Source organism: Taurulus bubalis (assembly GCF_910589615.1).
Source record: "Taurulus bubalis genome assembly, chromosome: 6".
Classification (NCBI taxonomy): Eukaryota; Metazoa; Chordata; class Actinopteri; order Perciformes; family Cottidae; genus Taurulus; species Taurulus bubalis.
The window spans coordinates 22,629,414-22,773,592 of record NC_136594.1 but is presented as its reverse complement, the minus strand read 5'-3'; the positions used below and the strand labels follow the sequence as shown (position 1 = coordinate 22,773,592).

Genomic DNA, 144,179 nt, shown 5'->3' with positions numbered 1-144,179 from the left:
ACCCCAATTTCTTTGCGAGAATCATGCTCCCCGGTGTTCATTCTTCCGTATAACTTCACAATGATGAGCGATTACATCGGTAACTTTAGGGTCTCACAAATGGTCCACATTAGCGGCAATCAGAGTCATGTTTCAGTGCTAGACTCATTTTCCTGCCAAAATGTCTTTTGTAGTAAGAGGTGGAACTTCAGCTCGGTTCTTCAACGATGTATAATTTCCCTCGGTAGATGAAAAGGAAAAAAAAAGAAATCCGTTGAAGTGTCTTTCAATTCCATTGAAATCAAAGGTTTCATTTGTAACCGGGGGAGAGAAAGAAATGTTGGATTTGATTTAAGTTGTATATCTTCAGTTTTATGGAGTGCCTCTAATAGGCTCAAATTGTCAATGAGAGCGTAAATTGCGATCAACTATTAGGGGCTGGACTGTTATCATCATATCATTTGATCATGAGTACGCGAGACCTTGAGAGCACCTTAATGAACACGGCGCCGGGCCTCACATCAAACACAATGTAAATCTCTCTCTCTCTCTGGCTCTCTCTCTTGTCTCACACACACACACACACACACACACACACACACACACACACACACACACACACACACACACACACACACATTCTCCCGCTACAAATAGCAGCAAACAGCTGACATTGCTCTCTGTTGACCCACTTCCGATGGTATCGTCTTCAAAGAGAGAGAGAGAGGGTGGGAGAGAAAGAAAAAATCAAACGGGAATGGGGCGAGAAAGGGATTAAATTGGAGAAAAAGGGAGTAATTGACCAGTGTTTCTTTATCTGAGTGTGTGCGAGGCGCTGGTGCTGTGTCGGTAGGTACAGGTTGGGTTGTCCCAGAGGCGGCAATGCTCCCCGTTCATTTACAATTTACAGGCTGCTGCTGTTTGAAGCCAGCAACTCATCTTCATTTGGGATTCACACACGCCTGCCCGTGGCAGATGGCTATTTCCTCATCATCACACACACACACACACACACACACACACACACACACACACACACACACACACACACACACAGGGTAGCTGGCATGCTGATGAAGTAAGGTGGCATCTGTGCGTGTTTATGTGTGTGTGTGTGTGTGTGTGTGTGTGTGTGTGTGTGTGTGTGTGTGTGTGTGTGTGTGTGTGTGCATGCTGGTGGTTGGGGGATTCCAAAGTATCATTATTTCAGCATAATTGGCTGACAGGAGCATTTGGAGTTAATTGGTTGGCTGACAGTGTGAACCCTAGGGCTTATGGGTATTGTAGTACGGATAATGCACACATTCTGCTCGGTCACACAGCCTGACGGAGACGATTATCTGAACGCTTGAACAAATTCATTAGTAGCTTTTTGTGAGTATGTGAATACAAAATTCTTTAAGATTTTTGGACCCCTGATTGTTACACTTTACAGTAAGAGAGTTAAAAAAGAAAGAAATATTATTTGCAGTATCTCTACGGACAAAGCTGAAGGACATCTGAAATTCCCTGTCGTTTTTTTGGCAAAATGTTATTGATTGAAAATCATCGGTGATGAATACCAATAATCGATGTTCTAAGTGTGTCAAACGGACTTGGCAGCAAATCAGGACTAAGCATGAAAACGTAATCCAAAATGGCACGTAGGTATAGCTGCTGTGCCTTCATCATTCTTTTGGTGTCCGGATGACGTGCTGCGTAAAACGTAAAGTGTTAATATTACATGAAGTCAACAGGCGAAAGAAAAAGAAACGGAGGAAGACTGAGTGACTGCACAACTGATTCTGGGAAAGAAATCCCTATTAACTGAATTGCCCTCATGTTTCCCCAAGGCTCCAGTAATGGACATGTGGGGGCAATCAACTGCAGTTTTGACCTTAGGGAATCCAATGAAGGAATTATACCGTATTTCAAATGCAAATAAACATCATACTGGTTAATAATATAGTGAACGATTCATCTAGGATACCTGTGATTTCATAGAGGGCTTCTTTATAGCCGGCGTGGGCTGATGGCCAGAGAGCACAAACACATTCAGTGGCTCATCCTTTCTGCCTCACCAACTGAATGCATGCTGGTTCCTTTGGCAAAAAAACAAACGAACAAAACATACTACTGTAGTTGCACTGCTTCGTTCCATCTGGCATTATATGTGTGGCTCAATACGTTTGCGTTTGTGACATATTCCCTCAGCTATCTATTCAATCTCCAAACATCCTCCCTCCGAAAATAACCTTCTTTTCAATGTAAACTAAGTGGTTTTGTTGCCTAAAACGAACTTCCCGTGAAAACCGTTCTGCCAAAACTGCCGCTAAATGGCTTCGTGACGCGTGACAGTTTTAAAGCAGAAGATACACTTCAGATAATTTTTTACGTGGTACGTGGAGGCACGTGGGATTTAAAAAAAAAATAGTATTTTAATAAACATTCAATAAAATATAAGTGTAAGTTCATAAACTGAAATATATTCTATATTAAATCAGACCCTGGTGATACAGCGATGTGTCTTACATCTTTTTTTCAACCCAAAATGTTTTGTGCTGGTTAGGGGTACATCGCTCAAACCACCGAACCAATGATTTAGACTATAGCTACTGACACACATTTTTTTGTTCACGCTTGCATTACAGTTACTCCTCCCGAAGAAGTTCAGTCTTTTATCTTGTTTATCATCTGGAGACTTGAGGGTCGGTCACAGGAGCCAGTTATACATGTGAGTTTTGTACTGCGCCTAACTCGGTGGTATTTGCGCAGTCCCTTGATGGAGGAGCAATCTTTAAAGTGAGAGATCTATGATAGCGAGCGCAGTAGGGTCTCGGTCAACAGCTGAGCGGATCTACTCTCAGAAATCAAAGTAAAGAGTGTCTTGATTTGAACTGAGCCCTTGAGGCAAACTTCAACTCTGGCAGAGCGGCATAAGCTGCTGAGAGATGCTGCCACCTACAGCAGAAATATACCACGCATGTAACTGGTAATGAATTCAGCAACACACACACACACACACACACACACACACACACACACACACACACACACACACACACACACACACACAGCAGCAGAATAGAAAAAAGAGCCTCCGGCAAATATGAACATAGGTTCCTAAATCTGCTGCAATAAACCTCAATCATACGCTACTTAGGCTGACTGACAGTCAGTCCAAACAGAGGCACGAGTCGTCGGAATAAAAGAGGGAGAAATGGAGTCGCAGAAGGTGAAATTGGAAGAGTCGCTTATTTAGTAGGTCGTTCCGCGTAAAATCCCAACAATCGTGAAAGTCCCATAACCTAACACAATTGTCCTGCAGGATTACGGCACTCCACAGAAAAGGCTGAACGAACTAATTCCGCCGTCTGCAGCAACGGGCATTTTTCCACCCCTCTGAGTTCATTTCAGAGAAGCGCTAACACATATTTATTTTCTCCACAGAACTTTCTTCTGTTCACACGCCTGCCAGCGTGAGTCTGTGTGCCTTTGAGACAAAGACAGTGAAAGAGAGATAGACTGACAGAAGTGCACTCGTTATGGGCGCTTGTGTGTGTGTGTGTGTGTGTCCAGCGTTAAGGGAGGCAGTAAATAAATCACCCAGCCGCCTGAATGTGAGATATTGCCTGGGGCCGAAACAAAAGGACAGAGCAGACACGGCGACCGGCATGAAAGGTCAAGGAGGAGAGGCTCTGGGAAAAGGTCGGCCGGCAAAAATGAGGTGGATGTGAGCAAAATAAAGTGGAACGGCGTTGTGTTCTCTAACCCGAGGGGGAAGGAGGGGCTCTGATGCCTGACGGAAAGAACAATGGAGTCGATGAGGGGCAGTGAGGTTTTCATTTTTTTAATGTCTGTATTTCCCCCTGTTTGTGTGCGAACGAGAGTTTAAAAAAAGAACGAGAGCAGCAGAGGAAATGGCCTATTTTCTACAAAAAAAACCCGAGCGACAGATAGATATTAAAACAGTGCTGAGACAGAGGAGCTGTAACTCACGAGGCAGTGTTACGATAATCCGACGGAAACACTCCGAGCTTCTAATGACATTAAATCATAAACACACCCTCAAATTAATCTATCACCTTCATGTTATTCCTAGCGCACACACAACAACTATTAAAGCGCTAACTCAGGAACACGATTTACATCATTATGATTATGACTGTCATAATTACGAGCGCCGTTATCACTCTCATTATTAATAGCAATGACACTATTATTAGCCTGTCTGCTGGCGTGCTACTTCGTCTGCAGGCTAATTACTGTGTGTGTGTGTGTGACTGTCCGGGGCCACGGTGCCGGTCCACAGCTCCAAGGTCAGAAAAACCTTCTCCCGGCTCTCGTCGAAGGCGCTCACACACACTTACTCAATTCTGCCACTCATAATCTCCTTTAATCTCGTAAATGATAGTGAAAAGCGCTAATTCCCTCCCGCGCAATTTATTAGCGCGTGTTTGCGCTATACCGAGGCCCAGCAGTGCATTACTGTCAGGGGCTAATCCAATTAGTGGATGTATCTAGCCGGGCCTACGGGCGGAAGGGGGTGAAGCAGGTAAGGTGAGTGTGTGTGTGTGTGTGTGTGTGTGTGTGTGCGTGTGCGTGTGTGTGCGGGGAGGAGACGGTGCTCCCCGCTGTGAGGAGAGCGCATTAGGGAGACTCCCCTCCTGCGCCCCGCTGTCTTTTTTATTATCACCGTTGTGATGGCCGGAAAATTGGTGTGTGGAGGAGAGAGTGAAAGAGACAGTGGAAATATGGAGCATCACTCGTGTGTGTGTTATTGTTCATGTAGCCTAGGCGGTTCCATGATGAGGTCCTTATGGGGCATCTCATTTTGATCATCTTCGCCACCCACATTGTGTTGTTTTTTTTGTCGTTACTGTTGCAATCGGATGCCTGACATGGAGGCAAAGCTGTTTTTCAGTAAACGTGGTGTATTTGAGCAAATAGACAAGAGCGCTGCATCCTTTCTGAACAGGAACTTGTCTTTATCCATTAGTGTTCAACTGAGTCTTAAAGAGACAGCCAAGATCTAAAATACAAATTGTTCTTATCGATCAATCTAGATTTTTTTTTTGGTGCTAGTTGCCAAGTTTTGGAGATATTGGCCCCAGAGATGTTTTGGCTCCAATATAATGGGATTGTACGGCTGAGATGAAGCGGGTTGACCTGTGCCTTTAATGTGTTATGGCATGGAGATGAATTCTCCCTTTTATCCCACAGAGTATCACTCCCTGAAAATGTCTTCTTATCAGACTATAACCATTTTTCTTTTTCTTTTTTAAAGTAGAGTTTTGAAAAGGAGCGAATCTGTTGAAATTGATTTTCACATGGATTTTATGTCAACACACATCAAAAAGTTATTGCGTTTTCTGCCGCAAGAAAAGAGGGAGGTCCTCTTGCTGAACATGCTTCCAGGGAAAGAAAGTGAACGGTAAAAGATGGAGCACAAGTTAGCTGCTGATTGTGCGTCAGAATTTCCAAATCAATAAGCGTTTCAACTCCAGCATGTTTGTGCAGCACATTGTATCCCACCCTTATATTATAAAAAATCTGCTTTCGCCATTATTTTCCCCAATATTTAGAAAACTAAAACAGAGAGTATTGTGCTCGCTGCAGCGCCCACACAGGGAGCACACAACAGGCTTGCAGAAATTATATCCATGATCATCACTTTTCAAAATGGTATGATCTTCATTAGTGCAAACCAAAAATGGCTCCCATGAGCGCTGTGATCTTTGCAGGATGATTCACCAGGAATCCTGCAGTGGTTGTATAATCCACTGATTACTCGCATCAACACGGAGTGTTTGCAGCACTTGTGACACCAATTACAAGGGAGGCTTTAATTAAAGAAGGCAGGAATCATCCATTGGGGACAAAAACAACAGGCTGTCTGGCGGTAAATACCAAAATCATACATCTCTCATTTCCGTAATTATGACATGACAGCACACTGACAAAATAGTACAATATGCTGATTCTTGTCTGAGAGAAAATGTATGTTCATGTGGTTCAAAAGTTTACATTTTTTAGTACTGAAGATTGAGATGAATTGGAAATGGAAAGATGGGTGCAGAATTATTTTAATGTAGCTGCTGTTATTAGTCTTCACTGCAGTTCACTTTTTTTTTCTCAAGCCCATTTTACCCAGAAAGGCACATTGAAGAGGGTCCATAACGCACCGTTCATTCACACACTACTCATCAAAAGACATTCCCATTACTACGAGGTGATGCCGCCGTTATGGCGGCGGTGATGAGTGACAGAAGAAGAGGATGCATTTAGTCAAGGATGTGGGATTCACGTGAGCTCTTCGATGTCCGCGTCCAATTTTGTATTAATCAGCGCTATTGTCCCCGCTCTCTTCAAAAGCATCCGGACCGGGAGAACCCTTTGCGTGTGTGTGAGTGTGTGTGTGTGTTTAAGAGAGAGAGAGAGAGAGAGAGAGAGAGAGAGAGAGAGAGAGAGAGAGAGAGAGAGAGACAGGCGCTTGTGTGTATTTAATAATGCTCCGGCATCTTGCACTTTTGAAGCAGCAATTATTTATTTTTTAATTAACAGTTCCTCACAGCTACTGCAGAGCGTTGAAAAGATAATGAGACTGGCATTTATAGAATCTTCTGCAATTTGATGTCCTTAAAAGCATAAATTACAATAAAATGAACAGTGGCGGTATGGTACCCTCGCTGAACTCTTCTCATGATTATGAGGAAAGAAGGGAAATAGCTGTTTTTTGTGTGTGTTTTTTTGGGGACAGTTAGAGGAAACAAGTACAATTTTCTAAGTTGATATGACAAACTTGTTGCAAGCAGTTGCGTATGTACCAATCCAGCAGTTACGTTAACATTATCATTCATTTGGAGTCGTGTTTCTGGCGAATGTTTGTCAAATATTCAGCTTCCTTCAGCTGTTTTTGGTTTCTATCAGCTCCTGAGGGAAGTATCTGTCTCCTCAGATGCTAAATGCTCCGCTCTGTTGCCCAGCTACTCCCTAACTGCTGTTTGGGGAGGAGCGGGTGGAGTACTGTGAGGCTGTTAGAGCTTTCTTTCTCTGAAAGCAGTTGCATGCAAAAACAACGCTTTGAAAGCAACGAGAGTGAACCAAAGCAGTAAAGTTGCAGCTCAACAACAAACTGAACTCACTGTGAAGCTCTGCAAAGTCGAGGGGAGCAGATTCAGGTCAGGACTCTTTTCTAGATTCATCACTACGAGCCCTTTCACATCGTTGCATTGTTCTCACGGTGCCATTCGTACATCGTTACTATGAGGATATGGACTACAGCTACGGACTTGAGTTATAAGATGCATTGTTCCTTGATTTCTGAATGGATTTATGTAGTTTTATCTGTAATCTAGAATATAGAAATGTGTGTCGCCTTTACCACAAACACGAGCTATACTTATTACTCAACGAATGATTTAATACATCTAAGATATTAGAGCCCACTTTCTAAACGGGAAACAATTTAAACTTTATTATAATCGTCACATAGATCCAGTTGAAAGACATCACGGTCGACCCACTGAGACAAAACCGGGGCAATCATCCATGAAAAAATATGGAAAGTCCTGCAACAGCCAAATTTCAAAATGATGTTTAATTCAAGAGCTGTTCTCAAGAGGCTTAAATCACAGAATTATTATTTTTTTAATTTTTTCAATATTCTCAGATTGATGGTACGACTTTCTTTTCTCTTTCTTGCTGTAATCATTATAACAACACAGATAGTCTAGCCATACTCAGGAAATGTGAAAGAATGCACAACGCACTTGGGCGGTTTCCTCCCTCGGATGATAAAAAGCAGAAGGAAAGAGGGGTCAAGCTGTTTCTTGGCAGACAAGAGCTTTTCAGAAAATCCATTAGTGACTCAATGCAGCATCATTATCGCTGCTGCTTAAGCAAACAATATCCAGGCTTTGACTTTTTTTGTCTTCTTGGCATTTTCCTCTGAGGTGCGTCTCAAAATACCACATGAAATAGGAAAAGTAGAAGAGGAAAGGTTCCTTTAATGGAGGAAGCGGGGGTGTGGTATTTTAAAAGCCATTTTTATGCTTCAGCTGAAAGGACACAAAGTCCTTCCATTAGCAATCATGTCGGCTTCGCGGCGGGACATATTTTGGACCTTGTAAGAGTATTATGTAGCACGGATACTCGACGGTAATCTTAGCCCCACACAGAGGAAAATCAGATTTGACAAGTCTGAAATAGAGGGACACCGGGAGCTTGAGAATTCAGTGGCAGACAATCAGACATTTACACAGAACAACTAATAGGCTACACACATACACACACACACACACACACACACACACACACACACACACACACACACACACACACACACACACACACACAATCAACCTCCTTAGAACATCTCTGATCCCGATCCTCATCTATTGTCTCTTTCACCCTCTGTTTGAATGCTTTCTCGAGTTATGCCTCTTCTATGTATTTTGTGTGTAATTGTGCTATATAAATAACATTGACTTGACTTGAGGCATGTATTAGGATTAGAAACATCTCAATCTTTTTTTTGCATTTTCCTAAACAGTTTAGACCTAACTAGTCTGTGGAGAAAAACCTTTTTTGTAAATTTTTGTTTCAAATTATGTACTTCTTTTTTGAACGTCTATCAGGAATGATAAAAATGTATCAAATAAAAGTGATTTTATTACCAAGTACAGGAATTGCCTTCATGGAGATATTGAACATGAATAATTTAAAAAGATTTTAAGCTGCAATAATTGTTTCTGGAGCACCTTGAACAAGCTGTAAACAGAAAAATGACATATTGCCTTATGACAATTAAATTAGCATTCGTTCAGAGTTTGTGTTTCTGGGTACTTAATGGATGTAAGTTGAATACCGACTCCCTTTTAGCTCTGCTTTGGTCTCCATCAGCGTCCAAGGAGCATATTTGGCTCTTCGGCTGCTAAATGCTCATGCTGCATGCATGACCACGCACATGCACTCCATACAAAGGGACAGAGCAGACTCTTTCTGCTGAGGAGACTGAGGGCTTCAGGAGTGCAAGGAGCACTCCTGAAGCCCTTCTTTGACTCTGTGGTGGCATCAGCACAGACATTTTTGATGGAGTGGTCTTCTGGAGCAGCAGCATCACGGCGGTTGACAGGAGGAGACTGGACAAGCTGGTGAGGAAGGCCAGCAGTGAGCTGGGGCGTCCTCTGGATACAGTTGGACCAGCTGAGCTCGCAGTAGACCACACAAACATCACTTTGGTCACTTTAACCCCTTCAACTGGTGCAATATAAATACATTTTAAATACTTTTGTTATTCTGTATACTGCTATTGTTGAATCTTTACTCTTTTTATTTCTGCTTTACTGTTTATTTATATGTATATTACTTGTTTTTATTTTATTTTTACTATGTGTCTCTAGTGTGCTCTTGTGTCTGCTGCTGTAATCCTGCAATTGTCCCACTGCGGGTCTAATAAAGGATTATCTTATTTTATGTTATCTTATGTTAGCCCTGTTTGATAAACAATCATCATAAAGGATCATTTTTACAAACCATCGTAACTATCCAAAGCTGTACGTTTTGGATAGTTATGATCAAAACGGCATTGTGGGCCTGAAAGCAAAAACTACGATAGAAAAATGCCCTAAAAGGCTCCGAGCATGGTGGGCTTATAAATAACATGTATAACAAAAAAAATATGATTAGTGGCCCTTTAAGTGAAGTTTAATGTATCTAACTGTTCTCCGCATGATGCTAGTTTGATGGTGTTTGTGCACACACACACACACACACACACACACGGACAGAGTCATACATGACCGGTCTGAGATGGCGCAGAGCCAGGCTGTGGGGGTTTGAACTGGTGTTCATGTATAATGGCTCGTGGTGGAGCTATTTGTTCTGTATGAGTAGAGGCTTATTAAAGGTGCACCAGACTCCCTCCGGATCGAGATCCGGCTCGCATGTGGCTCGCATAAAACCACAGAAGACGCGGGCTTCTGATTCGCACATACAAAGGCACCATATCAAACACACACACACACTGAAACATACAGACACACACAGCGCCCTGTGGCAGCGTCTAATCAGCGCCTGTGTGTGTTTCTGTGTAGTTGTCTCAAAGGAGCCTCCATGCTGGGCTTACAGATCCCCGGTGAATGCCAACCCGGTGTGTGCACGAGTCTTGATCACAGCGGCGGGCTCTGTCACACAGAGGGATAGTTAGTGATCAAGAAGCTACAGGACGGGTCAGGTGAGGAGAGATAACTGTACTGGTGTGGAGAGATGGAGGCATTGGGCAAAAAGAGAAGGGGGAGAAAAGTAAAGAGAAAGAAGAAGGGAATAAAACCCAAACAGTGGCGCTTGCTCCGGATTCATTATGATTGAGTTCAGACTGGACTAGAGAGAAGCGAAGCAATGGCGCGTCTGCATTCATCCCGTGGACTCTCTCTCCGTGGTCCGCTCTGCTACATGCAGACACGCCGAGACACACACACACACACACACACACACACACACACACACACACACACACACACACACACACACACACACACACACACACAGCCAGAAGCAACCTCATTCCACTGCCCTCTGATAGAAAATAGGATTTCTGTGTTTGAGCAGAGGGGGTCCGGCTGCTACAGAGGGACACATCAAGAAGTGAGAGCTTTATAATCGCTGATGCCAGATTGGATGTCAGCCGCAGCATAAGTGACGATCTATCACCAGCGAGCCGCTCGAGAAGAGGCCTCCTTATAGCGGCTCGACTTCAGACGGCACAGGGAGGGAGAAAAAAAGCCTCCTCTCTGCTGCCCACTGCACCGCCCTGCAGGAGGGATCGCCACACACACACACACACACACACACACACACACACACACACACACACACACACACACACACACACACACACACACAGACCTGCGTTCATGCATAGATGCACAAAAGCAAGCAGATACACACAGAGTCCACCCATACTGGCTGTTAACATTCAAACACACGCAGTGGCAGAGAAACGTTTTGAACCCCCCTCCACACACACACACACACACACACACACACGCACACACACACACGCACACACATCCTCATTTGCATTGCAACCCACACACGAGGAGTCCTTCAGAAAACACATCACAGACGAAGCCTTGGGCCCCCTCCAAGCGCTCATAGACACACACAGACACACACACACACACATGCACACACACACGCACACTTTGGGGTGTTCTGCTAGCATCTTTGCTCACATTCACAGCAGTACGGCCAGTGGCCATCAGTTAAGGGGAAGCTCAGGATGTGTGTATGACTTTTCAGTGATAAAGTAAATGAGCTCCAATTCTTAATTTAAATGGTTATATTCAGTAGTTTGCTTTTTCCCCCTTTGATCCACTATTTTATAGAGTTGAAACTCTTGGGGGAAAAAATTTACTTTTACTTGACATGCAGGGTGTTTTCGTGTTGATGGATGTGCATGAGTTCAAGAGAGGTGATGAGCCGTGGAGGAAGTATTCGGATGCTTTACTAAAAGTCCCGCACGGAATTTGATGAATTCAGACGACGTCGCCGGGAGGAGAGTGGGCGCTGTGCTGTGATTGTAATGCTAAACAGCAGGAAAAGTAAGAGGGCGTTAGCATTCTTTCATTTTGTGATGCAGATTTGTCCCAATGGGTGTTTTTGAGCTCACTTTGGCTGATTTGAAGCAGTAGATGGCGTTTGGAGCCACTATAAACCATGAAATGGAGACTAAATTTGGTAAAAAATGACAATATTAACACCAGCAAATGATATTACAATTTCTAAGAATATAGATTTTTCATTCCTTGAACACGCAGATTCACAAATATAAGCTGGAACCATATCAAACATACAACTATTATGCTCTCCTCAAAGCCACCACTCAAACTAAAATAAACTCATCAACACTTTCTTGGTTAGTTTAGTCTTTCCACTCAATCGCCATCTCTGGTTTTGTGAAATACGCTCTCTCTGCCCCGCTGTCTCTCTCTGCCATCGCCGGCCTCCGAGCTGTTAATAACTCGCCAAACAAGTCTGCCGCTGCGCGACGAAAGTCGCAGCAAACTTTCAAATTAGGCCTTGTGATATGAGTTGAGATTTCCGTCTGTATGCATTCATGTCCCACTAATGCACATTACTGACGTTGCGTCTTCCCGGAGTGCTCGTTGTTTCTCGCCTGGCAGGTTTCCATGGATGGTGTTTACCTGGACCTGCTGACACCCACTGCTACTGGCATTGTTATTAGTCTCATTCTATTACTATTACCGATGCCATCGCTGCTTTTATCATCATGATTAGTATATTGTATCCACTGCTGCAGTCGTAATTTTTCCATCATGTTTCTCTGATTATATGAATTATATGAGTCATATGCATTGAATGTGCTGTAACTCTGTTATGTTGTTCATCCTGTACACTGACATCTATTACACTTCGGTCCATCCGGGGAGAGGGAAGTTTTCTTGCTTTGTTTTCTCCCCATTAAAGGTTTTTTGGGGGGATTTATCCTGTACCGATGTGAGGGTCCCGAGACAGAGGATGTAGTATAGTATAGTTATGTGTACAGATTGTAAAGCACTCTGAGGCAAATTTGTGATTTTTGGCGATACAAAATTAATTGAATTGAATCCAGCAACTGATTGACACATTTCTGGACTAACATATGTTCATAAACAGATTTTGGCGCACTGCTCAGATGAAATAAGTGAACGTTTATAAAGATATTTCCCCTGTTTCCAAATTGGGGGAGAGAGAAAAGCATCATGCGCATGGATGGGATTGTGGGTGTTTTTAGGAGTCCTTGACATGGAGGACCAAGGACTCGACCTTCGGTAGAAATCAAAGGATCCTCAACATGGGAACGGTCCCTCGGCGGGATTCAGTGAAAAAAAAAATGCCTTCCTGAATAAAAAGGTTTTTAGGCCAGTCTTAAAAGAGTTCAGTGTCTGAGTTGCCCTCAGGTGGTCAGGGAGACCGTTCCACAAGCGTGGCGCCGCCGAGCAAAAGGCCCGGTCGCCCAAGGTGCGGAGCTTGGTGTTGAGGACCCGAAGGAGCGAGCGGCCTGTGGATCTGAGGGTGCGGGTGGAGGTTAGGGGAGTGATACGTTCTTGTAGGTAGGGGGGTGCATGTCCATTGATGCATTTATATGTGAGTACTAGGACTTTGTAGTCAATCCGGAATGAAACAGGGAGCCAGTGCAGTGAGTGCAGAATGGGTGATATGTGGTTGAATTTCCGGACTCCCCTCAGGACCCTGGCAGCGCTGTTTTGGATATATTGTAGTTTCTGGATGTTCTTGTCAGTGATCCCAGTGCAGAGTGAGTTGCAGTAGTCCAGTCTTGAGGAGATAAAGGCATGGACGAGCTTCTCTGCGTCTGACAGGGTTAAAGTGGGGCGGAGTTTGGAGGTGTTTTTTAGATGATAAAAGGAGGTTTTGCACAGGAATTTGATAAATGTCTCGATTTCAAAAAAGTGTTTGTTTTCGTCTCCTTGATCCTTTGCTAAACCATGCATGTAATTTGCTCCGCAGCCTCCATTAGTACATTCGTGTTTCTCTCTCTGTGTGTATGATCTGATCTGTCTGCCAGTGTCACACGTGTGTGTGTGTGTGTGTGTGTGTGTGTGTGTGTGTGTGTGTGTGCGTGCTCTTCGTCTTGCGGCGGCAGATGCTAATCTGTGCTGAGAGTCATTATCTGTGTTTCCTGGCCCATTAGACTAATGCTAAGGAATAACACAGAGAAGTAGATGAGACCTGACGCTAACAGGGGCTAATCATCGGGACCACCTCTCACTGCGAGTTCAGCTCTGACACTAAATATCCCTCCGAGGCAAGAACCTCAGGCACTGGCAATCAGATAATTGCAGGAGCCCGGAGCATTTTATTAATACAATTTCAATAAATTGTCTCAAATATTTGAACGAGCTGAGGTGTGTGTGATTTGATTTGACACTTGGATGGCCTCAGAAGTGCTAACAATCCCCTTTGTCACTATTATTAATTATTAATTTTCTCAAATACTGATAGTTTCATCGCGGAGTAGTTTTTTTTTCCGCTCCAGAGTGCGAAGCTTTATTGGATTTGGGATAAACCTTTGAGAATACCCAAAAAAATTGCCAAGTAAGTGATGCACAAAGCCAGCTGAAGGACAAACAGGTGTGTTTGTTGCAGCTCCCCTCACCGCCACGTCTCCCCTAGCAACAACCGTCCTGGCATGTGGTTCTCTTTGCCAGGCTTTGGCACAGCGTGGCAGCTTTCATCTGCACATCACCTGATCTGACCAATGGATCGCGTCCTGTTTAAATCATTCCGTTTGACCTAGCAACCGAAAAGCACCCGGCCAGCTTTCACCTGGCGAACAGTAAAACAGAATACAAGAGTCAAGCGCTGAAGAAAGAGCTAACGAGGCAGGTTCCCGGAGACTTTTTCTTTTTTTTCTTTTACTTTTTAATGAGCCGCTACCCAATGAGGGTTGACCCGGCGCCTTCACATTGCACCAGGGCTGCTGAATGCAGCCCCCCGGATTAATCAAGGCTACAACTCAGTATTAAACAGTCACAGGTCCATATTTACCCAGGGTTAATTCACCGCCGTTGCCCTTGAGAAATAAACTGGATCGCTTAAAAAATAAAATACAAATCTGGAGAGGAGACAGGAGGGTTGAAAAAAAAGGGAAGCGTTTGTGTGTGTGTGTGTGTGTGTGTGTGTGTGTGTGTGTGTGTGTGTGTGTGTGTGTGTGTGTGTGTGTGTGTGTGTGTGTGTGTGTGTGCCATCTCCTGCTTCAAACACAAATCTTTAAAAAGTCAAATCCCTGTCTTCTCTCGTCCCTGTGTCGCTGCATTTCAAAGCCGACCTGGCTGCCTGAGGCCTGGCCACGGAGAAGGCGAAGGCTGAAGAGAGGCTGGAGAGAAAAACACAGCGCACACACCTCTCTCTCCACTGCTTGGAGGGACAGTGGGGCTCCTGCCCACAGAGAGACCCCGCCAAGGCCGAGCCGACAAACAGAGGTGGCCCTGGGCCGAGAGAGATGATTGAGCGGCGAGAAACTTCAAACAACCTTCAGGATGAAAAGATAAAGGGGGAGAGGAAAAGGAAGGACGAGCGAGAGGCCACAGCTCCTGTTTAGCATACGAGCCCTTTTCCTCAGACCTTGCAGGACAGGCTCGACGTAGGAGAGGAGAGGAGTGAAGAGGAAAGGAGAGGAGAGGTAGGACAGAGGGAGGGGCGCAGGAAAGGAGAAGGCCCCCTATTAGCGAGGGCCATCACCTTTTGGCCTGCCTGGATCTGCTCATCTCCATAATAGGCTGACCCCCTGTGTTTCAGGCTCATTAGAAAGGCAGACAGCGGGGCCGGGCAGACACACGCCTGTCACCCCTCTGCTCCCACCGGAGACCTGGATGAGACGGAGATAAAGGAAAGATGAACGGAGAGATGGTCGAAGAGAGAGGGGGAAGGATGGGACGGAAGGTCGGGCCCCAGGTTTGATCAGGGGAAGAGAAGGAAACGAGAGGAGATGAACTGCTTCTTTGGTAAAGAGTTCAAAAATAAAAGGCTGAGGGGCGAGAGGGAACAGAGAGAGTGGTTGTGTGAAAATAAATCTGCCTGGAAACAGTAATTTGATAGGAGCAGGGAGCATGCAGGACAAATAGCCTGATGTGATTTGCCATTGTGAGCCAGGCACCCTGTCCTGTCAGGTAAAGCATCCCAAAACACAGAAAACCCACGACTCATGGGTCTGTCAAGCGTTCCACATACTTTAATCCCATTTTGTTCTTCCAGTTTTAGCTTGATTTGCTCAATTAAATCTCTTTAAACAGGTGCATCTTATTGTCTACACGCCAAAATCTAATCTAAATTGATAAAAATGTTAATTTACTAATTCTCACCTTCTGCCATCTCTTTGCGCTCACAGCGATTAAATTTTACCCGACGTGATGTCATAGAAATACGCAAACAAATGATCAAGACTTCTGAACAGCTTATTGAGTGGTCGTAGTGTATCGAATAATGTGTCAATTCAAAGTGAGGTTTAGGCAGCAAAACAAACGTTAGATTTAAGCAAGGAAACCACATAGTTAGGTTTTAGGAAAAACATCAATGTTGGGATTAAAATAGGAACGTAAACTTAAGTTTAGGCAACAAAATCATGTAGGGAGCTGAGGGAAAACGTAAAATAATGTCATGAAATCTACAAAACCTTGGGACCCGAACACAGCGATCTTCTGATAAAAAAATCCTGTGTTTGTTCGACCCATCCACCATCCGTAGTCTTCCTCACTGCTAATACTCCTTCCCGATGGGGTTTGCCTAACCTCTTGGTTGAGGACTGTAGTCCTTTCTCATCTCTCTCTCTTTTGAGGTTCAAAGTCTGATCAATGTTTAATTCAAATATCAGTGTCAAGTCTCTTTTAGGCAAAGAAAACGTGACTTTTGCTGACATTTGATATTTCTTCAACATTTTTGGGTTAATACTAACATTATTTTGTTGAAACCAATTTCATCATAGTATTATAATTGCTAGATTTATAAATATGTATATGAAGGCATCTCCCTCTGGGCCTCTGACGTTATTGTGTCCTCACCCTTGGCTATGCAAATGGGGGATGAATAAATCAGAAACAATCCAAACATAAAACTAAAACTGATTCAAGGTCGAGATGAACTGGATCAGCTTATTCACTTGTCCTAACAGCGGTTTAAGTTGTAAAAATGATTAACTACTTCAGATGAAGTCATTAAAAAAACTCAAACAGCAAGAGGGAAACCACCATATCTGAGTTAATTCCCAAATCCCCTCTCTGCCACTGCTCATAAAACAAACAAGGTCGTACAAAAAAAAGAAAAGTGTGACGCAGAACACGAGCAAAAGTGGTTGATTGACAGGCAATTCAGATTTCTGGTGGTTTATTTAAGACCTCCCAGGAGATCCCTTGTTTTATTACACGGCGACCCTGCTATTGATTGACCCGGCGTCCCGACGCCAGACTCCCGCCGGACCCGACCCAGGGGTGAGAGGCGCGGGGGTCAAGGGTGACATAGTCAGTGACCTCACCCGGCCTTTTGGCCATCGGATGGCGATCGGTTACCTCGCGGCTGATTGACCGCTGGGTTAAGTCGATGCTGCGTCTCGCCCGCGGGGAAATCACGGCTGATTAAATCACAACTGTCCCAGAAGGGGGGGAATTTACAGACGGTTGATCCTGCAAGAGCTATATTAGGAATATGATAAGAGATTTTCCAAATATTCGAAAATGAAAAATGGAGCGGACATTTCCCCGATCCATATTAGAATGTATTCAGTGACCTCCACCTCCTCTGCTGGTTCCTCGTCGTCTCAAGAGAGTCTGGTTTAGATCACTCTATCCATCATCTCTCCATCCACTCCACTCTTGACCCTTTAGATTTCAACGTGTGTATTATTTAAATCTTCTGCCCTCCTCTCCGCATCCCTCCGTCTCCTCCTGCTCCCTCCGTCGTTCTCTTTCATTCCCCTCTCATTTATTCCCCATACCGCCCCTCTCCGTGTGCTGCGTGTGCATTTGCTCGCCGCACACAAACACACAGAGGCAGGTCTCCACGGAGGAAAAGCCCGGCTGTGCAGAGTATCGATTGGCTTTGAAAGGTGTGTCGCTTGGCTTTTCCTTGGACGTGTGGACAGGAGACTTCCAACAGAGACTCCGCCAAAATAAAAGGTAACGTTGAGGTTAAGCTTTATTAACTGTAAGGTAAGAGGGGTGTTCGGTTCACTTAGTACATGTACTCAAGTATTGAATGTTTAGATTCCACTTCACTTCAGAGGCAAATATTATACTTTTGGCTCCACTTTTTTAGATTGTATTACACACACACCAGTTATGAATACATTCTATTGTATTATAAACAGTATAGATTAAACTCCCCCAAAATAAAGTAGCCCCACCTCAACTGGCTACAAGTCTTGTTTACATGTTGAAGCATCAATGAATACGTTGCAATAATCATTCAATATGACAATGTCAATAACGGCGACGGCTGGCATTCTGCATAATGTAATAAACCACGCTCTTCCTCTCATTCCCAAATGCAAACACGTGCTGAACTTTGTGCATAATTAATTAGGTGCACATTTAGGGCACGCAAGACATGCACAGTAACCAAATACAATATAGCCTTTAGGATGGAACAACAATCATTATCTACACACACATCAATTTAAACGCCTCGCTCTCTCCCCCTCACACACACACACACACACATACACACACACACACACACCCGCCAAAGCAATGCACACACATAACTAATTGAGCGGATTTCAGATTTTTCAGACTTCCCCACAACTAATACACTGGAGATCCCTAAACAAATTTATCCAGCTTTTACACAAAGCTCTCCCCGGTGTCTTAGAACCCCCCCCTCGCCCCCACACAGACACGCACACACACACACACACACACACACACACACACACACACACACACACACACACACACCACACATACACCTCTCTCTGTCAGTCTCTCCCTGGCTCTTGTGGGGCTCGGCCGTTTACACTGGCTGGCCCCACCTGTCACAGAGCCGTTGATGGAGATGGAGAGAGCTGAGGGAAAGGAAGAGTCAGAGAGAGGTATGATTGCATGTGTGAGTACGACCCCCCCCCCCCACAACGACAACCCTGTCCACTCTCCTCCCCTCTCCACCGCCGCCTGCCTCAGTCTGTTGTTTGCTTTAATTTGCCCTGCCGGGCGCGACTGCGAGCTCATAGTTTATTCAGATAAATTGAGAGGGGAAGACCTGCTAATAAATCAGGGCCTGTGATGAAGAAAAGCCTTAAATAGGATATTAAGATTTATATCAGAGACTCTGGTCGTACGCTGACAAGTACACAATTGCTCCCTCTTCTCCCCGTCTTTCTTTCTCTCCAACACACACTCTCTCTCTCTCTCTCTCTCTCTCTCCCTCTCTCTCTCTTTCAAGTCAAGCTGTCCCTGGCTTCTTTCATGGCATCGACAGGACGATTCCTTATCAGGGCTCAGAAAGGTGGGAGTGAGGCGAAAAAAAAGAAGAAGAGCGAAGTGAAACAGTAAGAGCGTAGGAGAAGAAGGAGCTGGAGAAGGAGGGAGGTGGGGGTGTTCTCTGTTGCAGCCTTTGTGTTATTGGCTCAGTGGTCGAGCGTGAATGCAACACACGGAGCTTCATTACTGGAGCACAGGGGCTATCTGTGTGTGACGGGATGGGGAGTGTGTGTGTGTGTGTGTGTGTGTGTGTGTGTGTGTGTGTGTGTTCTGCATTTGTAGCAAGATGCCAAATTGAATTTGTGTGCCCGTGCCTGCTCCTTGGGAGTATGTGCATAAGTGTGTGTATGTTTGCATGCGCATGCATGTGTGGCTTCCTTAGATCTGCGACGTGAGCACACACTCTCCCAGTGACTTATTTACTCCGGAGGCGAGGCTCTAACCCCAGGTACAGAGCCCCGCACAGAATAATTGCTTTTCTTCTTTTCTTCCTCTTCTCATCCCCCTGCATCACGTCGCCTCTTTGTTCCTAACCGCTCACACGCAAGAAGTGACATTTATTTGTGAGTGAGTGTGTGTCCGCATGCATATGAATAAATAAGTCTGTCTGTCCGCGGGTACATGCGTCTGCGTGGACTTGAGAACCAGAGTGCTTTGAAAGCAATACTCACAACAGTTCACGCCTACCGCTGCAAATTCAATTAGCCCGCGACAATATTAACTTCATCTGGGTGCGATTAATTTGCGACGTGTTTAGCCTAGCTTAGCACGAAGCGGCTCGTCGTCTACCTTCTGTACTGAGAGGGATGAAATTGATGATATGAATCTCATCTAACTCTCTGTGATGCGTAAATAAGCTAATTTGCCAAATTGTTGGAGTATTCCTTCGAGCCGCATCGCCGGCGCCTTTGTTTTCAAACATCCTCTCTGAAACGATGCGGCTATGCAAATCAGCAACCGCGGCCGTGAGCAATTACCAGTTCCGCATTCGACCATCATTTCATTGCGTTTCAGAGAAAACAGCTCCGGTGTCTGGTCTATTAGACTGTTGAGTAATGCTTTTAACTCCGTTCCCATAATTAAACCCAGTGTACAATTGAACACTCAAAGGCGGGATAGTTGCGTTGCGTAATGATTGCAATTAAGGGTCGCACACAAAGCTGGCGCTGCTTTCGGAGTCGCCGCGCGTGACGCCGGCAATTAATTGAAAATGCAAATACACAAGCTGATGAATGAGAGGAGTACTGGGTCTACACTGGGTGAAAAAGACTATCCGCCACACTTCAGAAGGCAGGAGGGAGGGAGGATGCACCTTGTATTCCTTCAGAGAGGAAATTAAACCAATTGGATATGAAGCACAGCCGAGCCGCTGGGGAACGCGTGCTGTTTGCTGAGACTCCAAGCAGACACAATGAGGCGCTGATAGGACGACAACAGGGTCATGAAAATAAAATGCTCTTTGAGTTTACATTCGCAAGTCGGGGGAAAAGGAAGCTCATATTTTCTATTTATATAAGTATCAGCATAAGCCCCCCAAAAATATTTAACCAGTTTATCAGTCAGACGCAGCCTCGCCGCGATCCGTCACGCCGGTGCGGCTGCCAAACTGCAACCACATATCTATCGCTCTCGGATATGTGAAGAGTACCGGCCACATGAAAAAGTAGGCAGACAGGCAAATGGACAGCAGAGCCGCTGTGCGTGGTTGTCTTGACAACAGAACAAGAGCAGCACCCTGGACTCTGAGTGAGGATGGAGAATGAGACATGAGAAGGGGTGGAAAAAAGAAGAAGCAATGTGTAAACCCAAATAAATCCATGCAGCACTCACTCTCCTCCCAGCGGGCGAGAAACATGAAGCGATGGAGACTGATGGGCTATTTTGCCTTAAAAAATTCTCTGACAGCAAATTTCGTTATCTACAAGGACTTCACCCCAGCCGCCTTTCCCAGAATGCTTAATGAGCTCTGGGCAATGCACCAAAAAGATATCCTTCCCTGCCGTTGTATCCCGTTAAGACTACCGACATGGTACCTTGACACCAGACTGAACTGCAGTCCAGATTGGTGTCAGCCTTGTTGTGCAGCAGTGATTATTGGTATCACTGCAGTGTTTGTGTGTGTCTGATTTACACGCCTAGATGTACTCGACTCCATGTAATGGCACACCAGCAGTGTGACAGTCATGGTGAGAGGTTTGTATCGGTGCCAGCTGACAGTGTTCGCCATTAGCTGCTGCTGGTTAACCCATGTGGGCCGTGGCATTACGCCGCTGGCCCAGCTGGCAGGACGCTCTGGGCTTGTAGAAGGAGGATGGGCGATGATGAAAATATATATATATATCAACACCACCGCGGGTCAGTAGGAGGATTTAACTATTGCTGGTACTGGTAGCGGCATGTCGACGTTTTCTAACTTTGATAAAAGAATCCATCCTGCACCCAGAACCGGTGGTCGTATCAGAAATCCAAGCACTTGAACTTTCAACTTCTTCCACCTCTACTTGTTCTTGAATTTTTTGCACAATAATGTTCGTTCTCCATTAACAATACATTCGCCAGCCAGGTGGTTTTAATTCAATATTTTTTTCTGTGCATTCAGGGTGTGCGGTGATTGGCAGCGTCCATCTGGCTGAACCTGGCAGGAGAAGAAGATAAACACCTGGCTGCTATACGCTTGTTTAACTCGGTGAATGCAGAATGGAACATCTCTAAAGACTTCTCACATCTCAACTATACTGCTCATGGTTCGAGTATTACAGAAAATCAAACTCGAAAACCAAACACAGAGACACACTTTCAAGAAATTGCCCGCCCTTCCTCTGCGTGGCACGGCACAGAGCGCCATACCACCTGGCTGATGCCAACAGTGATGTATGGCAGGGACCCCCCCACCCCCTTCTCGGGGGTATCGGGAGGGTACCACCAGTCTCACGAACAAAAGGCACTTAACTTCATTGCACTCCATCAACATCTCTGTTCACCTCCTCTGTGCAGGAGGGGTGGACCCCGTCGTATGCTGTGCGGCACACACACACAAAGGTACATGTCTGTGTGTGTGTGCCTGGTGACAGATGGGGGATGAAGTTGTCAGACCCACACTTGGCAGTGCTGTAGGCCCTTGTCGGCTGGCTGCTGCTCCTTAATGTGTTAATTAGCCTACTTGTTCCTCCTGTTTGGTAATTACAGTCAGCCCGGGCCAGGACACTCATCAAGGGCCACTGATCGCAAGACATGAGGGCAGGCAGGGTAAAAACGGGGATACATGGCTGAGGTGGTATGCGGGGCATATACACTTAAGATTGTAGGGTGTGGCTCATGGGGAGAGTGACCAACCTGCGACCGCAAGATTCGCGGTTCGATCCCTGGCCTCCCCGTAGTTTGCATGTTGAAGTGTCCTTGAGCACAAGACACTGAACCCGCAGTTACTCCCTGGGCGCTTCTCAGCAGCCCATTGCTATGGATGGGTTAAATGCGACCAAATTATATGTAATATGACGAATGTAATAAAGTTTAGTTTAGAGAACTATCTAAACTAATGTGATCCCTCCCACTGCATGGCATATGGCACGGATCAACAGGTCTAGAAGCGTTCTTTTTTGGTTTTCCATTGGCAAAAGTTGAGGATAGTACCGGGGAGTCTTTGGTACCTCAAGGTTTAACTGAGCTGAACCGATACTAGAAGTTAGACCACTTGAAGAATCACCACTAGTGCAGCACGGGAGATCCTGCATGAATCCCAACTACACTGTAGTGGAAAAACTAAATTGAGAAAAAGCACTTTCCAAAAGTGAGCCGTGTAGTGGACATGAGGCATGACTGGAGATCCAAGATGAGACTTAACTCGATGGAATTTGAAGGACCATACCTGCATGTTTGCGTTCTTTATCACAGATTCACATTGTTAAACACTCCCTGGAAGCTGGCGGGTAGAACCACAGCCTGGTCTGGTGGCCACTGCAGCTGCTCTGTTGGTGGTTTTGGGGCCTTGCTCAAGGGCTAATGGGGGTAATTGGGTAAAGAAGAAGGGGCGGGCGATGCTCTATCACAACCTTCTCCTCCCCCCCCATCACCACCACCCAGATTTACCCGGCCGGTCCCAGGATCAAACATCGGTGTCATTCCGGTCAAATGCATTAGATTATTTAATGTGTTTTTCCTGCATTTGAAGAAAGCCATTGACTTCCATTAGGGAGAACATCCAGTCTGCAATAATTCATGTCAATGTTTCATTATTATTGAGTGGTACTGCAGTTTAAGCATACATTAACTTAAAAAGTCACGACTGCATTACATCGCTATAATAATATGTACCAGAAGGAACAACATTAGTGTGCTGATGTATTTCAGATGGGAATGAATGGAAACAATGAAGTGCTACGGTAAGTTGGAAAGTATTTTTTCTCTATTTCTAGTAAATTGACTAAAACAAGCAAAACCACTAAGAGGTTTCTTTAAGGAAATTGAATTGTGACAGCTAATTGACAATGGGCAGATATTCAGAATGTTAAAGAAATAGCAAAAGAGGCATACAAACAAAACAAACAGTCAATTTATACACTTACATTTACAACAATGAAAGTAGTTGGCGGAATATGTGAATTGGGAAGTATGAGAATATACTTTTTATTATTAAAGTATTTCGAGAAAATAATATTGCACTGAAAGAGCAACACATAAAAGCCTTAATATGTTTTTCACCGTGGCTGTTTACCTTAAAGAAGGTAAACAGGGGGAATAAATGAGGTGACAAAGACAGAGATAATGTGTGTAGAAAAACATGGCGAATGTAAATACAATGAACACGCTGAGCCGAAAAAAGCAGGGAAGAATGGATAAAACGCTTTTTCTTTTTCCTTTTTTTGGAGCACCTTGAATGGGCGTCAGATAAGTGCGAGGAGAGGTGGAGCGGCGGTGGCGGCGGGGCGCTTCCGTCTCTTGCCGTTATCTCTCCTCCCTCCAGGAAGCAGCCTGTTCATTTGCCTATGAGTGTCTGACAGAGGCGATTAAGAGCAGTTTGTTTTATGGACGTGGGCTAATTGAGTTGGCTAGATTGCCGTCACTCGGCTCTCTCTCTCTATATTGAAGATTACATATTTCCTTTTCATATCTCGGCGCTGCAGCCGCCCGCGCCATCTATCTCCATTCCTCCATTCTTCCATTCCCCCTCTACCGCCATGTAAAGTGAGAAGGGGGCTCTGGTCCTACGTCTAATTAGTGCTCCTCTCCATCACGCCTCTCCATCACTCTGTTCCCTCCTGTATCCTCACCCCAGAGACCCCGGGCTCGCCTCTCCCCTCTCTGTCTCTGACCCCTCCCTCTCATTATCTCCTCCTTTTTCTCCCTTCTTCCTCCTCGTCTTCCTCTTCTGCACCACTCCATCTTTCACCCTCTCTCACCTTCATCGTCATTATTACCCCTCGCCTCCGTCCCTTTCTTCCTTCTCTTCCTCCTCCTCTCCTCTCCCTTGCTCTCTCCTTCTCAATGAGTTAATTAGGCTCATCTCTGGCATCCTCTTGCCGAATCCTGTGCTCACAGGGCCAGTTGCGGCACTCCTCTGATGATTGGTGGGGGGGTAGGGGCTCTATTTTTAGAAGACAACAGAAAGAGGAGAAGCGGCGAGTGGGAGAGAGACAGCTGAAGGTCATGTGGTACTTTCACTTTGAGCCTATCTATAACAGAATGGGTGAATGTAACACAGAGAGAGCGAGAGGAGAGAGATGGAGAGTGAAGCAAAAGCCTCGCATGCGGACTCAATAATTTAAGACAATTATGTGTGCTCTTCTTGCAGGATAATGAACAGCATTTTACAGGGGAAGTACAGCAAAGGAAGATGATTTAAGAGTTTACTTAAATGTAAAAAAATAACAGCGAGGAGCACGGCTTTGTGCACCCCTCGCTGCGCCGCTTGTTGGAGCAACAGCCCGTTGTGTGTCGTCGTAAACTCATTTCTCTAATGAGCCTTTGAGAGCTCTGCACGCACACTTTAGCTCCACAGATAATGTGGCACTGACGCCGTGGCTCATTCCCAGGTAAGCCGCCTATACTGAAAATCCACATGTACACGTGAGGTGCTTTGTTCAATTGCCTGAGCAACCAAATGGGGCTCCATTGTTGTAGTTACTAAGAGCGTGACAGAAGCGTTTCAGCGGCCCCATGAAGCACATGATCGTTTCTGTTGGTGAAAATGCCTTGACCATGTTGGAAACTAGGACAGATCTCCATCCCAGAGACTTATTATTATTTTTTCATCCTTCCAGGTTTATGCAACGCACTCATGGTCTCCTACAATGCAATGCTGCTCGGACACAATGAGTCATTTCTTATATAAAGGCTGGTAATATGACAAGGTCTTGCCCTGCTGTTATTCGACATATGTGAATAACACTGTGGGCAGAGAAAAGTACGTGGGTTGATTACGGTATATATCATGTATTACTCATAGATAGTATAGGAAGTGGATGTATAGTTGTAACATCACCCATTGGGGTTGGTTTTCCATTGGTTTGTGGACCGCGGTTTGGAAGCCCAGATTTTGCCATTTTGGCCTCCGCCAACTTGTATTGTGGACGTTACTATCTTGTATTTTTGGAACCAGTGACCTGAGGTGACCATATTTGGACGTAAAGACACCATCTCTGGTAACGGTAGTGACCTGTCAATCACAAGGTAGCCCTGACCTAAAGCATCCTCCACTTTATGGTCTATTTGACTCTAAATGGGACCAGAAATTACTGACCGAACATCATGCTGAAAGACTTAAAACTAGCGATATAAACTCATGTTTGCTGAGGTAATTAAGTGAAAAGTATGGTCATTTTCTTAAAGACCTCGATACAATCGGACTTTATTTATCAACCAGAGGAGTCGTCGCCCCCACCTTTATTAAACTTCTTTACTTTTACTGCACTATTGTACAGGTGTGCCCGCTGTAAAGAAATATGGAGTGTGACTGTATTACAGCCCACTGGACTGTATTCAGTGAGTATATGTTCTTTACCTCGAGAGGATACTGATCAAGTAGGTGATCCAACACACAATCTGACTGAACACCTGCTGCACAACCACGCTTGCATCTTCCGTTTAGGCAATAACTGGAGGCGTACCTGAACGTGTTAGGAGGCAATGACAGCACACCACAGAGCCACAAATGTCCTCTACTTTGCCACACACTGTCAAGCCGACTGAGGTGACATTTTCTCACCGCTTCCCTAATAAACCGACCGTCTGCTGCGCGTTAACAAACAGGACCACGAGGCGCACGCGTCTAATGACAAATACAGACACCGGGAATAGCAGAGACGGGATGAGTCAAACCACCAGGAGTTAATTTGCCCCTCTCCCTCTAATAAACAAAGCAATCACTAACAGTCAGAGACACAATTATGAGGCAATTACGCAAAATAACAGATTTTCCCTCTCCACCTTCCACGCTTGTTTCACGGGGGGGTGGAGGGGTAGCTCCTCAGATTACAACAATTCCCATCAGCCCCTGCTCTCCTCTGCGACTGTTAACCCTCTGCACTCCCCGAACACGCACGCGTTCACACAAAAACAGAAGGCTCGCCGGTTTATGCGAAAGGTTACTCATGCGAGCGTGAACACTCAGAGCCCTGCCCCGCCCTCCCAGAGCTCGTCTTAATTAGCAGCCAAGTTGTCTCATGGCAACACACTCGTCAATCTCCCTCTGTGTAGCCTTGCACTAATTAACCGATTTGAATGGGAGTGAGTAGCGGAGTGACACGGGGTAGTCTCTGAACCCCCCAACCCACCAACCAAACCCAATCAAAACCATCTCAATCTCACACTTCCTAACTTTCTCTCGAACACGCCATATCTCCGTACCTCCTTTTCTTCTTCTTCTCTCTCCCCTGCCCTCCAACACAACGGCTGACTTATTAGATTAAAGTCTTCGACCCAGGCAGCCTCCCCCTCCCGGCCAACTGGCAAGCCACCGTGCCCCCGTGCCCACATGGCTCCTTGGCAGGGCCGCTCATTTCACAACATGGCCATTATCATGGGCAGCTCCACGGGGAGGGATTACGCTAAATATGTAAATGAGAGCAATGTGGAAAGTGTCATAGAGCAAGAATGAGGAAGGGGGTGTTAGGAGAGAGAGCCGTGTCCTGATGTCAAAGCGTCTGATGTTGGTAAAAGTGCAAAATTACAATTTGAAGAGTCAGGGGGACGTCTCAGCAGCCGACTGAGCCAACAGCCACGGGATAATGGGTAACTGGGAAAATGAAATCTCATTTCCATAAAATGAAATGTAGCCGAAATCTGTCTGAGTGACAATTTTTGTTTCATAGACAGTCCTGCCTCCAGCAGTTTATAGCACAGGCAGTTTCTTTGTTTTTGCAGGAAATGAATGAATCCCTTTTGGCTGCCACATATTTTGTGGAAATGAGGTGGAAATCGCAACTTTGCCCGCACCACTCACCGGCTAAATTTGATCAGATTGCTCCTACATATTTGACAGTAGGGGGGGGGGGGGCGCAATCCATATGTAATGCTGCAATGGGTCCCGGTGGAGACGGATTTAGGAGCACTTGAAGAATAAATGAGGTCCAATTAATGTGAGATTGGAAAGTAGATTCCCCACAATTCTCTGTTTCAGTCCGTGATGCATTGTGGGAGGTCCACGGTCGGAGTCTTGCTGCTGGCTCTCGCAGGTTGCCCTGAGGGCCCGTTCCCTCTCTCTCCTCCTCATTTACAGCCGGGGATGATAAAGCACCTCATATAGTAGCCGGGCTACGGAGCTGCAGGCTCCATGTCGGGCCCTCATCAATATTTCAGCTCCTTTCCTTTATACTCTATTTACCCTTATCTGTACAATGATAGGCCACATCACACCTCCAACTTCCCTTCCCTCAGGCAGCGGGTCGTGTTAGGAAATGAGCTGTTACACCTGATGAGGGCCACAGTGAAACTGCACAGATGGGGTTTCACTGAAAAGTGTGTGTGTGTGTGTGTGTGTGTGTGTGTGTGTGTGTGTGTGTGTGTGTGTGTGTGTGTGTGTGTGTGTGTGTGTGTGTGTGTGTGTGTGTGTTGATGCGCTTTATGTGTTTAGGGGGAGACATGGCTACACTGTCTCAAACTGAGCCTGCATTTAGCGGCATGTTTAAGTAAGTCCAATAAGTGAGGACAAGTCCATCTCTGGGGAATTTTGCTACTGAGCCACAAAAGAGACCCTCTGGCTGTCGTCTTTGGGTCCCATCAGCCCGGCTTGTTTCACAAGTACAAATCCTTTTCTTCTGCTCCTTCGTGTTCCCATTTCGGCTTATCGTTCCTCTTTCTCGGTTTAAGAATAAATCCAATTTATTCCAACTTGAGGCACATTTTTTCTTTTGTAGTTTCGGCCACCATCCTTGTCGGTTATAGTACAACTTTTAATTGCTGCAGTCGGAGGACTGGACAGGTTTTAAACAAACAACCAGGTTAGCCAGCCTCATTTGAAAGAGAAAATGAAGGCAAGCGGAAATATACCCACGCAATATACCCACGCTAAACATCCATCAAAGACTGCAAAGATGACATAGCTGATCTTTGCCATTCAAAACCCCTGTGATTGGTTTAGTAACCTGTTGAAAAATAAACACATTTCATGATGCAACAACACTGTGATCGGGGTTTGAGAAAGATCATGGCTTGGTTAGGAAATCATTGTGGTTAGGGAAACAGTTTGTAGCATTTATGGGATCTACTGACAGAAATATGCTATTATAATAATAAGTATGTTTTCTTTAGTGTATAATTACCTGAAGATAAGAATGAGCTCATCTTCACAGAGCTAGCAGCCGTGTTTCTATAGTAGCCCAGAAGGGACAAACCAAGCAAAATGAGGGACACTGCAAAGCCATTTTTTCTCACAGCGATCCAATATTATCAGAACCCCCTCCCCAACCTGGAACCCCCTGGCTCTCTATCACGGCTCGCGGTGCCCGTTTTCCACAGCAGGAAGCTAATTCCACTTTTATCCCCGAGTAATATTGGCCTTATCGCTCACGCCGCTGCATCCAAGCCCAGACTCAGCGAGCCACGGGGAGGGGGCTGTGGTGGCGGCGCAGGGATGAAGAGAGGCGAGGCAGGTGCTGGAGGAATGTCAGCTTGGCGGAACTGATTGCGGCCACCGAGCTGTTACACACACACACACACACAAACACACACAAACATAAAGACCGAGAGAGAAGCGAACTCCCCAAGGTCCTGCTCACCCAAGCCCCGACTTAGACCACCAATATTGCCACTGATATTGCCTTGGTGTTACATCCTTCAAGTGTCAACCCGCACGCATACACACACACACACACACACACACACACACACACACACACACACACACACACCTCTGAACGTCCTGCATTCCCCTTAATGTGGCCACGGCTGTCACTTGCCATCCAGCCAAGGCACCCACAACCTCTGCTCCAGCCACTAGACAAGCCACACACACACACACACACACACACACACACACACACACACACACACACACACACACACACACACACACACACACACACACACACAATGGAGTGGCAGGTAAAAACCATTACACATTTCGCCCCACCACTCTTTCTGCCTCTGTGACTATTTTCACTTTTCCCGTCCACATTTTCTCATTCCACTCTTCAATTACAAGTGAGACCTGGGGCTCCCCTTGCGTCCCCTTCCTCTTCCTCCTCCTCCTCCTCCTCCTCATCTTCCTCCTCCCCTATCACCCCCACCCCGAGGGTCCCTTTCTCTAACTGAGTAAACAAGGTGCAGATGTCAGAGAAAACAGGAGCCTGTAATGTGCACCACACATCACCATGTACAGGTCTCTTGTTGTCACTAAGCCATGCAAACGATCGCAAGCACACACAAACACACACACACACACACACACACACACACACACACACACACACACACACAGTTTGCAGTATTGAAAGCTAAATGCCACTAATAGGTTGATCGGGGACACACAATGGACTTAGATTGCCTGCTGTGCAGCACATGGAGCTTTTCGCACTATGAGCATTCCCATCAAACCGGGGTCATTTTCCCCCGATGCCTATTTGTGCCGTGTTAATGAAGATATATGGCGCAGGTGGAGGGATGACATTTTCACGGGCAGCAGGCAGCTCCCATCTGTCCCGAGGCGTCGGTTCACACCACGGCTGTCTGCACGGTGACTCGGCAAGTCCATCGTTTTTGGACACCACGAGAAACAGGAAGTGAGGAGTTTAGGGAAATGAGCTGCCGTGTGCTGTCAGATGGAACGCTGCGCGGGTTGTGACAAGATGAGTGTGACAAGATGATTTCATGTTATTGTTTTCTGGCACTTAAGGATCGTGTGGCTGGAAAAACCTTCTTCTGATAAGTTATTGAAGAAGAATTCTGTTTGTTATAACTTGGGTCTTATTTTTGAAGAACACTGCTCGCCAGAGTTGACATGCGTAAATAAAAGCAATGACCACGGTTTTGAAGCCTCGAGTTCAGCATTTGGCCGTCGCCATCTTGGTTTTTGGCCGTCTGCCGTCTTGTGTTATTTGTGTGTTGGTTTAAGTGACATGAGAGGGTGGCTAGCGACACCTGAACACTGAGTAAGACATTTTCCCAGCTAACAAAAATGTGACAACTACATTTTAACTGCAGTTTAACGCAGTGGTAGCGACCTGTCAATCACAAGGAAGCCCCGCCCTAAAGCATACCTTGCTTTATGGTCTATTTTTCTCTAAATTGGACCATAATTTACTAAATGAACATCATGCTGTGTTGAAGACTATAAACTAGCAACTGAGAGCATAAACTCATGTTTACTGAAGCACTTTCTCAAAGACTTCAATACAATCTGACTTCTTTTTGCAACCAGCGGAGTCCTTCCCCCTGATGGCCGTTAGAGAGAATGCAAGTTGAAGGCGTTTCAACATTGGCTTCACTTTTCAGAACCGGATGTGGCCGCCGGGTTCATGTCCGTGCCTAAATTGCCATTGCTCTCCAACCCTGAAGAAAAAAGAGAGCAAAGTTCCAATTGTTACGACTGTATTTCGCCATGGTACAGCATGCGTGTTGTTTTCTACTTCCTCGTTCCCCTTGCATTGACTCAGACAACCACCTGTTGTCTGAGTCAATGCATGTCAATGTGTCAATGAGTAAATATGTTTTTGATCAACATGGAACAGTGCACAGATGGCGCGACCACAGACCACGCTTACATAATGATTGAGGACGCTGGCGTGTTTCAATGCAAACGGTCCCGACGTGCAGGAAAAACAAAAAGAGAACGCAGCCACAGTGTTTGCCGACAGCATTGCACAGCAACTGTTGCCCGTTAGACTGAAGTTACACCACAATAGTTATTTTGAGCAGCAACTTCACCCCGTTGTTAAGTAAGTTCACCATTCGTCTTTGTTTTCTCTTCTATGTCTTGCTTCACTTTATTCATTTAAAAACCTCTGAATGCCTCATCGGACTTTGTTTTAGCGATCAAAGATTTCAGAAATAACCTGACGAGTCAAACGTTATAACAACAGGAATGATAAAGACAAGAAGAATACTGGACACAACATTCTGTTTCTTCATTTCTCCACCCTTTTACCCCCATTCCTCACTACTCCCTCTCTCCCTCTCTCTCTAGGTAGTTGTAGCAGAGAGGGTTTGGGCGCTGGCTGACTGATGGATGAGGCTGAGCACGTTGCCATGGTGCTACCTGGTGGGGAATATTCTGCAATGGGAGGCTAAAGCCAGCCGCCTGCCAATGGGAGAAGAGAGGGAAAGAGGAGGGTGGTGGTGGCGGCGTGCATGTGTGTGTGTGTGTGTGTGTGTGTGTGTGTGTGTGTGTTTGTAGGGAGGAGGGGTTGTCTAATTTCACAAATACATACACACACCAGCTCAAACAAAACCTTGCAGGCATGCATCTAAGCAAGTGCACACACATTCTCTCTCTCAAACACACACACACACACACACACACACACACACACACACACACACACACACACACACTTTCCCTTCAGTAGAATTAAATCTCCCCGCTTCCAGAGTTGAATTATTTATGGCTGCCCGTCTCCGGGCCACGCCGTAATAAAGTTACGGCTGAGACTAATTTGCAGTTTGATGAGGTGGGCTTTTAGCAGTGGATCCTGGGCCAACATTAAGTACATATTGTTTTTAAAGATTTGATTACCTTTTTATTGTTATTGTTATTAATGCACTGGGTGCGTGCATGGGGTACGAGGGAGCGCGCCCCTCCTCCTTTCGCTCTCGACGACACAAAAACCTGACCAGAGGAGAGAGACAAAACTGAATAAGCAGTGTGTGGGGAACCATTAGACATATACGGGATGTAATCTGCTCACTTTAAAAATCCAATAAAAGTGGCAGCTCAACACCTTTTATAGCAACCTGGAGGCAATCTGCTTCGAAATACATAAGCCTCAGACGTGAATCAGCTGCGAATTGGACCGGAGCCATCTGCCTGCTCGCACATATACAAACACACCTCCATACAAACACACACAAGCACACCTCCAAACAGGTCTTATAGAAAAGTATCAGGGCTGGTAAGCTGATGTTGGCACTCACATACAGTACATTAAGGATAGGAGTGGGGAGCTTTACCATAATGGGATGAGAGTGTATGGAATAACAAATTTTGATTTGTGATTTACCCGGGATAAACAAAATTCAATTTGACACAATTTTCATAGAAGCCCACTTTTCCCGTTAAAGACGGCACACTGTAGAAACCTGCGGATAATTTGATGGAGTGTTGCTGGGCTGTTAAAAAAGAAGGACTTTCACAAGCTAATAAAGGCTTAAAGCCTGTAAAAAATGTTATGGTGATTAAAACACACAGAGAAAAGTGGGGTTACGCAACACCTCGCGGATGCTCTGTAACACCTCACACTGCTAAACAAGGACGAGACATATGTGCATTGGCCCTCCCCCGGATACATGATAATCCTTTGATTAATGACACCCAGCATATATAATGCTTAATACGAACGGAAGCTGACAAGCCAAACAATTAGGTCAATTAGCGGATGACAACCATGTTGTGTTGGGTTAATTACTGGAATTTTTCTGTGGCGGGACGCATCCATTTGAGGGCCAATGGCACGTAACAGAGCGCACATGCAAATGAGCTCACCTAACTACAACACAGGACACCGCCACGCTGGAATATGTGATCTGTGTTATGGATGAGGCATCAGTATGCTGGCGTGTATGGGTATGCCTTTGCATTTTTTCTTCCAGGGTAATTTATTACCGAGCCATAGGTGCAAAGGTTGGAGTTTCTGGCCTGCGCTGTCCACGCGTGAATATATTGCCCCAAAGTAAATATTTATGGAGAGAAAAAAGGGAGTCGGAGAGATAATTTATGTTTGCATGCATTCTCCGTGGTCGTTTTATTAGTCTCTGGTGTGTAATGCTGCTAGCTGCACCAGGAGGAGAGGTCAGTCTCAGTCTGTCAGGGAGCTGCTGCCATTGGAAGCATATTAATGAATCAATACCAGGACACTTGAGCCGGTCAGAGAAGCTCCTCGGCCCTATCATGTCATCACACTTTCTCTCTCTCTCTCTCTCTCTCTCTCTCTCTACCCCACACACACACAAACAAACACACCACTCCCCCGTGTGTACATCTTAACCACATCTTAACACACACTGCTTTAACGCTGACACACAAACAGAAACGTGACATATTCGTCCTTTTCTCCCTTTTCTGTAAGTTTGGAGAGTTTGGTGTGGCAGCAAAAAAATAAAAAATGGCGGAGGTCATTTCCATATTCACTTAGCAGAATGTTGGCTCTCTCTCCTTTCTGCACTGGAGCGCTTTAATCAAAGCAGGCGGCGCTGCCACCGCTTCTAAATGGCCCTGGAGCGCCTTTGAGACACACTGACACCAGTGTCACGCTGAAAAGGACATGCTTTTTATCCCCTTAAATAGCTTGTTAAAGGGCCCCATTGACTACACAAGCAGGCGACACTTCCATGCGTCCTCGCTCTTGCCTCTATTGTACTACCAAGTGAACGTGTCGACGATACCGGACGAGCGCGGGCTTCAACAATATCCTGTGAATTATTTATTTATTTATTTTCAATAGGCCTAAAAGTGCGTGGCAAATATTTATATTGACACCCGTGAGCGGGTCTTTTATGCCTCGGCTTTGATGCAGAAGTAAATATGAATGAATGGAGGGGAGAAACCTGATTACAAGGATGTGAAATTCAAGGACATTCATTTTCACAGTTTTCTTCTGAGAGTGGCTAGCGCTGACAGTAATGGCACATCCAAACCAGAACACACACAGCCATGCACACTCAAACCTAATCACGCACGAGCATGCGCATGTACCTCCCCCCCAGCACACACATCCCATAAGCACCGCAGCACAGTGTGAAGACTGTCATCCATCAGGAGGTATTGCCTGTCCTCGTTAGAAAGTCCTAATCCACTTGTTTCTGCAGTATATTCTCCTGGTAGTTGCCCTGCATGATACACTCTAATGGGCCCACAGAGCTCACTGCATAGTCTTTCTCTATGTGTGTGTGTGTGTGTGTGTGTGTGTGTGTCTCAGGCAAGAAACATGAGATATACCCACATAGTTATTCTGTCATTTTTCCGCAGAGCTGATTCAGTGTTTTGAACATATAAACGTTCTGTACTCAAAACAAAATTGTCCTACCGCTTGTGTAGTTTGTATACAAGAAATCAATAGGCTTCATTGTTTATTACCAGCAGGACATTTTATAAAGAAAGACTTGTGGCAAGGAACATGAATCAAACTGTGCCTTTGGAATGCCGCTGCCAGGTGAACTTCACAAACAGAAAGCTGAAATTACCTTTTGAAGATTGAATAGTAGCTCAAGTTTATTTAAATGTTACATGTTTCAATGTTCTCCAACTGCAGCAGAATCCCCATTTTTGTGTGTCTTTTCCAAACTGCTAATATTTTTTGAGGTTATTATTAGTATGAAATTGGGCCACACGGTCTTTTTCCTTCTCGTCCATTAAGCGCCCGGGTAACACCCTCATACGTGATGATTTCACTTGTCCATGCAAACCAGAATGAAACGACACAAAATACATCAATATATCTCTGAATCTACACATGTTCCAGATCCACAACTCATGTCAGTGTGCTCGGTCATGTTCTGATGCAATAAGGAGGCAGCAGTCATTTGCTCCATGGTGCAGTGAATCACCACCGTGTGATGCGAGCGCACGGCGAAGACTCCCATTTGGAGGAGAGCGTCAGGGACACAACAGACCGCTGCATCGACTATTGGCTTTACCGTCGCTCTCTGAGCGCGGAGAGGCCTCGCAGTGCTGCTCGATGAAGTGCAGCTGCCTCTTCATCAGCTATGATTGACGTGTGTGTGTGTTGAGAGACATAACAGGGCATGTACAGTGTGCTCTATTACCAATTTGTAATGCTTTCTTCACGCGGCTGCCTGTGTGTGTGTGTTGGTGTTTACCCGTGCGCGTGTGTGTGAGTGGATGTGTGCGTAATTGAGCTGGTGTAAGCGCGGCCCTATCACTCCACTCTCTCTCACTCTCTCTCTGTAGTCTCTCAATTAGGCGGAGAGCGGGCCCATGGGGAGCCATTGTTTGAGCAGCAGCGGAAGACAAACAAGACTGCCACCGCACGCAGGAGCTCCCTGGGCAACACTTGAGACTGCTGCAGACACACACACACACACACACACACACACACACACATGCAGCTCTACCTCTAAACCTTGCGTACATTTACTAACGCATATAGTCGCAAATACAAACATACGCGTACAGTATAGCGTTCACCACCGAATTATGATGCAGATGCACACAAACATACACACACACACACACACACACACACACCTTTGTGTAAGATTCACACATACAAAGCGTAACCCGCATGCACACAAACAAACAGACACGGAGGATTATAGCACAACCCTGCTCTTCTTGGTAAATGGACCAAAACCACAGATCCTAGGGACACACACACACATGTTTACACACAAATTACACCCTGTGGGATAACTTAGCCCCGTTTTTACGACAAAAGGGCCACACAGTGTTAGATGACAATGTGCACACCGGATATTCCCCTTACGTCGGTTTACTCACGCCTCAACAGCAGAGGAGTTCATCTGCAAATGTGTGCTCATTTACGGGAGGAGAGGAGCCACAGAGATGCCCCTTTGGTTTCTTTCCATCTGTCTCCATTTCTCCATCATCCTTTCATCCTTCAATCTTTGGAGAGAGACAGAGGATTTAAAAGTGTTATAGTTATAGGAGCCGTAAAGGGTAAGCATGTGCAGTCTGCGCCTCTGAACTCTCACTCCCGGCTCTTTATATCCATCGGCGGGGAGAGAGACCAAATAGCAAAGACCTTTCTTTTCAGCTCGCAGGTTTCTTTTTGTCCATTTTTCTGCGTTGGAGTTTACTGCGGCACTCTGATTTTGTGATGCCCTTCGTGTTGATTCCAAGGGCGTGTGTAGTGACTTGAAAGCAGCCTCACGCTCATGTTAGCGGCTCTGCTTCGGCGACGAAAGCTAAATAGATCAAAAAGAGTTTCACACCCCCTCAAGTCACAGATGGGCACAGGTACGACTTCATAGAGTGCAAAGATGTACTCCCAGGCTTTCAGTGTCACATGAAAGCACAGTTATATTTATTGTTATGTGGGGATACACTGCACCATTTCTATTGTGTGCATCTCCATCTGTCTTTTCCCAACAAAATAAGGAAATGACTCCCGCGTACACGACATGGCCTCGCAAATGGGAGACGACAGTTATTCAGCCGAACGAGGTGGCAGCCAGCTCTCTCTCCCCCCTAACCTATGCGGCACGCTGTAAAATAGCAAGCGAGAGAACAACAAGAGAAATAAATGACTTTCTGGACAAAGGCAGCGGCAAAGCAGAAAGCATTTCTCCTGAGGCTACGAGCGAGAACGAGAACGAGAGAGAGATGGAGAGATGGAGGAGGAGAGGGAGGGGGGATACATCACCTTGTGCAGCGCTCCATATCATTTGCATGGTTTATACTCTCCGAGGCCCCCGACATGCAAATGACTCATAAAGTAGAAATAGAGAGACTTTGGAGCCGGTGTCAGGAGTGAATATATATATGATTGCCAGGCGGGCCCGGTGTCCTAAATCATTTTCAATTAGATGACACTTTCAATATCGAGCCGCTGATTTAGAGATATTAAAACTTCTTCTGCCTCATCCTCTACGGAGTTGAAAGCAAGCGAGCTTATCTGCCGCTCCACTCCACCCCTCCCCTCTCCTTCCTCTTCCTCTTTTCACGTTTTTTCTCATCTTCCTCCTCTTAAAAGGTAAATGTCGGAAAGTTCTTTCAGAGGTGCGAGCCCCACCCCCCCACCTCCCTGCATGCAAAATGAGGGCAATTTGCAATTCATTTTAAATTTACCATGTCATTGTCTGGGTGGGCATATGCAGCACTGAAACAAATGGGAAGATTTTGCCATTTGTGAGCGATTGTCTTTTGTCACAATTAGAATAGGGGGCGTGTAAGTCAAGGTGGCATCCATTTACCGAAGGTAGGGGGAAAATAATACGCTTCAGAGTTACGATGACATTCCACCGGCTTGCGTTTGCATTATTAAGTACGGAGAAGTTAACACTTCCCAGGAAGCAGCTGGAACTTCCAATGCTTTCATCCTTGGAAACAACCTTTTGGTTTGTGTGCTCCGTATCTGAAACGCTCATCGCCAAGACAGGCATCGATCCCGAGTCTCTTTAAATAGCCCTCCCTCATTCGCATTCCGCTCATGCGGCCCTCTCGACCTTTCTCGCTCATTGTGCCCGCGCTTAACGACTCCGCCGCTTCTGCGTTTCAAGCCTCGGTGTGAAAGGCACCTACGTTTAACCAAGTGCCTCAACGCACTCCCGCTGCATCCCAACCTTTCTTTCCGGGGGGCGATAAAGCTGACTGGAATTGACAGAGTGGGCTTCAAAATCGAAGGAAGCCTTCGCTGCGCCGCGCCGCGCCGCCACCTTATCTCGGCGACACTGCACCGAACACTCGGCGACCTCAACCCATTCGGAAGCAATAAAATCGATATCTTAATGGACGTGCAATCACAGGGTGTCCCACGGTGATACAACCAAATGGCAGCCCCGCCCTTCGTCGTTACAGTCAACCCTCTCGCATTTTGCCTAACTTATGTCTACCCTCCCCTCTCCTCACCCTGAGCCACCTCCACCTCCTCCACCTCCAGGCTTTCAGGGACAATAAAACCAAAGGCTTCGATGGACATCTTCCATTTCTACACTTGCCTCAAAATGCTTCCCTTCACCTCATCTTCCTTTTCCTCCTCTCATCCCATCGCTACCTGCCACTTCTCTATCTCCCTCTTCATCCCGGCACTCTCCATTCTCCTCCTCCTCCTCCTCCTCCTATCTCTTGTACCCCACCTCCTCGATCAGCCCCCCCTCCCCTCCCTTTTCTTTCTCCCGTGCTCTCCTGTGTGATGGTGTGCGGGGCAGGTCTTGCTGACAGGCCTGGGCCGGGCCGATAACGCCGGGAGCTGAACAATGGGGGGGATATTGTAAAGCTTAATGGAAAGGAGCTGGAGGTGGAAGGGGTTCAGAGACATAAATCAGCGGGCCTGGCACTGATGGGGCTTTTCAACAGCAATAAGGGAGGCAATACCTCTCAGAGCTCCATGGCGGAGGATGGGAGAGAGGGGGACCCGCCTACTCCTCCCCTTGTCTCCGACTGACAGAAGACACATATGCAATGACCTGACAGCCTTATAAAAAACACATTTTCATGCATGCACAAACAGTCTCTCACGGAAACATACCCATGGGCATCCAGTGCAAAATGCTTGCATGTGTAAACATCTCCCGGACTAACAATCCAGAAGCACTTTCTGAAGGGCTGCGTCAATCTGTGTGGGGATGGATGGAGGCGGGGTGAGGAGGAGGGGAGGGGAGGGGGCGTCCATAATACATTGAGAGTGATAACCAGTGGGGATGGATGAGTCACATTCTACCTTTATGGTGTTCTGCAATTCACTGTGTAAAGATAATGGACGGAGCCACTTAGTAATCAGAGGTAGAATTAAAGAGCTTCTCTCATCTCCATTCTGACTACAAAGCCTTTCTTATTCCATCACTTCTTATTCCTTTTTTTTAAAGCTGCCATCATTTCTAATTATCTAGAAATAAATGAATTGCTTCTGGATTTGAAAGAAAAGGTGCTGTGTGTGCGGTTTTATCCAGCCAAATTGTGAGCGAGGGCATCTACAGTACGCAGAGCGACGAGGATAAAAGGTTTCTTTTAGCTGGCTGTCGACGGAGGGCTGCAAAAAGGATATACACTGCAGTTCCAACATTTGACAAACATACAGGACTTATGGTATAATGGTGTTTTTATTGTAGATTGGACCAATCTGTTGTTTCTATGGATCATTCTTATTTCGTGCCCCAGCTGACATTTTAGCGATGTCTCCGTGTTCCCAGATCTCACTCCCTCCTGATTAAAATAACATTATTCTCAACAAGTCAATTGCTGAGTAAAATGAGGGATAAAATAACTATTAAGAAGTTAATTAATTTTATATGCAGTCTGCAAGAGGAAAAGGAAAAGGTTTGGATAAAGGAGTGAAGAGCGAGTGAAGAGCCAGTGAAGAGCGGCCTCCAGCTGAACGTCTGGATGGACTTTCGATTAAACTACGATGGTCTTCAGGTAACGTAAAACCCTGAAAGAATCTCGTGAGAGATGGTGATTGGTTTGACCCTTCTGGGCTACTGTTGCAACAACGACCGTGTGAATTAAAACACTACTATTATTTGTTTCAGTGGATTATATATTGATGAAAACATAGTTATGAATATTATGAATTAATGTTACATTCCATTTCTGCTTAAAGATCCGCCTAAATGCTAAACACTGGCCCTTTAATCCTTGAAATAACAAATAAAAAATGTGTTTGATCCAGTTTTTTAAATTCTCAAGTCTGTAAATTCATGGCTTGCGGAGAATACATAAATAACAGAGGGACTTGACCCTGGCACTGTAGAAAAGACTGTATGAAAGAAAAGCTAATGTTTAATATTACTAAATCCTTATCATTGTCTGTTTCTGGACATGTGAGGGCAAAGTGTGAACCGGATGTTGCTCTGTGTGAGGAAACAAATCAACGGAAACAAACTTTGGACAGTGGAAGACGGATTCACAGACACTCTTCTCTTTATCTCACCTCGGATCTTACATTATAAAATGAGTGTCACGGGACCTCTCTGGGCATTCATCACTGTAATTGGCTACATAACAGCAGCGGCCGGTCTGAAACTCAGTCTACAGCAGTCAGTTTTGTTTAAGGAGTGAGGAAGAGAGGGAGACGGAGGGAAGGAAAGAGAGAGAGAGGGAGTGATTAGACATCCTTCATAGGTCTTAAATCTTCATTAATCATTGCCCCTCTATTCATATCCCCGACTCTGACAGAGATTAGGGCTCGGTATAATAGAGGAAGTGGGAAAGACAGAAAGAGGGAGAAAAAAGAGCAAAGGAAAAGCGGGAGATCACAGATTTGTTAAAAATAATAAGCCATACGGAGCCGTGTGGAGAGGCCCTGGCGAGATGGGAATTGCTGATTGAATTAAAGGCTCATTAATCAGCCCTTGACCATGACTCCCCTCGTTCCTCTTGTTCGGCTCATGCCACTGACTTCCCCCCCAGTTTTTTCTCTCTCTCTCTCTCTCTCTCTCTCTCTCTCTCTCTCTCTCTCTCTCTCTCATTTTTCTACCTCTCTCTTGCAAAAGAGAAGGGATCTCCCGCTGGAGGGTCAGGGTTAAGACTCAGCAGGAGTAGGGAGGGTGCCGGGAGAAAACCTGGCAACCTTGCTCCCGTGATTAGCCTGGAAAAATAGCAACCTGGCCTCCCACCTCCTCGAGTGCAGGCTCCCGGTGAAGTGGATGCCAGTTTGGCAACACCAAAAAATCCATCACTCTCTCTCTCTTTAAAAAAAAAAAATCCAAACCCAGCTCTTGGTGGTGGCCTGCCACGTTTCCGCTGTGATTTGGCTGCAGATCTGGCAGCAGCGTCGGTGATCTGTTGGGCTGACAGAGGAGCGAGGAGTGAATGAGCGATGGCCGCACTGCCGGCATGAGTAGGCAACACTGGTGATGGAGTGGTTTTCAGAGATTGTTTCATAACGGTGCTGCTTATGATGAGGTCATAGGAAACCTATGCGCATTACATCACGGATGCCACCGTCGAGGGGAATCCCACCCTCCCCGGTTCACTTTAATGGAGAAAAATGTGTTTTCCCCTCATCACAAAAACCAATCAATTAGTCAGTCAGATGATCAATCAATCAGTAAATCCATCAGTTGGTCTGAAGGAAGATGATCCCTGCTCCCGCTCTATACGGATCATGCATTATGGATGCTGTGCGTCCTCTGATGCTCTTAGCGGAGAAAAAGCATCATGTCCTCATTATGCCTCAATCAATTAGCCAGTCAGACAATCAATCAGCGGCAATCCATCAATCAGTATGTGGTGTGTTTACAGTATGGGATGCACTCTACAGTAACTGGCCTGGTGACATCTTCCTGTGTGTTTTATAGTGATCCTATCCGCATGTAAATCTCATTAATAACCTTTACATATACGCAGTAATACCACAATGTGAAAAGTCTAATTATAAGTAATTCCAAACAACTTAAGGCAATAAATGTGGTACTTATTTGTCCACCCGATGTGCTTAAAAACACATTTTAGTACTACAGGCAAAATATGCTAATTCTATCTAAAGTTAATAAATACATTATGCGGGCAGAATGGGCCCTATCGTTGATGTGTAAGCAGCATTTTAGCAACTACACTTCTATTTTGTGGTAGTTTAATTTGAACCAAGGCAATGTATCACATTTTACAAGATGAGCGTACGTTTTTTGCTGACTGTCTGCATGCTGTTTGGTGCAGAACAGGTAGTGTACCGGGGGTTTATCGGGGTTTTAGTACCCCCCCAAAGCTGTACCCCGACAGTCCAGTAGCTGCATGGCCGTGCTGCACAAGCTGAGAATAAAGGAAGGAACAGTTAGAAATAAAAAAGAATATGAGAATAAATGTCACAGTGGAAACCTTTACAACAAATCCCACTGCCGAATATAAAAATCCTCTCCATTATCGTCAGCTTGGCTGTGGCTGTCCAAAAAAGGAGACTTTCTGCACCTCGCCCTGTGAGGTCCTCCCTCAGGATCACCGGATAAATTGAACAAGAGTCCTTGACACATCTGACAGCATCCTTTTCACTCCTCGGCATGCCCTATATCCCTCGCTCGCCCCGCCGTCGCCTCCTCCCTCCATCCGCCACAGAGCTGAGAGGGTGAGGGGGGGAGTAATGGGATCCGTGGGTTACCTGACCCCCCACATATGAAAACTGGCCGACGCACAAAGCAATATGGGAGCGGCCACTTAAAAAGGAAATGAAGTGAAGGTGGAGGAATAGAATAGGAAAGGAGGGAGAGCTGGAGAAAATCAGGGGAGGATGATGAGAGAGAGAGAGAGAGAGAGAGAGAGAGAGAGAAAGAAAAAAAACAAGCACCCAGCCATGTGTGAAAGACATAATTGAAAATGTCAAAAGATGTAAGGAATGACAGCAATGAACTGGCTGAGCATGGCAGTGCAGTCTGTCAGTGAGCTACTACCTCCATCCTGAATACATTCTGCCTCTCTCCCTCTCCTCACCTACACACAGTGCATTCTGCCTGTGTGGCACACACACACACACACACACACACACACACTTCAATAATTTGCGATGTTCCCCTTCCCTCATTTGACTCCATCCATCTGCTTTTTGTCGCCGTGTGACTTAACCTCTCTCTGGCGGGTTTCCCGGGCCGAGCGTGTGGGCGTGCAGCGGCTCACGTGCGGCGAGCGGCTCTCTCATGTGTGCATGTGACCATATGCATATAGATGGCTTTGAAAGGGAAATGTGATGCCAGATCAGCACTTGACCCTGGTGTCAGCTGTGCCGCTTATCCTCACTTCTGCACTTTGTTCTTTCCTCCACGAGTTCTCTTCATCTATTTCATCTCTGAAGATGAAGACGAGATTCGTCACCCACGTTGGCCGTAGATGATGAGTGGAACGCGCGGCTTGTAATTCAGCGCATCTTCCTGCTGCCAGGTATGTTCTATCTTACAATAGAGCAGGTTGGGGGGGATCTTTGAAGGCGTAACACACAGTATGGTTCATTAAAATACACTACATCATCATAGCAATGTATAACATGCAATAATCAGGAGTCAAAACTTTCTTTATCAATCATTCACAAAAATATTGCATTTCTGTAGAGAGGAAAATATAAAAAAATCCAACAAAATTTGATTTGGAATTGTATCATCATCATTAAAGGTAAATCAAATATGCTCATAAACAGTGTTTCCTATTTGTGAAGATGAAAAGAACATAATTCAGGTGGCTCTTATTTTCTGTTAGAAATGATCAGTATATAAAAGTCATATTTTTAGGAGACGGGGTTGGTACATTCCAGGTTTGAAAAGTGCATTGAACTTGCATTCTCCCTACTGGCCATCAGGGGGCGACTCCTCTGGTTGCAAAAATAATTCTGAGTCTATGAGAAAAGTATGGTCCCATTTACAGATAAAAAGACCATAAAGCAGGGTATACTTTAGGGCGGGGCTACCTTGTGATTGACAGGTTACTGTCTGGGCGTTGTCTGTGTTTTTTTTCTTACAACTTTAACCTTTTAGTTCATGAAAACACACACAACAGTCAGATTTTGGCCGCATAAAAATGTCTTATTAAGCGTTCGGTATTAATCCCTCCATCACTTCCGGGAGCAATAAACCAAGATGGCGACGACCAAAATGTCGAACTTGAGCTTAAAAAGGTCAGTCCACAACCCAATGGGTCCACTTCTTACATACAGTTTTTGTGCTGAATTTAGTTTGTCAATACATAAATACAGATGATTGCATGGTTTTAATGTAAATGTTGTGGATGTAACAATAGGACAACAAATGGGCAAAAGTCTATCCAGTCTGACTTCACTGCTGGTGTATCATCCCCCTTGAGGGGAAAATTGGCAATGAATTCGCAACTTCAAGTATTTGCCGCCTTCATTTTTACGACGATAAAGAGGTGTGACCATCTGATGGGGAATATGTATTTCCTAAAGTCATCAAGTCAAAACCATTCCACGATTATCCCTTCTCATTAATATCCGCACTGATTCTATCTGGAAGGAGCTAATTTTCCTCGGAAGAAAAAAAAAACATTTACTCAGCGTCATTAATTAAGGAGAAAGAGGGGGCGGTCTGGTTTTATGGAGATGAGAGGATGTCGTTTGCATAGCTTGATGACACAGGTGGAACTCACTACATATACAGATACATATACAGGCTTTCTGCACATTCATGAATATTCATCTCTTCAGAGTGCCACCAACGCAGCGCATCACAAATAGATGTGCAGGCCAGAAAATGATCTTATCAGAAAATCCACGGGCGACATGCAGCATTCAGCTGCAGTCTCCCACCGTGGAGAATCTGCTCACTGATTTTAAGTTCATTGAGTTCAGAGTCTCGGTGTAAGCTGGTTTACACAGCCGTTTGATAAGAGCGCCCCACAATATCATGTAAGTCTCGTGTGAAAGATACCAGGACCCCCTGCTGCTGTAAATGGACTCTGAAAGACTTACTGCACAACAACATACTGTAGCCCGCCCTGAAAGGGAAGAGGCAAAATGTCACTGTGGCTTAGAGACGGAGACGGACTGAATCCTGCAGCGATGTCGAAGGTGAGCGAAGGAGCGGCGTTTCTCTTTGTTGCCCGTTGGAATCAGTTGTACTAATACTGTAATTCTGCCCTCCCAAAAGAGAGGGAAGGAGAAAGGTGGGAGGGAGCCAGTGCAGGAGGGAGAGGAGAGGAGGGTGGAGATGGAAAAAAATGGCTGCAGGGTCTAGGGAGTTTATTTAAGACTCAAATTAAACATCTAGAGAAAAGGCGGCAACAAAAATTAAACCTTTAATGACAAATGATTACCCCCATGTTAGCAACTCACAAAAGACACAGATGGAGGGGGGCTTGGGAGACCTTATACACGTGTGTGTGTGTGTGTGTGTGTGTGTGTGTGTGTGTGTGTGTGTGTGTGTGTGTGTGTGTGTGTTCATGGGAGATAACGTAGTCTGATCAGCTTTATTGCTCGTATGCCTCACCATTAACCTGAAACAAAAAACATATGTAATAGTGATAAATCTTTAAAGTGATCTGCCATGAGCCTTTTGTGTTCTTATCATCTCCGCCAGGAGGATCATGCGATCGATCGTGTGCGTGCGTGACCTCAGTCCACGGCTAATTTCACATACTGCTGTAGCAAACTGCAGAATATTTTGGGAGGCCAGTTATGGCGTGCATGCTCAAGGACCTCTCGTGGTTGCGGTGAGTCACACTTTCTCAAAACACTTTTTATTGCTGGTTTTATACCTCCACCTCACTCACTACTCTTAACCGGCCACTAGGGGCCGCTAGTGATAACACAGCTGAGTGCATCGCCGACCCCCGGCTGCTACTCTGCACCCACAGTGGGGTGAGAACAGTTTGCTAACTTTGATTGTAGTATTGTGAGTTCGGCTAACAGCTAACGTAACTATTACACTCACTGCTGAGTACATTGCAGCCACTCACTTTGTTTTCGGTAAGATCATATGGCGTGTCTTATACAACGACTTGAGCACGTTGCCTGCATACATCACCGCTTGTTTTGTAATGAAGAGTGTTATACAGACAGGGTGTGAGCCAATTGTAGGGTTTATTCATTCAGTCTCACACTGCAGCTGTGGTCTTTGCAGACACACCTGACAAAGATATGCTCCCTACTGAGTGCACCTTTCTTCCAGGAGTATGAATGTTCAAAACATAGACTGTACTGGTACACAGCCTACAGTTTAGTCAAAGTATGATGTTATTTTTTACTATGGAAGCAACCATAATCATAATAATGACAAAAAACCTTGACAAACCGAATAAATCGGACATTTTATTCGAACATTGTTTGTCTTTGGTTATTCCTCAACAGGTATAAACTGGAATACACTGCAGAAAAGCTTAGATCTGTGCCTGCTGTGCACACACTGTGTGTTTGTCAAGAATATATGCATGTGTGCTGGCAAGCGTGTCCACACACACACGTGCCTGTTGGCAGAGCTGTGTCGACTTCAGCTGCATCCAAACAACCTGTAAGTGCCTCAACGCACAGCACAGTGGGAAATGAGCTGGCCAGCCAGCGGGAAAGAGTGCCGACACAGCAAAACAATGCGGCGACCGGGGACAGGCGGTAATGGGATAAGTGGCGGCTTGCAAATGTGTCAACTGGAGTGTGAACGGCATGTTAGGTATGCAAATGAGGAGGAGAACCTATTGGCTCGGCGTGCAGGGGCCATCTATCCGTCAGCGATGGTCTGTGGTGGTCGCAGCCAGTTTATGCGATAAAGTAGAGTTTATGTGTTATTGATTCCAACCTAAGGAAATTTCCTGCTTTCTGAATGCAATCTCCAGCCCAGGCGAATGTTTTCAGAACATTTTGCAGCATTAATTCCATAGGCCATAAAACACTAGTGTCGACTTAATTTAGAATGAACATATCAATTAAATAATATTTGGCAGTTTGTCATGCAATATGCAAAACTGGACATGCACTATATGTTGATATATATCTCTGACCACCTAAATCAGGGCATCCTCAGTGTGTTTCGGGTGAATGTGCACCTCTGTTTGCAGCTACACCTTCGAATGGAGTGCAGCGGGTAAATGAGAAGTGAGAGGTCTTTAACATCACCTACACAGCCTCACAACCTGAGGACACGTTATTCTTACACAATGTTCCACCTGTCAGCCTTCTTTGGCACTGGAGTTTGCAGATTTGGGCAACAATCAGTGCAACTTCTATCCCTGGTCATCATTTTATTTCCACTCAAACGAAATGAGAGATGTGGGCGGCAGTTCGGAGGTCAGGAGCCAAGCTATCCTCGGTTTGCCCGGCACAGCTATTTCTGGCATAGTGCGACATGGTAGCATATCAGAATGCCTATAGTTGCTGTGTGAAGCGGCTGGTCGGTATCACAGAACAGATAACTCCCCCCCGCCCTCGTCTTCCAGGAGCCTTATCTTTTATGACTTAGCGCCCTCACAGCCAGAGAGTTTGTTTTTCCTCTTTCTACATAAACAGATGAGAAAAGGCCGCTGGCGGTCTTAAATGTGCAGAGGAGGGGCAGACATAAATGAATGCAGAGGCAGAAACAAAGGCAAAAGAAAAGTGACCCACTTGCGTCCAATATACAAGCTGCACGCCCAGAGCTCCTTTGAAGAAAAGTCAGGAGCCCTTAAGGTTCAGAGGGGAGAAAAACATGATTTCAGTTCTTTTGCATTTTTCTTTGTCCTTCCAGTCCTCCCTCCTCCCCCTCCTCCTCCTCCTCCCTCTTTTTCTAATTTTCCTGAGGACGGAGGTTGCTGCCTGCCTGGCACATGACATTGATTTCCATCAGCACTTGGAAATAACCTCGGAGCCGTTGCCAGGGCAACCCGCATCTACCTTTTTGCATATTGCCGCTGAGTTTTTCCTTTTTTTTCTTTTCTTCATTCTTTCTACCGTCTCTCTTTTTTCCATTTGCGTTGGCTCGCAGAGCGACGGGATGACAAATGCTCTCAGGTAGAGAGGCGATGGCAGAGGATGGAGAGAGGGGAGGAGGGAAGGAGGAGAGAAGGAGGAGGGGAGGGAGTGATGGAAGAGGAGGAGAGAGCAGCGGTCGGGTGGGTGGTGAGTTGAGGTGGGGGTTGCACAGAGAGATGGATGGCTGTGCCAGGCAGGAGCGGGCAGGGCCGTGGAAACTCAGGCACGTAGTCTGTGTGTGTGTGTGTGTGTGTGTGTGTGTGTGTATGTGTGTGTGTGTGTGTGTGTGTGTGTGTGTGTGTGTTGTGGGGGAGGGTTATTGATGTCACCCCGTTGGGGGCCGGAGGGGGGGCAATAAAATGCCAAAGCACCACCATCGATGGACTCCTGCCTCCTAGTTAACTAAGGACAGACCCTGAGATTGAGAGAGAGAGAGAGAGAGAGAGAGAGAGAGAGAGAGAGAGAGAGATAGCAAGAGCGAGAGAGAGAGAGAGAGAGAGAGAGAGAGAGAGAGAGAGAGAAAACGAGAGGAGATGGAGGTGCAGTAAGAGACGCTTCTCTCTTTCTAACTTCAACCGTCGCCCGTTCACACGTCGCTCTGTGCTGCTGCAGGCCGATGCCGGCTCACCATGTCAGCCTGTGTCAGCCATTGAGTTACCTTCATGACACACCACGTGTGCATGAGTGTGATGAGTCTGTTTATGTGCATTTGCAGTGGTGTGTGTGTGTGTGTGTGTGTGTGTGTGTGTGTGTGTGTGTGTGTGTGTGTGTGTGTGTGTGTGTGTGTGTGTGTGTGGTTTGTGTGGGTGTCACAAGTGGTCTTCTTGCTTTGGTCGCTTACAGCTCAGTGGCGTAGCGGAGGCATCCTTGTTATTGTGTGGGTCTCTGCAAATGTGTATGTGCACAGGAGCATGGGCCGTGTGAACGTGTGCAGGGGGTGGGGGGGCTATCGATTCGCCCGAGTGCGTCATGATACATTTTGATGCACAGAGAGAGAGAGAGAGAGAGAGGGAGGGAGGGGCCAGGCTGCCCACGGCGTTCCTTCACCAACATTTGCCTCGTGGTTTCTCTTCCCCTTCCCTGTATCAACACACCAGTCAAAGTGCAGCCAGGGAGAAAATTAATTTCTTATTACCTGATTATATTATTAGGTTTCGCTTGGAGTGTCACTTGAATATTCCACATCAGCATAAGCGGAGCAGGGCATAAGCGGGGCGCACTTGTAAAGCACACAGGCCACGGGGTGAGCGGGGCAGGCCGGCGGCGTGAGCCTGAATCGGGGGGCTGAAATCGTCTGAGACGGGCCTCCCCGTCTCGAGGAATAAAGACTGGCGCTGGCAATATGCTGGCAGAAAGCAATTTGCTCAAGGGATATTCTCACACACACACACCAAAGCATTGCAATGCCCGGCCATTCGATTCACAACGGGTTTGGGAGTTGCACTCGGGTAAAGCACTCACCTGCACACACACACATTTTCTGTCTCGCTCTCACTCACACTTACAAGACGGGGGATTTTATTTATTTATTTTCAAATAAGCACAAGCTCACTGCATTCACCCGGCCAGCCCTGAGATGTGGCTCTCATTCCCCCCTCTGCTCCAACACACTGAGGATTTAAGACGTGGCCGACGCCTGAATGCACCCTGCAAAACCCCCTCCCCACATCTCTCAAACTGATAGAGGCCATCAGATGAAGAAAATGAAGAAAGAAAGAAAAAGCAATGCCACCGAGGGTATATACAGAGTACAAACATAAATAAAGAAGGAAAAGACATCCCAAGTGTAAATCAATCTCAGGTTATATATCAGAAGCTCAGAATGTCCTGATACGTCTACAGTACAGTAAACAAAATTGATCATTACAAAATTCATGAGGTCCAGAAATCCTAACTTGGGTTTCTTTCCTCCTTGAGGGCAATGTTATTATTTTTGTCCCCTCTACTATCCCTGCAACAAATCTACGCACTCAGTGGCTAAGACCCGAGAAAAGGGCAAATTTGCATACCTTCCATAAGGAAGCAAATCTGATCATATAAATGTAAATATGGTGAGCTTACGTTATATATTTTCCTGAGAAAACAGAATTGATAACAGGAGTGAGCAGCGGGCGGAGGAGGCGAGGTGGATGGAGTGGAGAGGGCTCCAAGGGGGCTCGTGGATCAGTCTATGCATTAATGTCAGGGCCCGACAATGGGAAATTAACTTTTTTTCTCTTTCTTTCTTTTCTTGTGTTATGCCCATGCTGGCACCGGCTTTAATGTGTTACTGCTGCAGACAAACAGCAGGAGGCAGTGGTGCAGCGTCAGCAGCACAGAGGCAAACACATGCTTCTTCTGCTCACTGTCTGCTCCCATCTGCTGCCCGCCAGTACTTTTAATGATTTGTCGTTTCACAGTTTCTCCTCAATTTCTTAAACATGGTCGCAGACGTCGAGTGCATTCGCATTCTAACTCTGACACAGTAAGATATCTACTGTGGCATTACAGATCCCCACTGTAGGGCTTGTCCCTGACTCACAATGCTTGTACAGACCCTAATACAGGATGCAAAATAGGAAACGCAATAACACATGTAGAGGAAAATAAACTAAACACATTAATATAAATTGCAAAATGGACACAGCCTGCATCACCTCACTGGCCGTTCAAAATGTTCTTCTGTATCTGATCACGGCAATCCAGTCGACATTTGACCTCTTAGGTCACGTCATGTCTCCAGTGTGACGTCTTCACAGGCAGGAAGTCAAAGACTTACATGTTATCAGTTCCTTTCATGCAACTATCAGGGTTACTTACTACTTGTACTTCAGGAAGTGAGCAGTGGATTTGAGCGTATACACACAGCGCTGAGAAAAGAAACACACACGTTTTGTTGTTTTCCAGAAGCTCATGATATAGATAGAAAGCTATAGCGCTGCACTTTTTCTCCTGTAGATGTACATGAATGAACGTCCTTGTCTAGTTTGACGTAAAAGTGTTTGACTGCCTCGCTTTCGGCTAATGCACTGCATGCATTTGGCTGCGAGGCACACGGGCTTACAGAGATAAAAAAGAGATAAAAGTTTGAGAAGATACAAGACAAGCGTTCTATTAGCCCACTCCGGGAGGCGATGCTCTCCCGTACGGAGAAAAATGAAAGGACAGCCTCTCTGGCTGTGCGCGCACTGCAGGTTTAAATCAGATTATTTCCCACCACCTATCGTGACTGAATTTGATCTTTTTCCTTTCTGTCAAAACAAACACTCAATCATGCTTTTCCCCCCACGTTTTGACGTGCAACGAATACACCGGACACATGCCACACAACCGTACAAGAGAAACAGAAGAATAACACAAATCAGGTTTCGAGGGAGCGGTTTAATTCTTCCTCAGAGCGGAGGAACGAAATGTGATTCACATTATCATGACCTCTGAGGGGAGGGTTCCATCGCAGTGTGGCTGCGAGGATGCCAACTCGGTCAATGGTGCATGAAACTGCCTTCTTTTATTGGCATGGCATTCAATCAGTTCCTCTTGGGTATATGTCCTTGGCTTGGCGGAGTGGGCCACCCATTACAGCGCTCCCCTGCACCTGCCCACGTCTCGCTGTACGCAATCCCTTTTAATGCCTCCCCCCCGCACCTCGCTTCCAACCCTGCATAAACACAATCAGCCCTGTCAAGGAAGGTAGAACCACTTCCTCTCTTCCTCTATTGTTTCTGATTGATTATGCAGAGCGACCATCTCGCTCCGTCCTCCCGGGTCCCGCCCCACGACTTCCACTGGAGTTGGCTCGGCGCCAAGATACCTACCCTCTCGCCCCCATCCTTCCTATTGCTTAACCTCTGACCTGTACATGGCCCTCGTCCACCTCTGCCACCCTCGACCAGAAAAAAAGACAGAATAGAAGAAAAGCTTTCGAAATTCCTCCAATTCACGGGAGAAAACACACGTTAAAAAAATATATATATATTTGTACTTCTACCAAGGCAGAAAATGAGGTGTAAACTTTTCAGAGAAGCAACCTATTTCACTGAGGAGGTGAAAATGTATTGGGGAAGCAACATTTCTACCGTCCCCCGGGCCCCACATGGGAGCAGCCTATCTGCCAAGGAGTAAAAGATGGCCAGTCGAGAACCCATTCCACATTTTATTACTCAGAAACAGCGGTTGCAGTGTTTTCCTCAGCAGCCTGGCAGCGGTGGGTCTCAGAGCAACTGCCTTGGCATGCCGAAGCACCTTGATGGCTGATGAGAAGTGTGTGTGTGTGTGTGTATGTGTGTGTGGGGGGTGTATATATTTCATTGTCAATTGCCGCGGTTATCATGCAACGCACATTCACTCACGCTCCGCATCAGTGTGAGCTTTAACTGATGTGCCACTGAGTCAGCCTCATTAAACCCCGAAGCAGTCCCCGGGCAGCCCTTTTGTCTTCGCTATTTGTTCCCCTCAGCAGCACTAAACAGCAACATTCACTCCAGCTAAACAACCGCTGCCTCCCCAGAGGTGCGCCTTCTCTTCTGCCACTCCGCCGGTGACTTTAATGAAATATGCAGCTGTCTTTTAATCAAAACAAGCCTAATTTGCATATGGACAGGAAGGGGCGCCAACCAGGCAGACGAGCACTCCTGATGTCAGAGCGGCAGGAAGGAGATGGAGAGGTGGCGGAGGAGGCGGATGCTGGGCGGATGGGGGCGAGGAGGAGGGAACGGTGGAGTAGGAGGGGCGGAAACATGTCTGCAAACAAGCAAAATCCAAATTAAGCATGAGAGCAGATGGATGTTTTGCATTAGCATATCAACAACAAACTGGCGCCTATGCTCGGGTCCAGAAGAGAGAGCCGGCAGGGCTCAAGGGTAAACCGGGTAGAGGATTAGAGAGCACTGGTGGTCCGTGTGTGTATACACATATTTGCATTTGTGTAAATAAGTAAAAAAAAAAAAAAAGGTACTTATTATCCCAGAGGGAACGGGACGACACGGGACACAATCGTGGACATGCACAGCTTTAATAAACGCATTAACGAATGGTGGTTAATTCACAAATTACCTTGCCGTCGATTACTGTGCAGCGAGGCGGGGAGTGTGTGAGCTGGGCAACGGGTAGCGGTCTTTTGTTTTGGGTTTCGCTGCTGAGGAATAGGCAGACATGAGTTGTGTGTGTGTGTGTGTGTGTGTGTGTGTTTTAGGACTGAGAGAAGCGAGACCACTAGCCACTGGTGCCACACCAGTACAGACAGGCGTTGGCTCGCTCCACGATAGGCTCGCCAGCCAGATGGCGAACCGGCCGACGGGAAGTCTCTCTGGTTGGCTTTGCCGGCTGTCTGGCTGGCCCGGTGGCTCATTGGCTGTCTGGACGGAGGAACTCTGCCTGGTAACGACGGAGCCAGTGAAGGAACAAGGAAAGCAGTGTGTTTCAACACTGTGAGGCTTCGTCTCTCTCTCTCTTTTCTTAAAACCTGATTCTGATCTTTCCTTTTGCATTTGGGGGTTAATGTATACACAGACAAATAGGAGGAATAATCCCTTTTTAGTCCCACAGTGGGGAAATGTATTCTCTGTATTTTGACCCATCCGTATTTCAGGGAGCCGTGGGCTGCCCCCAGTGAAGCACCCGGGGAGCAATTTTGGGGATAAGTGTCTTGCTCAGGGACACTTCGACATGCGAACTATGGGGAGACTGGGGATCGAGCCGGCTACCTTGTGGTTGCAGGACGACCACTCATCCACCATGAGCTACAGCCGCCCCGTCATACTGTAGCATGCATTGTATTCCACTGGCTTTATTCCTACAAACGCAAGGTGAATCACTGTTTCCATGCCAGCAGACACTGGTAACGTGCCGCCGTGGAGCAATATGGTGCAGGGTGATGTGCAGTGATATACGAGGCGGTATGATCCAGCTGAGACACATAATGTACCTGCTGTTAGATCTGGCATGCATTTCTATATTTCTGATGCAGCTCTGTGGTGGAGGGAAGAGGCGAGCCGCCCTTTACGTCCTGAGGTTTAATCAGTACAGAGTTACAGTTGTTTTCATCCCATTGAAATAGCTATAGCCCCTGTGAATTATTATCAAGATCAACTGGCAGAAACAAACACACACACACACACACACAAACCATGCCAATCTCCAACTTCCCCGCCAACGCAGATGCATCATCACAGAGCCCAGCCAGCCACCTGCAGACAGACGGCTCGCCATCTGAGAGAAAGGGATGAAAGACATTTTACCTCGCCGTTTGAAAGCTCGTCAGATCCACCTCGCTTGAGCTGATACAACGTTGAATCTCGCCGTGTAGCTGGGAGTTGATGTTGATGAATGGCTAATTGATTCTGACCCCCCGTGTTTCGCAGTGTGCTGCTACATGCTGCGCGTAGTTGCATCTGCCAATAGTTGGGAATGCTGCTAAACATGTTTAAAGACAAGCCCGGGGAGGTTTCTCTCTTCTGTTCTTGTTGTGACTTCTATATTTGTTAAAAATGAAAGGCTTTGATGAGTCAAAAGCTCTCACAGTCAGCCATCCCTTTAACTACTGTTGTTCAGAGGATTACAATAGACGTCAATCTGAGCTAGCATCCAATGCCTGTTGCTGGTGTGATGGATGGATGGATGGATGACTGACTGAAGTGCTGACACAAGGTTTCAAGGAGAGTACAGAATCTATTATTGAGCCCTCTGGGGATTTCCTTGAAAATCGACAAATCATGGTCCTCATGTGATAATTCTCCTTCCTGATTATCATGACATTATAAATGCACTTGACTGAATCTGGAGAAAGATATGAGGTTGCATAATAATCTTCAATTTCCACCCTATATACCCAGCCTGTGTGCGGCTAGCTAGTGGCTAAAAAAGGAAGCTAGCCAGCCTTTTGGTGGCTAGCTAGTGGCTAAATAAGGAAGCTAGCCAGCCTGTTGGTGGCTAGCTAGTGGCTAAACATTTTGATTCAGGGATTCATGCCGAATGTTTTCAGAAATTTATCCAGATCTTTCCAGAAGGTCACTTAGCGTTGTAAAGTTAACTGTCGGGCTTATAATTAAATGAACGCATGGTGAGTTCACAGCATCTATAGCACCAACAGGAATATTGTTAGTGCCTGTCAAAATGTAGACTACATTCCCCGTACGTCTAACATAATCTTTGCTTCTTTAATCAAAAGGATTTTTATTTGTCTCTTCTGAGGGGATTACACATGTTGGGAAAGATTTTTCTCCCACATTTGTTTCTATTTTTCCGCAATCTGCCACTTCAAGAGGAAGCTCTGAAAGCTGAGTCTGGCTCAGACAGTCTCTCCTTGTGCCAGAAGGTAATCCGTCTGGTTTCTGAACAAATCTGTCCTGGTGTCTCGTCCTGTAAAATGCTGTGTCGACTTTCCTGATCACACTCACAGATACTAATAGGTTTGAATGTTTGCAGCACATTTCACTGTCTCATTTATTGCACCATTTCCAATGGGCCAAGTCGTCAAATTAGATGAAGACATGCTGTATCAGTGGGAAAGTACAGCTGTCAGTTCATATGCAACACCAAATTGGTTTAGTACCTGTGCCAGCCAGTGGACCTGTCAGAGCAGTGTCACAGCTGTCATTATCACTCCCCTTCATGCTTCGGGCTGGCTGCCTGGGAAACAGTTTACAGAGAAGTGTCAACGTTAGGCGGGTACTCGATACATACAGATTCTTCTGTAACTTTCATTGTCTCTCACCTTCACGTTTCTCATTTGTCACAGTCTTCGGCTTTCAAACCGATGAGTCCGACACAGAGACGGCAGGAAAAGCCACAGCGGGAGGCTGACAATGAGTCAATGATCTCCGACAAACAACACTGTCAACACATTAGGAGCAGCAGCGTAGTTGAGAAAGACTATGACGGGATGTGTAAATGAGAAGCCCTATTAAGCCAGGGCTGTGTGAGCGAGGTGTGATGCCACTGCAAAGCTGCAAATGCACATATCCTCTCAGTTGGGGTTGTATTGGGGATTTAGGCTGCCTGTTATACTGCATATATGTGTTTATTTATGACCTGGGCTCAATTAAAGCTCAAAGTTGCTCTCTTAGTTATTGAGCAGGTGGCATCAAATTGAATACGTTCCCCAAAAAATTCACAGCAGAGCTTATTGTTGACACAGTTGGCCAAAGCCTCTATAATATAGCCCGAGAGCCTATACTGTAATATTTTCTATATATTTCTCGTCCAACAACTAATGCAATTCAACGACTACACCCCCTTTTTCCAGTTATTTGTATGCCTCCATTATGTACGAACGTATGTCTGGTTCATTATCGTGAAGGGGATATCTCAGCGCCTCAAACTTGAATTTCCTCAAACTTGGCACAAACGATCGTTCAGGATGAGCTGATTTGAGTTTGGACGTGACTGGTAGGCGAAGGCAGACAACCGTGAGGCGGGGATTCTAGTTTCCGTTTCTTGAAGGAACATAGTCCAACATTTGCACTTTATTTCTTCCCACAAACAAGATTTGAGAATGTGTTTATTGGCTTATCCCTTAACTAGAGGGGGACACTTCTATAAACATCCAAAGAGTACAAATCTGTTTCAAGTTATTGATGAAAAAAAGATTTGGGTCCATCAGTTATATCTGATGTGAAATCTAAAAGATTGCATTTTAAAACAGGATACACTTAAGAAATGTTAAACTAAATAAAACATGTCATTTTAAACTTAGTCGCCAAACTGATGACTATTGACATGTTTTTTTAAGAGTTTGACATTTGGAGAATTGCTCTAATTAATTAAACTTTTGGGAATCGTCGGCATAGAGGAGCACCGGCGCTAAGCTGCCCGTCTTTCACTGAATTAGGTTTTGACAATCAAGACAACCAACTTTTAACAATAAAAATATCAATCTTTATTCTTTAAGATAGCATATCAAAGATAGAGCCTTAATCTATGATACCATAACAAATTACACAAGAACTTTACAACAGTAAACAAGGTGTAACCCAATAACTTTCTCTGGATAAAAGACAATAGTTCTCTTGGTGTTTGAATGCATTCTCTCTTCTGTATATTTGTATGAAACATATTTTTGCTGTGACTTAGAGAAAACATACTCTTCGTTAGAAAATCTTTCAAATTTAGATGTAGCCTCTATAAAAATATTGCATGAGTTTGTATCAATGTGCATATTAGTCCCAAATATTAACAAGAACTTTCTTGCTCTGTAATTTTATGGGCGTTAAAGAGTTTTTTGGCACAAATTCTTCCCCTCAGTGGTAGTAATATGTCCCCATGATCTTGCATTGTAAATATGACGGTTCTAACCGTTATCTAACGGCAGGATCGGTTTGTATTCAATGTACAAATATAGACAACTTCTGCGCTCTGGTGCTAGTTATAGTGCAGCCGAGCCAACCGGGTACGGCATAGTGTGTGAATGCAGGCCACTAAAAACAAACACGTCTAGAGCTAAAAGATAATCACTGGACCTGCAACAAACCTCTGGAAGCCAACGGTTGGAATGAAAGTTGAATTAAACTGATTACACTTAACATACACATAAATATCTATTCATAAATCAACTCTATATAATGTATGTGCTTCTCTTTAGAACAGATAAAAAAAAGACTTTTATTTGGTCAGGATAAAAATGGACAAAACGGCTGCGTGGGACAACAGATGCACAGATTCCTCCACAACTCCCATTGTATACAATAACATTAGAACATGAACAACAGCAATAAAAATACAATATTATATGTAAAATGCAAGGTATGACTGTATTACACAACATTGGCATTATATAGAAAGACGGGATGGTTTGGCAAAAAGGGTTTTTAAAAACATCATAATACGACGGAAAAATGACAACGGGGACTAATTCTTCCAAAAGCTGCTCCACACTGCCACTGCTTTAGTTTTTTATTATTATTTTGCAGTGCAGGGGTGTCAACAATATCTTTACTTTCCCCATGATACTATGAACCTAATCTAAATATCCCTACTCAACCTTAATTTCTATCCAAAACTATACACCACAACACAAAGCAGAGCAGGCCAGTGGCACTAACAGTTACAGGAACAGCAACGTCCTAGTTTAGAGCTAATGTGTCATCATCTGATATGCTGTACTTCATTTTGGACGCCATTGCTCATCATCTGGAAAACCCTGAAGGGCTAAAGCTATCATCCCAAGATTATGCAACGGTATTCTGTACACAACAGGCCTTCTTTTTCTCTTTTATGTGCACTCTTTTCCCATCATACTCATCAATTCTGATCAAAATCTTGTACATTGTGTCACTGATGATTTACTTTTATTTGACTGCTCTACAAATAATCCCATTGAAACATGTATAGATTTACTTTTGTTTATCCATTACCTGACACGTTTCAGGGTTTATTCTTGTAAACAACTCTGAATGTAGTTTGTATTGTGCAGTCAGATGGATGGGGGAGGAAAGAGTCACCAATGTGGATTTGTAGGAAAGACATGATTTCCCCAGAATTGTAACGAAGGAAAATAAACAAAAATTGAGGGAAAATTGAGAGATTTACTCTGAATCTTGTGTCGTGGAACTTCCCGTGGTTAGGTAGATAGTCCTTCTAGGTAACAAAAAGATAGGCTTCACAGCATGAGTGTGTGAGTGTGTGAGGGTGTGTGTGTGGGTGTGTGTGTGTGTGTGTGTGTGTTCATGGAAGCAGAACACATGAGCGACTGTATGTTTCGTGCCCGGCTGTGTCCCGACATCGTATATATTGACTCTACATCTCGTGGGACCGGGCTTCGTGCTGAGCAGCCACGCCGTTGGCCTGCGGGGCGCCGTTGGGCTGCGCCTCCGGCTGACTGTTGGCCTGCGCCTCCGGCTGACCGTTGGCCTTCGGCTGAGCAGCTGGATGGTCGGACGGGTGAGGGATGAAGTGGCCGTTGGACTCATTTAACCGGCGGACGCGATACGTCTCGTAGTGGATGCTGCCTGTGATGTCCTTGATGTTCTGCATGTGTGTCCTGGGAGACAGAAGACGGAGGTGCAACACCAGTAAGCATGTAGCTTTACAGCAAATGCCTACAAGTTAAATACATGCTTTTGTGTTATTCTATACGTTTTAGCCCAGTGGTCCCCAAGAGGGTGGCATGCCGCAGGCCAATCGTACCGCATGGTTTGTTCATTTTTATGCGGTAAATGTAAACTGCACTTCATCTGCCAGCAGCGTTTTGTGATTAAGGGACGCTAGCTGCCATCTGTGTCTGTGTGGGTTGAAAAAACTACCTTTAAGACGCGAGTGGGTGATCAATATCTTTGTGCTCATTTAAGTATTGAGAATAAACAGATATGATTCAGGTTTTTATATATACAAATAATATGTCAGACTTCCACCGTCTACGGATGAGAGTCCTGTTTAACAAGCCCAAATCCTAACATGTGTAGACACGCCTGTTGTAACTCTGTTGAGGGAAGTACTCAAGCCATCGAAAACTATTTCATTAGTATTGATTTCAGAAGGGAAGTGCAGCTTCGTAGACTCTCGGTGCCGTTTCCAATTCATTTCCACAAAGAAGAAGCGAGTTCCTTCCAATCGAGCAAGCGGCCCATAACATTTCTTTAATATCAGATTCCTGCATATCTTTCAATTCGTTCAACCAGCTCTGGAGCGATTAAGGATGCTCACCTGATGAGGAGGTCTCGCAGGTAAGCAAACTCACAGTGTGCAATATTCTCAACTGCAGACAGAGGGGGAAAAAGGAGACATTCGTTGAATCACATAACTTGAGAAACACATAAATAATCTTGAAGTTTCTTTTGTATACAGCAGTCGAGATGACTTTACACGCATGGAAATAGTTTGAAGTAGCACGATATCCCACTTGCCATTCCTCAAAAGCGCCACAAAACTGCAGTGTTGTTCACGAGTCGACCGAAGGGCGTCCTCTAACATGACATCTCCGGCAATTCTCTTAAGCCAAGATAACCCACTTTGAGTAGTGTAATACATCTCGGCTCTCCTCTGTATTGGAGAACTTTAAGTGAGACGTTTTAACAAACTCTCCGTGACAAGCTGCCGGTGCCTCCGGTAGGGCTAACACATGTTTGAATTATAGATTATGTCAAGAGTGTAAATGAAAAAGAAGAGGAAAAAAAAGGAGGGTGCTATTTATGTAAAGCTTTGAAATCCATGGGCAGGAAATTAAAATATCTTTGAAAGGAGGAGAGTGGAATAACTGCTGGGTCTGGGAGCGCTGATTAGTGTCGTCGAGGGAAGGCGCTACTTACTTTGTAGCGCACTGCACTGCTGGTATCTCCACTCTCTACTCGTCCCTATAAGACCCTATATACATGTACATTTAAATGCCTGACTCGACTCCTTTTCCTCCTTTCATATCTACTTGTCCCCCACAACCTCTGAAAGGTCTCCACTCCAGCAGCCTCTTCACTCCTCCTCTTCCTCGTTCCCGCTCTCCCACCGCCTGGCTTTACGAGAATGGAGCCATTGTTCTTTTTAGCCGGACAAGACCGTCGGTGTACTTCACCTTTTCTCGCCCTGCCATTCTGCGGAGTTAATTTCATAATGCCTGCGGCGAGAGTAGTGTCGCCACCCCTAACAGGGCTCATGGTACCACCTCGGAAATGTCACCTTTTCAGCGAGTACAAGTGCTTTGTTTCATCTCGAACTAAATGCATGAGGCTTGAAGTAGGAACAATGTAATCATTCATTATAAGTGACACAATATACATATATAAGTGTGTGTTTATAATCTTTAAAATCTTGAATAGATTGCCTCCTGCACACTTGTGATTCACTATTTTGTTTTAATCGGGTGAAAGTAAAAAGTACAGAAGAACTTGACTGCATGGACTGTGTTACTTTACACCACAATTTAAAGGAGACATATTATACTTATTTCCAGGTTTATACTTTTATTTAGGGTTTATACTAGAACATATGTACATGCTTTAATATTCAGAGAACACATTATTTTTCTCATACCGTGTGTTTAAATATACCTGTATTCACCGTCTGTCTGAAACGCTCCGTTTTAGCGCCCGTCTCTTTAATGGATGGAGCGTTGTGATACTTTCACAGTATTTATATAGCAACTAGATTGCTTTATAATCAAAAAGAGATGGAGATCTCACTTTCTACAATATGGGACCTTTCAGAGTTTAAAAGTCCCTCAGCTAACTTTACACGGATACACGTCTCTGAAGGTCATATTCCCAGTGAACGCCGAGTCGCAGATGAAATAGACGGGCAGCTTTCTGGATTCTACAGTCTGAATAATTTACAGGATATAAAAAATGGGTTATATTTTGTGAGATACTTAAGTTTTACAATGCATTCATAGCGCGCCAATAAACTATAGAGCTCCGTATGCACTGCAGGAGAGTGTGCTGAAGTGCATCCTGGGACGGAAACAGTGTTTGTTTAACAGTAATAAACCTACAATCATACTTTCTCACACACACCATCCCACACACACGGGTGAGGTGAGGACATTCGCTTGATAAAATCCTCTTTGGCAGTGTGAGCATGCAGCACGGGCCAACAGAAACGTAAACTGTATCACAGTTGCTGCGTGCGAGCGAGTGAGCGTGAGGCAGTGTGTCCGCGTTATCCCGGAGGACACAAAGTCCGTGTAAATCTCTTCCTCCCGTCTCGTACGCGTCCCTATTTACAGACTCGCAGAGACGTATGTACACACAACGCCTGGTAGTCAAACAACAGATGGTTCAACCAGCTGGCCGGACTTTAAAAAGATGCAGTTTGTTAATTCTCGCATGTTGAAAGAGAGAGTCTGTTGTCTTTGTGAAGCGGTTGTTGCTGGTGCGTTGTGTGGACGCCGCCCGCTGACCCGGTAGTGTCAATATGATGATCTGTCAAAAAGGCCTTCCTTCGCGCTGTCAACTGAACATGTGGGAATCCATGTGCGAGTTCAGTAAATGAGACGTTTTGTCTTTTTACGATTTCCTGCCGTGCAGATGGACATTATAATATACGATACGGCCAAACTTTAAATGTACGTTTTCTTTTAACCTCAATCCATTTCAGCTTGGATGCTGATCTGTGGTTGGTCAGCCTTCAGACCTCCAGTGAATCATTTCTACTGTCTGCTTGACAGCATGAGTAACCGGCAGTGCTGTGTGTGTGTGTGTTTACCCTCTATGGTGCCCCATTTTGTTTTCCTTCCCAGAATCCTCTTTCCGTTCACCTGGTACTCCTGGTCACTGCCCACAACAGCAAAAGGGATCATCTCCTGTTGAGTGCACACACACACACACACACACACACACACACACACACACACACACACACACACACACACACACACACACACACACACACACACACACACACACACACTCAATGAAGCGACACCGCCGATTTGTTTTCAGGTCATGCTTCTGGCTGTTCACCGTTACTAGAACAACATGCTGTTATTGACTTTTTTGTGTGTGAAAATCGTGACTTCCGAATATACAAAAAAAAGAAACGAGGAGTCAAAAATAAAGAAAAACAAATGACACACTAATTTAATTAAACCTGCAGAGTACACATTTGTGAGGACCATGATGTCCGGAGACACAGGAGGTTGCCCTCCACTGAACTCACCCTGATTTTGTCATTGATCATCCTGTCGTCTGCGTCCTCGTCGAACTCTTTCTGGGGGTAAACATCGATTCCGTTGGCTCGCAGCTCTTCCCTAATCTGCACAGAGCCAAGCGCAGTGACATGAAATCAAATTGCCCGAATACACACAGGAACCGCACTCAAAGTTATCTTGCACAGCATATAATTAACCGAGTCTTGGTAATCGCAATAGCTGAATCATTACAGGATGCAAAACGGCCGAAATGTGAGCCGAAACCAAAAGGAAGGTCAGACTGGCGTACGAACCAAAACCGCCCCAAACCATTCATCCATCATCTCTCAATGCCGGGCCGACATGTGAAATCAATCAGTCGCCATGACATGCGAACACCACTTGATGCTTGGGCTGAATCTGTTTACATACAGGTATTTAGGTCTGGGCCGGAGACGTGACTAGAAGCAGCTCTGAACCCACTAGGACCTAAATAAAGGATTGGTTATGTTATCCTGTCTGGTGTTGACATGGACAGACGCCTAATATCCTCGGCACGGAGGAGTTAACGTGGAGGTTATCCGCTCTGAGGAAAAAATAAAAAAAAGACATCCAGGCAACGGTATGGCGTATTGAAGGGCCTTCCCTTTCCTTTAGATGTCTTTATAATGACTTAAACAGAAAAATAAACAGACAAGCTTCTGGGAGAAACGTCCTTTTAATGAATGACTCTTCACTCCCACAATTACTACTCTGACCATTTCCACTTGGTCCTTGATCAAACACTTCATTGTTTATCCTTGGAAGCTTTTTCTCAGGCTCACATTATAGGACGCAAAAAGCCACATCAACTGTCGGTTAGAGAAATGCAAACAGACACTCACAGCTGGACACGCTGAGGCTGAACGTTTAATAGTGAAACCCCTCTTATTCTGTTTGCAAGTTGCTGCAGGGAAAGTGGAGGAGAAAAAAAAGGAAAAGAAAAAAGAAACACTTGGCACGAGAGGCTTTTAGTCAATAATCTTCAGGGTCATATGGAGCATGTGCGGCCAAACAAAACAATCCAGCTACAAGCCCCGCGGCTTCCATTCTCTGCCAGGGCCTGATCCAATCCCTGCTTTGTTCTTATTGGACGGTGTTGCGGGCATCAGGGGGGGAGACGGTAGCCAAGACACCCATCGTGTTCCTCTAAAATGAATAAAGCTTTTTAGGGAAGTCTGAAGGCTTGGAAGGAGGGATGGAGCTTTAAAGGAAATGGAGGAGGAAGGCAGGTGGCTGTCTGCCTCCTGTGGATTGTGAATTATACAACAGAAACACACTGAGGAAGCGATGCAGCGTCTAAGACTGAGGCCAGGTGGGGCGAGAATGTGGTGCAGCAGGGAAAGCCACGGAAAGGCGGCGAGGTTACAGTGGAGTCTCATTGTGCGTTAGACTACTGGAATAAAACAAGGAGGGCAAAATCTGATTTTCCCAGCCAAAAATAATTCACGATAGCGATATTAAGAATAGGTAATTTGAAAAATAAAATAGTAACAATAAGAGTGCAGGAAGATGGACAAAGTGTGATTTATGGAACAGTGTGTTGCATTTAGGAGAATATATTGGTATAAATGGAAGATAGTATTAATAAGCATGTTTTCTTTAGTGTAAAATTACCTAAAAATAAGAATTGTTGTATTTTTTATTGGCCACCGTAGTTCCAGGTGTTTGCAATCTGAAAGTTCACCAATAGATGGCGCCAGATACACACTAGTTCTTTTAAGAGACATTGGATAATTCACAGGATAACATTAAATCAATATATTAAAAATCTCTTTAAATATTATGGTTATTGGCAAAATAATCCCAGAGAGGAACAACAGATTACTAACTAGGCCTTCTGCTCAGAAACCTGCCTTTTAAATGAAACCCTTCATAGTTTTCCAATGTTAATTCTGTAGACATTGGCTGACTTTGACCTTGCAGTTTAAAGTAAAGATAACCAAACTCTAAAAGAGCTTTGACGATCACCAAAGTATCACAAACAGATAAATTACCTGGGATTACTAGCATAGGAACTTCTTGAATCTACTCATGGTTCATGTATTGTTTTCCTTCTTCATGCACCACAAGGTGGAGGCCTCTCTGAACTTTGAGGTGTAAGATCACCAAGGAATTCACTTGGTTTGTGGAGGGCCTGCCTGCTCGGAGGGCGACTGGGCAGAGAGGTTCGCCGTCTAAAAAAAGAGTCAGACTTAAGAGTTGAAGAGCGCTTGCTCAGTAAATAAATGACTCAAAAAAAAAAAAAGACTTCTTAAACGTTTCCTTCTGGACTGAGCAGGACTTTCGCAGCCCTGCAGTCAGAGAGATGATACGTCGGCCTAATCCCCAGGATGGGCACAATGTGGGCTTTCCCAGATGGCTTTTGTTTGTGGTGCCTGGCAGCTCTTCACGTGTTGCCGACCTGCGCTTGTGGATATGCATAAACACGTGCGGCTGTGAAGGGGAATCCGCCGACGGTTTAACCTACTCATCATCCGTGTATTTTGAGCTTAAAAAGACCCGCTACAGGTTATTGCAGGTGTGATGGGGAGGATGCGATGAACCAAAGCCACATGTGAAAAGCAGCCCTTTTGGTTTGTCTAAATACGCGTCTCACCGTCTGTTTGAAGTCGTCCCTCTCCTCCAGGGTGAGTGTGTCGGCCTTGGCGATGACGGGGACGATGTTGACCACCTTACTCAGGCGCCTCATGAACTCCACATCCAGAGGCCTCAGACTGGAAGGGAACAGAGAGATGACAGCACAGCTTCATTACATGGTTGTACCTATGGGTTACACAGCGCTGCAGATTTGTGCAAACCCCTTTTTTTATTCCCCCCTTTTCTCTCTCTGTGGCACAAAGTAAAATAAACTACTACAGGAAAGTATCAGCATGTGAATTCTTTAAAATTAACGTAATGAACAACATAAACCACTAGAGGGCAATCATGGTCTACTCCATTACACCAGAGGGCCCTGGTTGGTCATGTTTACTGACATGTTTCCTTCTTCTACTCATTGGAACCATTTTCCTGTTACACTCTTCTAAGTGTGATTTCAGGAGATTGCAGAAGGATTAATGGGTAAAAACCGTCAGCTCTTGCTTTTCACAATAAAAATACATCCTCCTTTCAGGATATTCTTTGGCAGTTTGAAGCACTGATTAGCGCTGTCCTACATCCCTCTAAACTGCTCTTCTGTTCCCGCGTGTTTCCCTCCTCTATCTCAACACTGCCTCCATTTGCTCCTCCAGGCCGCCTCCCCTCACGCTGCCTGCTCTGCCCTCCAATTAGCCCCAGCCAAGCCAGGCCAGCCTGGTTCAAAGACCCCAGGGGCAGCCGGGGGAGAGGCCTGGCTCTCCACAGTGACTGACAAGCATGTCGCGCCGTAAAACATAGGAGGAAACATAGGGAGGGCATGCGTCATGGAGCGAGAGAGGAAAGGAGAAGCAGGGCTGCACAAAGGTAAAGAGAGATGACACAGTGAAGCGCATTCAACCAGACACCACTATTTTTAATGCGTTTGATTTCATGCCGAGGGGAAAACTGGCACGCGCCGCATGCATGCAGAGAGGGAGGATAGTGAGAAAGATGAGGGGAGAAAAGAGGTTGATGATGTCACCGTGTGAATGTTTAGCGAGTAGAATTTCTGTATCCGCATTTGTCTCTGTGCAGATGCAGGAACGTACAAATTGGCATGCAAGCCGCGTCACACGCATGACTGAGCAAACATGGACACATCCGTTTGTACACATGTATCTTTGCACGTGAACATGTGGAGGACGCACAGACGGCCAGTGAAATGCATGTATGCACAAATTCATGTCATGTTCACGTGAATTGAGAACGGTAAGCTGAGGTCAAATGAGAAGTGGAGGAAACAGCCAACCACAAGTGCAGACACCGCTCCTTTGCTTCCTTTATATAACAGATCAGAAAGCAGCTCGGAGTCGATGAGTCAAAGTGCGGACCTTCCTTTCCGCAGGAGGGCATGCTGAATGAGGTAACAACAAGATTGCCCAGAAGGGGAAACAGCATGGCCGACTCTGCCATTATCGGAAATGGCTGCCGGTGCCATGAGCGCGTTCCGCTTCAGCGAGCGCCGCTCATCTGCCGGAAACCCACAGAAGCAACTTAGGAGCAAATTGCTGACGCGCAAATAGCATTACAGCCTCGATAAATACAAACTGCTGCTTAGGAAGCCTCGGAAAGAAAAAGGACAATCGAAAAAAAGCTATCTCCAATAATAGAGGCCCCTGAGGGCGACCGGGGGGAAGTTCCGTCATCGTTTTTCCTGCCCGCCATTCTTGGACTGTGGTCACATGGCAGAGGCGTCCAGAGGCTTCTGGCGCTGCGTCTGTGTAATTGGTTACAGGCGTAATTTAAAACTGCAACTGGCCTTACACTGAAGTAAAAACGATTTGTTCCAGCACTATTTTTCCGTTCATGAAACGGCCTGAAATCATGCACAAATCATAGTTTTATTAAGGTTTGACCCCTTTTTTGGGGACACGGAAGATGTGATTGCAAGTATGTGCCGAATGCCGCCTGTTCCGAGTGTCATATAACATCTGACTGCGTCTTTGACAAACATCCATCTCGATGCCCGGTCACACCAGTTGCTCCAACAGATGTCTCCTTCTTCCTACTGCCTACAACTCTCTGGTTGGCTGCAAGGAAGACGGCACTTCCTGACAGATGTTTGTTTGTTTCTTTTCTTTCAAAATGAGTGTGTGTTGTCATGCATTCATGAACACGTTTCAGTGTATGGATGTGTGGGTGGTGAGACTTTGAATACGGTGCAAATGAATAAGATAGTTTTGTGCTGAACTGAGCTGTAAGTTGTGACACAAACGCACACGCGTGTAGTTGCAGGTGTTAGCATGCCTGCTGCCCACTTGAGTCCACCACACACACACTTCTTTACATGAACTGGGACACACACACATTCTCTAAAACTGCAGCTGTGGCGATGTGAGCAGATGATGAGGGGGTCTGTCAAACAATGGGACACACACACACACGGCGGGAACGCTTAAGTGGGCAACTGTTTCTGGTGCGCAGACGTATGAAGCGTTGTGGAGATACTTAGGTGGTTGGTGTGCGTGGGTGTTTTGTGTACTTTTAGCCACATGTGTACAATACAACGGTCCTCCATCGCCTGTAAAACCCTCCGTGTGAGCACTGAGCCCCGCTGTGCTCCCTCCTTGACCCGCAGTGCGCATAAGGACAAACCAATCATCGCCGTCGAATGGAACAAATTACAGAGTGGACTTGGAGAAGAAGAAAAAAAAAAGACCCTAATCACTGACAAAGCAGCAGGAGAAAATGTGGTTTTGCGTCATCTCTGCAGCTAAAAAGTGCGTCGACACAAAGGCCCCATCACCTGGTTGTTTTAAAAGAGACGTGTGCTCTGCCGAGGGCGGTTTTATTTCTGCAAAAAAAAACAGCTTAGACTCCACCTGGGATGGATCTGTGAACCACTTTGTGTCCCTTCTCTCTGTTTAACAACATTTCCAGAGGAATAATGAAGGCACTGAATCAATAATTAAATCATGCTGCCCCTTTAAAAAATATATATATATATATAAATGTAGCAATAAAACCACTTTAAGGGGTAGTGATTCACTTGATTGAAAAGGTGTTTGTAATATTGCCTAAACCTCTACACTATCTCATACTCAACATCAGACACTTTTACGTCCTGATAATTGTTTCCCACGTCTCTCAACTATGAGAACTGGAGAGTCCAATTTCATTGTGAAACCAGACTCTTCAAGTGATGTCCAGAGTCTCTGAGGAGGGAATGGGTTCCACATGTGGTCACTGAAGAAAGAGAGAGAGAGACGATAAAGAAAAGCTGGAGAGGGATGTGGTTGAAGAGCTGTGGCCAGACAATGGGGTCAGCGGGAGATTCCCAGAAGGCCGAATTAGTCACCGCAGCTGTGGGAGAAATCTGTGGAATGAGGGGCACAGAGTGGGATCTCACCAGTGGCCTGTGGGCGGGATGAAGTAAATGCAGCAGTGCACCCTGGAGTCCGGGATCCTCTTCTTCCTGTTGATGTGGATTTCCTCCTGCAGGTAGGCTTCATACTGGTCATTGATGAACTTCATAATGGGCTGCCAGCTGGCAAAGGAAACAGGAATGAGACGGCGACTCTGCTGACCAAGCATTTCATATTCTATGTATTCAAATAGAAGGATACAACTTTGGCTTTGATAACCGGGTCAGAATGAAGGAGAAACCTTCATCAGATAAAGTAACATCAGCTCACCAGTTTTCATTGTTGATCTGATCCCCGAAGCCCGGAGTGTCAATTACCGTCAGCTTCATTCTCACTCCCTTCTCCTCGATGTCTAGACAAAAGAAAGGTTATTTAGTTTGCTTTTATTTTGGACACGCACAAAAAAAGTGTTATGATATATGACACCCGTTAATAATACTATTAATATTTTGGCTGTAAGCGACTGGACAGGAACCAACCATGACTGATGGATTTGATCTCGATGGTCTTGGGGATCCTCTCCTCCGGGTTCTGCTGCACCGATTTACGGCTCACCTTGGATTTGAACAGGGTGTTCATCAGAGTGGACTTCCCCAGGCCGCTTTGCCCTGATCAGAAAAAAACACACACACACACACACACACACACACACACACACACACACCCACACCCACACACACACACCTCGTTAGAGAAACTGGGAACACATTCCCTAGTGGATTAACCTCGGACAGTCGCAAGGACAAGAGCCTCATTCAACTCAAGAGTTGTTTCTCTAAAAAATCCCTTTGAGATGAGAATGCACTTGACATCATCTCTAATGCATGGATCGTACAGAATGTGTGTGTGTGTGTCAATAGACCCCGAGCATAGCAGGGCAGCTGCAGGGTCAGACAGGCAAGCTGTGGAGGCCAAGAGGACAGATGTATTGTATAGACCCCACACCCACAGGCCATTTTTTACATGACTACACTAAACAAGTAAAACAAGTCTGCAAGGGTCTAAATTCCAAAAACCTTGACTTTAAAATGAGACTAAAAACATTCTTGACATGTTTTGTTTACGTACTACTAGACGAAATATAGAGACAAACCTAACAGCGGCTCTAGAGAGGGCCTTTTGCGTTTTTGGGGTGAACTTAAGTTACTTGAAGGCCACCTAAGTTCTTCTGCATGCTTGTGAAACTGCAGTAACGTTAGCCACAGAGTGCAACACCGTCGAACCACCGGCCGCTGTCAGTCTTCCGCTGCTGCTAAAAGTAGTGTTATTATGGTATGGATGGCCTCTGAGCGAATCATCAGTGTTGCCACGGCGGTCTCACATTACTGCAGTCTTGAAAAGGGAGGCGTGAGCTGTGGGATCCACACTGCGCCTTTCGGAAACTTTCAAAAATTTGATTCTGTGTGACTGAATAATTCTCACACACACACACACACACACACACACTTCACATTTCTCCGTCGCCCTCTGTTCACGGTCCCAATGGACATCCACCGTGGCGTGTGGAGCGTTGCCAAGCTGCCAGGGCCCTCTGTGACACCCAGGGCGGCCTTTTCCACCACCCTCTCGCTCTCTCCATCTCTGTTACACACACATTCTACATTCAGTCTACTGAGTAGCTTGCATTCACCCACACACACATTTTCTCTCTCTCTCTCTCACACACCTTGGCTGCCCTCTGTGTGGTGGAAAGCGTAAAGGTCAGCTGGCTATAGGGTGAGGATTAGGCAAATGCGTCTCATAGAGGAAACCACAGTGGACCCCGGCTGCTGCAACCTTTCACGTCCTCGCTCGACACCAGAGGGACAACTTTATTAGACTCTGAAAGATGCCCTAGTTTTTTGGATTTCCATCCCGTTGTCCTGGCTCTCGGATTTTAGTTCACTTCTACAAATCGCATGCAGCCCCACTGTGGCAAAATGAAGTCAAACATCGAATAAACTGAAATGGATTGAGACATTTTTCCCAGGCACTAAAGGCAGGTCAATACTGGCCTGACAGTGAGCAATAGGACTCCGATGAAGTGTTAGTCAACTCTCTGCCAACGCATTACCCAGAAGAACTTGATACGTCGCTGTTGTGCTAAAAGTCAACGCTCCGGCCTGTCAATCCCTTCACGAGTGTGTGAACTCATCACTGTTCTTTTCTCCGCGGTGCGAGGAGTGTGAGGGAATCGTTCCACAACAGTGCTGCATAATCTCACGACACGTTTCATTCATCCTCGTGGTGTCGGAGCGCTACAAGTGGATACATGTCGGCGTGATGTAGAAATGTGCAACGGGATAAAGTGCGTGTCTTAGATCAGTCAGTCGCATCGCCCGTTTCCCCACGAAAACTCTCACGCTTTCACTTCAGTGGCGGACATCTAGACGTCCACACGGCTCCTTTGATGAACAGTATCAGTCCTCCTTGGAGTCGTGCCAATCATGCCGTCTGGCTGCGTGCACAACTCTGCCCCGCAGGGCCTGAAATCTGACTGACTGCATTCTATAACTACCACCATCCCAGTAGGAGCCAAACATGAACACCAAAGGCTTATAACTCGTAGCTGATGCTTTTCAACATATATTCTTGTTGAGTGATCTCAGTGAGTGATAAGACTCAGACATTCCTTTCTCTGACGGCAACATGTGCAACGGTTCGGTCCCGCCTACGTGCCATAGAGGCTGCATGGATATGAGGAGTCACCGTGACGTCACTCATTGGTTTGTGGACTGACGTTTTGAAGCCTCGAGTTCGGCATTTTGGAAATGAACATTATGAACATTATGTTGTTTTGAAGAAGACTTGAAACCAGCTATTGAGACATAAACTCATGTTTACTGAGGGAATAAATAAAGTGAGAAATAGTCATTTTCTCATAGACTTCTATACAATCTGACTTCTTTTTGCAACCAGGAGAATGACCATTAGAAAGAATGCAAGTTTAAGGCCCTTCTGCATTGGCTCCACTTTTCAGACCCAGAGTCACGGACACAGGTGCATTTATGGATAATTGCGTGTGCACAGACTCAATGGTGGGATCTACAATAACTGGTGGCGTGCCGCTGTTTTCTAAGGAACCGTGAGCTTCAGCTTGGTCAGAGTAATCGCCGTCATTGCGCCACTTTCTCAGCCTGACGGCACCATTTTGTCCACTCAAGCGTGTTTGTTTGTTACATCATTGACACACAAATAAAAGAGCTAATACGGGAAAGCACCATGACTCTTAACAGTGTAACTGCAGTAAAACCACACATGTTTTTGATTTCTTTTCTCTTTTTTTTTACTTCAGAGTACAGCTGAGGAGAAGCTTCATGATGAATGTCATGCAGAAAAAGAATGGAACGATATTTTCCATGTCAGAGAATCTGCATAGTAAGCGGTGTATGACATCCTGTTTTATGTGCTCTGTTCTGCATTTTGTGTCGCTGCTGCCAACGATGAAAATATTGCAGATGGTAACCTTTTTTTCAATAACTGTTGCAAACATTTGGAAGCAATTACAGCCTCAAGTTTTCACAGATACATCTGTGTCAGTTTAGACTTTAAATCTAACATGAATCAAGCTCAAGGTCGGGCTGGATGGGAGCAGTTACACTAATCTTTACATCACACAACAGATATTCAGTCATACATTATACATTATGGTGATCCATCTTTTCTCATAAAAGTATCTTTCATATGCAATTATTTAGCATTAACAGCACAGGTTTTCAAATTAAAGTGCATTACCTACTCATTACAACAAAAAGATAAATTGATTAGATTTTAAATAAACTGCAAATTAGCTGCATATGTATGTAATTTGAGGGAGACAAGGTCAGGGTTAAGGACACAACATAACACTACAAAAGGTGGGAAAAGTCATGGGGATTGAACGCCTTCTGAAGAGGCTTCTTCTTGAGATTTTCTATTCCCAAATTGGAACATGATAGCAATTATCCTGCCCATATGGCTATTGCTCTGGACGGGGGATTTGTGTGTTTTGAGTGTTCTGCAAGTTGTAAAACTTTTGGACTGTTTTTAGAGATTAAATAAATTTGTCTAACCCTTTTAGATCACATTCCCACTATTTAACAATGTATGCAGCAATAAATATAATGTATTATTATTAAAATCTAAACATCTTTTCTTTCTGTAAAACTAAATATGACAAGGGTAAGTCTCACTGGGACGCTAAAGGTTGAAATAAATGTGTGTGGGGTCAGACTCACCCACAACCATGATGTTGAGCTCGAAGCCCTTCTTCATGGCCTTCCTCCTCATCTGCTCCAGGATGGCATCGATGCCCACGTAGCTGAAATCGCTGCCGTGGGTCTTCTCCCCCTTGCCCTGTGGGTTGGGGTGGTGGGGCTTGGCGGACTCCGACATGTTGCTGTGGCTCAGACTGACCTCTGACCCTGAGGGATGCAGGTGAACAGACAAGACGAAAAAATAGATTAATGTATGTCTTTGGAAAGATTTAAATGGAATCTATACAAGATGCATTCATGAAGTGTGATTTTTAAGCAATGAAGTTCACAAATTAGTAAAAAAAAGCGACTGACAAAATCAACCGCATAACATACAACAAACGCATGTGAAATCATAACTGCAGAGCACACACAGTTTGGTGCGAGGATACTGATCAGAGCCGTTCATTTCCTGTGTGAAACAGGATACGCCAGGCTTCACATTCATGAGAGACGACACTGAAAAGTTGTTAATCTGTCAATTGCAACTGTGAACTGCCAAAAACCCAACTTGTGCCATCAGGGAGACACATGTGCAGATGTGCAATCATAACACATAAAACAAGAAGACAAACTTTCCCATAACGCTCAAACTAAGAATCCTTTCCCCAGTGGTCCAGTGCAAACAGCCAACCCTGAAGCTCACCAGTAAATCACATGGGAACGGACACACATCTGCTCTCTAATGGTGCATACAATTTTCGATTAGCAACTACCTCATCGTAGTAGTGCAGCCCTCGACAGTAATGCAGGCTTCTTTAAAAAAAAAAAAACATGATGTAGAAGTTGTGACTAAATTGAAACAGAACATCTGTAAATTAGAAGTGGAGCTCTTAAAAGACTTAGTAAGTAATGAACAGACCTTGTTGGGAGGAAGCGCTGCCAACTAACAAATCTCGGCTTATGCCTCACGTTAAGGAGGAGATTGTTGTGTAGAAGACGAAGGCTGTGTGTGTGTGTGTGTGTGCTGAGGCACCGCTGCAACACAACTCCACTCAGCCAAATGGGCTAGTATGTGCTTGCAGCAGTGCACTCCCCTCAATGTAGGAGGAGACAGCACTTCCTGTGCTACGTTTCAGAAACTTGTGGTGTCGCCTGTGTGAGGTTTGAAGTCACAGACACTCCAAACCACAGACACGCACAGACACACACAGACACACACACCTGAAGCTGACAGCCCACCTGACTATGCACTGTACGGTGTACTGCAGCTGCGATGGATTCAGGCTCTGTTTTGGGTTGATTGCGTCTTCTCATATATCAGTGAGAGTTCAAGGCACCAGCATCTGTAAGCTTTTTGCTGAAGAACATAGGAGCCTTTGTGCTTTTGATTTGTCTGACGCGACGCAGAGCCTGTAATATGTTTTTGCAACATTGGTGATAAGAATTTGAGAGCAGGACAGATGACAGTGGAACATTTTTCCTTCCTGGACCCTCAGATAAGACGGGCAGTGTGAGATGGAGGTAGAGAGGCAGGCGATCTTGAGAAGACATTTTCCAGCTTGTACTGCAGCTATGAAGCACAGGCTCTCCACAAGGAAGAGAAAAGACCCTCTTTGGCTCTCTGTGACTTTGTCCTGGGAAAGGTGCTGCTAATAATCACTGTAGGTGCTTTTAATTTGAGGGCACACCTGGGACCACCTGTCTAACAGGAAGCAGAAACACACATTTACACCATGGGGAGGTTGATGGTTCATCTCCAAAGATTTAGTTCAACCACCTCTTCATGAAGCGATGTGAATGGGTGTAAACTGTGATCACAGAAGTCACACGTGTCGGAGTACAATCTCACCCTGTAACACATTAGAGGTGCTAAATATCTGATTGGGAGCATTTCCATCGTCTCTCACCGGCGGCTCACAGCTAATTAACAGGGCTGGGCGATGACTCCGTATGATCATTTATCGTCTTTTAAAGGAATCAAATCGTGATTAAAGCCTATAATCGAGTTTTAATTAAATGAGAAAAGAAATTAAAAACTATTTAGTTCACACACAAGTATACAGTACCATGTGGTCATTTCGTATAAACCATTTATTGATGGGAATACCAGAACACATGCTGTATTGTGATATACATCGTTACTGAGATCTGAAAGGACCCATCGAGTGATGGAGGATTTTGGGCCACGTCACCCCGGGCCTGGCCTAATGCTACATTATTGCTCTGGATCTTGTAAATTGCACGTTTAAAGAAAATAAAAGTCATGGGAGTATTGATGAGTCAGCCGAACCTCTCTGAACTCAATACCCTTTTTTTCTTCTTCTTCTCCAAGCTACAATGTTGGTCCATGAGGAGGGAACCACACCTTCAACAGATGAACTGAGATGCGAGGCCACATGTGGCTTGGCTAAAACTCAGCAAATCTTTTCCAAAAAACTTGGGGAAATAAGACCCCCCCCCCCCCTCATCATTAAAAGAAAAAAAACAAAGATATGGTTCAATCCCTGCTGTAACGTGAACCTCCTGCTAATGCCTCGTCCCGGTGGACTAAAGATAATCTGTGCTGCGTCGCCAATCCTCAAGAAACCCGACACAGAAAGGCAGCGTCTCAGAAAGCGATACAATAACCCCCAGGTATTTGGATCAATTCATCTCTCGCCGGTCAGATGTTTGCAAGTGTTTGCATAGTGTCATTTGGCCAACCCTGTGATGAACTCGTATTACATTGAGCTCCGACTGACTGACAGAATGCAGATTAGCTCTAATGACATACTTCCAGGTCTGCAGCCAAAGGGGCCTGCCGTGACAATGCCAGCCCTGGGCCATCTGCCGCTCTCTAAGAGTAGACAAGCAGTCACACTTGTAGCAGCAGCAACCGCACACAGGCGTAGTAACAAGAACAGGAGACACGCATGCAACGGGAAACGGAAGAACAAGACGGCAGTGCAAGGAGAGTCAGACATGTCACTCAGCTTGAGAGCCACCATCGCTTTAACATCCACTTCTCTTTTCTTGTGTGGTCCAGCTCAGCATGTATACTCCCCAATGGTTTCATTCTCAGGGCTAAAGGGTGAGCCGGGCCATTCGCAATCGTTATTTATGCCCCTTATGCATCAGAGCGACAGTTTTGCCATTTGCGTCCACAACAAAGTGCCTCTTCATGAGTCAGATCTGCGTTCGAGCGTTATGATGTTCCACAAAGACAGCGCCGATAACCTCCGCCGCGGCGGCGAACAACATTTCTGGACGAGTAGCCTCATTACAGACGTACAGTGTGACTCAGATGAGTGGCCTCGACCGTTGGATCCCAACTCTTCTCAAACCAGATAGACCGGGCGCCTTAAAATAGGACAAGATACGTGAGACTTTGCTGGAATCAACTCCCTTTGAAGAGCTGAAGCCTGGTGGGTCAGTTCAAATTAATGATGTGGGAATCGGACCTGCGCTGAGGACTAAAACAGGTGCATCGATAAACTTCAATCGACCCCTCACTGAGAAAACACATTTGACCCAGATGAAAATAACTCTATTAAACTGCCGACTGCGTGAAGATCGCTTTCTTTTGCCTCGTGACATGCAAAAGCGGTATTTTAGGATTAGAGCGCTTCGGTTAATGAATGGAGACAAGTTCAGGTTAATCCTTTGCATGAACGGATAGATCCCATCAAAGAGAGGACTCGAGCCGTTTATCTTCAAATGAGGGCACTTCCACTGGAATGAAGGCCGTTTCATCATCACCATTAGTATATTCATCCTCACATGTTGGAGGATGACGCTGTGCTGTTTAATGGTGGTCTAAAGACACGATCATTGGCGTTTGTCATGCGAAAAGTGCTTCCACTCAAACAGTAACTGTAAAAATGTGTTTTATCTGCATTATGGTAGTTTCCTGTCTGTCACCGAGGGTTTCACAGCAGGCCAAACCACAGCATCTACATCCGCATCAGTCTGACTCAGGATGTATAGACTGGATACGCTATCTACCTTGCAAAGGCACTGTAACTGCATCTTAGAGACTTAGTGCCTCCCGGTTTAAAGAAATTCAAACAACCAAGAGTGGGGTTTTTTCACTGTCATGTAGAATTTTGTTCCCGACAGATCTTTTTCAAGCGCTCTATCAGAGTGGATACCGGTCTAGCTATGAGAGACAACGTCCATATTAAAACGTTTGTTGCTATAAAAAGGCGTGGTGTGTAGGATCTGTCGCCATCTAACGGTGAGGTTACGGATTGCAACCAAGTGAAATTTCTCCCGTGGCCCCAGGACAAGTATACGCAGAAAACATCCATGGCTCTACCAAGAGCCAATGCAACTTGGGGCGTGGAGTTTGATTTCATATAAAAATGCTATGAAGCTGCATAAAGCCAATTGTAGGATCCGGACCCCACACTGGGGTCCAATATCTCCCCCTTAGCGGCTTTAATAAAACTCTTGTAACCATTGCATATAGTCATGTATGTATATTGTAGGCAGGACAAAAGTGATGAAGTGTACAGTCTTAAAGTCAGAGAGTGCTCAACAGATTCCTTAGAAAACATTACAGCCGGACGTTTTACTTTTTTTTTTTTTTAAATCCTTAACGCCAGCATGGCTGAGTTGAGACCAGAAAACACTAAACTGCTCTCCGGCAGCATTCTTGTCTGACCTCAGCCTTCACAGAAAAGTAATACATGATGTTAATGCTTCTAGAAGTATGCAACATGTAAATATTGAGCTGACGGATATCAATAACCACCAACCTGAAGCATCAAACCCACTTCCTTAAAACTGACCTGTAATGTAATCCTCCTGGAAAACCAACACCAAGCGTTCCCCTCCGATCAGATAGCGTTTTGCATTTTGCTGGAGCCGAGGATCCCCTTCCCACCGGGGACTCACGCAGAACTCAACACTACCCTCTCAAGCCTTTCATTAAAATCCCATCAGGCACATCACAACCAATTCTACATTTAATATTCACAGAGTGAAACTTGAATGCGCCGATGCCCAGAACAAAGCTTTCATTGTCTTCTCGAGTGGCCTCTTAAAAAACCAAAGAAATTCACGTTCCTTTCCTTTCCCTTGGAAGCACCACTTCACCACCTTTTAGCCCAGCTCTAGATCATATGGGAAAGTATTTTTCATATGTTATTGTTCTGACAATAAAACCCTGCAGAAAGGGAACGAAAGCGGAAGGGGTGAAGGAGACAAAAAGTTAAATGATTCATGGCGTGCACAACATGTAGCGAGAGTCAAAGTGTTTAAATGAGTGTGGTTGATGACTGACGCTCTGAATACTACTTTATAGTTGACCATTTATTTTCAGTTCTGGATTCAAACAGATTTTGATGTTTGCCTCTACGATAAAACATTTGGACAATCTCACTGCCGTCATGCAGGATAAGAAATCCACGATAATTAGATAGTTTCTTGTGATCTCTGGCGCTGGAACATGGAACTTATCTTTGTTGCATTGACACTTCAGAATGCAACGTCAGGAACCAAACAGATTATTTCTAATCTATAAAGGAATTCTACCAAACGTCACATTATGTCCAAGTCTGAAGGCAAAGTAAAAACATTGTTGTTCATGCACTGATCAATTTTGACTACTGCTTTCATACGTCTTCAGACTAGTGGAAAGAAAAAAGCATGTGATACAAAGAGTTATCCAAACATTCCCTGACAAAAAAACTGACTATTATATCAACAAACTGAAACAATAACTTTGAACCTGGCTTCATCCAATGTTCAGATTTCTGTGTGAACATTTGCACATATTTAATACGTTATTGCGGCATTTGCATTTTTTGACATCAATTACAAGTTAACAAAAAAAAATATTGTCTTAATTGGAGTAATCAACTTGGGAAGTTTCATGGTGATATCAATTAGTTAAAACGTGTCATGAGTTTTGCCGTACACCCAAATAGCCACTTTGTATTGTTGTTGATATATTGCACAAGTGCATTTTCCTTGCAAGGCACAAGGTACTTGTTCTCCCTCCTCCCTGCCTTCAGTCTGTCTTAAGCATACGTTCTGAAGCTGTCCAGTCACTCCTCAGGGGGTTGCGCTTTGGGAGAAGACGGCATCATGTCTGTTCTTCTACTCACACACCGTTACTGACAGCTCTTAAACACCGTCTGCTCTTTGAAAGCTCTGTTATTTAAAAAACATGGCTCCCATGAGGCGAGTCTCTGCCCTGCCTGGTGCAGTTCAGCTGCATATTTCCTTTTCCTGCGTGTGTTTGTGTGTCCACGCAAATGTATTTCCCCTTCTCTCTCTCTCTCTCTCTCTCTCTCTCTCGCTCTCTTTTTCAAACCGGAGATGACATTTCCACTGGTCCTCAGAGGAAGAGGAAGAGATCGTTAAGTTGTATACCTGCTGATATCCGGCTGAACTGGATGGAAGGCCCAGAAATAAGATTTATGCACCCGAGTCATAAGTGTGTCACAGGAATACAGGATTAACATACATATGCACAATATAATATAAAAAAATCAAATAAATGCATCGAGTCGTCTTATGGGTGCGGCCAGGTATGAAAACTACACCCTCTCATCTTGGGGCTCAAGCACTTTAAACACATTCATTTAAAACACATCAGCAGCAGTTCCAGCCCTACTTTAATTACTTATTTTCCTGATAATGAGCACTGACACTAACTAACTAATGAAACTTAGCCCCAGCTGTGACAGTCAGACACACAATCTGTTATGCAGAGCGACTAGATGGCTTAACCCCGCAGTGCATATCAAGCTGTAATCTGCTGAGACAAAGGTTCAGATGGCAAAAGCAATACCTCTATGTTTCACAGGAAGAGCTCTATTCAAACGAGTGATATCAGCAAGTTTTATATTTTGATATAAAGGCTTGAAAGATTTGCAAAAAAAGCCCTCATACTGAAGCTGTACATGGGGAAGCTTTACGGTATTGTCTGACATAACCCAGTATCAAGAAGAATAGAAACTTCTCCAGTCAAACAATACCTGCATTTTCTACCAATTGTATATTTGTATGGTTTTGGTCATAGCAAATTAACGCAAGCATTCTTTCGATTGTAATGCAACGTATTGGCCCACTATCGCGGCCGTTACAACCCACACAGCAGGGATGGCCTCCACACAGCTTAAGGGTACTGGGAATGGTTCTGGTATCGTCATTCTTTGAAACCACCCAGCTCTTGTAAACACTTGACAAAATAATGGAAAAGATTCATAGACAACCACTTTGAAGCAACCATAACTGCAAACACTGCTTCAGGCGGTCCATATTGGGTTCGACGCCAAACAGCAGCTACCGTAGAGACGTGGCAATCGCCCTTTGGTACGCGTGTCTTCAGAGAAACACAAGACATGACTCATCTGGGGCCAAATCCTGTGATCAATCAGGTGCGTCAGTTAAAGAAGAGTGAAAGTATTCACTAGACCAAACACAGGAACCTTAAACACATGATAGTATGTTGTGGCAGATTTACGGTGCTGGCTGAATCGTTCCTTTCCCCGTCTCCAAGAAGTGTTAATATTATTTTGTCTACTGCTTTAATGAAATTGGGTGCGTTTAAAAAAAAAAAAAAAAAATCACAAGTCTCTCCATTTGCCAGTGGTTGCCTAGCGTGGCGACTTCAATGTCAAGTGTATGCACATTCTTAAATAAAAGGTGCAGAGGCCACTCGCTTAATGCAGCACTGCGTTCTGTTTGAGGGAGATAACGCGGCGTGTTTACAGTCGCTATAGTGACGAGCGTGAGGTCGACAGAAGGGATGGGAGAATGGAGGAGGTTCACATGTGAGAGGAAATCCCTCATCCGTACTTTGAAACCAGAGCACCGCTGCGGTTTTGTAAAAAAACGGCGTGTTTCTCCACGGTAACAACTCCCCGCCGTGTAAGACGATGAGGTTCGGTGAGGCCGATGATGGCTGCGGCCGACACAAACAGACGTCGGCACTTTAAAAAAAAAAAAAACTCTGAAGAATGCTACCGGCCCACATCGTCTTTCAGCCTCGTCACGCGTCGGCCCACTGAGAATGTGACCCCTGGCCTCCACGCGGAGCGAAGCAGATGGTGCTTGCTCGGTGATGACATGCAGTTCTCTGCGCGGAAACTTCTGGTGGTGTCGATAACGACCGGTCCCTTAGAGCCTCCAAACAAGACCAAGAAAAAAAGTGAGAAGAGAGGGGGGAGGGGAGAGAGAGAGAGATATGTGGAGGTAAGGGTCATTGAGGTAAAGGGAATGTCCAGGGAGAGATGAGGTGAGATCAAATGCTACAAAAACAGTGACGGGCTAAAATGAATACAACACCAGGGAGCACGGTTTGGATTGATAGCTGAAAGCCGAGACTGAGAACGCAAACGGCAGGAGCGAGAGTCTGCTGTTCAGGACAGCTCTCAGGACTGTAAGCTAACTTACCACACCTGTAACATTTCTGAGGAACGAGGATGGGGAAATGGGAGAGTCCAGCCGCTGACCCAACCACAGCTGCAGTAGAGGAACTGGTCCAGGGTACCAACTCAAACCACCCAGTATGAAACGTGGGGGGCGGCTGGTTGGAATTTTACAGCGGTGGATGCTGCTCGACGAGAAGAAATGAGAAGTGTCGCTTTGTTCAGAGCCGAGTTCTGCTCTTGAGGTTGAGTCTTTTTCCTCAGTCGCAGCCGCAAATTGTCCCCAAACGCACCGCTAATTAGGTCTCTTTATCGGATCAAAGTAAATAAACGTGTTTGTGCAAGCCAGAGACCAATTTCTGGAAATTCACGTCTTCATCCCAGAATCAAGAGACCCTGTGACAGACCACCCATAATGCCTTGCTTGAGGCACGATGTTGCCACAGCACTGCAGTTGAGGACAGCGCAGACTGGCATTTACCACCCTCTCCCCTCCCCCACTGCTGGCAGGCCCACAACCTGTCACCTCTGACAGGATGTGACACGTCTGACTTCCTCCCCTCTGTGACATACATGTAGAACAGAAAACATGCTCCGCTGGGGGCAGCGAGAGTGATGCAGTGCCAGAGGTGTCTGACCAACTTTTGTAGATTGACACAAAAAAAAAGGACGTTTTCTAGTCATTTTATACTTCACTGTGCTGATGAGGCAAACCAGCACGAGCAACATGACATGAGAACTACATTCCTCCTCTCGCCGATGGAGCAGGAAGAGAAGACCACATGAGATCACATACATGTGGAGACAATCAGCCGGAGGACAAGGAAGAATGTACTGTGATGTGGGGACCGATGTTTTCAGACTGAATGTTTACTGTCAAACATGTTCACGCCTCACCTCCACTCAACTGCGCTGCCTTCAGGGCAAATACTTTTGGGGGGAAAACATGTGACAAAAGTGTAGTGTTCAATCCATACAGGGGGTTTCCTTTTGAAGAACCAGGGTGGAAAACACAAAAAATCTCTTTTTGGCATTCAAGATTTCCTGAAAATGACATCAGGTTTTGACTGATAGGATGTAAAGTATTAATTAAATAGCAGCAAGAAGGAAAACAAATAATAATTCAGTGTGAATTTATTTTACACCGCTGGTCCCAAACAATCCTGATGAAGTGTTTACCTTGCGGTGGGTGAATTACTCGTAATCAACGAGCTAAACTGATTAGCAACACGCAAACAATGGCTGAGTGGTTTTAACTGGCGCCTATTGTGAGCCATACTGTAATAATGCTTTATGTAAATCAGATACGAGGCAGCATTAGGGAATGCTTCTGGTATCAAATGCATTGTGTGCTAAGCTCCACTGCGCTGGCATTGCAGGGTGACTACTGTCAGGGAAAGCAATCTGAAATGTATTTCTCAATTCATTAATGCTCTGCAGGGACGTGAAGGAAGCACCAAAGTGTGTTTTGGAGATGCAATGTGGCTGCTGGGGGCAAAGCATCTCTGATCATGTTACATGAGCAATGACTTCTGGGGGTTTTCTGACTGCAGCATCCAACAAAGCCACTATTCACTGTACTGCAACATGGGTAAAAGACGACCATGTGATGAAAACATGGAAGATTAAAGCTAACCAACTGAACGCAAACCTAATTTTCTTCCCAGCAGAAGCAACGGACAGAGTTGAGAGCATGAGAGCGGTTCCTCTACTACTCCCCTGGGGGAGAGCAAGACTCAAACTGAAAACACGATTCCTCAACTCTCCTTGAACTTGGCATCAAACTCCCGCTTCGGAGCGGCAGACACAGGGGGATTGTCAAAACCAAAATCACGTCAAAACAGCTTGGCTCCGTCAGTGGCTGGCTAATCCACTGCACCGGATCAAAGTGAGGCTGGAGAACTCTTGTCTGAAGGAGAAAACATGGCCAGAGAGAGACCCGAGGCCTTAAAGAGTGATGGCGGGCTCCCCTGATTGGTCAACGCTCAATCCCATTCTAGGCAGATTGACTATCCATGCATGCTCCAGAGCTGAAGACACAATGGGGAGGGGAGGGAGGAAGAAAAGGAGAGGGAGGGAGGAGGGTGAAGAGTAGTAGTGTGCTTACCCCCCACAAACTCTTCCCAACAGCTGAACAATGGGAAAGGATAGAGAGAGACAGAGAAAAAAAAGAAAAGAAATGGCAAAGTGCAGGGCCTGCATGCTGAATTTAAGGTTTCCTACAGATCTCCTGCCAGAAACCCACTCAACCTCTCGGCCTCTAAAACTTCACACAGCATACACGAGACACCTGGCTAACTGGCTTTGACACCAACGAGCACCAAACATCTTTTCTGCTCTTCTACCCTCCCCCCCTTCCCTCTTTTATCTCCCCCCTGGCAAAATCATTTACGAGACAGAAAAGCACACGGCAAACATGAAAACCAACAACTCACCCAACCCTTTTCCTCTCCTTCTCTTCTTTCTCTTCCTCTCCTGCACTCCCTTCCTCTCTCAATCACAGCTCCAGCTGGTGAGGCTGCATTGCTGCTGCTGCTCCTCCTGGCCACGCCCCCTGCTGACCACGCCCCCCCACAGCTCAGTCACGTGACCGCCATCCCATGAGGCTGAGGAGCCACACCCCTCATTGAGGGAAAGTGAATGGAGAACATTGTGGATACAGCAGACCACGTGCGATTAAGTAAACCCACTGGAGATGCACGCTGTGTGTTTGTGTGTGCAGTTTAATCAAAATGAAAGACAGCGGGAGAGCGTGTGTGTGTATGTGTCAGAATATAGGAACATTTATTTTCTCAGTGTGCGTGTGTGTGTGTGTTTGCACAAGACAAGAGGTAACATCCTTCTCACTTCCCAGTCCTTGTGTGTGTCCATCTGCACTCTCCCTCCCACTGCTTTGTTTCACAGAGGAGAGCATTTGATTGTGTGTGTGTGTGTGTGTGTGTGTGTGTGTGTGCGTGTGTGTGTGTGTGTGTGTGTGCACTGAAAGCATTTGGTCATCTCCCTCCTTCAGTCCTCCAGGGTGCTCTCTCTCTCTCTCGCTCTTTCTCTCTCTCTTTCTCTCTCTCTTTCTCTCTCTCTCTGACACAAAAGTCTCCAACCTTCAAAACTGTGTTGACTCATGAAACTAAAGCCATGACTAAAACAGAACATATCTACGATTAGAAAAGAAAGAAAGACAATCTTTAAGAAGGCATAAGTTTACTTTTGGGGGGGAAATACGCTTCTTTATTCATTTAGTTAATATCAGAAGAGTGGTGTCATCCTCGTGTCTTTGCTCTAGACATGAAGCTATAGCCAGCAGGCGACTAACTTAGCTTTGCTTAGCATGAAGTCTGGAGGGTAAATTGATGGCCTATTCACAACAACTTGAGCGAATCGAGCGTCAATGAGCTCAACATTGGCTGCAAAAGAGATTAAAATTGTTCCAAAAACCCAAATGTTCTCTGGAAGGACGTGTCGCTCTGGTCTGCTGCTTCCTGTGTCCCAGTTCAGCCACAACAGAGAGATTCATAGTTATCACCGCCAACCCGCTGCCTGCAACACACTAATGCAGTCGACATGCTTAAGATGTTTTCTAAGAATAGTTTCATCATTCAACAAAGATTCTGGTTATAAAATGACTGGAAGGAGAGAGCGCTTTATTTGTGTCTCTTCTGAGGAACTTTGTTTTCCATGGGAGATTTTCACACAGCATTCAGCAGAACGTCTTCCTTCCTGTCAAAGCTGAAGCTGAATCTCACACTTTTTTCACACGCTTTGTTGTGAATGTAGGGAAGCAGGAATGCATGATTGTGTCAGGTGTCACACTGTTGAAACATATTCAGTGTTGTATTCAGTTGTCATGTGCTTGATTTACCACGGAACAGTTTTATGAATTTAGAGTCATTTTACACAACTGACTCTTGGTTGAGAATAATTTCTCATATCTAGATTAATAAACTGAGCTCCTGATCCAGTAAATATATTCTGCTCTGCGAGACATTCATTTTTCATCCACAGCCTCGTGGCTTCATAAGTTAAACATCTTGATGGGCCTCGGTTCGGTTTCTATCAACGCTCCAGCTTGTCAATATTTTATCAGCTCGTGGGTTTATCGATTGACTCCCCGCAGAAATGCAATAAAGTCGAGCAGTGGATTTTCTCTCAGCAAATTATCATTTTCTGTCTTAAGATCAGGACATTAAATCTGCCGTCTCCAGTGTGGACCCGGGGTAAAATGTAAATGTTTTCACCATCAGCCTTCAGAGTCAAATAAATCAATAAGAAATCGGACACATTCCCGCTGTATATCTCTTTTCAGCAAAGACAACATTTTCCATATAGCTCTCACTAAACAATGCTGTCAGTGACCCACCAGTGGCTGAAGTTACCATTTCCTCCCGTGGGAACCAAGGATTAAAGAGGAGGTCTGCTGTGTGTTATTTTATTAGTTTTCCTGAGAGCCTAAAAAGCTGCTTTGAGCAAAGGATTTATGGGAAATTGCTTCAACTAGAATCCAAGCAAGGTGATTTAAAGGCAGGGGGACTCACAATATGTGTGTTTGCATTCATTTTACATGTTCATAAGAGAACATACAAAGTCATCGAAATGTCACAAAAGGTTGATTGAGTTAGATTTTCTTGCAGGGAAGTCATTAGCTTACTCTGCAAAAGCAAAATCAAGAGATTCAAGCTGTGTTTCATCATTTTTTTCCACTTCTTCTTTTGAAACACAGCGGCCACTTGGGCTCAAAGCACAGTTAAACATTTGGTAGCATGATATCATGTGGCCTTGGGGGGGGGGGAGACAGAAAAAGCGGCGGTGACTGGCGAGCCCCGTCGGGGAGCTCCGTGATTGGTCCTGATGTCGGGGGCCGATTGCTGCGAGGGCCGAGCGCACATGTGGAGCCGATTAAAAGAGTCGGCTCCGTGACTCAGCTGACCGAGGGACTCGGTGACACATCCTCAGTGTCGAAGAAGGAAGGGAGGAGGCAAAGAAAAATAGAGATGAAGGGGGAGGGGGCGAGAGAGACAAGGGAGAGAGGAAGAACATCTGGCTCGGCCTGGGTGTCTACAGGGAAGATAGCTGGGTCGGCTAGAGACTTCCTGTTGTTTTTTGTTTTTTTGCAGCGGTTGCTCCGCTCCCCTGTTGTGCAAATGGAGACAGCATGTGTGTGATGAGTGAAGAGGTTTATCTCAGCACCCTAAAGTGGCCTCCTGGACTCAACCTCCTCCTCTGACTGAAACCACTGCACATACATTAACAGTACAAATGTAAGAGTCTGTATACAGATGTGGAGGTAACAGGCAGTCTAGCATTAAGACCCAGGCAAAGGGCAGAGTCTCACCTGGGCCTCTCCTCCTGAACTGAGACACGCTGAGGCCAGCCAGCCCTTACTCTGGTGACTGATGGGATTCTTCATGTTTGCTGAGGGACTGACACTAGATCAAGATCAGCCAAGAAACAAGATTCCAGTCACCTGGATGCCTTCAACTGGGGGAGGGGACTGGGTTCCAGTCAAGCTCGTTTTTAAACAAAGACACAAGAGGAGACAACCACTGCTTCCCCCAAACGTATCAGGTTGCATTGTCCCTTTTCACTAATCAATTGAATGGACCACTTTCTGTTTTATTTCTCTTTTTGCTTCGTCTTCAACTGAAGGGGGACCGAGTGGGAGAGTAGTCTTCTCGCATGTGTTTTTTATTGGGTGGTTTGAGTCACCATGGCGTGCTGCGAGTAAGTAAATTGGATTTGATTTGGTTTGTGTGCAGTGGTGGTTTATTCATAATTGGCCTATACATATTTTGTGACAATTTCCTCTTTTTACACATAACTCCACACTGACCTCCCTGATGGTGCAGTTCAGCCCCACATTGTTCATTTTCTTTGCTTGTCCATTTGTTTTGATGTATGTATTACTTGTATAATTTACTCCATCCTTTCTTTATCATGACCTACATTTAGGCCTTCTATTGAAACTCACTTGTTGAGTGGAGATACGTCTTTTATTCCATGCATTTTCAATAAAATCTCTATTTTCATCTCTATTTTCAGTCCAGTTTATTCCGGGTCTTGTGCATTGAGAATAACCAGGTCACATATATATATATATATATATATATATATATATATATATATATATATATATATATATGCTTCTCTCCTCCAGGTTTATTCCCCTGCGCTTGCAAATTCCAGTTTACAATAACTCAGGCCCCTGTTTGCTTTTTCGTCCGCTTTTTACCGTCCAGAGAGTGAAAACTCTGTGCTGTTTGCATAATGATGGCCACAAAGAGGATAAACTGGACAGATTTTTGCAGCCTCGAAAGTTTGTTTATAAGGAAGTGTTTTTTTTTTGTGTCTCTTTAAACCCACCAAAGCTTTCCCAGCTGGACTGAAGAGCGAGCGCTACTGTAGCATCAAGGACTGAGAAAAACGGCGAGGACGAGTCGCCCTCACTGCTTTCAAACTACCATGAAAGCATTGTTTCTTTAACGATGAACCAGACCAGTTCTCACACTGGTGAGAACTGGTCTGGTTCTTCATCTCACGAGGATTTAATGAGGAAGTGTAAAACGGCGTTCAGTAAAAAGATTTGTTTCAAAAAAGAAAAAAGAAAAGGGGTTTGCAATTAAATAAGCAGAAAAAGAGGGATGTTTCTGTGAATTCATTTTCAACATCCCCATCTGAGGAGGGTTCATCGTGCCCCGACTTGATTGGCCTTAATGGAAACCAGTTGTCCCTCTTGCCTCTGCAGAGTGATAGTCTGAAACAGCTGAGCTCCCCCGAAGACCAAAAGACAACCAAACAGATACTCACAATCGGAATCCATCTCGTGGCTGTTGTGCGTCTCACTGCAAGTTGACGCCATCTCAGAACTTTTCCTCCCTTAGTTCCAGTATTTAACAAGGAAAAACTCAGATAAGACTAAAAAAAAGCCTCTGAATATTTCCCAGCCTGTGGCGTCTGCTGCTAAGTTCTGCTGAAGATGAGCAAGAGCTAATCTCACAAACTACACACACACACCAACATGTACTCTATTTCCCGTTGTTGTTCCGGAGTCAAAGCCTCCCCCGGTGAACAATAAACACAGCGACGCCAAGGGGATCGGCCTTCTGGGGAATCCCTGGCCCCTCGCTACATGTGCGGGGGGGCGAGGGATGACTCAACTCCACAACAACGAAGAGAAGACAGGAAGGAGCTCTGCGATTAAACTTGATGTGCGGCCGCTGCACGTCTCCCAGAAACATCTATGGTCCAGTTATGATGCTAATTATTTATCATGTAAACTTTCCATGTGCAGGGACAGGGAAGCAGACTTCTAGAGACCGTGAAGCAGCATCTTTTTGAGCTGAATGTGGGTGCCAAAACTGAACAGCAAGGGATTGTAGTTTGCCAGAGCGTAACGCGGAGGAACTCATCTGTGGCAACTTGCCCTTTCCCCCAAATCTTCAGTTGCAAGTGCGCCTCCTCCATCTGCCTCCTCTTCCACGGAGTGAGGGTGACGTGTGCAGTCTGCTGCACGGCATCAAGAAGCACTTCACGCTATCGAGGCTCGAAGTGAAAGTTCACCAGAAGCTCCTCCGGGCTCCACCGAGGACGATGGTACTCTTCGAAGAAGCTAATTGCCCGTAAACCACAAAGCTGCCGTAATCTCCTTTTATCCCTTAAAATATCACTGCAAACCTCAGTTATGACATCAGATCCAGTCTCTGTTTTGAGTGTGTTTAGGTATTGAAAGGTTCAGACTTGAGTGCCCTTAAATATTCAATCAAATCTGCCTGTAAGCTCCCAGCTGAGGAACCAATCAGCGAAGCAGCACAACTTGGCTAATCTAAAACATGAATCTGTGTGGTGAGGAAGGTGCTTGAGCACAAAAGAGGCCATGAGGATTCAGACCAGATAAGTTATGTATGACTCCCCTTCTGCCTGCATTGAACCTGCAGGGTTAAACAGTACAGCTGTTTATCTTTTATTCTCTAGGTTTATCTTTACACTGTGCTGCCCATGATCAGAGAGCTTAGACAGAGATGAGCGCTTGCACAGTTGAATTTCTACGAAGCCGACAGGCTGGAAACAGAGTAAATGGCACTCCAGCATCACCTCGTCACAGCTCACTGGGCCGTGATGTTTTTTAGACTAACTGTCCTGCTGGGCTTCAATCGTATTTTATTTATTTATTTCATGTCACTTCAAAACATATTTTCCCAGGATGATGGGAAGCCTCGGACAGTAGATGTTTATATACTTCTTAAACTCTGAATATCTTAGTTAAAGGGAAAATGTTTGCTTTGTAGTCCCCAGGACAGCTTTGCAAGATCGATCTGTCTTGGTTCCATTTGATAGAGATAATAGTCAGCACAGTTAAAACAGACCAGCTTCTGAGCATAGTTTGTCCTTAAGGGAAGTCTTGACTGCAGATTTTAGTCAATGTTTGCTTACAGGCGTTGGGTAGTCCGACTGCAAATGGGGGAGAAGTTGAACAAAGCCTGTGGTGACTCCACAGGGAGCGGTGTGAAGCCTGTGATGTCACTTGAGTCAGGGTCTGTTGGGTCTTAAGTTTGGAAGTGAGAGAATCTGGGGATGTGGAATTAGAGAGACGTGAGCTCACCAGACCCCTGCAACCCGCCGCGCTGTGGATAATACGGCACAAGGCTTAATTGGCGGTGTACTCTTTTAAGCTGGCAAAGTTTTTGCAACCAAAGTTTCGTTTATTGCTCCAAAATCTGCGCAAACTATGAAATCCATCTCCATCAGCTGCTGGGAGCATGAAGAAACAGCCGTGTGACATATTGGATCTGCTGCACTGGTCTATGTGACCGAACTTACTAAAAAAAAGACGCTGTGATCAAAACAAGGACAAGACTGAGACTATATGTCATGATGAGTCAAAAAACAAGCTCCGACTCGATGTTCACGGACAAACTCAACTGCAGTCGGTGTAACACAAGGGACAAAACTGCACCGTCTTATTTTTCGTCCTCCACACACGCTCACTTCAGACAGACTCACACCCTCGCACAAGAACCCCTCCGCCCCCTCGTCTCCTCTCGTCTCGTCGTTTCAGCAGCAGATGGTACAGTAGGGCTGCGGCACAAACGGCCATCTGTCTGTCCACGTGCACATTAGAAAAGCTATTCATGTTATTCCAGTCTGTCCTCTATCAGCCAACAAGTGGGCCAAACATAATTAGCAGAGAATGTGGAGGAAAAACTCACCTCACATGAACCTTTGTTCTTCTTTTAAACAACTCTAGGTGTGAATACAAACAGTTTGCAGATGATCGCACTGACAAGGACCAAATGGTGTTTTCTTAAAGAAGACGTTTGCATTCCAGGTCTGCGTAGTTAATTATGTTTGATTGATGGCGCTGAAAAAACAATCACTCTATGTCTCATGCTGCTTTTTTCCCCCCTTCATTTCAAGGCCACTACTCTGGCTTAGTTTCTTCATTTCCATTGCCAAGACAAGATGAATGATTTTCCCATCAGTTACTTGGACAACTGAACCACAGCGGGGTCTTACATCTGGATAAACAAGAGGGAGGATTCACCCGGAGAACGGAGATAACGTCAGCCGAGATCAAGCGTTATCTCAGTCTGCTCCATCGGGCTCTGATGGCCCAAATCCGACTATTTATCTTTTATCACTTGCCGAAGGAAAAAGTTGACAAAGGCGATTCGGAGTGAGTGTCTAAAGTTAGGCTGTTTTGTCAAACTCATATCAGGAAGTGTGTGTGTGTGTGTGTGTTTAAACATGTATGTGCTCTTACATGTATGTTAAGGTGAGAGTGTGTTGGTTTTCGAGCTCGCAGGAGAAAGTGAATGAACTGTTTACTGAAGTTGTGGGATTTGGCAAGACGACAGAAGAGGACAAAGGTCTTTCTGCTGTGGTGGGAAACTTCTTTAACCCTTGACTTCCCCCAGATGCTCAATGTAAACGTCAACTTCCGAAAGCCTTATCTGGGGGAGCAGGGAACTGTGTGTGTGTGTGTGTGTGTGTGTGTGTGTGTGTGTGTGTGCGTGTGTGTGTGTGTGTGTGTTGGAGTCTATGTATCTGGGACTGAAGGGCTGAGCCTTCCACATTTCTCTCAGCTCCTCTTCCTCCTCCAATGTAAAAAAACAACAACTTTCATGTCATGTCCAGTTCTTTTCAGTGTCCACACTTCAGAGAGTTTGCTTTGAATGAGTGTCTTTCCTAGGGATGTATTGGAGCGTTAAAAACATGGATGGAAAAAAGGCTGGCATCTGTGTGTTGGATGGCTTTCTGCAACAGAACACCAGTGTGGTCCGAGCTTCTGACCCTGAAGTTGTTTGAGGAAACGTTACCAATCCTCTGAGAGGAAGGTCAGGAGAACTAAACTCATTTTGAATTTCCTCACTGGCTTGAAAAAAAGGAAATACAGCTTTATTTAACCTGCAAACCAGGTTCACTGTCTCAATAGATTTTTTTTCCCCTGGCATACACTGCCTCCTGGTGGTGTGTTTAGGAAGCACAACAACAGTGAAAGTCACATTATAGTCACAATAATGAGAAGTGACACTTGTCACTGTTATCACCGCGGGACATTTCTGAGCTGAACAGACGGACGTCCCAGTGTGGAGGCCCGCAGACTTCAAGTGAGCAAAACTGAGGCTTTTTGGCAGCTTAGTCAAAGACACATTCAGGGACAATATGGGCCTCAGTGTAACATAATGGGACTCAGAAAAGGCCTTGTGTCTCGACTCTAGCTTGAAGGTACAGTTCACCACATAATCAAAAATACATATTTCTCCTCCTATACGTTGCAGTGCTATTTATCAATCTAGATTGTTCTGATTTTGGAAAATCTTTACAGCAGTGAGCAGATTCATGTAGGAACTGTGGTTGAAAGGAAATTGTTCCTCCATGAAACCGCTCACAACAAGGTGTGTTTTGTGACAAACTCTTTAAAGAGTGGTGGTGACTGAAGTCGTCGATATTACCTCATGTGCTGTGATTGTCTTCATCAAACATCTCAGCTCTTTATGGAACAACAACATGTATTAATTCAGACATGACTGTATCTTTTCACCCATCTTATTTAACTACTCGTACAAAGAGATGCTGGAACAGTAATACTTGCAGATTTTAACTTTTAAGAGGGATGACAGGAGGGTCTCTTGGTTCAGAGACCTTTCCGGAGCCAAAATGTCCCACGCTCAATTACTGTGACTTTCCATTTATCAAATGTTCATTGAGCAAGAAAAGTCCGACATAATCAGTCTGAAAAAAGTCCCAAATTCAAGAAATGTCACACAAAACGTGTGTGAACCCGTGGAAACCATCATCATAATATTAACGAGGATCCGAAGCAACTACATGTTTAACTGCAAAACAAAAGCTTCAATAATTAATTTGGATGCATTTTATTAAAGCTTGTGCAAAAAAAAAAAAAGTTGACCAGTAACATGATCCTACTGTATCATCAAAATCTGATTCCACTGAAAGATGATATATATATATATATATATATATATATATATATATATATATATATATATAAAGAATGAAATCTCAGCCGTAATAGAGAGTGCTCTAAAGTCTGAGATTGATTATACTTGTATTGTGAGACACATTATGACCACTGCAGCCACATCACGCCCTTCAGCAACAAGTCTCAGTCAGCAGCAGTTCCCTATCACAAGAAAAATCTCTCTTTCCTTTTCTTCGCCTCTCTCTCCCCTTTTATTTTCGGGGTAATTAGCCGACAGGTCACGCTGAGTAATGGTCTGGGATCAGTCCAGAGTATAATTACACCGGGAGAGGATTGACCGTGAATATACCTTCGCCTGAGGCGGCCTGTACGTGTGTGTGCTTGCAGGTGTGTCGATGAGCGACAACAAAAGTAAGACAATTTGAGATGAATAACGTGTGTGTGTGTGTGTGTGTGTGTGTGTGTGTGTGTGTGTGTGAGAGCCCTTTCCTGACCTATGGGACAGGCAGAGACAAATCGCCCCCCCCCCCCCCCCCCCCCCCCCCCCCCGCTGTCCCCACATCCCCACTTTCAGAAGGTCACAATCCAAATGAAAGACAAATGGCTTCACTTGCTCTTTCTTCCATAATGACGACACCTCAATTAGGAAAACAAATGTGCTACAAGATAATCAGTTTATTTAAGCAATATTAAAAGACAGATTCCAGTGCAGCATACATAATATGGCTTTCTTGAGATGAGGATTTCTCTTTTGTTCTTTATCATCACATCAGGAACAATGGCACCACAATAAGTCCTTTAAATGCCTTTATTGTAGCTATTCTATTTTCTTTAGTGCTGTAACAGTAATCCAGCTGAGATGGACATCTTTTCCTTCCCCATATCCCCACAAAACACTGGAGGAGTTGCTAAATGAGGTTATGTGACCCCAATGATAACCCACCAGCCCCATGAGCCCCGTGATAGCGACACCATTAACGATCAAGCTCTCTGTCGACGTCTAGTAACAGTAAAAGGGAAGAAGGTAATAAGGGGAATCTTTGGTGCGTCTAAATAATGGAAATATTTGTTAGTTGCAGCCCTATATTAATTTCCCCCTGAACAACGGCTAGGTTCCTACACGGGAAGAACAAAACAAAGACTCTCAAGTGTGAAATCTGGTCTGAAAAGGATGGACCAACAATTAATCGATTATGCATGTCATCTAATTGATTAATGGACTAATTGTTTTCGGTTGTTTGTGCGTGACCTCCGCTGGCTGAGGGCGTCAAGCTACGAAACATTCATCTGCTCGTCTGTCTGTGATCTTACAACAAATGCAGCTCTCCGGCATGTGTGTGTGTGTGTGTGTGTGTGAGTGTGTGTGTGTCCACAATCCTTTTCATGTTGACCTTTTGCACAAACACGCCCCGTGTAACTCTTTCTCTCTCTCTCTGCGATGCTGTGATCAAAGTACAGGGGGGACATTTGCTGGGAAGCTGACTAACTTAGATCACATGACCCCCGAGAGAGGAAGCACGCTGCGGTGAGGTCACTCAGCAGGGGAAACAATCACGCTGACAGAACACGGAAGGAAGCACAGGATACTCGGTGTGCCTTTGTGTGTGTGTGTGTGTGTGTGTGTGTGTGTGTGTGTGTGTACGAATGATGTGTGATGTAATTTCCTCCTGGAAAAACTGAATGGGCAGGAAAGCAGCGTATCTAATACACTCCCAAAGACACAGACGACAGCCATATGACAAAAATTATTAAAACAAAAAAAATTATTTTCTAATTCATGTCACTGAAGAAAGTCAACTGAAAGCACTTACAATGGTGCAGTAGGGCAACTTATCATTTCCCCCACATCCCAAGAGAACAATGTGTTTTCATGCCTAACTTCAACTTTAACTGAAGTTTTCTATTTTCCATTACTTCAAATTACAATGATTTCAAGACTAGAAGTGTTTTTCCGGTTTGTTTCAGCTGTCTTGATGATTTGTTAGAGCAGAGCAGGGTGGCCCAGTCAGAGCCCCTGGGCCCTGCAGGCAGGTCACCCTTCATTTAGACCCCTAACCAGGGCCTCTCTCTGTGGACAAATAAGTGGCGACCACCCCCATGAGCTAGAAGAGAACTGCATTAAACCTTCAGCACAGAAACAGACCAGATATTTATGGTTAATTGACGTAGAAACATTATGGGTACAACATGAAGTGCTGAAGCACACATAGAGACAGACACAGTGAATAAACTGTGGGAAATCTGACTACAAGCATCTACTCAAAGTGCAGTATTTCATCTTGGTGTAAAGACCAAAACAGGAATATATAACATTAAAATGGGTTAAATCAATTCGCCAGCACCATCATTACGTTACACCAACAGCTAATTATATTATATGTAATTATAATAGATACTTCATGGTTCATCAAGATGGTTAATAGTGATATGGGAACGCTGATTCTTCCCCTCGGCAGCTTTATGATGAATTCCCGCTCATTGTTTAACTTTCCGATCCGCACCTCTAGTATTTTGGTTCACGCTCACCGCTCTCATGGCGTCATCTTTGGTCACAGAAGGCAGCTGTTTTTGAGTGAAGGACCCAGAGTGCACTACCTGCTCAGCCCCACACAGCAACCAGACACATAGGCACTAGCTGGTGAACATAGTGCAGCATTTAGCAGCTAACGAGATGTTTCCCTCAGGAGTTGGTGCAAACCAAAAACAGAGCTAAAAGAGAGCAAATATTGGATTTAGATTTGCTTAGTGGTCAAAAACAACAACTCAAAGCAAACGATTATGTCGCACTTTAACTGCTGGATGTGTAAATAAGCAACCGTTTGCTAACCAGTTCACCAGTTCAACTAAAAAAACTGTTGATATGTCAATGTTGTGTCAGTTTTTGTCAGTTTCATAAAATGCCTTAAGACGTTATCTATACTTTGCTTAAATATTGTCATGCATATCATGAGATAAAACTACCTGGTAAACTTAAAAACATTTTCTAACAGTTATAAATCTCCCCAATTTTACAGAAATGTAGCTGGGTAGTTGTGACAAGGCTTGTGGGTTAGCTTACTCCGTATACTGGTGTGTTTCTGCATGGAATATTTTAAAGACAGGTGTTTTCCCTATATTTAAACGTGCTTTAAACAAGATTTGGAGCATTTCTGTTGTCTCTCAACGGCTCTCTACATAGCGATGGCTGACTCCCAGCTAACGGTGCTAAGAGCGCTAACAGCGCTAACAATGCAAAGTACATTGACAGCTGTCTCTGCCATATGAGTGCAGTGCTGAGCATCTAGACCACCCTTCTTTGTTGCATGTGTTTTTACTGCAACTGTAGCGCTACTTACTATTAACTACCAAACTACGGTTGCCAAGGTCAGGCTTTCATCACATAACAAAATCCACGTTGGCTCCAATGCGGCATTAAGAACGTGAATAACCACAAATACAGACACGCAGTCTGCCGTTTCTACCGACAGACGGGCCTTCAAGGACACGGCCACTTATGTTGCTGACAGACATGCAGACATCAGACTAATCAAAAAGCTGCTCGTGTTACTGACCCTTTCTCTTAGTGAGAGATCTGATACTGGGGTTAGTCTGTAGCCTCAATGTGAGTGGAGAAGGAGCAGGAAGATATGAAGTCAGAAGAAAAAAATAATTATGCATCATGTTGAGTCAAAATGAAATGTTATCTGGAAAATGTGACATTTCTTTACCCAGTCAAGAGTGCACGGTTTCCCCTTCCTTCACACATAATTAAATGCAATTGTTTTTTTAAGTTTAAGACAGCTTTCCCACTGATGACAGCGTCCCATCGAACTGTTAAGGCTGTGCTAAATCAAGGCTGCAGAGCTAAATCACAGCACCAAAGCACTGTTAAAATGGTATGTCTCTGATTCAGTTTATACACAACAATCCAACAACCTTATGAGATTCTACATGAGATCCATGGGATTCTACAAGCACAACATAATCCTTAATCATCAAAAGACAATGTCCCAGAACGTATACAATCAAATAGCAAAACAACCAAGCTTCAATACAGGACTGTATCGTATAAACTTGAGATAGTCGCAGTGTACCCAAGTACAGAAAGAGGTTCTTCATGATAAGGAGCTATACAATATGAGGAGCTGTTTGTTGCTGTGTCTACACACAAAAAATACACTGAACTGGATTTGTATCTATTTTTACATCAACATCAAAGGTTTGATTGCCATTTGAAGGCAGTTATATTGTTAATCAATGGTCAATTAATACTTTTATTAGACAGCATATTACAGGGATTTGCGTCCATACTGGGTTGCATCATTTTCGCTGGGAAATGTCGGATTTTCCACAGATTGGTTCACTTGGTGACTAACCTAGTGGTCATCAGTGTGTTCTGTAGTGTTCTGTATAACCATCAGTGTACTGACACTCCCTGACGACACGTCTACATCCCAGCTGCAAGGTCTAAAACCACTGAAGGTCAGCATAAACAATACTAAGTTAAGTTGCTCTTTAATCAAAAAAAGGTTACTTTCCAACAGGAATTTAATGAGTGGACATTACGATTAAGAACTGGGATGTAACCATCACCAACAGGACCGAAACGGAGAAAGTGCAGCAAAGATCAATGGCTGTGGAGCAGTTTTTCTCTCAGTATCTTTTTGTTTATGTCACGCATGAGGATACATGTGCCCTTGGCACGATGCCCATACCCGCCCGTTGTTTCGCATTATTTCCCTGATCAACATGTGGCGGAAATTCGCCAAGATACACGGCATTGCTACTGAGTGGACATAGATGGAAACAACTGTGAATATAAAACGCTTTTCACATGTTCTATGAGGAAGGAAATGCATTCAATGCGTTTGCTCAAGCTCAAGGACACACAGCATCTTTGAACAAGTACTCAAAAAAGGACAGTATTTCAGTGTGAGGATATGACTGGAAGGAGTAGGGGTCGGTATGTTATGACGAAACAGACTTACTGTCAGGGTTGGGAGATTTACGTCCATGACTAGGCGAGGAGCAGCGGAAGGTGGTAACGATGGTGTTGTGGTGAGGGTTCGGGTGGTGCGGATGGTGCACTGGTAGGTGGTGGCCATTGTTTTCTGGGGGGGCCCTGGTGATGCTGATATCGGGTTTACGTACATCTCCGGGATTAGGAGGCTCAAACTTGCGAGCGTGATTCTGCTCAGGGGTCCGGCTGGTGCCGTTGTTGTTGAAGTTGCCCTCATTGCGGCGGATCACCGGGGAATCGGCCGTCGTCTTGGCGAAAGTGACCTCCCTCTTGTGGCTCATCTCGGGGGTCTTGGAGTGGCCCAGGACTTCGGGGCGCTTCAGGGCGCTGTTGGCCGCATAGCGCGCGGAAGAGGGGCTGGTGACGTTATCCACCTGCCTGCTGGAGGAAGAGGAGATGTCGATGGAGAGTTCGGAGCGCCGCGACACCGGCTCGGGGGTCTTGGAGCCCCCTCCGCCCATGATGGAGCGGGGTTGGGTGAAGTTGAGGTTGTTGTTGTTGGTGGGGGCCGGGGCCGGGGCGGCGGTGCCCAGGTCACGGTAGTAGATGCTGGTGGGAGACATGGCGTTGCGGAGAGGGGAGTTGGTCGTCCGACGGGAGCCGGGAGACAAGTGGGATGAGGTGTCGACATCCTCCACCTCAAAGGACCTCTTCAGGGCTGCATGTGAGGGACAAACACAACACAGTCACGGGGAGAGTCGACCGCTGGAAACAAACGAGTTGATTAACCGACAGAAAATGAATCAGCAACTATTCTGATCATTTGTTTATCATGTGAGTCATTTTTAAACAGACAACTCCAAACATTCTCTGGTTCCAGCTACTCTGCTTCTCTGTCTTTTATATTGTTACGCATTGAATATCTTTGGGTTTTAAGCCATACACTGATTAATCACAACAAATAATGGCCAATGAAAAGAATTGTTAATTGTTGCTTCGACTAAATATTTTTTTGTTTTTACATGTAAATGTCCTCCATGCAAGTATTAGAAGTAAAAGTACTAGTTCTGTTGAAAAATACCCTGTGCAACAGCTATATTATTATTATGAGGAAATGATATATTATTGCATTACTAGTTTGTTAAGAAGATCTTAGGTGGAACTGCCAGACTTGTGAATCATGGCAAGGGCCCCCAAAAAGACACTATAGCTGCCAAATATATTTCGGGGATTAAAACAATATATACTGTATATATCCACTAGTGCACAAAACCGAACACTTTTTTTCTTCTGTCATTATACAACATAAAAAGCCAACAAAACTTGCTAGCCATCGTTAACTGACATGTTCAGAGAGTTATTCTGCCTCCTCCTGCGTTCCGCCCACTTAAATACGTCACCATGTTACCACGTAAATGGGAACAATATCATAAAACATTCATCAAAAAGGTTGTACCAATTAACTGAGGAGTAAACAAAGTGAATTTCTTTCTGAAACTCATTATGAACAGTATCAAAGTACTGTAGTACAGCGCCTGAGGTTTGAGGGCGGAGTTATGAGGCAATTTTGTTTGGCAACACAAAGGACACAGCATGCACCAGCCATTAGGCCGTACTTATCTGACTTCATTACATCCCCCTCACCAGCAGCAGGTCTTTCAATATACTAGTCGCCTTCATGTTAAGTTGATTCATGTGTTGTTATGTCATGACACGCGTGTGTGTGTGTCTGTGTGTCTAAAATTCACAGGTTTTTCCACACAGAGCCATTTGAAGTGCTTCACGACATGTTAGAACGCACACAATCAGCCAAGCATTGTTCCCTGCCAAGTGTTTTGGCAAAAAGTCTCCTTGTTTATGAGCAACACGAGCACAGAGATAGAGGCACATCCTTCCCCTCGGTTAGTTAAAAAATAACTGCTCGATGCAGATATGGGATCACCCCTGGGAAGAGTGCACTGGCTCAAAGTCAACTTGAATTTGACTCCCATCGTGGAGTTGCTGTGCCAAGCGAATGGCCAGGAGCTGGTCTCATAATGACACACTAGTTGGGCCGGCCCCGCTCACGCACACCCTTAAGAGCATCTCCTGCTTCCTGCAACCCGGAACGCAGAGCTGATTATTTGATCTGCTTGCGGCTTGCGGGCGTCTGCGTGTGCACGCGTCTTTATGTAACTATATGTAGTTTTGTTCAAAGTGCTCGTAAAAAATGTAAACAAGTAAAAAAACGAGCAAGTGTGTGTCACGGGAATGTATTTGTGTATATTTTTAAGAGACTACGCCCACAAGGAGGAGACCCGGGGGCCCCACTGGACTCTGTATAAAACTCTGTCAGGGGATACACACACACACACACACACACACACACACACACACACAGCTAATATAATTTACTGCTATAAGCTGCTTCGATCAAACACAACGGACATTTGATACAATTTGCCCCCGAACAAAAATTCCGGCTGGAGCCAAAGTATTATTCTGTTTTCGTGTTAGTCGGACACACCAAGGACATTCTTGTTCACTGCGGGAATAAACGGATCTGCTCTCACGTCTTGGAGTTTCTGGTGATTTGTGTTACAAATCGCCTTAACCCCTCCACTACTCCCCGCGCACCCTTTACTTAAAGCGCGGTTACCTTTCATCTTTAGGAATTCTTGCACTATAGGAGGCTGTTGCTGAGGCCGTAAGGCTAGCTTTACATGGAGAAGTACCTACATATGTGTGGAACACAGATGACCCGCACTAGGCACACAAAAAAGGTTCTATGTGTCAGAAACCCCCTTGAACATCATTTTCTCACACTCCCATCATGTATTTTCTGCGATAAAATGTTATGTTTTCCAGTAAGGCACCAGCTTTAACATCCAACCCTTTGATAGAGATACACATAAAAAAAAAAGATACACAATAAACTCGCAATTTGTAAGCTGGGGCCCGAACCCACATTGACATTGGACTGTGTACCGCTGCTTTCCTCGGCCTCGTGCTTTACGATCGCTGAGCGGGAGTCCAAGGCCGCGGTCACTTTCAACTCCGGCCAGAGAATAAGTCGCGTCTACCCGAATTGGTCTGCAGATTTCATAAGGGAGCTGAGAGGCTGCGAAGCGCCCTTCAAGGCTGCATTGTGTAACGAGCGAGGCGCTCATTCTGGCCTCCATTGAGAGCCGAAACACTTTTGTATCACCCGCGCGCAAGCTAACGTCTCCTGACACTTGCTGTAGACTTGTGATACATTGTGGCAGAGCTGTGAGAACTAGAGCTAAACATGGGAAGGATATCAGGATCCGTACTCACACACGTTTGCCCAAATAAGACGGCTGAACCCAGACGCTGTTTTGCCAGTGACCTGTTAAGTGATCTTAGATTAGTATTTCTGTTCTTGGCTGCTTTGTGATTATATGGCCACAGGCTCGGGACCACAGCACAGGACTTGAGTGCTTTCCTCTCAAGCTTGTTTGTATTTAGAGACCGTGCAGCCAAGTGTGCATGATTTAAGAGCAGAGATGAATTTGAATCTTTCTGTGCTTTCATGTTGTGTGGGAATATAGAGAAATGGAGGGGGGACTTCAAGCCATCTCTCACTCAGATGATCGCTCAACCCTCCATGTTTTTAAGGATCACGCTTCTTTCCATCTCTTGGGTCTTTCTTCTTCATGTCTTTTATACCTCCATCCAGGATATTCTTAGCATGAATATCATAAGTACATAGAATCACGGAGCATTAGGAGGAAGAAGGAAGGAGCGTGGTACTGACAGACGGATGAAGGAGTATCGTTCCCAGTGAAACAGCATTCCCAGACTATGAGCTGGAAGCGAGAGGTCAAGTCCACCTCGGAGGAACCTCATTAACAGGAGCCTCATCTCCCCCTTACGTCCCACCGCTACCTATCACCGCCCAGTGTCCGCTATCTCACGCCGTCCCGTGTGGGGAAGATAATGCAGCACCGGCCAATGTAGCAAAGGGTTATTTGGCGCAACAAAAACAAAGATGGAGGCAGCTGTACACTCGCTTTGGTTCATGGTCCTTCGTCCTATAATGCGGCCCAGGTGTGAGGCTCGGCTGCCTCTTTATCATCGGTGTCATCACTTTTCTCTCAAGGACGTCCCGGCTGACGAGCGCAAAACATTCAGTATCATCTCAGCCCAGATGCGCTGAGAGGAGATAGTCGAGGGAGGAAAACAAACAGAGAGACAGGAGGGAGAGGAGGAAAAAGAGACTGGAGATAGAGAGGCAACTAGGTTGCACGGTGAGAAATGGCGAGGTAAAAACGGGACTGAGAAAAGTCAACAAGGATTAGTTATAATAGTATAGAATAATAGTATTCTGGTCTCAGGGTCAGAACTAACACTAGTGCAGTTTGTTACTTTGTTATATTTGACCAAATACCTTTTACACACGTCATGTATTTGGAAAATATTTAGAATATACATTTGTTTCTGAGAGGGGAAAGCATGTGGACTTGACCAGACAGACCCATGCACTGTTATGTCATCGAAACATCTGGAACAGTCTGACAAGCTAAAAAAAACAACTTAAGATCAGGCCAACGCAAAGTTATATTGCACAACGACATTACGATATTGAAAATCATAACCCAAATCATTCATCCTATACAATGATGTCAATGTTAAAAAACATCTGTGAAATAATGAGCTACTGCAAGGCTTTTAATGTGAAACACATGCACACTGTGTCAACTTTTCATTAACATTATAAAACATAATTCTTTTAATAAAGGTCTTTCTAAAAAATGAAATCCGGGATCTCTTTTCTGTCTACTTCACACCTGTAAACACACATCATTTAACCTCATTACTTTGTTAGAAGGTGAACTCTGCACATACAGTAACAACATGAAACCCACTGCACCAGGAATTAAATCAATAAAATATGTACTGTACTGGACACAGCCTTGAACTCCTAATCGGTCTGGTAATTCTAGCCTCAGGCAATAAATCAAGAAATCAAGACATTTACTCTGTCAAACACGGTTTACATAAACCAGTGTATGCACAGGGCAGTTTATCAGATGTCAGTAGCCACAGGATACAAGTCAATGTGGTCAAACCAGGAAAAACATCCTATTTGACAAGACAAGGCCAAACAACGAGCGCAATAATTCCACACTACGGTATTTTTGCTTGGTCAGACCGAACCTTAATGCTACACAATGTCAAACACACGTTTCCCTTTGCTGCCCACTCGTGGTGTTGGGTTTACTAATGCCGACCGGCAGCGGTGCAGCTCACCGCTTCAGATTTACTGCGTGGTTCCCTGCTGGTCTGGCCGACACCCTGTGCCCGGCACAAAGGAATTCTGGGAGTGGGTGTTGGACGTGTTTGGCGAAGAGGGGAAACGTGTGATGGAAGAGGTGAAGTTGGTGCTGGTCAAAATCTTTTCTTCAGTTATGCGAAAGCTCCAGGAGGATCTGAATCCTAATCAGGAGCAAGAGGCAATTTCACCCCTGATTGAGGATTTCTGCACACACACACACACACACACACACACACACACACACACACACACACACACACACACACACGGGCTGCACTCAGCCCAGGGTGCCCTTGCAAAATAGATGGCGGACGGGGGGAGAATGCCAGCTGAAAGGGCAGGCTTGTATCCTGCCTGTACATCTGGTCAGTTAGTCAGTGTGTGTGTGTGTGTGTGTGTGTGTGTGTGTGTGTGTGTGTGTGTGTGTGTGTGTGTGTGACACACAGTCTGTACAAATCCAACCGGCCTGACACAGTCATACCAGCGATGCTGTACATGCTTTGTCTGGTTTAAAATACATCTTGGAACAAACAGGACCACTGAGGCCTGTTAGGAAACGGTTGTATTTACGAACAAAAGCCCCACAAACCTCCTTAATAACACACCGGTCCTTCTGCCAAGTTCACAAGTTGTACCACACACACGCACACATCTTCCATTTCAATGCTCATTTCCTGTCTGTGTCCAAGTGCCACAACAACGTGGCACCTTAAGGCAGATAATCAGTGAAAAATATCTTGGATTGGACTCAAGGCTCAGTTTAGGTTGGCAACCATAGCAGGAGCCCGTGCACGACTCGACAAAGTCTCAGTGCATACACAAATGTGGCCTTTTTCTGGGCTTAGTCTCTGGTGACTCACTCGTTCAGATACATTTTCTACCTTTTACAAAATCATAATATTGTTTCAGTGTGTAGTTGTTATGGTGGTTTCTATCATTCCTTTTCCATAATAGTCCCACACACGAGTCTATCCAAGAGGCATTATTACATCTTAAGCACCAATTACATTGACTCTCCCTCTCTGTGCCCATTTCCTCCTCAGCGTGCGATGCGGTGTACTGGAAAACATAATGATCTGGGATGAAATGGGGATTTACTCCGTCAAGTGTTTGCCTTGCACCTCTCCATCGCTGTTTCTGCTCCGAATGGGAGCACTGGATTGGTGCGTAATCACCAGTATAATCTACTGGTGGGGTAGATTATAGTGGTCACTATTAGGGACTGGATACAGCAGGTGCTTTCTGTGTGTAGATCGTATACGTACTGAATGCTGTCTTGGGCACTACATTATAAGAGAAGATATGTTGAGGAACCTGGTGTTGACCTTTCTCTAACCAACATTTGGATTTATTGCCTTTCTATGTTACTCTGAATAAGCGAGTTCACATACATTCTGAACAAATAATAATAATAGTAATAACCCATTTGCACAGGATATGACAATGCCTGGCCGCCACTGACTGAGATACACTCTTAGAAATAAGGATTCCAAAGCAAGAAGAGCTGAGCTTCAACCCAAAACCTTGTACTTCTGAAGAACCCTTTCTAGAGGAACACTTTTTCAAGGGTTCTTTGTGAGACTACGGGTTCCATTAAGAACTCTTCATCCAACAACCCCTTGTTGAGTTCTTGTTGAAAGCAAAAGATCCTCCCAGCCACAACCACAAAAACTGTGATTTTGTGAACCATGATTGTTTTGGGAGCACATCAGTACCGGCCCTTTAAGGCTACTACTGAACTTGGTTCCCACTGTCCCAGGCTTACCTGTTAAAACACAACTATATGGCTAGGGTAGAGAAAGATCTATAGGATACAGAAGGGAATTCAAAAGGGTTCTAAATGAAATGCTTGGGATATAAAAGGGTTCTCGGGATGAACCCCCTGGGTGAGTTCTTGTAAGCACCCTTTCAAGATGGAAAGTTTCTGACTTAAAATGTCAGAGGATTCTGGGTGGGACCATTACATTAAGATGAGTTCTCTGTAGAACTAAAGGGGTTTCTGTGGGAAACCTTTCACAGGTTGTTTTATGTATAACCAGCAGTGGCGGGCCGTGGGTTTTAGACCAAGGCCTTCAATGACGTGTGTCCACATCAGGTGCGGACTGGGGAAGAGAGTCCCGAGAGTGTATTGAACACGGCGCGTTCAATACAGACTCTCATGTGTGGACAGCAGACGCTCACTCTACTATACGGCCGATTTCTTTGGACTATTACGGCCATGGAGGGAGGTCACACGATGTGGACCGACCCGCGGAGCTATTTTAACCGTATAAGCATCAAGCCCCCCGCGCCTATTTTCGAAAAACGTTTCCTTAATTATCTCCGCAACCACATGGTTGTTTAATTTCATCTAAATTGCTATTGCGAGGCCCGATAAGCGACCACGTGAGGAGATCGGGAACTAAGATTTTACATCGACATAGCCACATTAATAGTTTAAATTAATATTGGAATAGTCAGGCCAGTTCACCAGTTCATAGTGAAGTGCAGGTGAAGCAGGTAAGACCAGATGATCTCAGTAACAAGAGATCTCTGTTCTGTGTAGAATTTGTTCTTCAGGCCATATCTCAGCTACTGAAACTGTCACATTAAAAACAATCTGAACCCCTTTTACTGATCATCATAATCGCATGAAAGAGTAGAGTCTCAAACTAAATAAGACATGCATACTTACGTTCAATTATTAGGGTTTTTCAATTACATTTTGTAGCATTTAAAAACCCAGCCAGATTTATTTCGGCTTATCGAAACTTTGCATGTCAGTAAAACATGAGACAGAGATGACGGCCACGCAGATGAATTCACTGAATAGTCAACTGATTATTAAATGCATCAACCAGGTTGTTTGACAGATGATGTGCTCCCTGAACTGCTAAGTGTGGCCTCAAGAGTACTTCCAGTAATCGGGACACCGATGACGATTTAGACTTTTTCTGATGTCCATGACATCCCACAGTGAGCACCGGACCAGCTGGGGGGACGCAGTTTGACCGGAGGAGGAACAGGAAGGAAGAGGGGAAGGAAGAGGAAGAGGAGGACAAAGGGAATCAATGCCAGCTCCACACCGGCTTAGCCAACAAAAGAGAGACACAGTTGTGAATGTTGTACATGGAGGTGAGACAGATGTTAGCTCTTAACGCTGAGGCTTCCACTGTCTCCCTCGTAGTGCTTTCTGCTGAAGGCTTTCCGGTGCTGGAATAGTTTGGTGTCAGTGCTGTGTGTGTGTTTCTATTATTGACGTAACTTGGGTATAATCAATAGCAGACTAAAGGCTACAGGGACTTGGCTAGCGTCTGCTCAGCACCCTGTTTTTAACTGTAACAAGCACACATGCGTAGTGCGACACAGGGACACACACAAAGTCTGGCAGATGTTGCCGCTCTCTATAAACTCACAACAATAACATAAAAAAAGTGGAAGAAAAGCAGAGAACAAACTACAAACCTTCGAAATCAGAAATAATCCCCTCCAAGTGTGGATTGACTCCAGAATCGGACATCTTTTCAGGCATTAAAATTTCACAAAAACCTTCAACGTTCAAGTGGGCTCCCTCTTATTGCTGAAGAAATTCCAAAACAGAGTGAATGAGAAAGAGAGTCCGGGCTCACAACTCTCTGGAAAAGGAGAAAACTTATTTTCTCTGACTGCCCACTAACTTTGCTATAATGCTGCATTCAGACTTCAGAGAGTGCGAAAAAAAGGCAAGCCTCCTCCCTTCTCCTCCCCTCCCTGCAGCTAGAAACACACTCCCCCTTCTCCCTCGTGTCCTGTGTGTGTGTGTGTGTGTGTGTGTGTGTGTGTGTGTGTGTGTGTGTGTGTGTCCCAGCACGCTCACACATGCACGCGCAGGCATTCACGCAGACAACAAACCCCGTCATCCCCCTTTTCTTTCGACCTAAGTGGCTCTCGGGTCTGATTTCAGACGGTGAAAGTGGACAATATGTCACACAGTCGCTTCAGCCGAGCTAACCTGCAATCAGACCGGATCCTCCAGTACAGCTGTGGCTCTTCAAACTGGCCCTCAGGAGGGAGGCCCCCGTCTCACTCTGTCACAGCCGCAGTGGGACTACAGTTTAAGTGAGAGTTTGAGGCTTCAGCTTTTCGAGTAAACAACCTCCATAAAGCGGCTGACATGTTAATTAAAGTGCAGTCACTTCTGCGGGAGCTGCGGAAAAAAAACTAAACCTGAGAGACTTTCTGGAGAAAGTTGACGTTAGGGAAGTATACGACAGCGCCTCGGGGCAATCAGAGGGTTGATTCGTGCTCCGACCCGCCCCCTCGGTGATGTCGCATTATCAGGAGGATCATGGGAATTGGAGCTTGGTGGACACAGCTCACCAGCAAGTCTTGCACACACTTCTTCTTCTTTCTCCTGAGGGGGGCGTCGACAGGCCAGCGCTTGATGTGCCGGGTATGGTGACCCCTCTTGTCCTTGGAGCTGCAGTGGCCAATTTAGTGTTCTTCGACGGACAATGTTGATAAAAGTGCTGACATGTCAAAGTTGCTATTTGCATCTATTTAACCGCATCCACTGTCTCCCTGTGGGACGTGCTGCAGGGTTTCTTGTCCGTGGATCTCCCACAGGAACAAGCAGTGATGCTATCGCTGTAACTACTGATTGGTCATGAGTGAGCGGCGTTTCACAGCTTCCTGTTTGGAGCCAGACGTGACTGCGGATGAGATTTGTGATGAATTGTCCCTGATTCCCCGTCTGCTATACCATTCGCACACTAATGGTGAAGGTCATACGAGTGAATAGAAGCTGGTCCACAATCAGCCCTCGAAGGAAACGTAAAACTAAAGTGAGGGCCACAGGAAGCTCACGTTAAGTATTTCACTCTTGGTGAACGCATATATGGTGCAGCACCAGTGCCTGGCGCTTTTACAGCCATGTGAGCAGTCGGGAAATATCCCCCTTGAATGAAAAGCTCCATTCTAAGGGGCACTAACGCGATGCCAAGCCCACCCAGCGGCCCCTAACCCTAACACCCGAGAGGTCGATGCTAACAGAGAATAACACTGTGGGTTTACGCTGCAGTCTGGTTATTTCATACAACAAACGCCACAAAGGCGTCTTAGGAGAAGGAACAGAGTGCGGCGCGCACACGCTCAATATTTGCATTCATTCTATCCTAAATGTATCAATCATAGGACTTTACTGGGTAGACTATCTGTCCCCTGAGACGCTTGCTGTCCTCTGCTGTGCAATTAAGCTCTGAGTGCATGTTGTACGAGTGCACATGCTACGCATCACACACCCTGACAGCTGTGTGTGGGCTTTTATACCTAATGAGTCTGCATGCGTGTTTACAGTGCACCTCGACAAGTGTGTGAAAATACATACGCGCATGTGAGTTGGTGTGCCTTCAGTTTCACATAATGTATCAGCCGTTCTCATTTCCCAGGGCCCCCAGTGTCTGATACAGAGGCATAATGCATCCACGAGCATTTGTATGACACGCAACAGGCTTTCAAGTACAATGTAAACCCATCTGTGTCATCATTAGAGGCTGAGAGGAAATGCTCCGGCAGTGTGACAACGCTCTCCAAAAAAAGTTGCGTTAGTGATGTTGCTTTACTTAGTTTATGTAGTTATTTTAAGACCAACCACAAGCCTTAACCTAACTAAATGTATATACATATATATTGTGCCATAGGTACAAAGTGTGTGGCTTCTCTGCGCCCGTGCAGGCTGGAAACCATATGCCACAAGCCTGTGTAGTACTCAATTAGACCAAAACACACACCTCGCCCACCTCCCTGTGTATTTATCTAAACATGTCTACACACTGGTGGGCCGCTGGCTGCGAGGCAAAGCTGAGCGACAGAATGGGGAAAAGGCTCCAAAACAACATCTGGAGAAGCGTGTGCACGTGTGTGTGTTTGCACTGTAAGTAGCATTACTTGTGCGCGTGCATGTGCACATGTGGTTACTTGACTGCGGGTGCATTTGTGTGTCTCGGTTCCCCTTAAATAGCAGCGTAAACACAGAGGCCTTTGCATAGGGGGACACATCTGCCTCACCAAAATGGTTCAGCCTCATATCACGGAGGTGTGCTTGTTTTCGACCTCGTTAGCAGTGTGTAATCTACTAGCGAATACTCAAGCTGTTGTTTCCAATGTGATTTCATGTTTCCATCAACGAGGTCGTCAGATTCGGTGATTCACGATGACACATCTTTGTGGGGTTTATTGTTCACTTCGCAGCTTGTTAAATTCTTTTCTTTCCATTTTCACCGTGTAAATCGCTCCGACGTTGTTCAATGCGTCACTGCGATTGCTATTTATTGTTTATTGCACGTATTACTTTGCTCTAGTATGTTGATATGAAGTTCACACAGGAGACATTGCTGTGTACCTAGGGTTCTAGTCTTTGTTGCTCGGTCAGTTTTTCGACAAACAGGAATCCAGCACAACCACAAACATTTCTTGGCAGGAAGTTGCACAAAACCAACCTCTCTATTTAAATGTTGCTTGTTTGCCCAAAATGCGCTCATGTGTTGCGGTTTCAGTGTTTCTTTAAATGACATCTTTTGTAGGTGATCAGTTTGACCTACATATCTAAGAAGGAGGAAAGAAAGTACACCTCTGTGTGTTAGTGGGGTGAACTAATGTATTGTAGCAGAGCCCAAATAATACGCTGTCACTGCAGAAATATTGCGCAATTAAACGGGGCGGTGGAACCGCTGCAGAAATGCAAAGAAAGAATAAAGGAACATTACAAGCAATATATAGTTTGATGGCAGAACAATGAGACTGAGGGTAGTTCATTGAGAGTAGCACATAAGGCCTTACTTAATCTCAATTTAATCTTTGCCACTGCTCACATACATGCTTTTATTAATACGACAGTTCTTTGGAAAAACTATTACCCTCTCCTTTTTCATAGTAAGCTCTTTAAATTGGCCTAATAGCTGTGTGGACAACTTACATTGGCAGCAATATCGCTGCAGTGGTTTAAATCTTGGATTTGACTTGCTGTGCTGGGAATTGTCATCCTCAGCGCCGACGTCATGTACAGGGATCTGTGGAGTCTGGGATATCGTGGTGCAAGCAAACACCCGAGAGTCAGATTCATCTGTATACTCTGAGACATGAAGGTGCTACATTTAACCATATAGGGTTCTTTGACTTTGGACAATTGGTCCTCATTGGAGAACTATTCATGGTTTCTGGTTAAACATTTTCTAAAGGTTTCACATGGAACCCTTTCAGAGGGTTCTACCTGAAAAATAACAGCTTGAAGGGTTATACCGAGAACAATCTGTGCAAGGTTCCACCCAGCACCTCCTTTGAGGGCGTTCTACAGAGAACACTTTCCACCTTCTATGCTATCAAGAACCCACCCAAGGGATTCATCTTGAACTACAATCATGGTTCTCCATCACAGATGATGGGTGGGGAACCTCAACCCTTCTGAAGGACCTGTTTGGAACCCTTAGTTCTAAGAGTGATGCAACGGCACACCTGCAGAGCAGTGTCACTGTGAAGATTAGCGCTTGCACATTTGGTTTCCTGTCTGTTTGAACGTGAGAGGTGATACATGTAGAGATGAAGCTCTTCACACATATCCAAAAAAAACAGTCACATTAAAGATGGTGGGTGAATGCTGGCCAGATAACAGTATTCTATGTCCAAACAATGCATCTTTTGCATGAAATTCAGTAAATGCGCCTCGGAAATGCATTCATCAAACATCTATACGGCGATAATACCATAATAATGAACATAAACAAGTGGCTGTATGTTTTTAACCACGAGTGACTTTTTAACTGCAATGATTATGCCTGTGTCCTCGTGTTTTATTGTATTGTGTTGTATTTTATATATTGTTGTATTTGTGTGTTTTTTTTGCTATATGGACCTATGAGTCTGAAACAAAAAGGAATATATAAATGTGTCTTGAGGCATGAAAAGTATTTGTTTGTGTGCAGGAAATGCAAGTTCCCACACTCAGCTGGCCTCTGTAGAGTGTTTGACACTTACTGAATTCCCCTCTGCACCTTGCTGCATGTAAACAATCACCTGAAAGAGCCTTCGCTGAGGAAGTATTTCTGTGACACCACCCATGGCTTGACCCGCGCCTCCATCATGTTGATTCATTTCAGCCGTCACAAATCCTCCCTTGGGCGGACTGAAGGTGCAGTCAGAGCCCTGAACTCCCCGTCGCTGGCGGTTTTCACGGTCGCCCTCACTTATCATTATGAAACAGTAATCTGAGGAACAATATGAGGTGAGATACGGGGTGGGTGGTGGGAGGAGGACTACGGGGCGTTCACTCATAAAGGATATCCTGCGCACTTAATTTATGGAACATGGTGAGCTGGGTGATTTCCTTGAGTCCCTTTAACCCGGGTTTGTGTTAGTGGGTGGGGATCCGAGCACGTGTGTTTTAGGGTGAGGGCTTGCAGGGCTCTGGGTGGATACATCAGCACTTCTATATAACCGTGGATTCACGTGGGAAAAGAGGAAAAAACACGAAGAGAGAGAGAGAGCTCACATACCATTAAAGTACCGTTAAATTAAAGGCCGATTCAAAAGTAACATTGAATATAATTTTGCCAGAGCTTGTTCACTTACATCTGCACCAAGAGCAGCCAAAATAAGTCAAATGTCAGCCCCTTACTAGAACGAGTGATACATAATGAATCAGAATATTAAGTGCATTAGGCAAACAGTATGAGTCTGTATGGCTCCTGGCCTCGACCCCTTCATGTTAACTAATGCATAATTGTGATCGACTTATTTCCCGAAGCGAGCGGACAGATGTGTCCTCAATTCAAACTACTGAATCTTTTACTGTTGTCGATTTGATGCGAAACAGGCCGCACATATACTGCAATTAGTGTCACACAAGACAGTGATTTTCTTCCTGTTTAATTGGCAGAGCATAAAGCAACATGACACAACTTCTCGCTTCTCTCATTTCCAGACTCAACCCTTTGTTTTCCTTTCCCTTTGTTGTATTTCCACAGCAGTGCGTCAAAAATGTGGTGACCATTTGCAGACATGTCACATTGAACGTATTATTTAAGGCCCGAGCGTGCAAGCAGGAGGCAAAGGGACCCGGGATCTAGAGGTTGAGAACGCCACCTGCGCACCACACTTTTCAAACTAAAGTCCGAAGGGATCAGGTAGCAGAGGAGACACGGTCCAAACAGAACCACACAGCTGCAGGCCGAAAACCAGGAAGTAGCCCGGCCCATGCAGGACTTCCTTAACTGAGAGGCCTGACCTAATGCTCCACCCTTCTCTCCTCTCTTCCATCACGCTCCTCGCCCCCCTCTGGAGTCAGTCTTTACTACATTTCTCCACCTCCCATGAAAAAAAGAAAATCCCTTCTGTCTGCAAAATATGAATCATCCAGATGGAACATTTCACAGACCTTCACGGGGAAACGGTGGCTGCACCAAAAGAGGACGGAAATGACAACACTGCCACCCAGTGGTAACACACACAGGGTGCACGGTGTGTCTGCACGCATCACACGGCTTGCTGGACTCAGCCATCTTATTAACGGTCGAATTAAAGGCTAATTTGCACAGTGTCGATCAGCTTGATGTCCGGCCTTAATCACCGTAAGTGCCAGATTACTTTTATCCGCTCGGCGCAGACTGAACACATATGGGACCGAGCAGAAGCTCCTCTGAATCTCCAGTAGCACTTAGCAATTATAATCAATAAGGGGCAACTGATTCGAGGAAACAGGAAGGATCTCCGTGGAGAAGTGCATGCCAGAAGACACAGCCTCCGATGCATGCTGAACATTCCTCAAAAGAGTCTGTTGTCTGTCGAAAACAATATTAGCTGACATATAGAGCTCTGCTTCCACTCCCCGTGACCTGAAATAAACCATCTGTGTCAGTCAGAATTAATCTGACTCCTCAGCTTAAAAATGCATCATCATGTGACGAGGGCTCGAAGATTTAACTTCATAGTCTTATAGTCGGATCGCGTGGCTGCGTATGCGGGTCAGCTGTTCGGTCGGGATCCGAACCCGAGGCTGCCAATTACGACGCAGCAGCCACTTTGCGCTGGGAGATTACGTTTCCTGATTCTGGGAAGTTGTCTTTGACAGCCCGTCACATGAGGTTTACTCACTGTGCTGCTCCGCGAGCAAAGCTGTGGCTGTCCACTCAGAGATAATGGGAGACAAGATATTTATAAAAGAAATAAGACACACACACACACACACACACACACACACAGACTGACAGACGTCTCCCAACACAACTGTAAAGCAAACACAACCAGGGTGGCTTCTAGCGGACTGCTTGCTCTGCAGTCTGACAAAGAAAAGAGCGAGACACAGTCCCTCCTGAATAAAGCCTTCTCAGCGTTAAAGTATCGAAATAAGTTGGAAAAAGCCACAACTTACCGGCTATTCTGTCTCTCTCCATAACTCAACGGCTGCCTCAAATAGCCACATGTAACCTCTCCTTTTTCTCTCCCCTGCTTCCTTCCCTTCAGCCTTTTTCTTCTTCTTCATGAAGACTTCCCCTTTCTCCTGACTTAGTCACCCTGTCCCCCTCTTTCAAACCTCCTTCTCCCTCCCCCTCCCCGCCCCGTCTCCCTCGCTCTTACTTCCTCCAAGCTTTAATGTCTTCAGTCTGTCAGGATAACAAGTGAGCGGAGCAGACGTCCGCAGCCATGTGCGAGTCATATGGAGTTGCTTTCTTTGCCGTCTCTCTCTCACACAGACACACATAATGCAGGTACCTTTTTTTCTCCCTTTGCTTTCTCCAACGTTTTTCTTATGATGCCCTTGATACTGAAGCTAGTCTCCCGTGCACACACATGAAAACAGATGGATCCTGACCCCTTTGACCAAAGGTCCTAACCTGAAAATAAACTCAGTCCACTTATAACAGAGGAAAGACTCCGGCAGTCCATCAAGACATCCTGCACTGTACCAACAACACACTCCTCCTGTCATCATCACCATTCTAGTCCGGGTGTAGAAACACACACACAACCACGTCATCCAAGATTCTGAACCCCAACTTGCAGTCTGAAAGATCAGGGGTCACTTAGAGCAACACGTTGTCCAACTCATCAAATACCGCTTTGGACGCGTCAGGGACGTCGTGTCAGTTTCCTCTCGTTACGGGCGTGGTGTCTTTCCAAAATGAACTTCCGTCTTCACAGGCGTTTGGGTTTATGTAAAAAACAAAACACCTATGGTTGAAGTTAGCTTTACTGAAAAACGAGTCATGTGACGACCGACTGCCGTGACAAAATGTCAACATTTAGGTCCCCATCTGTTTGACCCATCTCGCTCTTTACACTACGTCAGTTGCTCTAAACGACTGGTTAGGTGAAAGCTCATACAGACGAGAGAGAGAGAGAGAGAGAGAGAGAGAGAGAGATTGAGACCAGGTTGCTTCTCAGGCCGTCGCCTTGGTGAGAAAACACAACACAACGCACACAAACACACAATCTGACGCGAACATCTTTGTTTTTGTGTCGGAGGGAGAAGGCCCAGCCCAACTGCTCACTTCCTCTTCCTCTTTCTTACAAGGAGCGTCCCTCCTCAACCCCTGTCTTCCAACTGTACAAATGTACACCCAGCAGCACCAGCTCTAGCAGACAGACGCCCACACGGGCAGTCGGAGCCCATAGGAACATCCATCTTGGGCGAGGCTAATGCTTGGATGAAGCAACGACATGACCTGGTGTTTCTCCGGGCGCCACAAACGCCTTGCTCTCTCTGTCTGACCCGCTCTGGTACGAAGTTAGTTCCGAGCGGCCAGAAGTTTGTTTATGTTTGTATGATTCACATTTCAGAGCGTCGAAGAGGAAGATCTCTCCCATGATTTTACATTTTAAAATGTACATTTATCACACAAACACAAATGGTAGATGGGTGGAGCTTTCTGCGAGATACAGGCCATTTCACTACACACACACACACACACACACACACACACACACACACACACACACACACACACATAGAGCTCCCACTCCCCTGCAGTCCTGAGGCCTTTTCTGACATCCGTAATGGAGAAGTGAGGAGAAGCAGAGGAGGCAGATTAGGGATATTCAAGAGTAGCTGCACTGTGAGTAGATTTAGGCTGACTAGCTCTGAAGATTAGAATAAAACAGGATTTATATAAGCCGATGCAGTGGGATTTATCCATCTCTTTAAATGTTTTCAGTGGAACGTAGACTTTTTGGTCTAAATGGCTATTTTAGAGTGTAAGTCGAGGTGGAATTGGACTGAGTTTATGTCATAGTAAACATTTAATAGTCCTAAGTTAATTACCCTTATGTTGCCTATTTATATGTGTATATAGTCATATAAAACACATTTTTATTATTATATAAACCGTTTTATTTTGAAGGGCTAAGACCGCTGCTGTATTCTGGTAAATGTTCTCCATATACTGTGCTGTATTCCTGTAAAATAAAATCAGATGAAGAACAGCTACCGACATCTAAATTCTAAACAAGGTGATGAAATGATAAAACCAGAACCAATTCTAAATGAGGATATATTTAGATGCTGAATCCACATGCGAAGCTGGATGCTGGTGCTGTGACAAAAGTGTGGTTTTAAAAATAGAGACGTGTCTCTTTTGGCCGCTGGCTTTTTCTGCCGTCTCGCGATCATTTTCCAGACGTAAAACGCTGCAGTTAATCACAGGGTCAGGGTAAAAAAAACACATGAAACACACAACATGTGCTCGTGCATTTGTTGACTCACTTTTTTAACATGTATGCCTGTTCCGACACACACGCAAACACATGTACACCATGTGTTTGTGCACACATGTGGCACGGTTGCAGGACTTATTTAAAGTTGTGATAGTGAAAAGCAGTGGCCTGGGCACACACACACACACACACACACACACACACACACGCACACACACACACACGTGTAACATACATTTGGATGGTGTTAATCACTTGGATGAGAGATGGAGAATCTACCCAGAACTATTTGCTTCTGAAGAATCATTTTCTGAAGAGAAGCGTGCACGTTGTTAGTTGCTTTAGAGTTCTAGATGAGACCCTTGGAATATAAAATTGTTCTCAGAAGAACCCCCTGAGTGGGTTCTTGTCAGCACCCAAAAGGCCTTTGCAAACATCGGAGGGGCGACGAATAAACAATATAAAAATGTGAAATACTCATCTGTGAATATTTCACAAGCAGAGGACCAACAACCTGCATCCTATTGACCCAGAGCAGCGTCTTGCAGTCTGTAAATTGTTGTAAAGCTGAAGCTACTGTAAGCTATGTTGTTGAGTTTCCTTTCAGCCAAATGCTCTGAGTGAATTTGAGTTACATCTGGGATATTTAGTGTACATGTCTAGGGCTTTTATTGTGAAAGGTAGGCAGAGAAGGTGTTGATCTGGTCTGCTGTGCCTTTGGCAAGGTTGTAAGGAGTAATAAAGTTTGCCGTCATGGTTTCAAACCACGGAGCCTCCATGTTGTTGTTCAATAGTGTGCGTTATGAATATGTTCGTTCCGCACTGCATGATTAGTCGATGCCTTTATTCGAAGTGCGAATGCTCAGAAAACATCCACCGCTTTTTCGCAGCGTTACATTTATTCTGTGGAAAAGTACTCATGACAAAAACGACAGTCCGAAAAATATATTGAGTCAAATAATCATTTAAAAAAATTAAAAAAATTAGAGAGGGTTCTGGGTGGATTTTTTCACGGCTGGTTCTAGGTAAAGTCCTTAATGTCGGGTTCTAAGTGGAACTCTCTGAAAGAGCTCAAGGTGGAACCTTTAAACCTCTCCTATAAAGACAAGCCGAATAACCTTATATAACAAAGTGGCTGACTGGAACGTCTGACACTTTATTTCTTAGAGTGTGCAATGAAATTTATTATTTTCCTAATAATCTAACATAACCTACTTTGGGGAGGTAAAACCACTCATATGTCTTTCGTAGATTATTCACTGCGCTGCTATAAATCATGAAGTCAAAATTAAATCTTTTGGAAGTATTTTGGTTTTGCAACCACATATTAATCCGATGAGTAAACTTGACTTCCTCCTGTTTCCCTGATGCAAGAGCTCACCGTTCCCTGCTGCTTTACAGCAGATGAAGCCGTTTGAGCTCGTAGGACATAATTCAGACAAACTGATGCAGGCCAGAACAGACCGAGAGGGCCTCCCTCACTCATACCTTTCATCACCTGCCCCTCCATCATCTCAACCTGCTGGCGAGATACAGTCGGACCCTCCCACCGCACGCACGCACACACACACACACACACACACACACACACACGCACACACGCTTAGAACTGAAAACAAACACATGTGTACACTCGAACATCCACTTTAAACCAGACGCACACACACAAACTCAAAGGGTTATCTGTAGTAGATTCCTCTCGCATGACCGCACACCCTGTAAACACATTAAAACACACACACACGCAGACACACACACAGACACGCACTCAGCCTCTCTTTTTCTTTGACTTACTATAGCAAACGTGTAACCTATATTTGCAACCGACAGCGCAGATGGTCATGAGGCACAGACGGACACGTGTGCTTCTTCACCCATGCGAGAGAAACTCAAACACACACACACACACTTACACACACAACCCCATCCCAAAAAACAGTGTATCACACATTGACTACGGGTGGATGGTGAGCCTCGGGGTGCACATTAATGTAAGCCGTCACTTCAGAGCGCGACCTATGGCTGAACGCGTGACTCAAACATGCTAAATTTAGTTATATAACAGCCGAGTAAAGGAAAAAAACTCACCAGCATGCCAGCCAACACTAAAGGGATGCCTGCGGGGCGGCGGTGCACAATGAAGGAGAAAGAACAGTGGGATGACGATAAAAGATGAAAGGAGAGGAGAGGAGGAGGGAGAGAGCAGGGGAAGTGAAAGAGGTAAATGGAGGGGAAGAAGAAAGGAGTTAAGGTGAGGAAGGAGAGGAGGAAGAGGCCTGCTTGTGTCATCAGGCGTAAAAATAAAAAAGAAGAAAAGAAAAATGCATGCAAGAGAGATCTAAACTGAACTGAAAAGGGCGCCGTGACGCTGCGGGAAACGCCTTCAGTGTATTGATTTGTGGTACGGCGTCAAATTAAATCTATCACACCACCACCAGATCGATGTGCTGCACATGTGCTCTAATAGGCCTAACAGGCATGCTTAACTACACACACACAAACACACACGCGCGCACTGCACACTTTCTTTATCCCCTCAAGTCCCCAAAAAAACTACTTTTTCCAAAACTTAACACAGCTTCAAGAAGATGGTGGAGAATGAAAAAGAGAGCGGTTGGAGCTGCTAGCCACAGTCTGATGACCTCACCAGAGCGCTACGCGGCCCTCATCTTCCACGTGCGATGCCTCGTCCTCATCGTGCCCTCACACATGCACAGACAGAGAGAGGGGGGGGAGAGAGAGAGGGAGAGAGAGAGAGAGAGGGAGAGAGAGAGAGAGGGAGGTGCTGTCCTCCTCATTTGCGTCCCCTGCTGCTGCTCCAGCCTACACATCCAACCTGGGGCATGTACAGGGACGACACAACTCTTCACATCACTCATCCGCACAAACCAAATGTAAAAGCAGACCCCGCACTCTCGTGTATTTTGTAAACGCAGGGAGCTCCCATCGCTTGTTCCTGAAGGATCTCACTTTTCATTTTGCAAGTGCTTTTCTACCTAATTGGGGAAATACCAAACAATTGGCATCCCATTTTTTAAACATCACAGAGAGCCATCATCATCTGAGTGAGCTGGAGGAACCGCAGTGATGATGAAGGTTCTCAGTGTTTCGTTTTTTTACAATAAAAGCAGTCCTCTTAAAAGCAATGCACCACCCAGAATAAGTCCAGTTGTTCAGACATTTTAAGAACGTGAGTAGACATCATTACAGCATTGTGGGAATGAGAAGATCTGACCGGAGCTCCATTTTCCAATCAGACTTCCCAGGCCGGCCTGATGGCAGCCACATGGGCCCACAAACGGTTCCCACTGATCGGAAGTGGAGGGGAGAGACAGACAGGAGAGACGCTCTTCTGCTGCTCTTGAATGTAAACTCAAGTGACTTGATGCGATCTTTGGTTTCACATTGCACCAAACATATCCAATGCGTCTCAGGTAAAAAGGAAAGCCGCATCGCTGAGTGTCACGAGTGTATTTTTCTGAACGGCCGACCTGCTGGGTTGAGTGAACAAAGTGAGCCTGGTTTCAATAAAAAGGTATGAGTGATCGTCTGGGAATTGTAAACAGATCATTTATATGCAATTTGTAAATCTTTGTCTGGAAACCCATTTTTGCGATTCCCATGCACTCATTGACATGTACTTGGAAATGTAACAATATAAAGTCCTTCTATAGATATACACCATGCTGCAACGCCAATGGCTCCTCCCTGCTCACCGACCCTCCTACATCCGGTGGCATTGCTCGCACCACACCACCTTCTAGCTCTGCCTTCATTTAGATCTCATCTACACGCCCGACATCTTGCACACTTGTGACGCTATCTAGGTGACAAAATCTGTCCGCAGACAAGACATATAAACACCTGGTAAGTACTCCAACCTTCTTCCGTGGTCGTTCCTCCTACAGTATTTTTGCCACACACACACAGACTCACAAGGGGAAAACGATATATCTGTAAGTGGGTTTTCGTACAGGCCTGTCTCTACCAGTCAGTCACTATTCATCATAATATGCGGCCAATTTGCAGCATGATTATATCTATATTGCTCATAATAAGTAATTTCCTTGTGATGATAGCACATCAGGGGGCGACTCCTCTGGTCACTAAAATGAAGGCTGATTGCTTAGAAGTCTATGAGAAAATGACCCTTCCTCTCACTTGATTTATTCCCTCAGTAAGCATTGTAGACATGAGTGTATGGTCTCAATTGCAATAGTATCAAGTCTTCTTCAATACAGCATGATGTTCATTTCGTAAATTATGGTCCATTTAGAGTGAAATAGACCATAAAGCAGGGTATGCTTTAGGGCGGGGCCACCTTGTGATTGAGTGTGTTTTCAGTAAATTCATTCATTTGAACCTTTTAGGTCGCTTATTGTCTGTGACGTCACGGTGACTACGTCCACTTCATATATACAGACAATGTGTTTACCATGCTCACCATCTGAGGTACATGTTAGCATGCTGAGATTAGCTAATTAGCAGTACACACAATCAGCTGAAGCTGATCTGATTGTGTTTGGTTAGACCTGCTAGTGTATAGTATTAACCATGGTTAAAAACACAGCTAAATCTAAAATGAGGTTGACCTAAATGTCCTCGAGCGGCACGAGGAATCCACTGAAAAGCGAAAAACTCCACACAGAAACACTGACCTCTATAATTACTAACAGCTTGTCACAAATTCTGAAGATGTTTCACAGCTCATAAAATCGGGAGTCAAAACAATGTGCAAAATTCATGGCTGAACTCATTACTGATGTTGAGTCAGCAACTGGCAGGCAACGCCGCGATGCACCCCTGCCAAACGTCTTCGAGGACCAGAGAAGAAAAAAATCATAAAGATAGCAAATACATGACCCTGTTACTCGGCACACACACACACACACACACACACACACACACACACACACACACACACACACACACACACACACACACACACACGGAGAAACACACTCATAGTTCACAGAAATACCCCATGCCTTTAACCTATAAGTCACGACGGCTCCTCTCTTCCAGGTCTCTGACTATTTAAATCCCACTCTCAGGTCATGTGGACTGTCAGAGGCTGTAAAAGTGCTACTAGTGCAGTATGTCTGTCCCAGCATGGCTGTGGTAACACTGCTGGCTATTTCCTCCCCACCATAAGGTAATCATTAGATGTGAGTGGAAGCTGGCTGCAGGATCCGCAAAAATGGGATACCCTTAAATTTCCAGATTCCTTGCAGGAAAGAAGGAGTCTGTTGCGGCAATGTATGTGGACATTTTAGATAGATTAGAGGCCGCCGTGTCGCCATCTTTTATCCATTCTGCGGGATTTTAGCGTAAGAATAAAAAGTGTGGCCTTCTCAAATCCATATGAAATTAGTTAAGCTGGAACAATAGCAGCCTGTCAGCAGCACTTAGCGTTGGCTACAGTGTGTAATGTACCTCATTGGGCTTTGTGCCGTTACAATCCAAACTGCTTAACTGTGCACGGGGTAATTGAGTAAATGTACACTTAGACGGAGCACGGGCGAGAGGAGCAGAGCTATGCCATTTGGCTGATTATCATTAGGCAGAGCCACATTAGCTCGAGGCCCGCTGCCTTCACCTCCATTTCTCCAAATTAGCCCGAACTGATGGAGGGATGGTGCCGGAGCAAGAGAGAAAAGAGGAGAGGGGAAGGGACGGGAGAACGGGAAGAGAGTTCCTGTGGTTCCCTGTGGCTTTGGACCTCTGTAATCAGCATGCCATGCTCCTGATGTCTAAATCCACAACTCGGACCCAGACAGTCTACACATAATACTCTACATACGCACATGCAAATACACACGGACGTTTGCTCACACACGGGCTCTCTGCGGTGATCTCGGGTAGAGTTCATAAGCAACTCATTTCCTATTTAGAAGACTGCGTGAAGCTGAGCTCCTAACTCTCTAAAAGCAAGAAATCAGAGAAGTAAGTGAGTTTGGAGTGGCTCCATACACAATGAATGGGGGACAGTTTATTTTATTTTTTTATAACCGTTTGAGCTTTATTCTATTGGGCTGTTCTCCGTAGTTCCCCTTTAAAAAAACTAACAAATAACTTGTTGGCAGGGCCCGAATAACATTTATTTACAGCCAAAACCAATATTGATTTCCGCGAGTGGAAATATCAGATAAGGATACATCGGCCATGTTTTCAGTTTTTAAACATATTTGATGAGGCTCCCACACATTATGTGGTCGATATATCTGTGATAAAGTCCCTGCTTATCAGCTAAGAATATCCACCAATTGTATGTATTAATATAGATACATAATGAACATTCAATATGACAACGATAAAGCCTAATCCTATAATAAATGGAAACACATAAGGTCACACTGGCCGTGGTCATATATCCAAATACATCAAACGATCACAGATGGTCGAACTAGGAGAAAATGGAGAATCCTCCCCGACGATGAATTTAATATTTTCATAATCTTTTCGTCGTTACAGTATCTCCAAGAGTCTGGACTCTCCATCAGCTTAGCTCTGAATAACTTTGAAGGAGTCCAGTAAGTGAGTCATTTGAATAAATGGGTAAATGCAAAAAGAGCTCAAGTTAAAATCCCAGGCAAAATTGTTGGAAAAGTACAGTGAACTAATTTATAGAATGTAAACGGCATCAGTAGCTTTAGTGTTGAAGCTGGATTAAAAAGAAAAGGATATTAAAAAGGATATTAGAAAGGTTTAGTTTGCTCTGAATCCTTTTCCATCTTTGCACATGCATCCACAAACAAAAGCTCTCTCACACGAGACAGAAACGGTTCTTCCTTTTACTCCATCACGTGATCACTGACACACAAACGCTCTGGTTGTGATCAGCCGATGCTTTGCTAATGGCATCTGCTTGTAACATCAGGTGTTTTCTCTTAATGAACATGCGGCGAAATCATTCATGGCTGGCTGGCTGCTCATCACGATGAGCAGCAGTGACATGGCCCGTTTCCATCCTTATGTTACTCACAGGGGGCTTTGTTAGGCTGGAAACGTCATCATCGGCCTTCTCTATTAATAGCCAAACCCTGACACAGTGGCAGATGATGTCATACTTGGATCTGTGTGTGTGCACGTGCAGCGCGAGGGTCTTATGCGTCTATTCAAGCAGCGAGAGAGGTCTCCTCCATGGTACGCGTGCATTGGTGGCCAGCTCTTTAGAGCCCACAGCGAGGTTTGATGAGATAGGAATTACAGCTGCGAGGAGAGAGATAAACCGAGAGATAACACCACGAGAGACGGTTGTGTCACTTCCTGTGGTGGGAGAGAAAGGATTAGGATAATAGCTGAAGGAAAGTTTATCTGAGTGGGGAAAAAAAAGTTCAGTCCTTTCAATGAGAGAAACTTCTGCAAAGTAACCGGTATCTAAGGCCGCCCTCGGGGGCTCAGACGGTGAGCTTTTTGTACTTGGCGCTCACGAAGGAGGTCTGATAAAGGTAGTATTATACTCAGGGAGGCTTTTTAAGCAGGGATTTTAATGTGATAAGGATTATATTAACCGGAGAGCTTGGCAGCTTGACTCCTAGGTAGTGGATTAAATGAGACGTTCACCGATGAATAGCAATGTGATAAAGGCAGCTTTCTCATCGCACGGGGTCGTGGTGAATGCGGTGGCGGTCCGCGCCAACGTATGACTCAGGCTGAGGGGAATCCAGCTCGGCTGTCACTGAAGAGCCATTGTTGGAGGGGAAGAAAGAGCTGCATTGACTCGGCTCATCTGCTCGGTCTCTGTGGGACCTACTGGTGTGGTTCAGTGGGAGGATGGATGACACGATGACCCAGCGGTACTGTAGCTCGTCGGACTGAAGGACTGCGCTGATCCGTGACCAGTTGGAGCTCAGTCACGCGTTGTCGTAACGTTTGCAGTGACGGGCATTGGGCTCAGATTAGTCTTTTTTACGCTTGTGACCTGCTTGATTTAAGCACTGAAGCAATGCATCCATTACACGATTAGTCTGCTGCAGATGGAAGCTGATTGATAACAATTTGAATAATCAGTGAGAGGATTCTTCCAAAACTCGGATTAGTGGCCCATGCTGCAGCCTTGCAACCCGTTCTCACTCCCAATGCATTTGGGAGTGCCACCTGCCCATCCAAGCTATCTGACATCCACACCCATCCACACAGCGGAGGCCCCGCCTACGGGAGCCATTAGGGTTAAGTGTCTTGTCCAATGACTCAGCGACACGGTCTGGCAGAGCCGGGGATCGAACCACTGACTCACAGCGGCACGCGACTCGTTCATAACTCGCTCGTCAGTGAGTCGTTAGTCAGTCAGGTAAACCTTAAGTACCTTGGTAATTGGTTTTGTTGCCTAAACCTAGTTTATTTAGAAAATATACTTTTCACAATTTTCTATGAGAGCGGTGAACCAAAACAATGAGCTGAAATTCTGTATAAAGCTCTGTAAAGAAGAGGCGAGCTGCAGATTTAGATGATACTCCTTTGAAGGTGCATCGCTTCAAGTGACTCCTTTAACATTGTCAAATTGTGTTCACAATATCAATTCATACAATGTTATTACCAAAATTCTGAAAATAGCGTGTTAAAGTTGTATTCACATTTTGCTTGAATCATTACATTTAAATTAAACAAGTCCATGATTTGTTTTATCATCATGATTCAATTCCAAAAGTTACGAGGATCATTTTTGTTGGGGCCATAGATTGTATATAAGTCTCAGAAGTGACATCAGAGGTCCCATCCTAAAGCATACCCTGTCTGTTTGACTCTAAATGGACCATCCTTTATGAAATTAACATAATGCTGTATTGAAGAGGACTTAAAACTAGAGATTGAGACCATAAACACATGGTTACAACGTTTACTGAGATAATTTTCTCATAGAATTCAATACAATCAGGCTTGTTTTTGCAACCAGAAGAGTCGCCCCCCGATGGCCATTAGAGATAATGCAATCTTAAGGCACCTCAGCAATTCACTTTTTAGTTCCAGACCTGTTTCATAAAAGTAATTTTCTCACAAGAAGTACAACCCAGTTTAAGTAAAATATTGTAGTATGTGGGCCAAAGTCTGCACATGTCACCCACTACAGCTCATCTAATCCGGCGGGCTAAATCCTGGCCATCGCCCCCTCTAGTGCGCCGCACAGCGCTGAGACGTTGAGTCATCGTAATAATTAGCCATTTCCTTGTAAAGCTGTCAGAGATGAGAATGTTTCCCAAAGACATTGTGGTAGTCAGTCCACGTTCTAAGTCTACGGTTCTAACATGACCACCCTAAAAATACCACGTGTCGACATCAAGAACGCTTCCCTGACTTTTTATCAAATCGTCTATCAAAGACGTAAAAAATGTCCAACAAAGCCACTTAACCAGCCTCCAGCAAGTGTTCACCACAAAGGAGTCTATTCAAGCTGAGGACGAGCCTGTTTTGAAAAATGACCCAGCCATGAGAATATACAGCACAGCTGACTGGGATCTCTCATGCGTGGGAAGACAGAGAGGGGGAAAAGGAACAGTGCATTTACTCCACTGGGTCTCCCTGTTCATTCAGGGTCACATTACTTGAAACAGCAGAACAACGTGGGTACATCCACTGCATCAAGTCCAACAAGCTCCAGGTCTCCCCGGACTTGCCTTAACAGGGGCCAACATATTTTTGGACGGTGATCCGAGAGACGACACAAAGCTCCCACTCGGGAGAGGAAATTTAGCACGAGCGACTGGAGAGAACATGGATCTAATGCACTCTTCCCCCAAAAAAGCATGTGGGACAACAACAGAGCTTTGAAGTTGTATTCACATGTAGTTTTTTGTACACACTGAGGTATTGTGCTGCTTTTATGGCTTATCCTGAAAGAACAATTCAGATAGTCGGACATTACAACAACACAAGCTGATGGGGATTTATTATGAAAAGGCTTTTCACACCAAGGCTCTAGCTCTTTATGACCAGTTAAGCAGATGATGCTCTCAATTACACCTCTGCATAACTTCAAACACCTGCTTTCTCCAGTAATATCACACGCCGTGACAGCCTTCTCCAACTAGAACTGTAGCTTAGCATAAGTTGACAGATACGTAGAAAAGACTATTTAAAGCATCTTTGTGAATGAAAAAAAACAGTTTGCTAGTGCTAATTAGGTTCTCTCTCAGTTCAGCCATGAAATGCTCCAGCCTGACAGATGATTTCACACCTTAAGGTCAAGATGCTGCGTGGACACGCTGCCGGAGCTACGAGCTTGGAGCCGAGTGTGGCTGCCCGGTCTTATGCTTTGTCTTTGCCTGGAGAGAGATCAGACTGCCAGTCAATAATGATCAAAGTACATACAGACCTCAGGGTTAAACTACTCTGCTTTATTCAGTCAACAGTGGCAGACAACTTGCTCCTCCAGGCATCCTGTACGGATTATTATTATTTCCGCCAGGAGGTGCATGCGATAAATCGTGAGTGTGCACCTGTGTGTCTGTCCACGGCCAATCTTGCTTTCTGCGGCGGCAAACTGCTTAATGTTTTGGGTGCCCCGGTTATGGATGCATGCTCCAGGACCGCTCGTGGTTCGCGATGCCTTAGACTTTCTCAAAATATCTTTTATTACATGTTTTGCATTTGACTGCCTGATGACTTTTCGCTCACTACCCAAAATGGCCCCCGGCCGATAGGGGCCTCGAGTGATAACGCCCCCCCCAGCCGCCACACAGTGAGGGAAAACAGTTTGCACTGTGTTTGGGTAGCAGCTAACACGACTGCCAGTACACATACTGCTGCACATCGTCGCTGCTCAGCCGCTGACAGGCGAGCAGACAGCTTGGTGATCTTGTACGACGACTTCGAGCCGATTGCCTGCATATTATCGCTGCTCGTTTTTGAGTTTGAATAAAGTGTGTTTTACGATGCAGGTGGTATTTATTCAATCAAACAATAGAGCAGCGGTCTTTGCAGACACACCCGGTGGAGATCTGCAGACGGCTGAGTGCACCTTTTTACTCGCATTTGGACTTTCTTTGCTCCCTGGGGAAAATGTGCAAAAGCATCGTCGCAACACCTGAAACCTGTTATCATCACTCAGGGACGGGGCCACTGTTGTTGCCCTCTGCCAGCCTCCTCTGCAGTCGGACCACCTACTAAGCTACCAATCTACCACTTTATAAAGACAACATTTAGATTAAGGGTGTTTTGCACAGGAGTCAATGCAGGTGCAGCGATGAGGATCTCCAGAGATAGAAACTGACAGTTAGTGATAAGACTTCTTCAACAGGCCAGTCTCTGACCTCTAAGTGTGACCTTTCACGTATTTATATTCCCTGAGAGGTCAAGCACTGATTCCTTATGGCTCCAGACTGCCGCTGGGTTTGTGATAGTTGCTTTGCACATTGCTGATACCGTTGTGTGATGTAACAGCGCAGACAGAGAATATTTAGAATTTAAGTCACAAGAATGTGGACTTGGCAGCATAACTCAATTTACTTTTGACTAAACTAAAATGCGAAGATATTTAAGTGTAACCTGGTAAAACTCATTAGCATGTAGGCGTTTGCACATAAAAAAAACTATTAACACAACTATGAAAGAAAATACTCAAATGTCCCAAAACTCGCAAATCAACAGTTAGCTTATTAAGATTTGACTTGATGATGGATGATACGGATTTTGAGCTTTTTATGGTCTTATTGTGGTCCTCTTTTTATCTTTTATAGCATGTATGAAGTTTTTTCTTCAAACTGCAGTCACAATAAGTGTGTTCAACACAATTCTCTGTAGCATCAGCTTGTGCCACATTTTTGTGCCTGTTTAATCTCGACTTTTATTTTTCTCCCCAGAGCCCATCCAGTGTTTCTAAATGTTGAGAGGGGAGGTGCACAGATGGGGCCTGAGCAAAGCCAGAGATGCATTGTATGACACACACACACACACACACACACACACACACACACACACACACACACACACACACTATTAGTTGTGTCCGGCATGTACAATGCAGAAGCACACAAGAGCAGGCAAAAGCAAGCAAACAGACTTTTTTTTTTGTTAAAGCACTATGAGTCCACGCAGAGAGCACTGCCTGCAGGGGCCAGTGCATCCATACATAAGGTCAGGCTGAGAAGGACAGATGATGATGCACATCAGACTTTAATAGCCAGGGGACCCCGAGGTGCTCCCCTGGGTGCTGCACACTCAGCCGGAAAAAACAACTGGCCCAAAACAACAGAGGGGGCTACGACTAAGTGACCGAGTTTGGCAAGTTGGAAAGTGATATTTAAAAAAACAGATAGAGAAATAAAGTTTAGATAGAACAGTTTTTTTTCACAGTAAGACATTTTACGACAAAGCTTGTGTGCTATACTTGTACTTATACTTACTTACTTATAAGTATTACAAAATATATATTTAAGCCTGTACCCATATATGTATATATATATACATATATATATATATATATATATATATATATATATATATATATATATATATATATATATATATATATGTGTGTCACAATTGTATGCACAATTCAGAGTTTATATCACTTGATATCTCACGAAATGACAAAATAATAAAGTATATTCTAGCTGCATGTTTTATATTTATTTTTTAAACAGCTGTACCTGAGTTTGGAGTCTTCTTCATGCTCTGGCCGCTGGTCCAGTTCTCTCAGTCGTCAGTCAAAGCAGAGTTTGGTCCTCAGAGGAAACCTGCAACCGTCCTCCTCGCTCGCGCGGTTCCGTCGCCCCAATAAGCCGGAGTCGACTCTGTTGTGTTGGTTTCCCTCCGCACTTGTTTTGGCGCAGCTCACTCCCAGTGCGTGATGCCGCTGTGTGACTGCGGGCAGAGCAGATGCAGAAATGCCGTGTGATGCGCTCTGCTCGATGATGTGCACTTTAGTTGAGAGTCCCGAGACCGCACGACCATGGTAAATTATATGTGAGCGCACGAGGGGGGAGGGAGGGTTCCAATGACGCGCTTTTACGCACGTATACCAATTGGAGATAGCACAGAGAGTATCCAATGTTGGGCTCGACAAAGAAAAACAATAACTAGAAAAACCAAGTTTTATTCATCCACTGCCTTGAAATAAGAATGAATGTTATAGACTCATCAGAGGAATACTCTGGTGTAATCAATGAATGCTTCTGGTAAACAGATTCTTTTTTTTTTGCGCGCCACTTTGATTGATTGAGTGATGTTTAGTTTAGTTTATTTACTGGATCCCCATTAGCTGACGCCTGGGGTCCACATAAAGGGCAAAATACATACAAAAACGTGCAAAACATAACGTGAAACAAACAATAACAAATAATACAAACAATGAATCAAAATAAAAATAGTACAGTCAGATACCTAGTGCAGTTGAGGGCTAGTATGTATAATATGCAGTTCAACCATAATTTATACACGATCAGATGACTAAATCAGATGACTAAAAAGCAAAGGAAAACGTCAAGTGATTGATGTCCTGAGGTGCGCCTTTGTTGGGGAGAACTTAAGCACCTTCACCCCGTAAGTATTGGAACTTCATCATCACTTTGATACTCACCCCTCAGCGGACTCACGTTCAGCTCAGCACATGCTAATCACCTCTGTGGGTGACAGATGCACTTTGTTGCTAAGTGTAAGTACCGTGCAACCTGTCATTGAATGCAATGAGTATAGGATCAGTGCCACGTTGTTTCTGTATGTTGCAGTAAAACGACTGTCCGATGCTGCTCTCTTCTGGTTAAAAGTGAGACTGGCAATACTTCAATATGTTTCACTCTGAGACAAGAATGAAAGAAAAACAACAATACAAACATGGATGTTAAGCTAACATTCAGGCCATTTGTATGAATGGGCAGATCCACTAATCGCAGGTAGCTGGAGGAGGGAGCAAGGGCCACAGAGAGCAGATTAGTTCCCAACCATTTGGTTTAAATTGGCGTATGCTGTGAATATCAGTTGAATCAGCTTCGGTGTGCATGGAGGGAATGTCCTGCTGTTGTGTTTTCGTGATTTCATCCTTCACCAGCAGGCGTTGGGAGCATGCTGGAGGTCCCGCAGGCTCCAGGTGCAATGTCACCGGCCTGGGTTACTTCAGCTGCTTCCCCTACAGTGGCACCAAAACAACAAAGATACTTGTTTCAGATGCGTTACGATTTTTCACCTGGTGCAGAATGAGTGGAGAGTATCAATTAGTTACATAATATATATGCTATGTGTGACCCGGTGATATAACGCACAACCCAGAATAAAGACTACTATACCAAAAACATAGATTGTATTAAATGTAGACCACAAAAAGGAAGGGCTGGAGTAAAGTATACATTTAATACATGAATCAAAAAAATTGTACAAACAAGAAAGTAAACCATGTGGGGTTAAACTAAATTATAAGCAACTTCCACTTATCACCAACCAAACCAAATCAAATTTACAAACTAAGGTGACTAGAACCACACACTAAAATGTCCATACAACATGGCTGCTCTACCATCAGCGCAGTTAAAAGCCCTACAAGAGAAATAAAACAGAAAAGGCCCATGCAATTGACATATTTATAAAAAGGGACACTAGAAGTTTCAGTTAGTTACAATCTGCAACTTCACCACTAGGTGTCACCAGATCCTGCACACCATCCAGCTGCCATTGTCAGCCTTGGTATTTATGAGTGTGTGTCTGGTGTTACTGTGCTTTGTGTGTGCATGTGGAGCTCCTCTGGCAAACGGCCTGAATACCGCGAGAGGACCTTTTAACGACCGGCCATAAGAAGTGGAAGGAGCCAACAGGGAGATAGAAGAAGGGTACCTGAGTTTAAAAATAACAAAAAACTCTCTTTTCGTTTGGATTTGTTTCCATTAGTTGGAAGCGAGCACTTTCTTTGGAGATCGTTTCTTTGGATATCTTTAAGTGAGTTGGATGTTTAATGTTGGTCAAGTTTCCCCTCGTCTCTGTGCAGGGCTAGTCCATCTTTAAAAAAAACCCTTGTGTGTCACGTGGAAGTTTGGTTATGCTGAAGTTTCAGGTCCAATCCCACCCAATCTCCACTCGATGGAGTCACAGACTTTGAGGCGTTCTCCCACTATCTCTGTGAGGGTTTAGAGCTGTGCCTCTGTCAAACCATCGAGTGTTTCAGGGCTCTCTGGCAGACATTTTGAGCCCTTTATGAACCCTTTCCATAAATCAGCATTAGATGCTGACTTTGCCCTTGGGAATTACCCACAAGTCATAGCAATGTGATGTTAAACACGCAGTTACCAATGGAAGCATGGAGGTGTAAAGCCTGATAATCTCATAAACATTAAGGATTTAAGATGGAACATGAAAACATATGTATTCAGAGTTAGTGGGACTGATGGTCATAACAACTACATCACAGGCTCCACAATTTTATAAAAAAGGATAAAGGATCATAGTCTATGAAATGATTCAAGGGTTTGCAACTCAACCCTAAACTATCAAACTGCATTGTTATTATATTATTGTGTTATATGTCATGTGGCATTATTCAGTAATGCCTGTGGTTTCGTTTGGCACGCACTTCCTGCCCTCTGCTGACAAACATGTGAGTAAGTTAGAAATTGGATTTGTCTTAAATAAAGTAAGATTGAAAAAAGAGGGCAGAAATGTTTGACAACTACGTAGAGTGGAAGTGTGATAATTATCAGTTAATCGTTGTTGCTTTTATTAGATATTTAACATCATCCATACGCACGTTGGAATACCAGATTGTACCAGATGAAAACTGCTTTACAAAACTCTGTATGCAGATTGATTCTAGAGCACACATGTTGCATCCTATACAGCATTTACACAATAAATAAAGTATAAAAGCGAGGACCAGAACCAACCAGAAACAAGAATCATCACAAGTTATGAAAATCATATTATTTATTTATTATCATTCTGATCGTGATACACAATTACAATTAACATTCAAACAATAACCATTTGCATCTTCATCACCTTTACTTTTTTGCCTCATTAACCTCATCATTAATTTATGTATTACAATAGATATGTATACAAAACTCATGTTTAGAACTCTAGACTTGCAAACCAACCACACAAACATCCCCTCAGCCTCCTCGGTAAGTAGTGCTGTGCCCACATGTGGTTTCGCACAGCTTTCCCCCCAACCTTCAGATATATGTGCCCAAATGTTTTTTTCAAAAGCCACATTTGCTCTAAGTATTTATTATACTTCCGTTTGTCTGTCATTTACCGTTAACGATTTCTTGGTTTCCTAAATTGTATTGAATATTTTAGACTCAATAATAAATCGATGTATAGTCTTTTCCAATAATACTTTCGGTATTGTTGGAAATATATATTTAAATTAACAAGCAGTTTTGTAAATAAAATATATGAGACCGCATGAATAACCTCATTAAAGCATTTATTCAGAATGCTATTAAAGAAAATAAATACCAATGTGTAGCTGTTAAACATGTATTTCACATTTTGTCTCATGTGTGTTGATGACATCGGTCTAAAAAGTAAACCAGCCCTCCAGAAGAAGATGGCCACCAAGCGCAGGGTCAGCAACGCTAAGCTCGATCCTGCGGGCCGGGCGGCGGCGGCCCCTCTCGTGGAAGGTAGGGTCCTTTCTTGGTCATCACTTCATACACGTCATCATTGGGGACCTGCTGCGGGACACTTCTTCTTCTGCTGCTCCACAATCGCCTCACCTGTTGGTGGTAGAACATCACGGTTGAGACGGTGTGTGAACAGATGTCATTATGTCAAAGACCTGACCGGACTTTGAGGAAGACAAAGTGTGAACGATAGAAGAAATGTGGAAATGGGGGATTCCACATCACAGACTAAAATGTGTTAAAAGGAACCAACTCAAGGGTCACTAGTTATTATTCTCTAGGAGAATGGAATATATATATGTCAATGTATATCAGACTTCTTCACAGGTGCAGTATGAAGATTTTTTTCCACAGAGATAAAGTAAATACAAAGCAGGTACGGGTAAGAGGAGTTGTGTGTAGTGTGTGTAAAGGTGAGTACATTAATAGGAAAAAAAAAGAAGAAAGGATTACGTTGGATTTATGTGAGAAAAGACTGTTTTGGTGTGAGATATAGACCGTAGAGATGTCTGCCTTCTCTCCAATATTATGGGACTATTATGTGGCACTCATAGTCACACAAAATCTATTTTAAAAGCTCAACAGCAGTGTCTCTTTCCAGAAAGCATGACTCGGCCGCTCGAGATTAGAGGTAGCTACTAGTTCCCACACAACAAAATCTGAGTAAATCTCAAAATCTGAGTGGCCATTTGAGGAAGTGCAGTTTCCACTTCTCCATTAGCTTCTGTTTTCAGCACCAGAGGTTGCAACTGTTTGACCAGTGGCAGCCGGCCAATAATTATTGGAAAATTTAAGAAAACATGAGAACACCAGGACACACATGGGTAACTCTGTCAAGCTAGCATATCAGGCTAAGTGAACATCGCTATCCAGATGGACGACGGACACAGGACTGCGGTGAAGAAACACAATGAGGTGGATAATAAAGTGCACATTTCATCCAAAATAATTGACTGTGTGAAGTTTTCTGGGGCTTTTGAGTTGGCCTTGCATGACGAGACTGACAACTCTGGCATTTTTAAGGGATTGGTGGATGTTATTGCCTCCCTATACACTGTGCTGGTGGAGCACCGTAAGACAGCCAGCGTATTTAAAGGCACGTCAAAGAAGTTGTTTGACGGCATGCTGTCGGTTATTATATGATATGTAGCATAAGTTACCCAATTTATGTTCTGGCTTTAGAAACTGTTTGTCAATCAATGTTGTTGTTTTTGTTGCATGTGTTTTGCCTGCGTCAACCTACATTCATCTGGTTTCCTGTTTAAGATAAGATGCTTTTTTGCATTTTGAAGGTGGCTTGCGAAGTTATAAAGGAAGTCACAATGTGCGCAGAGTGAATGTCAAAAGCTACTGAAAATGTGGTCAAGTTAACGATATTAGCACTCCGCGGAAGAGGCACAAGGTTAGTTAAAGTTGTAATAAATGTAATTATGTAACTGTATGTTTTAAGGAAATTAGCGTGAGTGTTGGCTCTGTGTGTGTATACTATTAATGCAAACGAGGCAAACATAATTATCCTTTTCGTGCCTTTGTACACAGCTCTTACGTTGGTTTTGGGAATTTATTAATACATTTGAAATCATCAGTCAAGTTCAGGACTATCTTTCGGAGGGGTATGCAACATGATCAGCTCGTGGACCGCAGCAATCAAAGACCTCGCGTTTACAGCAGTGATCGACAACAGTGATGGATAAACGGGAGGGACCTGAACTCACCCTCGGGACGATGAGCAGGATGAAGATGATGGTTACCAGCATGCCGACGCTGCAGGCGGCGATGGTGATCAACAGATGGATCAGAGGTGGACCTTTCTCGTCGGTGAGGGCGCAAGGCGCTCCTGTGGATCTGGAACACGATGCCACTCCTGTGTGAAAAGGACCAAAAGGCGAATAAAAGGTATTCGGGGAAATGCTCCCGTATATCATTCCATCAAGCGATAGGGATATTCTAAAAGAGATCTCCTCTGGAACTAAAGTCGACGGATTCTGAGAACGGCTCAGGACAATAACAGACATAGTCCACCAGTGGTTGAGTAGCTACATGAATAATATAACTAACGGCTTTTTATGTGCTATCTTTTCTAAATAGTCTGTAAGCATTTCTGTATTTTTGACGCTTTGTAATAAATAAAAGGACTAATGGGGTGTTTGTAGGTTAACATACGGTACATTTCTGTATTTTATCCCTTTTCCTCCAATATGCAAAGCTGAGTTTGAGAAGGGTTACCACCTGCATACTTTCCTACATATTGGCTATTTATAAGCTCCAAAGGAAAGGAGAGAAAACATTTGAAGGAATTGAAAGTACTAACACACACAGGAGTGGGATTAACAAAACACCCATTTTATATACAGTGGAAAATCTTTATGAATTTATTATATTTTATAAATATGTTTTGTATGTATAATCTAGTCATAAGCTACATGTAACTACAGCCATCAAACTTAGTGGAGTAAAAAATAAATTCCCCTGTCAAGTATTTCCTTGTGAAATGTTTTTAATAATTAAAAATCTGGCAAAGGTACTTACTGTATGTCTGTGCGGTGCGGTACTTGGGTCACTACCCTTGTGTAGTTTTTAAGAAGATAAAGGGAAGACAGAGAAGAAGAAAAAACGCACCTCTTACAAAAAGCATGTGGACGCTGCATGGTGCCTCAACATCTGGGAAACTGAGGAAGACACAGCTGTAGAGGCCGGAGTCGTCCACAGTCAGCTCGCTGATGGTGATGGTGTGGTTCTCCAGAGATCCTTCCTTCTGAGTCCTGTTTTTGAATCTATCCTCCGGGGTGACGAGCTCAGCTGACCCTGGATCGGCGTGGTAGTAAAGCACTTTTTCACTCCCCGCGTGGTCCGTGTGATACAGATACATCCCGTCACACCCTTTGATGCAGCTGGAGCATCCCGCGGTGGAACACCTCAAGTTGACGTTCTGGCCAGACACTCGCCACACCGTGATGTTCTCTGTCATAAAAAGGGGACAAACTGTCTGATTAGAGGGTCTGACAAACTTCTACTTCTACTGAAACTCTTTTGTACAGACTTAATACAGTATTCCTCTCAGCTGGTCTGAACTCTGTTGCGGGCAGGCTCGTTCTTTGACTGTTTTAGGAAAGTAAGTGAGTAAATGCTTGCATACCTGCATTGACACAAAGACAGAGCAACAGGGCGAGCCAACGGAGGAGCTTCATCTTGCAGCTCCGACTGCACGCTGTTTTTGTCTCTCACATATAGACGGTGGTGCAAACAGTGCTTCCTTTACTGGCCGACGTGGTGTGATGCTGGGAAACCACACTGGCTCGTCTCATAGCAGCTTTTGAATGAGAGCAGAGCCATAGTAACACCTGAGTTCGTCAACACTTAGACAAGTCAAAATGTCTGCAGTGGAAAAGGCCTTTTAGTTGGGTATATTTTGACTGTGGTAGATAAACACAGATGTCATGCCTGCATTTGAGGAATGAACCCCTTAAAATGCACTAACTTTGCTGTCATTTCAAAGTTCTGGTTTATAATATATATATATAAGTTATGTGTGTTACTCTATGGTAATATGACAGGAGTGATAAGAACAAGTATGTTGCAAAGAGATGGCACAAGGCCGAACCTGCATCACAAGATGGATGGCAGATACAGTAATTGTGAATGAAGTACATGATATGGAACCGTTAACTCACAGTTCCCTATCATGTGTGTAGGAGTTCTGTCTGGCAATACAAATACTGCCTTCCATGTAGGTGAGCTATAGTTACCAGGTTCTGGTTTTGTTCATGCTGGCTCCCTGGCATGACTTACTGGGATGCTTGATGCTACTTAGACACTATTATTCTGTGCTTCTCCTGCAGTGACAAGTCAAGATTTCTGCTGCGAAAAACTGTATATATCTACCTTACCGTTAACTCGTATTATTTGATATGAATACAGATAGAGATTATTTTCTCCCCCTAGAGGATCATGCGACCGGTTTCATTGTGTGCGCGTTTCCGTGCGTCTGTCCACGGCAAACGTTGCATCGTGCTGCAGAAAAAGATAAGATATTTGTGGGTGGCCAGTCGAGGCTGCATGCTCAAGGACCTCTCGTGGTTGTGGTGACTCCCGCTTTCTCAAACCACGTTGTATTGCCTGTGTTTGTACCGCTACTGACGGCCGGTGATAACATGTAATGCTTCTGTATAGTTTCTACAAGGAATGAGGCGAGCTCACCCCCTGGTGGAGGGTTTGGGGGCTTGACAGTGGACAACAGGTACAAAGCTAGAAAGCACGAAAACTATTAAAAAATAAAAAACAACAAAAGAATCTGTCAACATAATGATGGTGGACAGCATAACAGGAACACATGACAGTTTATTACAACACTTACAACGCATTTTTTTTATCTAAGGTCTATAGTCACGTACTATAACCCCTTACATTCAAAAGTAGTCCAAGCAACGAATCTGTTGCTCATCTAGTAAGCAACGCCCCCGACTCTGCTCAGAACTCCCACAAATAGTCAGCAGTGGCCTTTGACAAACATCTTTTTCAAGACCACACTCGAAGGTCTGTGGTCATACGTTCATTGGCTGGACTTTCAAGTGTGTTCCTGAAAAGATACCAGACTTCTGACCCTGTTCTGAGTCTCCATTGATGGCCGGAAGGGATCTTGGCTGGATGTAGCCTGCAGATTTGAAACTCATCGTGGACTTACGTGTGATGTGATCTAGCATGCTGCAGCTCATGTACGAACAAAAACTAAGAAAAGAGATCATATTACTCCTGTAATAGCTTTATTATCATTATCATCAACTGTATAGCTAGTATACTATATGCTCTCTAGTAGGGCAATATGATATATCACATTACCTCACTAAAGAGCGTATAGTACCATATTACCCCACTAAAGAATGTATAGTACCATATTACCCCACTAGCGAGAATGTATAGTACCATATTACCCCACTAGCGAGCGTATAGTACCATATTACCCCACTAGCGAGAATGTATAGTACCATATTACCCCACTAGCGAGCGTATAGTACCATATTACCCCACTAAAGAATGTATAGTACCATATTACCCCACTAGCGAGCGTATAGTACCATATTACCCCACTAAAGAATGTATAGTACCATATTACCCCACTAAAGAATGTATTGTACCATATTACCCCACTAGCGAGAATGTATAGTACCATATTACCCCACTAGCGAGCGTATAGTACCATATTACCCCACTAGCGAGAATGTATAGTACCATATTACCCCACTAGCGAGCGTATAGTACCATATTACCCCACTAGCGAGAATGTATAGTACCATATTACCCCACTAGCGAGCGTATAGTACCATATTACCCCACTAGCGAGCGTATAGTACCATATTACCCCACTAGCGAGCGTATAGTACCATATTATAATGGTATAGTACCATATTACCCCACTACATTACATGTAATGTAATGTAATCTGGTCGCGCCGCAAATTCGCGCCGAACACGGCATAATGCCGTGTTCACACTGGACGCGGCGCGAATTTGCAGCGTGACCAGATTACATGGAAAGTCAATCCACAGACGCGCTGCGACGCGAATTGGCAATTTATTCGCGCCGCGGCGAGATAGACGCGTTTGAGGCGGCGCGAACAGAACATTTGACCTGGGGTCGAACAAAGCGAAGAACGCGGCGCGAATTTGTGTATTCAGTTAACGTTTTTGCTGCATAAAATAAAGATCAACGGTAAAGAAGTAAACGATCTCCTGTCATTCGCGTAAGAAAAGGAACTCACTGTGTGGAGGGCTGTCTGACGTCGGATGATTAATAAAACACTCTCTGTGATTTCCGAGGACCCCCAACATAGAGGACACGGATGTCAAGGAGGAACGTCAGCACCAAAAACACCAGCGGAGAAAATGGTCACAGTTGTTCATCAAGTTTTTTAGCAGCCGAACCGATTGACGGAAACCCTACATCGAAATAACGGATGTGTCACCTCTCTTTGTTTCAGCCATTTCAAGAAGAAGCGTATTACCTGTACACAGTTGACACCCAGGGGACCCTCCTGAATCTGCTGAGCAACATGACTCAGTCCAGCGGTGCTGCCTTTCTACAATTAGCATGAAAAAAGTTATTTAATTTAATATGTTTCTATTTATTTTTACGGATGTGGCTAGAAGATTGGAGAAGCATTTCGCAGAGAGAGCGGTCTCTCCAGAGAGGAAGGACGGGGCCCAGCATGTCCTGAAGCTGGCCCAGGCCCTGGTGGAAGGAAGGAACCTTCAGGGGCTTCCCGACAGCAGAGTAGACCGACTCGTCCTGCTCTGGAATCGCTTGCCAGAGCAGGACAAGCAGCAAGTGGTCTACCCTCCCAGATACCGGGAGAGGCAAAGGCAGCGAACGGGAAGAACACCTCCTGTCCCGGCAAGGAGAGTCTCCAAAGGTGAGACAAATACGAATGTGTCATCTGCCATATATTAGCCCACGCTTTTCCCTCAGCTACCTTCTCGGACTCAACTCGGGCCCAGCAATTTAGATAACAATCTCCTATTTTCAGTATCCTCTGAGTTGTAAGCTAAACGTTTGTTTCCCGAGTAAAGCTATATGAATGAAAGTTAAGCATCTTGTGACTTGTGATAGAAGGGCAGCACACGTAATTAATGCCATTTGCCTTTTCAGAGACATCGTCATTATGAAGCATTGCCAAATGCATTCTCCTCGGCAGCCGAAGAAGCGCATTCAAAAAAGCAGTCCTCCTCCGAAAGATGATTCGAGTGACTTTTCCTCCGCTGCCAAGAAAAGGAACGAAGAGGAGCAAAGCGGGGAGCTGAGTAACCCTCAGCTGTCAAGGCCCAAGTCCCCTTATGGTAAAAAGAAAAAACTTCAGCTTCAAATGCCAAAGGACCCGGAGGATCTAAGAAACGTTTAAAGCTGAGACTTCTGAGGGTTAGCTGGTTTTATGATATTCAAACAACACATGGCTGTAAGTTAGCTGGTGTTCTGATATGTATACTGTCTATCGAGCTATAACTTAGCTAGTGTTCTGACATTCACACAAACCATGGCTATAAGTTAGATGGTAGCTCTGACATTATATACGGGGATATAGTGCCAGCTTGTGCAAATCTTTAAGAATAACCAATGTAGAATCTGTTACTGTATGTCATCTTGTTCTGTTTCTTTCAACAGTGCTATGACTTCCAATCAGTTTTAATACAACCAGCACTAAGCTAGCCTGCCTTTGGAACTATACCAGTTCAAGTAGTCATGTTCGCACTACTTATATGACCTATACAATGGTCATAATTGTTTTTATGTGTATGTATGCAAATTTGATTAATTCAAATGTCTTACTTTTGCATGACGTAAGCACACATTTAAGCGGTCACGTAGTTTCAGCTGCTCACCGTCAGTAAGAACATGCATTATGAAATGTAAAAATAATATGAATTATAAATGCGAGGATTCAATACTAAACTATTAATACAGCACACTAAGATAGTCAGCTTACTATGTTTCGTGACACATGAACTGAGCAATGCAATGATAATATTTCTGCACTGACTCAAAGAAGTGTGGTATGAACACACCTTTCCTGACATTTACGGTCCCCATTGGCCCTATCCCATCCCCCAACCGCCACGGTCACGGAGTTTCAGTTGCTCACCGTCAGTAGGAACATGTGATTTAAAATGTAAAAAATAATATGAATTATAAACGCGAGCGTTCAATACTAAACTAATAATTCAGCAAACTATGATAGTCAGCTTAACTATGCTTTTTGTATAGTTTGGAGCGTCAGCACAACTTTGTCTTTTTTCTTTTTATTGAGGATATTAAAAACGTATTAACATATTTTTTAATATGGATTGGTCTACTTTATAATAACTTCACACTATTTAGTAGTAGTAGCATAAGTAAACACTTAATTCATCATTCATAAAGCATTGTTCCAACATAAACACTTATTAGTAACTCAGTTAAGATTATGATCACGTTGTTACGTGTTCACGTTGTTACAACATCCCTATTGTTACAACATTCACATTGTTACGACATTCACGTTGTTACGTGTTCACGTAGTTAAGATGTTCACGTTGTTACGACGTTGGACGGAGGATCAACGACTTCATCAATACAGTCGTCATGGTTCTGTTGTTCCATTCAATAACATACAGAAATAGATGTGTTCGAACGCCTGATGGAACCACTTGGCTCCATCTTACACGGGTCCACTTTAAAATGGCTGTAACTGGAACCTATGGTGACGGAGCCCAACGTCATAATCCTCTTGTTTTTATACGAACAATCCTCCACTACTGTTTTTTAATTAAGATAATGGGTGCAAGACAACTGTGTCTGTCTAGAATGAACCAAAATAATAATAAAAACGATCCTGGTAGAATTTGATTAGACAGACTCATCTACCGGGAGACGCAGGCCGGTTCAAGGCAGCGGAGAGAAGTTTTAAGATCTTTGAAGTTTGACTTTTCATGTCTGTGGTTCAATTTTTGCAGTGTTGTAATATGTTCTTTTTGAAAAAGAAAAAGAAAAAATGTCCAAGAACCAAGCCCCATAAACCTACTTAATTTACTGTATTTTTTCAGGATTAAAGTCTTGATCTTTAACGTTGGACTCTTTCAGCTGCCTTCTCGGACTAAACTCGAGCCCTGCAAACTGGAGACCAGTCGCCTGGTGGAGGCCGTTTGCAGTCGGAAGGGAACTGGGGTCCTCCAGCCAAAGTGTGTTCAGCCCAAAAGAAGATAGGACCACACTCGCCTTTTAAAACTGAACAGTGGGGGAGGACAGGAAAAAAGGGGGCGGGCGGGGCGGGGCATGAGGGAGATTTTATTGTTTGTTTGTTTCTTTATTTCTTTGTATTTCTTTATTTCTTATAATTTGACTGTTTAATTTGACATAATTTATTTTGTGTTTCTTTATAATAAAAATAAAAGTCTTGCAAACTGCACTTTGTTTGAACTGGGTATTTATTTCTGATTAGAATATATATATATATATATATATATATATATATATATATATATATATATATATATATATATTAAAAAGAAGAGTTACACATTATGATAGAAATATACATGGCCATCAAGTCGCTGGAGGAGGATGAGGTAAGTTCACGGACTAAAAATTCTTCTCTCAGAGTCTTACTATTTATGACATTAATATTTCTCAAATTAATGTTTTTATTCATAAGTTACTTTCAGGTGAAGGGAATATTCCTGAACATCTCAAGACTACTTTAAAGACAGTTCACAGGTTCACTCTGACTCAACTCGTCAGTGTTCGATGGAAACTGAAGGGAAGAATTGTCCTCTCCAGGAAATTCCTCGGGCGTTGAAGAATTGACAGTAAAGGTTATATTACAATCAAGGTTATTTATTTAAGCCATTATTAAACATACATGGAATGCATACCTATTACAAGGCCTTGGACTCAGCTCCCCTGACGGTCTGCTCTGCGCACAGTCTGCACACAGCCAGCACACCCCCAGAATGAGAGTGGGCCCCGTTCACTAAGAGTAACAATGGATATTTATCCCCTTACTGCGAGACTTCCTCTTTCTGACTTCCATTTTTGTTACAGTCTAAATACCGAAAAAGGGGAGCGGTCCGTCTGTATTTTAGACATCTAAAGGTCACAAGGGTGAGTTATGCTACGTGCCACTATTCCGAGAGTATAAAGCGGAACTTCTTCTACATGACAGGAACCAGATATATGTGCCTGTCCCAGACCGTTAACGGCCAAAAGCAAGCTTTCTATGTTAAACCGCGGTAGCATCCGCATATAAAGCCACAGCGGCCTTTATTTAACCTGTTCAGCCAGGGTCAAGAGGGAAAGTGTTTACGGAACTAAAACCAGAGTGACAACTCAGACAGTCGCGATTTATATTTAGGTTTTATATGATCCTTTAGTGGTTTCTCTCATCAAGACGTGTAGTCTTACTATCGTTCAGGACTTAATGCAGCTGTCGAAACCAAAATCCTCTGAAACACAACACACTTAAAATGTTTTGATAGTTATTATATATATCAAATCTTGTAAAAATCTCTTGTCGATAACATTATATAGACATATCTTATTGATATTTATTTTATGTTCACGTAGGGTTTCTGCCTCTTCCTATGGATATTATTTATCTACCAGGAGACGCAACCTCAGGCCAGCTCGAGGCCGTGGAGGACAAGGATTATGGATTATTATTTAACCGTTTTCTGTAGCATAATTTCATTTGTTTTTTCTCTAATAAAATAAAAGTCTGCAATCTGCACTTAGTTGTGGAGCGTTATTTCTTTAAGAGTTTTAAAGAAATTGGTCTTAAAGAGGTTTAAGACTAACCACTGTGTTTTCCCCATTATATTATAACTGAAAACAAGAGTCTATGATATTTAAACGTTCTAAAAAACATTTTCACAAGTCGAAACTACTTTTATTATATTTTAAGCGTGAACACAATCAACAGAATGTGAAAGCTAACAAATGTTAAAGGAACTACACCACAGTCAAAGTTTCAATCTCTTTGGTTCAGCTCTACTTAAGATAAGATATGAAAGTATATTGACTGCTTTCAAATCTTAAAGCCTATTTTATTTATTATTTGTTGATTGGTCAGTAGGGGACATGTAAAAGTTAATAATAAGTATTAAGAATAAACTAACCGATATATACGTTTGTGTTCCAGCAGCAGAAATAATAAATGACTTGAAGACAAATGACTGCCTTAAAAAAAGATGTTAAACATTGTTTAGCAGACTCTAGATTACAATGCTCAACCAAACTGGAGGACCACTAACCGGCTAACGTAGAAAGCAGCTCACGAAGGAGCAGCAGTGAAACTAAGCGGTTATCTGAGTCTTCAATTTGCTTTCCTTCAATGTACGGACGGAGTTTTGTCTCAGCTAACATGCAGAAGGAGGTTCTGCCCCCTAACATGCAGAAGGAGTTGTACTAGCTAACATGCAGAAGGAGGTTCTGCCCCCTAACATGCAGAAGGAGTTGTACTAGCTAACATGCAGAAGGAGTTGTACTAGCTAACATGCAGAAGAAGGTTCTGCCCTCTTACATGCTGTTTTTCTCCCGATCATTGATGGTGCACCGTCTGGGGTAAGAATAAGGGGTAAGAATAGAGACAGGTAGAATATTTAGAAGTAGAAACCATTGAAGACAATTGGTCAAGATTGATGGGAGTGCCACTGTAATTCCCATAATGACCATTAGAATCACAGCCTCTCTTGTCTCAACCCAGTACGTTTCCCTTCCCCTCAAGATCATTGCTGCCCATTTTGCAGGGCCAGACTGCAGAGGAGATACAGGTGTGTGCAACTCTAGCTTTATGATTCATGAAAACTGATACCACTTTGTAATCAAAGTATATATATATATATATATATATATATATATATATATATATATATATATATATATATATATATATAGTGTATATACATAAATACTGCCACTGCTGTCTTTAACCATATCCCAATATTGTAGCTCAAGCAGAATGTGCTTGTCACAGCTCCCTCAAAAGTTGCCCATCTCAGTTTCGTGAGCATCTTCAGTGTAAACCGAGAAATATTTTTTTCTCCCACACTTCAACAAACAGGGAAACGCTCATCGGTCACAGACCCAAAGGAATAATATTGAATAACTCTTGAATTGAGGTTAAATTAATAAAACTAACACAAGCTTTGTTTCCCACAGAATCTGAACGTGCAGGTTCAAAGCAGAGTTTGACCTCTAACATAGCACTAATTCATCTCACCATGGCTTTATGTTAGCAGCTTTTTAATTAGTGAGCCATAGAGGTGACTTTCTGAATGTTTCTTAATAGTGTTGACATTCAGGTTTATTATGCAAGATATGTGTAAATTACTCTCAAACGTTTCGGTTAATAGGCAGACCATTTTCTGCAAGCCTTTATTTTGTAAATGTCTTTTTATGTTTTATGTCCTTTATTTTCTGTCAAGACCGGAAGTAAATGCAAATCTCATAACTTGACTTATGAATACATGTTAATTGTTCATTATGAATACATATAATAAATAGTATAGTAAACTCAAAATCAGACTTTAGCCGATTGAGACAGGATGTATTTATTATTTCTGTGTTTATTAATCTCATACGTCTGACTTTTCACATCATTAAAGCTTCAACTACCTGCAGTTATTCAGAGAGACATGCATTCACACAACAAGAGAAGAAGTCTGGTGTTACTTAAAAAAACATGTTTAATAGTTTACAACTATGTTAATAATTAAATTACCAGTAAATAATGCAAATGTAAAACATATTCATAAACCCCTCAGTGATGAAGGTCACATGTGTATTACTTTCTCTAACCTCAAAAACGTATTGTATAACATTAATCTTTTTTTTATCAGCTTCAGTTTATTAAAATCATAACTCAAACCGCTACCAGCATTTCTTCTTTAAAGTCACCATCATGTCATTCATTTGTGTTCATACAGTCTATATTTAATCAGAGAGGCGAGAACATAGAATTCAATTGTTTGTTTTTGTTTTATTAATTTTATTTGGGATAACCTGATCACCAGGAGAATACCCAACACTATTAGGACTAATTGGAGATAATCATTTAGTTTCCAAAAGCCTAAAGTGAATATTGCTACAACAGGGTAAATCACTTACCACTGTGTAG

The 144,179-nt window shown here is 44.6% G+C and overlaps 1 protein-coding gene across 2 annotated transcripts; it reads right to left on the bottom strand.

Moving 5' to 3' along the window:
- Positions 1-56,496: 56,496 nt before the first annotated feature.
- Positions 56,497-105,865, bottom strand: LOC306737552 (septin-9-like). 2 transcript variants are annotated; one of them, XM_079219287.1, is made up of 11 exons: positions 105,774-105,865; positions 97,080-97,769; positions 72,355-72,540; positions 68,638-68,766; positions 68,429-68,510; positions 68,143-68,280; positions 64,774-64,891; positions 62,165-62,260; positions 61,712-61,808; positions 59,225-59,276; positions 56,497-58,562 (listed from the first exon to the last, which is right to left on the bottom strand). In XM_079219287.1, the coding sequence occupies exons 1-11, from the start codon at positions 105,838-105,840 to the stop codon at positions 58,319-58,321; spliced, it is 1,899 nt and encodes a 632-aa protein (XP_079075413.1). In that variant the 5' UTR covers positions 105,841-105,865; the 3' UTR covers positions 56,497-58,318. The 2 variants fall into 2 exon arrangements, with proteins under 2 accessions (XP_079075413.1, XP_079075414.1); XM_079219288.1 differs by lacking the exons at positions 97,080-97,769; positions 105,774-105,865 and adding an exon at positions 83,114-83,162.
- Positions 105,866-144,179: the final 38,314 nt, after the last annotated feature.

Bases quoted from the DNA above. Each gene is read 5' to 3' on its own strand.
- LOC306737552 (XM_079219287.1), bottom strand. From the start codon at position 105,840: ATGCCTGAAAAGATGTCCGATTCTGGAGTCAATCCACACTTGGAGGGG. The intron at 68,281-68,428 runs GTGAGCTGATGT...TTCCTTTGCCAG, and splicing joins CAGATCAACAATGAAAACTG to CTGGCAGCCCATTATGAAGT. The intron at 58,563-59,224 runs GTGAGCATCCTT...TCTGTCTCCCAG, and splicing joins CTGCGAGACCTCCTCATCAG to GACACACATGCAGAACATCA.